The sequence below is a fragment of the Taudactylus pleione genome, unplaced genomic scaffold (genome assembly GCF_031769625.1).
Source record: "Taudactylus pleione unplaced genomic scaffold, aTauple2 ptg000329l, whole genome shotgun sequence".
Taxonomy (NCBI): domain Eukaryota; kingdom Metazoa; phylum Chordata; class Amphibia; order Anura; family Myobatrachidae; genus Taudactylus; species Taudactylus pleione.
In genome coordinates, this window is record NW_028284730.1 from 11,668,799 (window position 1) to 11,800,668 (window position 131,870).

Below are 131,870 nucleotides of genomic sequence, written 5' to 3' on the forward strand. Positions count from 1 at the left end.
ATGGTTCACTTAAGCCCGGGAAGTGCCGATTAAAACTCCTTATATCCAGCTTTGACGTTACAATATTATTTCCCATTACTTCACTGTGGGCACTGGGAAACATATCAATCAGCATTTCTGTGTGTTTTTGTAATCAAAATACATTAAGTACTGGTTAAATAAAGTAAAATATTACACATAGCTTATTACTGAGCACACAATGGGGGAGATTCAATTCAGTGCGATTTGAATAACGCCGGGAAGAAGTTCCTGTAGCTATTCAATGGAACGCGCTGTGCCCTGCATTTAGTCATGAGATGCAGGTTACCACGCCTTAAGCCATGTGTTTAGTCGCGGTAACCAGCATTCTCTGACCTATATTGCCGGCTGCGATACGGTTAGCGCACACGCTAAGCTGGAAACCAGGATCAGTTTAGTCAGGTTTCTGCTCACACCTCAGGAGAGTACGAGCAGGAATCCTCTAGTCAGGAGTTTGCAGCACAGACAATTGAATAGCTCTGGGAAATCCTTCCCGGAACTATTCAACATCGTACTGAATTGAATCGCCCCCAATGCTTTTATAAGTGGGTAAGTTATGGGTGGGCAGATACAAGTTTCTTAGGGCTTCATAAAAATGTATGTAGTTTGATTGGAAAGTTTGTCATTCTTGTTTTGTAATGTATTGTGCAATAAAATGACCCAATCGCCATAACGCATCGATTACCAAACTTAATTAAATCACCATGGCCTAGGAGTATCAGCATTTTATTCATGGCGCCCCTAGGCCAAAAGTTTCTTATTGAGAATTCAGCACAAAAGTAAATGAAGTCAATTGTGATTACCTGTCATCATTAGGGTCAGGGTGGACAGGGATGGGCTTCTGTTTGTCAGCAAGCAGCACTGGTTTTGGCGGGATGTAGTTATGAGACCGGCAGCCGCGATGTCGCTAATCTCAATCCCACTGAAAGTCCGACACGATTTAAAATAGGCGTGGGAATACCGGCGCCTATCTTAATCCCGACACCGTATGCCAGCCCAAACGAGGTAAGTCCGGGGCAATCTTAGTGTTAGCCGCTGGTTAAGGGTTAGGGGTGGGGGGTTGGGATTTTGTACGGATTGTCTTGCTGTAACATCACTGGCCCCGCCCCTGTGTACAGATCAACCAATCCATAGCCTGCATTTCTTTGTACCTTCCATTTTAAGCCTCCCGTTTTTGCGATAGGTTTTCAACATGATATAAAGACCATGGTTGGTATCTGTACTTGTTGATGGGTCTTGGCAATCAAATATGAGGAGCCCCCATCATTCTATGAGCAGCAGTGGGGCAGTGACCAGCATATTAATACTATACTAATTATTAAAGGAGACCCCCTAAGGGGATGTAGTCAGCATCCCTGCGTGCGGGATGCTGGCTGTCTAAATACCAGAGCCGAAATCACGATAGCGTTTACGCACAAGGGGGAGGGTTGGGGTAGGCGGGGAAAGGATAGGTTTAGGGTGCCGGTGTAGGAGGTAAAGGTTTAGGTACTAGGTGAGGGAGGGTTAAGGCTATTGTACTTACGTATGGGTGTTGTTATTCTGACTGTCGGGATGCCGCTGTTGGTATTCTGACCAGCAACATCCCGACCGACGGGAATCCATACCTAACCCCCTCTAAGATAAAGTTATTTTGCCATACTTACATCATTGCCATAGGACTCTGCAGGGAGAGACAACGCCTCAGCTACAGAGAGTGCTTCTGTTGCTCCCTGTAAAAGGAAGAGAAGATACAATATAGTTTGCTTATTACAGTTGTAGCTGCATAGACATAGCAGAGAAATGGAAATGGACTTCCAGCACTCACAAAAACCAATGGGCAATTCCCTTACATTATACCTCACTATAGAGCTGTTTCTATTAGCTAAACACTCGAATTTAAGCTCAAGAAATAGATCTATATCTCCTTAATTCTGGTAAATAGTGTTAAGGCTGTATCTGTCCTGTAAGGCAGAGGTTGCCAAACTCGGTCATCAAGGCACCCTAACTGTGCTCAACCACGGATATTCTTAAAACCTAGACAGATGGTTAAATCAAATTGAGACATGTCACCTGTGCCCAAGCATTGTTATCTTTAAAACCCGAACCGAGTTTGGACTAATGGTAATACTTAGCAGAGGTTCCCAATCGGAGAATCCGTGCCAGCACCCTCAGCGCCCTGCCCGCAGTCTAGTAGGAACACAAATACGGTTATAGTTTATCAGCCCTATATGAATAATCAACATTACACTAATGGAATATCAATCCTATATGAAGCATTATTAAAGTGGTACATTATATAAGCAGTATATGAATAATCACCATTATAAAGTGACGCTACATCAGCCCTATATGAATAATCACCATTATACAGTGGTACTGTATATCAGCCCTATATGAATCTGCCAGTAATGATCACCACTAGGTGTGATGAGGAGGCTGCAGGAGCTCTCACATTATTTTAAGATGGAAAGGAAGGTGCAGCTGCTATCTCTTATTGTACTGTATGATTTCCATGTATTTATATACAGCCTGAGAACTACAAGTCCCAGAATTCCATGGCATCCTGGAGAGCCCCATGTTCCTGGCTGCCCAGAGTCTGACGCTGCACCGAGCCACTGGACACGGTGGATAATGACACACCAGTGGGTTATATTGTATATATAAATATCACTCTCATTAGCACCAATAATATAACGTAGTCCTAGCAGACATATTATTATACAACCAATTATTATGTTATCGGATTCTCACCAGCGAGCCCAGGCCCCCTATGCCGCTTGTCGGCGCCGCCATCTTTCATCCAACCTTTCACCTCTTTACACTCCAGAAATCGCTTATTTCCGTTTGCTGTGAAGCCTGTCCCGCCATTTTTATTAGGGCACTGTTGTACGCCTATTTTACAGCTTTACGCATGCGCAGCAGGTGACAGCTGGAATAGATGGGACAGAGGACATATTGTATGTGGCAGAACCTCTCCTGTGGGACTGCATAGCCAGCTAGAACAGTGGCCATATTGTGTGTGGCAGAACCTCTCCTGTGTGAATGCATTGCCAGCTAGTATAGTGGCCATATTGTGTGTGGCAGAACCTATAGCAATATGACCCTTAGGCCAGTTATTCAATTATATGATGCGCCTGTCTGCATTTTTAATACAAATACATAACTACTGTAGTTGCCACTTTAGTCTGTGTGCGGTTGCGTCATGGCACTTTTTTTAATGCTGTTTGTTCCATATAAGGGGATTTGAAAACAGTCACTGCACTTGAAGATGTTAATGTATACGTGTCTATTTGAACGCATTGCATATGTACCCATTGGGCTATGGCACTGTAATATAGTGGTGAATAGGAGCACCAGGGAGTGTATATATACTGGTGTCCTGATTTGCACAGGGACCATGTTTTGAGACATGTAATATTTGTCTGGCCTTGTGAATACTTGTCATAGCGTGCATCCGTGGTATCTTCAGTGTGTCTTTTGCCGCAGTGTGACTGTGTCTTTATGCTAATACTGAGGCCAGTGGGCTTCGTACTGAGACGTGCACTGGCTGAGGCGCTAAACCGCCACTGTGCTTATTAAGACGCACTATCGATCAAACCATCTGACGCACCATCCGAGATTGAACCAGTCCTATGGACGTGCAATTTCTCCATCTGATCATGGCCACAGAGGTCAGCGCAACTGTGTCTTTGGACTTGGACACATATGCTTCCCATGTGCATGTACAGTATATAAAAACGCTGTGTATGTCCATCTTATGCAGAGCTGTATACACCTTCTGGTACACTCTGTTTGTTTGGTTTGTTACGAATCATCATCATGCATCAGCCTATATTTGTTGTAAAAGATGAGCGCGGAAATACAGCGTGTTTACGCTAACAACCAATTATGTGGCTGCAGTTCCGTAAACTTGCCCTCGCTGACCTTTATCTATATGGGACTGCCCATTACAGCCCAATCACGCCTCTTCAGCCATAGGTGGAGAATGGAGGTGCGCTTGAAATGCGTACAATGCTGCATCTCTTGTACTTGCGTATGCTTGGTTCACGCCAAAATTGCCGGCAATCTGGCTGCCAGGTCGGCACAGTGGTGGGAGTGAAGCGTGATTGGGGGTGGAGCGGGAGGCGTGATTGTGCGTTCACGCCATCGAGGCCACGCCCTAGCTACACAATACTAATACTACTGGCATTGTGCAGCATGGGGCGGGCACAAAGACGCGATTCAGCGCAAATCGCGTCATCGGCTCTCCCTGGACCCCCAACTTGTATTCTATAAGTGAGCGGCTGTGAGGTTGAAGTGGACAGCGGCAGGCGGTGCGGACAGGTGGTGGCCAGCCAGGATACTTGCTCACTCTTCCAGGCGACCAGGAGTGCCGGATTTTAGGGAGGTTCCCTGGCGTTCTAGGAGAGTAGGCAAGTATGGTTCACTTCCATTTTTCAGTTGCACTGCACTTGTAAAAAGCCAAGGCCACTTGCTTGTATTTGCTCCCAGGCTAAAAGCTGCCAGCCAGTACTTACAAGACACATATTTTTATTTCATTCTGTTTTATCTGCAATTGTTATCTGTGCCGGCAGGTTATTACCTGCCTATCCTCCCGGAATTCGCGGGAGGCTCACGATTTTTCGGGTAACCCCCCGCACCCCCGGAAGAGTAGGCACTACTCCCACATTCTGCCCACTTCCTAGTGAAGTGGGCAGAATGGAGAGAATTTCCGTGGCAATCGCGGGTCCCCGTGTAGGGGTCGGGGCTTAATGACGCAATTCTCAATGGATCACGTAATTTAACCATGCCCCTATTTAATAAGCGCCCATCGCGGTAATTTATCGTGACGGGGCTTAAAGACGCGACCTGTCAGGCCCCGCCACCATCGCAACCCACCTGCCTCTCCTCCCCGGGCATCTCCCGGGGAAGAGACAACACAGGTAGACAAGTATGCTTTTATCTATATCAGAACATCCCAAACTCGGTCCTCATCAAGGCACCTTAATAGTCCAGGTTTTAAGGATGTCTATGCTTGACCACAGGTCATTTAACGACTACCTCAGTCAATTTGATTAAACCACCTGTGTTCAACCATAAATGTCTCTAAAACCTGAACTGTTGGGGAGCGTGTTTGGGAACCTCTGATCTATACGGTACCACCAAAGGGCATATTCAATTAGGTACGAAAAGTCCCGTACTTTTCGCATGCCGGACTTTTCGCCGACATCACTGGTTTTCCATGCGAAAAAGTATCGTGCTCGTCCCCGCTTATCCCTGTATACAATTACAAATCGGCGAAAACAGGACCCGAGAACTGGCGAAAAGTGCTGTCAGACTAGGGGAAATCAGCCTGACACCCCCCAAAAGATGCACTGACATTGGGGATCAGTATAGATACCCCCGCATAGACCTGCTGAAGGTATTTGGGGTACTTACATGCTCTCAATAGCTGCTATTTAGCATCTTTGCAAAAGTGGTGAAGAATAGCATTTAGCAGGTTTTTATTGCAGAAATAAGTAGTCCCAGCAAATTTGGGGTACACAAAAATGGGTGCTAGCATAGTTTAAAGTTGCTAAAGTGAAGTTTAAAAAAAAATCTTTCAAAACCACCTGCCGCAACCACCTGCAAACTTAAAAACAACTGGGGCATACATGGGGACCCCACTGGAGTATATTTTGCTAGTTTTTAAATTTGTCCCCCAACTTTGGACTTTTTCGCCCCCAAAATGAAAGTACCTTTTTGGGGTGATCTAAAGTGTTTTTTTAACTTTTTTTTACGCAGTTTACCTTTGGGGGACTGTCCCAAGAGTGCAGGGAGGCTTTCCGAAGTTTGCACTCCAAAACCTCAATTCTGCACTTTTTTTCGACACCAATTAATTTTTCGCCGGTTCCATTGCATTGAGTTTCCACATCGGCGAAAAGGCTGCAGAATTGAATACGGACGAAACTTTTCGCATGTCAAAATGACGTCACGCGCGATACTTTATCGCCGAAAACGGCTTTTCGCACCTAATTGAATGCGGCCCCAAGTGTCTGACAGATATCTTAACGATTGAAACAACACAGATTGAAGGAACTTGAGAACTCACAGGGTTAACTATGAAAAAAACACACAATACTTAGTGTCTAATTCATTTCAGGTGTCTGTCCTCAGTTATATACCCCTCCATGTGGTCTGTCTTTTCTATCACTTGTCTTATTTGGGATTGCAGGCCTCCTGTGTGTGCTGTGAGAGTAATTTGGTCCCCTGAGTGGTAAAGAAATCTTTGTTAATTTTTTTTGTCTCTCTCCAATTTAAGTCTGGTTCTTTGGTAGTATGTGTATTAGTGCTACAGTACCATAACGTGGACTTTACGTCAGAGTCCTATATTTGAGCCACTCTGCAATGAGGTAGTCTGTTGTCTGCTATTGCCCCCTTATGCTGCCCTGTACTGGGTGTAAATGTCTATGGGTTTTTGTGTTCTACAGTGTGAAATCTAGAGATGGCCTCCACAGCTAGTAACACCAGCAAGGTTGAGAAACCTGTTTCTCTTATATGGGGTAAGTGAATTGGCTCTTCATTCCTTTTGGATGTATGGCAGTAAGGCTTCCTCTGCCTAAAACAACTGTAAGGGGGGGAATTCAGTCAGTGGTGATGGCTGAGGTTCTGATCCTCTCTATGCCACCAACATTGCGGTGTTTCCTATGCACCCATAGAGGTTTTGGGTATATTTCAGTAACTGGTGGTGTGTAGCTGCCCATACCTGGAGCAATGCAGTACATCTGTGCCACTGTATTGTAAGCTATTTAGTGCTTCTAGTTACATTATTGGGCACTAAAAATGGGTGTGAGTAGGAAAACTAACATGAAGGTTCTCAATGTCTGCCACCTCCTACTGGCCTGTGCTGTCTCCCCCTGCTGGTAGTATATAGATGGTACTATGTGAGAAAGTATTACATGAGACAAATCTCCTGCAGGGGATGTAAAGGAAAGCTAGACCTGGTCACTGCCCCCTAAGATTTAATTGTCAAAGCTTTGCCTCCTGTTACACCACAAGCTCTTAATATGGTCCTTAGTCCCAAAAGCACCAGAGGACTGCTGGTACTGGCTGCTCTGCACAGGCAGCACATCTGCACTGCTTTTAATGTTTACTTAATGAGGTGGGACTTTGTGCTTCCTAATTGGGTATGGTAGCCCGGTGCTATCCATTCTACTGCTGGACCATCCTATACCCCCTTCCTGTTCTACTGCAGTTGAATTAACTGAGGGGTGTTAAGTGGTAAACATACTCCCAGCTGATTTCAATAGGAAGAGCAGTATCCAGGAGCAGAGCATTCTGTGCTGTGTAAAGCTGGCCACACACTAGACCAACTTGCATTCAACTACTTGATTGGTTGGAATGAAAATCTGGTAACGTATGGGAGTAACTGATGATGAGCAATTTGCTCCTAAATGCCAGAAAACAGATGTAAATGGTCATCAGACAAGTTTAATGTTTGAACAATCCGTTTTGTCCATTTCCCAGCGTTTGGGAGCAAATTGCTGATTGTCATTTACTTTCATACCTTACCAGATTTTCATTCCAACCAATCAACTAGTTGGCTGGTTGGACAGCATCTTTAGATGTGTGGTCAGCTTAAGGCTATACGTACAGCCCTAATATAGTGGTTACATGGGCGTCTTAGAATATTTAAGCCTATTTCTAGTGCTGTATCTTCATAATCCTGCGGGATACTATAAAACATCTGTACAATGGGACACCAAGGAGAACGGCTGCTGTTGGCACTGCAAGTCAGCTTGTTGGGCTACTATCTGGCGTTTAACTATATCCCCTCCCATGCAGGCAGTGGCGTACCTAGGGTATTTGGAGCCCAGAGCAAATTGAAAAATTGAGTGCCCCTTATACCAGTGTTGGCTAACCTTGACACTCCAGCTGTTGTGGAACTATATCCCAGCATGCCCTGCCACAGTTTTAGCATGCCCTAATAGCAAAACTGTAGCAGTGCATGCTGGGTTATGTAGTTCCATAACAGCTGGAGTGTCAAGTTTAGCCAACACTGCCTTATACAGTCCCCCTTATGTAGGCTCCCAGTAATGTCCCTTATACAATACCCCAGTATGCAGTGCCCCCAGTAATGGTCCCCCTTATGCAGGCCCACGGTAGTGCCCCCAGTAGTGGTCCCGACCCTATGCTGTGCCCCAGAAGTGGTCCCCTTTATGAAGGACCCAAGTAGTGATTTCCCCCCCCCATGAGTTGGCCCTTATACAGTGCCTTCTGTAGTGCATAAAACAGACACGCACACAACACTGACTTGCCTGAATCCCTGTGCCCGCCGCTGTCTGCTCCTCCGTCCTCCCGCTGGGTCCTACTCGGTACTATGGGAGAGATGTCAAGACTCCTCTCCCATCACCCACTGCATCAGCTGGACGGCAGAGCTCTTGAGTGGGCGCAGCAGCCAATGAGTCTGACTCTCATTGGCTGCTGAAACACACTCCACCGCCAGGCAGTACGAGTGCACTACCCAGCACGGCAGCAATTGTGTAACTGTAGTGTGGACCGTACTCACTGCAGTCTTCACTACACTGGCTGATGGCAGGCCTGTATGAGCCCTGGCAGCCCTGCCCTAGTTACGCCACTGCATGCAGGCTATTATGGTTGGCATTAAACACTCCTCCAATCACTTTCTATTCTAGTGCACTGTTCAGAAGATGAAAACTACTATCTTAGTGGTTATGGGCAACACTGCTTCTTAACACCCCTCTCTTTTTGACTGTTGGCATGTAAATGTAATCTGCCACAGTGTATTAGGGTAGTGTAATAAAACACAAATCTCCTTTGGGTTATCGTATTATCCTTGTCTGCAATATTAAAAGTGTAAAAACATAATTGCCTTTTTCCAGCACACAAGTCTGTTTCTAGTTGAGGATACTGAGAATTGTATGTAGCCTAAGCAAGGTGCTGTGCTGCTGACTTCTTATGCAGCAAAAGGGAACATCATTTGTATGTAAATCTAGTTGCTGCCCCTGAAAACTTGACAGTTGGCAACACAATGACTGCACTCGGTGTTGTACATAAGCCTGGTCCTCATACAGTGTTCTCCATCCGTAGGGTGTGAGCTGAATGAGCAGAATAAGACATTTGTGTTTAAAGTGTCAGATGAAGATAAGACAGAGCACCAGCTGGCCCTAAGAACTGTGAGTATGGAGGTGTTGAAGCTGGTATCTGCTAATGATCTGGGACATGGCTTGTACAACGACTGCTTTGAGTGAAAGGGACAGCCTTGTGGCTATTGCTATAGTATTATGGCATAGCTCGGCACACAAAAGCTATTGTGAGGATGTTGGGATTGCACGAGTTCTAGAAATGCTTTAGAGACCAGAACACAGATGTTGGGAGTTATTGTTCCAGGTAGTATGTTCCTTGTTTCATGCAGCTGTTCTATTTTGGATGTCCCTTAGGTCTGCCTGGGCGATAAGGCGAAGGATGAGTTTCATATAGTAGAAATAGTTCCTCAAGAGCAAGAAGGAAGTGATACAAAACCCGTTCCAATTGCCACCCTAAAGCCATCTATTCTACCTATGGTGAGTTCCAACAAACCCTTCTGAAGACTTGACTATTAGGTGTTAGTCTCGTCTAATGTTGTCGTCCTTCCCATGCAGGCTACTATGGTTGGCATTGAACTGACTCCTCCAATCACTTTCCAGCTGAAATGTGGGTCTGGGCCAGTGTTTATTAGTGGTCAGCACATTGCATGTGAGTATCAGTTTGCATGCGACATGGCTCATGCAGTCTCTATAATCTTGTCTGCTACTAGGATTGTTTAGCTGTGAAGTACATATTAGTGTGTGGTTGTACAGATTGTAATGTCAATGAATGTGAACCAGAAGGATGAATGATGCTGTCTCTTAATAGCATAGTGGTCAATTTCTGAAACTGGTTTCAGTAATCTGTATAAAATATGTTGTTCAAGAAATGGCCATCACTGGGTGGACATATTAGATGGGTCTTGGACATTTTTGACCAGGCATCAACACGTAAGGCAGTCACGCAGAGCAAATGTTAGTAGCAGTGGCAAACGCAGGATTTCTAGGGGGGGGGGGGGGGGGGTTTCCAAATGCTTGATTTTAGAGTGTGGCCTGTCCACGAAGAGGGCATAATTGGCACTTATTCAGCTTTAATATGTTGCATACAAAGTGTATAGTGTGTCATAGTTCCAGCATTCACAGTAAGCCATTAGATGCGGCAGTAGGGTCATCCTGCCTGAGATGAATGGTTTCTGTCACATGTGGGCTCCATTCCAGAGCATTGGAGCAAGTTTGGGAGTCCAGGGGATCGGCATAAGAACTTAGCACTGCCCTGGACATATATGTACATATCAGTCGCCTTATGTACTTGGTAGTGTATTATTGATTAGCCCTATAGATGGTCTATAGCAGTGCACCCCTAACAGTGTATTTTTTCCACATCTTCTAGTTGGTGCACAGGTATATTTATTCTTGGCTGACCCTTTTTTAAAAGATCCACAGGTGGTGCTAATTTGTGATACTGAGAAGAACATGCAACACTAGTAACATTCCATTATATTACTATTTCTATTGTGGTCATGGTGTTGGCTGGGAAGAGGGTTACCAGGCAGATGGACCCCCCCCCCCCTGCATTTGCCTATGAGTAGTGCCAACATTGGAAATATTAGGTTCCATATTTGCAGTGGTTCTAGATTAATATCTAGAAGTAATTCCAACTCAGTATCTCTATAAATGCCCTAGTGATGAGCTTGTATTAAGAAGCCTATTGTTACTACTGCTACCTTAGTGGAAGATGATTATTCCTGGGCAGAAGAAGAAGTTGAAGAAGAGGTGGAGGAAGAAGAGGAGGATGAAGATCCAGAGTCTCCACCAAAAGCTGTAAAAAGGCCAGCAGCCTCCAAGAAAGCCGGCCAGGCGAAGGTACAGCCATGATTTCTTCCCACCACATGTTGTGCACTAGCCATGAGTTTGGCAATCAATATGTTGACACTCATAATGCAGACCTGTTCATAATTCAAGTTAAAGCACTTTAACAGTGTCTGCTTTACAATTTCTAAGCATTATAATTGAAGTTGTAAAGAAAACACTGATAATGCTTTAATAATGTTGTTAAAGGTCCTTGTCAGTGACCCTTTTGACTGTCAACTGTTCGCTGAGTAAATGGTTATTTAAGTTTGCTGTTAAATTGGTTACCTGAGGGGCTCTGGGTTGACGACTTGCTTTTTTTTTTTTAAACCTATATAAAACTGATGTCCCTATTAAGAGTTTAGTGACTTCAATTGGGCAGCTGTAGGAATGGTAACTTAGGAGTCCATTGGGATGGTCTAGTGATGGTGTTGTGACTTATGAAGTTGTAGTAACACTATTGTGTTTGCCCTAGAAGAAGAAGATGGACGAAGAGTAAGTATTAATCTGACATATAGCTTGGAATGAATCTGGATGGTGGCAGTGTGCACTGGTTGGTGGGTGCTCGGTTGAATCGCTAAATGAATTAATCTGGTAAGTGGCTCACTCTGTTCCCTTATGCACACTGGGGTGGCTAAAGAAGTTCTGGTTCTACTGTTGGCTTCCACTCAGCACATAGTAGCTGATGCTATAAGTCATGGGCATCCTGAATAACTGGGCAGGTAATGTGTACAATGTCTTCCCTGCAGGAGCTCTGAGGAGGACAGTCCTGTGAAAAAGGTATGTAACCTCTGCTGTGTACTCGAGCATAAAATGGTGCACCTGTGAGAAGTAATTGGGTCACCTCCTAAATACACAATCTCCAGTAGTGTCCCTTAATCTTTATACTTTTGGCTTGTGTCTAACTGTTAAAACACTAACCCCTCCTAGTAATTAACACTTCTAGCAGCTTAATAATACTATAACCAAAGTCCCTTCTGGACTAACTACTCTCATATTGAACGTGCAGGGTAAAGGAGCAGGACGGGGGAGGAAGCCAGCTGCTAAGAAATAGATGCATTAGGTGAGTCTCTAGATGTGACTTCAGCTCTACAGTGTACAAGGTGTAACAGATCCTGTCCTACAGGTGCTGCTTTCACTTTCCTTATGGACTACTATCTGGCAGTACAACCCACTCATCTCCTGTGCTGCTATTGGGCTGCCCTGTGACATGTTCTGTGACCCACCTGATGGATTTGCCCCACCTGGAATGTGTTCTGCCTGTGGAGAAACAGGAGGATGGAACTTTTTTGTATAGTTCAATGTGAATAACTTGACCCTGTCTGGAAATTATCTGAAATAAAATCCCTCTTCTATGGGAAGTGAAACATGGTTTGTCGTGTGATTATCACTGGTCAAATCTTTTGTCTTGTGCTTCAGGTAACATACTAATGTACTTGGCTTTCAAGAGGTATCTTCTGAATGGTGTTGCTTAAGTGTTTGGGCCAAGTACAAAAGTGGAGATGGGTTTTCTCACTCTTCAGGACTGGGTGGGTTTAGTCTCTGCTCCATGCCCTAGTGTAATACCACATTGGCAGTCAGTGTGCATGTCTTGTATGCTCTTCACCATGTCCCCTGGATTACTGGGATCTGCACTGCTAATACAGGGCTTCTCAGTGTGCCTCACTGGTGTATACCTGTGTAAACACTACTAAGCTATATGCTATGTATAGGATTCCTCATAACATGAGCTGCCAGCAGCCCTTTAAATACTAAATGGATTCAAATGTAGACTGAAGTAGCTGCATTGTCACTTCACTCAGCATGTATGTAGGCACAGCCACAACTGTACATGTGTATAGTCTCATTGTAAATTGTGTACAAAGTTGCTGTGCAATGATTCACTTATACAGTGGCAGCTGGGGAAAAGCTGAGTAGGGGGAGATCACAATGCAGTACCCACCCTTTCTCTGCTAAAAGAAAGGTGGATTGGGGGGGGGGGGGGTGTTAAAATGTGTCCTGTATGTAACAGTCTACACCTTTATAAAAGCCCTGCTAGTGTGTTGTCCCCTGGCCAAAAGTGGTTTGGGACTTCATTTGGTGCAAATGAGTCTTACCGATGTATGCAATGTTGGTAAAGGGGCTGTCAATGGTTTCAGAATTCCTCCTTGTAGCAAACTTTTTTACTCTGGCTTTTCAATGGAGATCAGTTAGTGCTGTGGGACAAATTTCCTTGAGCTTCTGTAAAATCAACTTTGTTTGCAACTCTTGACATAAGCAAGACGCGTCCTGTGTCTGATTACTACACTACAGGAGAGTGGTTTGAGGCACAAACTGCTTTCCTGAGGTTTGAATGTAGTGCTGCTATCCCTCAGCTTATTACTATGGGTACACTGGCCACTTTTCAGGGGCCCATTTATCGCTGTATATAGTTTAATCCTCCAGAATTTTATTTTATTTTTTTTCCCCGGTTGTATGAAGGAGTGGCTGAAGCAGGTATCTCCGATACTTGCTGTGATCCCTACTTGCAGCTGCATCCCCCATAGGTTTCTATGGGGGATGCGATTTATTCCAGATATTGGGCCCCATCAGCTCATGCCATCTGGAGATTGCATTAGCAGCTATATCCTATGGGCTACACTGGGCATAATTAGCCAGCGGAGGGTTCCCCCGGCAATGGCAGCTACGCATGTGCCTGACTACAATGCTGGGTAAACCGTTAAACTGTCTTATCCTCCTATGATTTCTCAATACTCCTTTTCTCTGACTTACCCTTTCATTTAGGCTACTCTCATTGCAACTGAACTGGTTTGTGGGCTCCTGCACTAATTTAATCACCACCCCCCCCATATAGCAGTGTAAAAGCAGATGCCCCATTGTCTTATCCATACTCACGACCAGTACAGGGGGAAACATGCCCAGTTTGTTCATTGCATTTTTTGCATGCAATCTGCAGCAGCTGTCTAACATGCACCTATATGGGGGGATATTTAACTTTATTTACACCTAATAACACAGGTCTGCAAAATTTAAGGTATTGAAAGCTTTTTTTTTTTTTTTTTTTTTAGTACTTTTATATTATACTCACTGTGTACATCAATAAATAGTATATTAATTACCACATCACATTAACCTATATGGGGGTTACATGCATTTTAAAGTGTCAAATTATTTATTGTGAAGTATGAAGACTTGTAGGTTTTACATGTTAAAATAACAATGAAATCAAACAATAGAAACAAAACCATAACTATTTTTTTTCAATATTTTTTTTTTTTTGCGTTTACTGTGACATCTCCTGTATCATCCAGCAGTAGTCGGCCATCATGCTGACGTCCCAACGACCCTGGTATCCTTTCTTCATCTTTAACGGCTTGGTGGAACCGTTCACCCTGTTCTTCATTGTAGTCTGAGATTATTTGGGAAATGCTCAATATGGAAATTAAAAAAAAACGTACTTTTTTTACTTAAACTCCTATTGCCACCAAAGTTTCTGTAACTATTAAGCATTTCCCTGACAGTTTCTTTGTAGTTTTGGATCCTTGACATTACCTGAAGTTTGAACAAAGTTCACACCAAGTTCCACAATATTCATTACACACCTGGAATGTTCATATTTTAACTTTCTAATGTCAGGGCCTGTAAAAAAACAATGCCTTCCTTCAGTTTAGCATCAGCTAGGTTAGGGAATTTTGTGCAAAGATATTTAAGTTTCCTTTGCAATGTTCTATATTACCAAATTAATTTAATGTTTTATAATGTAGGAAGGATACACTTATTACTCTATGAATCAGTAATTTTTTTTTCATATTCTTTAAACACATTTTGCAGAAAATTATGTGCAAAATTGGGAGTCACTTTCATGTGCAGAAGCAAATCTATAAGATCACAAATTTGTTAGTTTTTTTTTTTTTTTTCATCGGAGACTTGTGTAATGTGAGACACTATTTGTATTATATAGGCAACTTTTTTTTTGAGCTGGAGAGAATACAGAATAGATTTTCTCCTAATGCTGGGCATACATGGCAAGATAAAATGTCTGTCAGACCGACAGACATTTTATCTGGCCGGCTGCCAGCCGCAGATGTCCGCGGCATACAGAGATATCTCAGTGTATAGCCCGACATCTGCGCTCCGCCCCCGGGGGAGGAGACATTTCCCTGTTCCTTTCCACAGGAAATGTCTGTCGGCTGCGCTGGGCATACACTGCCTGATGCAGCCGACATTTACCGGGTAAATATCGCATCAGACGGGCATGCTGGACAATCCAGCATGCCCCACCGAGCAATATTTAACCCTCAGTTGACACCCCCCCCCCCCCGCTACAATTATCGCGGCAATCCGCCGATATCAGTCGGATTGTCCTGATAATTGCAGTGTATGGCCAGCATAAGCCAGTAAGCAAGGTTGTACGTTTGAGAAACATCTTAACTAGCTGTTGTCATATTGTTGCAGAGTTGATAACAATTCTGATACAGTAATCATTACATTGTATCCAGCCTGAGAGTGACAACAAAGTAATACAGGGATTACTGGAAGGAATTGGGATGCCTAGTGTTTGAGATACACTTCCTTCTCACCCCCACCCTTCATTTGGATGGACTTTACGTTTACAAGCAATACATTGGTATTCAATAATATACACATGGGTGAAATGGCAATATGTTCAGAATGTTAAATTAATTAGTCTAAGCAAAACTGACATGTTGCTTATCCTAACGTTTAGGTCAACATTCTGACCTGGTCCAGATTAAACTATGTGGTTACTTGCTGGGCACAGATTACCACAAAACTGCTCATTGTTAGCAGTTGTGTGGCAACACGCGAGCTTAGAAAACCATATACAATGCCATACAGCCATGGTTCTCAAAGTGGGCGCTGTAGGACACTTGCAGGGGTACCTCAGGTTTACCCAATAAATTCTATTTAGCCAGTGCTAATGGTTGCCAAACAAAAAACAATGTGCAGCCCTGTCACCCACATAACTGCAAAGGGTGACATATAAGCACAATTTACTTCATTTTATTCTTTCTCAATAAGAAAATCTTGGGCCAGGGGTCCTGTGGAAACAAAATTATAATCTTCCATGGTGCTTTGGCCATACAGGGATTTACAATGGGTTAAAAAAAAAAAAAAAATGACTAAAGCAAATGCATCAAGTATTTCAAACTGACCTGCTACAATGAGCGGGTGCTGGGCAAAGAGTTGGTGACTATTGGTGTGTGTGTGTGCCTCTGTCTGCTCTAATGAGAATTTGTAACTGGCAGTTGGATCCTATTTAGCCAAGGCTAAGCTATACTGTGGTATTTATACTCTGCCCCCTCCTCACACAATCATGACCCATAACTGCCCCTCCTACAATTTTAATTATGTCCCATAACTGCACCCCTATGCAGTGCCCCCAGTAGTAGTCCCCGTCCCCCCCCCCCCCCAAAATGCAGTGGCCCTGGTAGTAGTGATCCTCCCTATTCAGTGCCCTCAGTTGTAGTGGTCCCCCCTGCTGTAGTGCCCCAAGTAAGAGTGTCCCTCCCCCCACCGATGCAGTGCTCCCAGCTGTAGTCAGTACCCCCAGCAGAGCAGGCAAACACACACTTAAAACTTCCCCGAATTCCTGCTCCTGCCGCCGTCCGTTCCTCCATCCTCCTGCCCAGCCTACTTTGAATTATGGGAGAGACATGATGACGTCTCTCCCATTACCCACTGCGGATGCCAGAAGATGGAGCTCATGCGCGAGCTCTAGCCTGGCTCCTGCAGTGAGCGCAGCAGCAAATAAGTCTATCTGACTCATTGGCTGGCTGTCAAAACAAACACACTGCTGCCGGCGGCAGCGTGTTTGTTTCTGTAGGTAGTGCAGTCTGCACTACAGTAACCATTGGCGGGCCACGGGTCGAAGACCCCTGCTGCAAGGGAAAACCTCTTGTACCTCTTTTCCACCGAAAACCCAGGTCCGACCTGGGTTTTTGGACATGGTTCCAACCCTGGTCAGACCCATTTACACTGCACCTTTGATATGGGTTACTCCCAGGTCAGCCCTGTTCACACAGAACTCAGGTCTGCCCTGCTAAACCCGTGAGGTCAAAAAAAGTGGGAGGTGACTGCTCCACAACCACCAATCCGTTTATTTTAGGCATGATCCAGGTCAGATAACCCGGGTTGCACCGTTTACACTGCACCATTACCTGGGTCCATCCTGGGTCCAACCCTGGTAGCTACCTGGGTTGGATTGCAGGGTCACTTGACCCAGGTTATTTTTCAGGGACCCTTTTACACTGAGCTGCGACCCGGGTAGACCCAGCAAAAACCCAGGTTTTTGCTCTGGTGTAAAAGGGGTATTGGATTACAAACATGGTATGACAGCACCCTGAGGGCCGGATTGCAGTTGCTAATATGCATGCAATCGGCTGATTGTTGCGTACGCATCGTAGTGCGCGAACCGGCCACTGTGACCACACAAACCCATTGCAGAGTGATTGTCAGGAAGTGCCATTTGTGGGGCCTGTGGTTGGTGAAACGAGGACGTGCCACTGTGTTTCAATGCTGTCGCAGGGGCATGCATAAATTAGCCACTGTGATGCCCTACGCAGCCTGAGTACTCATAGCGTGCAATGAAGTTAGCAATTTCTGAGTAAGGTCAGAGCGTGTGTGTGTGTGTGTGTGTGTGTGTGTGTGTGGCTGTGATTGGACTCTATTGTACCAATGGTTTTGCAGTCTTGCTGAGGATTACGGATGTGTGTAAGGTAAAGTGGGCCCCTTATGTTGTGCTGTGGCGGCATAGCGATCGCAATGGATTAGCGTACTATCACAGTTGAACTGCGTACATAATCGCTATTGCAATCGGTAGTGAATCAGTCCCTGAGAATCTTGCTCACTTGAACTGTGTGATGTGCACACTATGAAGAAAAGAGGTGTAGATCATAAAAAGAATAGATATATTGGATCAAGATATACAGTATGGAGACAAGCCAGTGTTGCAGAATATTTTCAGAAGCATCATTATGTGGGGAAGATTAATTTTTACTGTGTCCATTGTGTATAAAACATCATCACAAACAAGAGTGTGAAATGGCGCCACCCACTGTTGCTCCAGTGTATCTTCTCATGCACTACCTGCAGCTGTTGGTATAATCTGATCATTTTTTTGTGCCACAAGTGTTCCGCAGCACCTTACAGAGTACATAAACTAATAAGTGAACAAGCAATGAGTAATTTACAGTACATTACAATGAAGGACAAAGACATGGTTTATGTACATTGCTGCAATAGCGATTAAAACACTCACAATAAGCAGCAGGGAGTTAGCAGTTAAGTGCCCTTGTAGGGAGTAGAAGAAAGTATAAGGAGAAGCACATGAGGGAATTGGTCACTGCTCGTGACAGCTTACATTCTAAAGGGGAGGGGCAGACAGGTGTGACACAGAAGGGGTGGATAGGGAGGAAAGAGTATGAAGTGGGTTAGGATGAGAACTGGAAGGATTTGATGAAGTAGTGGGTCTTGAAAGCCCGTTTGAAGATTTGTGGAGAGGTTGAGAGTCTGATAAGGTGAAGGAAAGAGAGTTCCAAAGGTAGGGTGCAGCCAGCGGCGCCGAGAGGGGGGGGAGTGGGTACAGATTACCCGGGCTTCCTGAGGGGCCCGTCGACACACCCCCCCTCTCCCTCACAGCAGCCCCGCACACAGCGTGTGCTGAGCTGCAGTGGAGACTGCTCGTGGCTGCTGAGCTGGGCTGAGGGGGTTCTTTTTTTTGCCTGGGAAGGGGGCGTGGCCATGCCTCCCACGATTAGGCCATGCCCCCTATTACCTGGGCCCGCCGCGGCTCTGGGTGCAGCACAGGCAAAATCTTGGAGGCGGGAGTGGGAGGAAGTAATCAGTTGGCATGAGAGGTGGTGTGCATTTGTTGAACGAAGTGGGTGGGCGGGAGTGTGAAGGGAGATGAGATCAGCGATGTAAGTGGGAGAGAATTGGGTGAGGGCTTTGTAGGCGAGTGTAAGAACCTTTAATTGGCATCTGAAGGGGAAGTGGAGCCAGTGTAGGGCTGAAAGGAGAGGGGAAGCAGATGTAGAACGTCTGGAGAGGAAGATGAGCCGAGCAGCAGCATTGAGGACCGATTGTAGTAGAGAGAGGTGTGAGACTGGGAGGCCAGCTAAGAGAAGGTTACAAGTAGTCCAATCTGGAGATGACCAGCGAGTGGATGAGGGTTTTAGTTGCATCCAGGGTGAGGAAGGGTCTAATCCTGGAAATATTTTTGAGATGGAAACGGCAGGACTGCGAGAGGAGCTGAATGTGTGGTTTAAAGCAGAAGATGGAGTCTAGGATAACTCCAAGACAGCGCACTTTGGGGCTAGAGGAGATAGTTGTGCCATCAATAGATAATGAAATTGTGGGAAGTGAGGTAATAGAAGAGGGTGTGATGATCAGCTCAGTCTTAGACATGTTAAGTTTAAGAAAGCACTGGAACATCCAGGAAGAGATAGCAGAGAGACAGTTGGAGATATGGGTGAGGAGCGAGAGAGAGATTTCAGGGGTGCAAAGGTAAATTTGAGTATCATCAGCATAGAGATGATATTGAAGGCCAAAAGAATTGATGAGTTAACCTAGAGATCGTATATAGGGAGAATAAGAGTGGTCCAAGAACAGAACCTTGGTGAACTCCTACTGTTAGCGGAAGTGTGGTGGAAGAGGAGTCATGAGAGGAGACAGAGAAGGAACGAACAGAGAGGTAGGAGGACAGCCAGGAAAGGGCAGTGCCACATAGACCAAGAGAGTGAAGGATTGCAGGAGGAGAAGGTGGTCTACAGTCTCAAAATACAGCAGAGAGGTCAAGTAGAATGAGCAGAGAGGGCAGCAGGGAGATCATTGCAGACTTTTGTGAGGGCAGTTTCAGTGGAGTGGAGAGAACGGAAGCCAGATTGAAATGAGTCAAGGAGGGAGTGGGAGGAAAGAAAGGTGGTAAGGCGGTTGTAAATAATATGCTCAAGGAGTTTGGAAGCAAAAGGGAGGAGAGAGATGGGTCGGTAGTTGGAGAGTATGTTAGGTTCAAGGGTAGGTTTTTTAAGAATGGGGGAGACCAGGGCATTTTTGAATGCAGAAGGGTGGGCAAGATGGGATCAGGCAAAAGGAGACAGGTAACAGAGGAGACGGAAAGAGATAGGGTCAAGCGGGGAGGTGGAAGGAGGGGAGGACTGGATGAGGGCCATGACTTCCTATCCAGAAACGGGAGAAGGATGTCAGAGTTGGTGAGGCAGATGGGGAAGGGTTGTCAGGGAAAGGAGGGGCAGGAGTGTTAAGGGTCTGATGGGATATGATGTCCTCAAGTATGGAGTCAATTTTAGATGTAAAGTAGGTGGTAAAGTCAAGGGCAGAGGGCAAGGAGGGGAAGGGCAGAGGAGGGAGTTGAAAGTAGCAAAGAGATGCCAGGGGTTTGAGGACTGGGAGAAGATGAGGTTCTTGAAATATGATTGTTTGGAGAGAGACAGGGCAGCACTGTAGGATAAGAGGATAAATTTGAAATAGAGGAAGTCTGCCCTAGAGCTTAATTTCCTCCGCTGGCGCTCGGCAATTCGTGAACACTTTCCCTGCACAACAGCTGAGGCAAAGTCCACAAACTCATTTTCTAAAATGCTTTATTTTATTTTTTTTTACAGGTTTGGTTGTCGTGCAAGGAATTTACATTACATTTGTTTCAGCAAGTCTTTTTTTCCCAAATAAGATATAGTTTCTACAGCAGAAATCTATTAGGCTGGATATTTCATACAGTTTCTGTAATGCATCCCACATGCCTTCTGCGGTAGATATCTGAATAAGCTGGCCATTGTCAACTAATAAGCTTAAAATTGCTTGACAATTTACAATGTAATGTAAAGTTGTTATGAAGGCACAGACTAGCCTAACTCTAAAATGCAATGTCAAAACAGAGTTGACTGATATGTGCATGCAGCTTGTAAAATCATGCAGTATTTTCACTGCAAGTAAAAAATAAAAAAAAGGTTACATTTGCACCAACCCTAAATAAGGGTCATCATTAGAATTCAGCCTATGCCCTGTACCACTATCAATACACCTTTTTAAATGTGTTATTGTGATCACTGATCCACACAAAATTGTCTCTGACTCCCAGAAGGGGGGGAGCACATCGGGCAGGGAGTGAGAATATACTGCTTAGCAGCCTCTCTCCCCAGCCAAGCATACCCTGCTGTGTGCTGGACTGCTGCGGGTCCAGGGTAGAGATGGACATCGGAAGCCCATCAAATGTTGTAATGCGATGATAACTAACCATCGCATCAGAACCATTAGAGTGTACATTAGATCATTAGATCGTGCGCGATAGCAGACAGATGCTTACAAGAATCTTTGTAAAAAAAAAAAAATCAATAAGACACAGATGCATGGACGGGTCAGGGAGATCTGTCCATGCATTTGTGTTAAAAAATGGAATACAAAGTGAAAAATAAAATAAATAATAAAAGTGTGTTTGACGCCCCCACTCCCAAAGCACAACCAGACCCGGGTTTTTCAAAGACCGTCCTGGTTGTGAAGATACATGGAACAAATGAAATAGGGGTCCCCTGTATTTATCACAACCAGCACCGGGCCTTTCAGAGCCAGATCTGGTTGTCAAAATACAGGGGACAAAAGACGTAGGGGTCCCCTGTATTTAGCACAACCAGCACTGGGCTCATCCGAGCCGTTCCTGGTTTTGGAAATACAGGGGATCTCACTGATCCGTCCATTCATCTGTGCCTTGATGCTTGCATCATGGATCTCCCTGATCCATGCATGTAAGTGCCAGCGGCATCGTATGCGGCTCCAAACAACATATCGTTAGGGCATAAACACTGAACGATATGCCGCCGGATCGTGTACGAGATCTGACGTTACGATGGACGACTCGTGGGTACATGCATCGGCATTTGCACATATTATGAACGATCTGATGTTCCGATGCGTTGAAAACAGACAGATCATGCATAATATCGTACCATGTGTTGGCACCTACAGGGGCTGATTGGTTGGTTGGTACTTTATCTCCAAGCTTTAATAAATCTCAAAAGCACTGTACCCACCCCACAGGCTCCCCATTCTTCTCTAAATACAGCAGAAACCTCAGGGGAAAGTGGAGTAGCCTGGCATTGCTGTCCACACCCCACACAGTTCCACCACTTGAGTTAGGAGAAGGTTTGCAAGAATTAAATGCTTCTACACAGCTCCAGTGTGCTGCTGTTACTATAGCAAGGGGAAAGTGTGTATACATCAGACACACCATCTCTATTTTATCAGAAATCACAATATTATGCCCAGTGTTAAACTTTCCCCAGGTTGACATGTGATTGATAAACAGAGTGGAGAGGTGGGATTTAAGGTTGCTGTGTGACCAGAAGACAGGCTGAATTCTGTAAATGTTGGCGGTAATGATTGACAGGCTGAGTAGACAATGACAGTTAGGATTAAGGGGGGGGGCGACAGGGGCGGTCGTCCCAGGGCTCCCACACAGAAAGGACCCCACATGTCCCCACCAGGGGTTAGGGCCGGAACGGGAGACTGAACCAGTTCCGCCTCTTTCGGCCCACTTCAGCCCCGCGCCGCAGGGAATCTCCATCTGCAGGGCGCCTGCTGTGATTTTCTTACCAGCGGGCATCCGGCTCCCTCCCCGCAGCGCCAGCCGGAGGCCAGAGCGTACTCCTGAGCTCCGGGTTCTGGCTCCAACAGTGTGCAGTGCACATGGGAGAGATATCATGATGTCTCTCGCATAGTTCCGAGGAGTCGGCGTACCGGAGGCAACGGATGCGGGAGCGAGGCTTTAGGTAAGTTTTTTTTTTGTTTTTTTTTCTTTTTTTGTGTCTGTGTAAGTGGCTTCACTATAGGGGGCACTACTACAGTTGTCATTACTACTGGGGTCACTACTACTGGGGACATTACATGGGGAACTACTACAAGGGTCACTACTACTAGGTGCATTACTATTGGGGGCACTACTACAAGGGGGATTACTACAGGGGGCGTTACTATTGGGGGCATTACTACAGGGAGCACTACTACTGGGGGCACTACTACAGGGAGCACTACTACTGGGGGCATTGCATAGGGGCACTGCATAAAGGGCACTAATACTGTGGGCTCTGCATAAGGGACACTACCACTGTGGGCACTGCCACTACTGTGGGCACTGCATAAGGGGCACCACTGTGCATACCCCCATGTGGGGTCCACTATTATATATTTAATAGGGGGCCCCCACAGACCTTAATCCTTGTGCAGGCTTTGAAGTGATTATAACCTCTCCACCGTTTTAATTTCCAAGCTGTCATGCAGTCCCACACCTCTATTTTACAGGACATTACTCAGCTAGAAGTGGATTGTGCGCATACACCTACGGTATGTAAGTGCCAAGTGGACAAATAGCTGCATTTGAAAATATAGAAATGCATTACGTGTAGCTTTAGTGCACAAGAGGAGCAATGAGGAACTGTAGGTGTACAAATGATCTATATTTACACAAACTAGAGGCCTAATGTTATGAATGTCACTTTCACTGCTTCTATAATACCCGCCTCAGGAAAGTTCTCTGTTGCATCAACCATGTGTTACTACACTCTTCCCAGAATGGTGGTTCCAGCATTTCTACAACCCCTGTGTGAACGGATCTTCTCATTCTATTTTCCTGGTTAATTTGTAATTCTCCTTGCTGGCGGTCACTCTCAAGTACTGTATGTAGATGGGCAGATTCCTTCATCTCCAGAAGTAAAGGCACATGAGGATTCCACAAACAAGCAGTTGGCTTATCGATGTACATAAGTAATCAGGCCTTTCTCATGTATGTTCCTCAGTATGTAGTACACAGTCTGCAGTGTATGTATCTCATTTATACAATAGGACGTTTCTCTGGTCTGTATCTCAGTATATAGGAAGCAGTATCCAGTGTATATATCTCATTTATACAATAGGACGTTTCTCTGGTCTGTATCTCAGTATATAGGATGCAGTCTCCAGTGTATATATCTCATTTATACAATAGGACGTTTTTCTGGTCTGTATCTCAGTATATAGGACGCAGTCTCCAGTGTATATATCTCATTTATACAATAGGATGTTTTTCTGGTATGTATCTCAGTATATAGGATGCAGTCTCCAGTGTATATATCTAATTTATACAATAACATGTTTCTCTGGTCTGTATCTCAGTATATAGGACGCAGTCTCCAGTGTATATATCTCATTTATACAATAGGACGTTTCTCTGGTCTGTATCTCAGTATATAGGATGTAGAGCTGTTCCTAGTCATATAAAAACGAAGCAATAGGGGCTTATCTAACCATGGCCAGGATGGCACTCGACAGGGGCGTTGGCCAAAGGTGGGGCGCCATCCGGCAGTGACACCAGGGGCTTGAACTAGCCCCGCTAAGCCCCCGGGCCCCAAGTGTAGGGCAGACCACAGTGAGAGTTGTCTGCCCTACACAGCTACAAACACACAGCCGTCAGAGGCGGCTGTCTGTTTGTTATATCAGCCAGCCAATGAGAGTCAGAAGAGGGGGGAGGAGATCTGAGTAAGTTGGGCTACTATGTGTGTGTAAAGGGACGGAAGCAATGTTAAGGGGAAGAGCTGTATGATGTGTGTTTGTTTTTGTGTGTTTTTGTGGGTTTTTGTGTGTGTGTGTGTTTTTGTGTGTGTTTTTGTGTTTGTTTTTGTGTGGGTGTTTTTGTGTGTGTGTTTTTGTGTGTGTTTTTGTTTTTGTGTGTGTTTTTGTGTGTGTTTTTCTGTGTTTGTGTGTGTGTGTGTGTGTAGGGGGGAACTGAATGAGGAGGGGGGAGAGCTTAGTGGGGAAAGTTATGTGTGTGAGGGGGTGGCTGAGTGAGTGGGGAAGGCTGTGTGTGTGTGAGGGGATGGCTGAGTGAGTGGGGAATGCTGAGTGAGTGGGGAAGGCTGTGTGTGTGAGGGAGGCTGAGTGATGGGAGGTGAGCTAAGTGAGGGGGAGAGCTGTGGCGGGGTGACTGAGTGAGGGGGGTGCATTGTGTGTGTGAGGAGGTGGCTGAGTGAGTGGGGAAGGCTGTGTGTGTGTGTGAGGGGGTGGCTGAGTGAGTGGGGAAGGCTGTGTGTGTGTGAGGGGGTGGCTGAGTGAGTGGGGAAGGCTGTGTGTGTAAGGGGAGGTGAGCTCAGTGAGGGGGAGAGCTGTGTGTGGGGGGGGTGTCTGAGTGAGGGGGGTGCATTGTGTGTGTTTGAGGGGAGGAGAGCTGAGTAATGGGGAAGAGTTGTGTGTATGGGGGGATATGTGTGCGGAGGGGAATAGCTTTGTGAGGGGGTACATGCTGAACATGCCCCCTACCTGGCACACTTAGGGGGGCATGGTAATGTACACATGCTCCGGGCACCATGGCCATACGGTACACTCCTGCATGCAGTGAGGTCTCTGTCCGGAAAAGGACTATAGTGGATCTCCTGCCCAGCGGCTGTTTCACCTTTTGCTGCACCTCTTCTTGCCACTCACAGGAACTATTAGCGAGTGCTGCAGCCTTTCCCCAGGGAGGTCTTTATTATACAGGGGTGAGTGTATTGGAAGGATTGTCCATTAAGACTATCTATACCCATTGGATATACTGTGTCCCATTCCCTTTGAACATTACGGGCAAAATTTACTAAACGGCGGGTTCTAAACCCTGGGGGTTTGGTGGCAGTTTGACGGCGGGTTCTATTCTGTTCTAAACCCCGGGGGTTTGGTGGCGGTTTTGCAGCAGTTTCTAAATGACAGTCCTGTTCTATTCTATTCTAAAATGTGTTTTGACGGCAGTTTTGCTGTAGTTTTGGCCTTAGTAAATCTGCAGATAGCAAACCCGCAGTCAAAACACATTTTAGAATAGAATAGGAAAGGGCTGTCATTTAGAAACTGCTGCAAAACCACCACCAAACTGCCGGGGTTTATAACCTGCTGCTTAGTAAATTTTGCCCTACATTTGCTCTATTGTAACAATATAGGGATTGCTTACATCACAAGCTATGATATACTGTTAGATATTATGTTTTGCGGAGCCATTTGGCAATGAGAATCATATATCTATTTTATTTGTTATTACATGTTCTTTATTGTGCACATTGTGTGTTTTAGGTTAATGCAGAAATTGTGTTTTTAATTGATGTTATCAATTGTGGCTATTGGGGAATTTGAAAGAACTCCCCACTGGTATAATAAAATACTAGTAGTAGCAATCTGACACCCAAATATGTATAAATACTCTGGGCTCTATTTACTACAATCCGCATTTAAAATGTGGTTGTAGTGTGATATTACCGACTGAATTTGCAATGTGAATTCAGGCATCACAGGGATTTATTAAAATCCCTTGCAGGGACAGAGCTTGCGATAAAGCTCTGTCTCTGTGAACTCCCTCCGCAGCCTTATCACATTATTTTTCAGGAAAAAAAATAAAAATTCGGAAAAAATACAGTGACGAGGTACGGCGCAAGCGTCGACCGGCCGCTGCTACACCCCTGCGACCAGGTGGCGTTATTATCACAGGGCTTCCCCCCGGTATTTTTTCACAATTTATTTTTAGTAAATCCCATGCAGATCACATTTCCAATTACAATTATGGGAAATGCGATCTGTTTAATAAAAATAAGTGATAATTAGGGGTTGGAGTAAAGTTTTACAAATTCTACTCCTATAGCCCTTTTAAATTTAGGTGAAACTAAAATAATGTGAAAAGGGTGTGAAAACACCCTTTTTAACTTTATTTTAGTAAAAATAATGTTAATAAATAGGGATGTGCAGGCTCGGATAGGTTCGAGTTTGCACGTTGAGTTCAGATTTTTCCCTCCAAAAAAACGGAACTCAGAAAGAGACTAAACGTCATCTTACATGGACGAACATCATCATTCCTGGACATCCAGGAATGATGATGTTCGTCCATGTAAGATGACGTTTAGCCTCTTTCTGAGTTCCGTTTTTTTGGAGGGAAAAATCCGAACTCAACGTGCAAACTCGAACCTATCCGAGCCTGCACATCCCTATTAATAAATAGAGTCGTATATCCCTTTGGCATATAGTTATGGCAGCCACATGTCTATTAGCAGCCGCTTGGAAAAAATAGCAGTTCCCTCCAAGGGGGAGATCATAGCTAAAATCTGCCATGTTCATTCTATGGAATATATGACTAGTATTCTTCCTAGAGTTTTACTAAGATGTGGGAGCCATGGACCTCTCATTTCCACCCCCGCCCCTGCATATACTTGATTACTGCAATAAGCTCATTGACGCTATACCCTCATTCTTTTGTCACATAGACAAGGAATTCCTTGAGACAGGTTCACTACTTTGTGGACTCGTACGACTGTCCAGCGGAGTCAGACTCCCCTCCCTTCTCCATCACTATCTTTCCCATTCATTCTTCATGAATCGCATCATTTAGCCCCACTCCCTTTGCAATTGTGCGCCAATCAGGGCTATTTACCACAAAGGGGCGGGGCTTAATGACGCAAACTGTCAGGCCCCGCCCCCATCACAACTCACTTGCTTCTCCTCCCTGGACATCTCCCGGGAGGAGAAAGTAAAGGTAGGCAACTATGGCTCTAATGTCATTCTACATGTCTACGTTTTTTAATTATTGTACTATTTATCTTATGCAAACCTCTGTGCAGGTCTATTGTTTCTCATCCAACCAATAACATGTTTCATTAACAAAAAATAAATACTATATACCACAGGCAAAACTTTTGGGAATTGCATCTCCCCGCATAAAGAGTCATGTAAGTGAGACTGTTCATTCATTTTTCCTTTTTGTTTAAAGAAAATTATTTACAAAAGATTGTGGGCCCGATTCAGCTTGGATCGCTATTGCGATCGCAGCTGCGATTATGCACGCAGTTCCACTGCGATAGTAGGCTAATTCATTGCGATCGCTATGCCACCGCAGCACTACATAAGGACGCCTACATTACCTTACACATATATATCCGTAATGTTTAGCAAGACTGTGAAAACATCGGTACAATAGAGTACCATCGCAGCCTCATGCACACTTGCACTAGTTCTGACCTTACTCAGGAATTGCTAACCACCACACATGCTATGAGACCTCTGACTACATAAGGCATCACAGGGGATATTTATGTACGCCCCTGCCGTGGCGTTCAAACACACTGGCACGCCTGCGTTTTGCCGACCACCAGCCCATCACCATCCACAACGACACTTCCTGTCAATCACTCTGAGATGGGTCTGCGTAGTCACTGCGATCTCAGTCCTCATCGCAGTGGCTGGTTCGCGCGCACTCACTGCGATGCATATGCAGTAGGCAATAATTGGCCGATTACATGCGTATTAACAACTGCGATCCAAGCTGAATCAGGCCCTATGTTTGTATCATTCTATTTTTGTATTCTCTGTTTTTATTGATGTAACAAAATACAATAGACATAGCTAAAATACACTGCAAGACCATGTAAAAAAAAACATGTACCTGTGATATAGATTAATTAGTAGATACATGTTGTTGAACAAGCAGGGTGACCTCATAAAAGCTTTCAAGTAGAAGGAAAGTTTTATACAAAACTAGCAAATTGTGTCTCATTCTAAAGGCGCATTTCCACTACATGATTCGCTCCATGAGTGATTTCGTGTAGTGCGTCCCCGGCAGGGGTGTGTTCAGTTTCATTAACGACATTGAGCATCCACACTGGACGATATCAATCACGATATCGTTCAGTGCCAGCAGGCTCCCTCATACTGGGGAGTGTAACCATTTCTGTAAACAGGCCAGCTGGTAGTTTTTGTGATCATTGACCCATTTCACACAAACTCGAGTGAGTGCTGACAAAGTTACGGACAGTCAGTGCCAGATTAACGTCCACATGGGCCTGGAGCTGAAATTCATGAGGGGCCTATTGTGTACCGCTGTTGGGGAAGTGACAAGTGCCGCAGCAGTGTGACTGGTGATGTGGGGTCATGACCAATGTGGTGTAGGTGTGGTTTACATAGGGGTGTGGCCTGTGCTGTGGGTGTGTTTAGTTCCATGGAAGGTATTGCTGGCACCTACCTTAAAACTAAGCTGCCACTGTTGGAAATCTGCCATTCTCTCTCCTTCCCTCCAAACACCACTCTCAATTTTTATATATTCATTATATATATATATATATATATATATATTTATATACACGCACACACACACACACACACACACACACTGGGCTCAGTTCTATTAAACGCGAACTGAATAGCGTGGGGAATCAGCTCCCGGAGCTATACAATTCATCGCGCTGCTAAGCCCGACTGGAGATCTCTTCTCGCATCCCTCCTGGGAAGCGAGCAGAAATCCGACAAAAGTCCACATGCGATGCTGTTTTCTGCCCTTAGCGCTGGGAAAACAGCATTGTGCCGGGAAGTTTAGTTGGAGAATGCCCGTTCTCGCAACTAAACACCCTGTTTAAGGTGTGAGAATGGCTATTCCCCGACCTAACAGCGTGCTGAATTGAATAGCGCCTGGAGCTCATTCCCGGTGCTATTCACTTCGCATTTAATTGAATCGAGCCCATTGAGCGCAGTGCCGCACTGATAAGACTTTGGGCACTAGACAGAGGCGTCACTAGGGTTGGTGTCACCCGTGTGGTAGCTCATGGTGTCACCCCCCTTCCTCACATGGGCCTTATATCGCAACACACGGAATCCTTAGTACTGTTTTTGGACTATCGCTATATGCAATGGTAATAGTAATAAAATAAACAGCTAACAAAACTAACATTATACCTTTACAATACAATATCACGGGTAAAACATAATGACATTTACATAAGTAATGTGCCCAATATACAATGCCCCCTGTACTAGAGCCCATTATGCAATGCCCCCTTTATTAGAGCCCCATATGCTGTACCCCCAGTAGCGCCCCTTATATTTTACCACCAGTAGCGCTCCTTATGCAGTGCCCCAGTAGTGCCCCTTATTCAGTTTGCCCAGTAATGCCCCTTATGCAGTGGCCCAGCAATGCCCCTTAAGCTGTGTCCCCGGTAGTGCCCTTATACAGTGCCCCCAGTATTGCCTCTCTTATGCAGTGCCCCCAGCATTGCCCCTTAAACTGTGTCCCGAGTAGCACATGCTGTGCCCCCATTAGTGCCCTTATACAGTGCCCCCAGCAATGCCCCTTAAGATGTGCTTCCAGTAGCGCTACTTATGCAGTGGCTCCGGCCCCCAGTAATCCCCCTTATGCTGTGCCCCCTCTCCTGTGTTGCGCGGTCAGTACTTACCTCGTCTCCTCTCATTTCATGGCCTGCAGGCCAGCACTGGGTGTGTCCGGGTGCGGTGCGCAGTCCTTCTTGGCAGCAGCGCGCTCAGGCCCGTAGTCCCTCCTCCTCCATCAGGCTGAGCGGCTCCCAGAACTCCAAGCGGAGCCGGCATGCGCGATGACGTCATCGCGGCCGCGTTCAGAACCACACACAGGCACAGAGATTCTCTGTGCCTGTGTGTGGCTCTGGACGCCGGCCGCGGTGAGAGAATGAGCGGCGCCGGGCAGAGCAGAGGAGAGGAGGACAAGCACACGGCACTGCAGGACGGACCAGCCAGCTATACAGTGAAGGTGTCAGACTCCGGCTCCAGCAGCAGCTCATGGTCGGCGGTGCGAGATGGTGCCGTTGGTGTGCGGCCCGCGGGTGTGACGTGCGGTGCGGTGTTGCTCTTCTTGCTCTTGGTAAGGTAAGGAGTCACCCCCTTGAAGGGTGACACCCGGTGCGGGCCGCACCCCCCTAGTGACGCCACTGGCACTAGAGTGTGTCCAGAGACTATAGTGCATGCACAAGTCACCAAGAAAATGCCCGTGGCGGCCATTTCCCCTGTACTGAGCATGCGCAAAACGGGAAAATGGCCATGGCTGCCTTTTTCCAGTGCTGACACCGGTGCCGACGTGGGACTTCTGAGTGGTAAGCATAATATGGATGCAGGGTGTGCGGTGCGGGCCCCCCTTGAGCCCGTGAGCACTGCATACCCTGTACCCATTATAAATATGCCTCAGTATATATATATATAATATATATATATAGTATTAAAATAAATATATATATATATACACATACACACACGCTACATATATATATATATATATATATATATATAAAATCCAATATGGTCCGGCACTCATGTATGGTGGTAAACTTCGCCCGGTGCCATCACATATATCAATGAATAGGCATTCCACAAGAAGCGGCACTCAGGGCATATTGTTATTCAACGTTTCAATCTTAATGAAAGATTTTCGCCGGTGGCCGATCCGTCCACCGGCCGAGGGGAAGGAATGGGAGGTGGGCAAGGGGTTGTGGAAAAGGATAAACTTAGCTGCAGGCGGCCCGGGGGAAGAGTTAGCTGGGCTGGTGGTGACAGAAAAAAAAAAAAAAGTATTTTTTTCCTGTCTCCACCGCAGCCAGTGTATGTGGGCCTATTTTCAATGGGAGGCCTGGAGCTGTAGCTCCACCTGCTCCATTGTTAATCTGGCCCTGCGGACAGTGGTTAGAGATTGGAGTAGAACAATCACAACTTGAGATAACACACTCCACCCCGCAAACCATGTTCCTCTGAATAAGTCACTAAACTCCCTTGGTCTGTATCAATACCTACCAACATTGGGGAGGACGGAGTCCGGACTTTCATGTGTGCACATGAATAATGGGCTTGGCCTTATGACGTGGGCGTGACTGCGCATCATGCCCTGTTTTCGTCATGCTGGGGGCCCACCCAGTGCACCAGGAGATGCACTGGGTGTGCCCCCAGCCTCTCCCGACACAGTGTGGAATGACACACACACATCCTTACATTCACCACTGACAAAGTGCACCCCCCCCTCTGCCCATGGGACCTTGCGGCCAGCAGGTGGGACAGCATGACCGTGATCAAAAAGTGGGACTGCCCCGCTGAAATCTGGAAGGTGTGCTGCATCTCAGTTTATATGACACAGCCTCATGGTATTTTGTAGATCTCATTTAAACATCCTCTATACAGACCAGAGTTGCCTACCTTTTCAGATCTCTTCCCGGGAGAAGCCCGGGTAAGAGAAGCAGGAGGGGGGTGATGGGGGCGGGGCCTGACATTTCGCGACATTGCCGCGATAGGCTAGAATTTGCATAGGGGCGGGGCCAAATGACATGATTCATGTAGAATCATGTTTTAAGCCCCCGCCCCCTACACGGAGACCCGCGATCGCCGCAGGTATTCTCCTCATTCTGCCCACTTCACTAGGAAGTGGGCAGAATGCGGGAGAAATGCCTACCCTTCCGTGGGTGCGGGGGGGTTACCCGAAAAATCGTGAGCCTCCAGTGAAAACCGGGAGGGTAGGCATGTATGATACAGACATAGTGCCTGATTCATAGTTGTACGCTAATGCCGGCGCTGCCACGTCTGTGTACGCAAGATGCTATGCAAATATGTGCAAATATCACAAACATCGGGAGATATATATGGAGTTGCCCACCAGCAGCTTTGCAAAGCCAAGCATCTCGCGCAGGAGTGTCTTAAGAGAGGAGAGGGCCCGTGTGCACTCCCCATGCGGGGCCCCCTCCTCTCTCCCCGGTGGCCGGCAGCCGTCTGACGCGGCTGGCCAGCCACCGGAGCATTAGTAGACTCTGGGCACTAGAGTGTGCCCAGAGTCTACTGCGCATGCGTAGAACACCTGAAGAAAAATGGCCACGGCAGCCATTTTCTGGTGTACTGAGCAGCACTGACACCCGACGCGGGACCAGACAGGTGAGTTTAAAATAATATGGGTGCAGGGTGTGCGGTCGGGCCCCCCCGGACCCTAGGGCCCGTGTGCCCCGCACTCACTGCACCCATTATAGATACGCCCCTGACCTCGCGAACAAAGACACAGCACTGGCCACAGATCATTTGATTATGGCGAAAACTGAGGTGCCGGAGCCATTTTTCTTGCGTACGGGATTGTAGATGCATGATGTGACGCCTCCAAAACGGTCACGACACGCCTGCTTCCTTTGCCTCCACTCCCCGTCAAATCCCCCAAACGCTCCCCATAAATCACACTGCGCGTAAAAAGTCGCTGTGAGCGACTACGGTAATGTACCTTGATGCATGCCCAGTACATATTAGATGCATGAGCAGTATACCGATAATTGCTCAACTCCGTAAATATCAGCATAGCGCACTACTCTGAATCAGGCCCACAGTCCCCACTGAGTAAGTCCGATTGGACGAAATGGGTCTGGGCGTGGCTTCACTTGGACGTGATTGCGGTGACGTCATGGTTTCAGAGAGGAACGCGGAATAACTTCAAAGATGCCGGTGTGCTGATGCAATTGGGTTTCACCCGCTTCCTCAGGCTTGATTTGTGATATTTGTGATATTGCAATGTACAGTATCACACATTGCCTATGTGAGTGTTTTTTTAATCCTTTTAGTAGTTTTATATACTTCACTATTGTGCGCCTCCTTTCATATATATATATATATATAAAGATATAATGTGTGTGTGTGTGTATGTATATATATATATATATATATATATATATATGTATATATGTATATATTATGTATGTGTATATATTTATATATATATATTTATATATATATATGTGTGTGTGTGTGTGTGTGTGTGTGTGTGTGTGTGTGTGTGTGTGTGTGTGTGTGTGTGTATATATATATATTTATTTATTTTTATTTTGTTTTAAACATGTTAAATTCTCTAAATAAAACAAAAAAATCACTAATCAACTCATGTCAGCATTATTCTTGCACTTAAAATTATCCGTAACAAAAATCCCATTGATATAATAGGACAGTTCTGGTTGGTTTCGCAGCTTCATGTTTCTCAGTGTACTCTCTCTCTCCCTCTCTCCCCTCCCTTTGCTTTCTCGCTCTCTCCCTGGTATTTGCTGACCTTGTGAATCCCAACCTTTCCTTTTAACAGATCCAAATAGTGTTTTTGCATCAAGTTTCTACCATTGTAAGCACTATTGTGGCAATGGTTTAAAATAGCCTCTAAAAGGGGCTACACGACATTCATGTAACAAGGTAATATTCTTTCTCACTACTTTATACAGTAAATATAGTAAAAGTCTATTCCTGACAAGTCACAATAATAATGTTTATTTCACTTATGCAGATTAAATTGCAACATGTTTTAAATATTTTCAATGTACATATTACTGGTGCGCAGATCCTAGGGACAACATCTGGATGGGCAGGTAAGGTCATTTGTTTGTAGCTCTGTCCTATAATCCCTCGGGAACTAGGGGCTTGATTTAGAGGTGGGCGCTAACTGTGAATTTGGACGCAATGGCTGTGCGAAAATATGCAAATATCTTAGCCCCCATTATGTACATTGGACAGAAAGCGAGGTGGGAACTCTATAGGAATTGTTGTAAACAGATATAGGAGACTAGTGAGCACATTCATTTTAATTCTGTTCATCCGACCTAACCATGAAAATTTCTAATGGAGCCATTGGGTGAATTCCTTGCGAAGCTTGCTAAGCATGGGGGATGGTTTAAAACATACAGCTGATTAAGGCCCTGATTCAGAGTCGGACGCTCTGACCAGAGCGCTCGCTCTGAATCAGGGCCCACCTCCAGTAAAATGGAGCATCCTCCTGGACGCTCGTATAGCTGTGGGTCACCACCCACAGCATATACGAGGGTCCAACAAGATGGAACAAGACCATCGCGACCATTGGAACTGCGAGTGAAAGCCTGCGGTTGGGTTTCCCAACCACAAGGCCAGGAGTGATTTTGGCTCTATCAGAGCCAAAATCACTCCCACTGACATCACTAGTGATGTCAGTGGGGCCGGCTTCAGACGGTAGGCGTTCCCTTGGGAACGCCTCCGTCTGGCAGGCACGCCCCCGGCACGCCCACCAAAGGGGGCGTGCTGTCAGTCACCATCGACAGCATGCCCCCTTTGATGAGACACTCCGAGCGAAGGAAAGTCCTTCGCTCGCCGGGTCTCGCGCATTGCGCACGACGGAGCTCCCTCCGTCGTGCGCATGCACAGTGGGGAACATCGACCCACTTGCGAGCGTACTGCCGCTCGCGAGTGGGTCTGAATGACCCCCTAAGTCTGTTTGGTATCTGTACCCCTAAATACTGTATATGGGATGGGCACCATTTGAAAGGAAAGGAGGAACTAAGAGCTGAAACAGTCTCCGTAGAGGCTGTGACGTTAAGAGCCATTGATTTTGAATAATTTATTTTAAAATGAGATATCTGACTAAATTGATAAAATTCTTGCAGAAGATTTGGAAGGAATATAACCGGAATCGTTAGTATAGCCAATAAATCATCAGCAAAAAGGGCAAGACGATATTCTTGCGTCACCGCATATAAACCAGAAATATTCGGATTAGCGCTAATCGCTCTCGCCAAGGCATCCATACAGGGCACAAAGACCAATGGTGAGAGGGGGCACCCCTGTCGTGTACCATTTCCAATATGGATCGTGTTAGACAGAATTCTGTTAACCCCGGATCCATATTTACTACATACGGCATCACAGTCGCAGGCATAGACACGCCCCACAAACGGGCACAACACGGCTGCGTTTTCATTGTGCCACCCCTTTTTTGCAGCTGAGCGGGACCCCCTCACAGCCATGCTGAGACCAAATAATGCCCTTTGTGTGATGAGTACGCATTTGTGTGCAAGTATATTACACACAGAGATATATTACACTTGATACATGTCACCCCAAATTTACTCCAGCTTTTAAAAACTGTCTTCCCCACAGTGCCCCTCTTCTTGCAGGCATAGCTATGATGCACATGTGTAAGCTATGTAGCATACCATCAGGGAACAGTAAAGGTTTCAAACCAACATGTCCACATTCAGCGAGTTGCACTGATTGGGTCGAAGTAACTAAGGGAAGAATATACACTGAGTGGCCAAATTTATTATGACCATTGGGTAAGTTCTTTGTTGAGCTACCTTTTGCCCTTTAAACATGGAGCCGCCAACCGAGGAGGGGGAGGTGGCCGCCGCCAGATAGAGTTTGCTCTCTGTCAGGGACGTGGCAGAGGCGGAACTAGTTTGCCTACCATTAGAGGTGACGGAACCCAGTTCCTCCCCATTCCAGCCCACTTTAATCCCTGCTACCATCCATGTTTTCCTGCTGGTGTCTCCATATCCTCACCCTACCATCTGCACGTTGTGATTGAAGACATGATTTGTCAGACTACATGACCCGTTCCAATCGTTTACTGTCTAATTCCTGCGTTCCTGGGCAAACTGTAGGCATTTCACCCTTCATACAGCAGATAGCAATATCGTACTGACAGACCTTCTGCTTCTGTCACCCATACGATGTGATGTCCATTGAGAGGCCATCTGAATTGCTCCCTGATTATTCGGAATTTGATGTACTTACAGTGGGACTGAACAAGCTGCCCACTCTGCGTTCTGCTTCAGCATCCAGTAGCCATTTACAACCACAGGCTTTGCACTCAGACCCAGTTTTGTGTCTGCTGGGCCACTCTGCGTACGCTTCAACAACTGCTGCCATCGAGCAATTCACCAGTGCAGCCATTTTGGTACTGTGAGCGCCAACAATCATTCCGCGTTCAGATTGCACCGTTTACCCATTATTTCATGAGCAATGCCCTTTATTACTCCCTGCATCCCTGCACCTTTCCGTTCTTATACAGATCAAGACATCCTACGTCAGCATTATCTGCTACTTTGCAGAAAATCGACCATATTAAAAACAAATATTTATATAATTTACTAGTGTAGACTAAGGAATAAAAAAGTTATTCCAGGTAAAACGGAGTTAATTGGCAAAGCATAAAAATCAGACTGGTCAGGAAGGGATGACAGCCCCCTGGGTGTGACGACGAGGTCAGTATGGCACGCTGTGATGTGTGACCGGGCGTCTATGTAAATACTAAGGTTGGAATGTGAGTGAATGTGTTTACATTGATATTATAGTAATAGTGACCCTCTCCTGTCCTGTTAATGTTGGGAGGCGTGATGCTGTCTGGCAGGAGATGGGGGATGGTATTGTACCACCGGAGTGATTTAATGAGATAAAAGGCCATTTTATTGTGCACTACAGTTAGGCCGGGACATGGGATGTAATGGTCAGCAGGCAAAGAGCTTTAAAACAAGTGCTTATTTTAATCTTGACATTTCATCTGCCCCGCTTTAATCTAGTAAGTATTGCTGAGGGTGAAATGATAATAACAGACAGACAGAGAGAGTGACAGTCAGCAGGTGAGGTGAAGCCACTGATAGGTCTGCTGATGCTCTGCTGACTGGGAGGAAGGGATGGGGATGTGCTGCAGGGAGGGGCTGCTGCTGCTGCTCTGCAGGCAGGGAGGGGACCGGCCATCTCCCTGGTGATGCTGAGGATTAGCTGTTGCCATAGTTACAGGAATCAGGACCAGCAGATGATGCTGACACTGCCTGGACTGCCCGGGATCCCACGGTAATGCAACGGAGGGATGTATGGGGGGAGAGCTGGGGGCTGTTTTTGGCACAGGAAGGAGCAGGCATGGTGAATGGGCTACTGCAAGAAGAGAGTTTAGAGAGTGTAACATGTACGGGAAGGAGTGGGGGTTGTGACTGTGCATCTTGTGACTGCGTAACAGGGAGCTGGGCCTGGATATGGTGTACATATACATATAGGTATCTTTATAGAAATGCATGCATATTGTACTGATATCTCACAGTGGATGTATACATAAAACATATGTGATAAGGTGTGCTTATATAAATATGTATTACAAGAGTATGTTCCACATGTGTGTGATATGCATGTTTATTTATTTATGTAACTATACATGATGCATGACTCTGAGCATGATTAAATATTTGTCTGAGATTGTATAAACACATAAACAAGGTTGTAAACCCCACAAAGCTCTCTATGAGTGATTGCCTTTAGTTTAGATACAATATATGTTATTTTGTGTTGTATACAGAGATGGATCATGTCTATTTCTAGGTGGTATTTATGGGAATCCTCCTCCCTGGTCAGTTCAGGATTTGCAGATTGTGATCAGTTGGAGTAATTGTCCTGGCCTGTAATACAGTGTAATCTCTATATAGTACTAAACAGAAATGTCTTTATTTGCCCAGCCTGGCAGAGACAAAGGATAGAGGGAACGAGAGCTGCACATCCGTGTAGAAGTGACACACGTGCAAAAGGCATGCTCAGAAGTTTTGCAGTGCATGACAGTCCTGACCGATGTTGCCAGGAAGACATAGGGATCGTTGTGTGTGGTGGACAGCTCAGAAGTTTTGCAGTGCATGACAGTCCTGACCGATGTTGCCAGGAAGACATAGGGATCGTTGTGTGTGGTGGACAGCTCAGAAGTTTTGCAGTGCATGACAGTCCTGACCGATGTTGCCAGGAAGACATAGGGATCGTTGTGTGTGGTGGACAGCTCAGTACATAGTGTATGACAGTCCTGACCGATGTTGCCAGGAAGACATAGGGATCGTTGTGTGTGGTGGACAGCTCAGTACATAGTGTATGACACTTTCTGTGGTGCACATACAGCATTTCTATTCTGATATTGTGCCAGCAGAATCAGTGTACTATTGTGTGGATGTTGGTGTAAGATATTAGTGTATATAGGGCCTGATTCAGACCCACTCGCGAGCGGCTGTCCGCTCGCAAGTGGGTCGATGTTATGGACTGAGCATGTGCACGACGGAGGGAGCTCCGTCGTGCGCATGCGCCAGACGCGACGAGCGAAGGAAAGTCCTTCGCTCGTTGTGTCCGATCAAAGGGGGCGTGCTGTTAATGTTGATTGACAGCACGCCCCCTTTGGTGGGCGTGCCAGGGGCGTGCCTCCCTGACGGGGGCGTTCCCACGGGAACGCCTCCCGTCAAAAGCCGGCCCACTGATATCACTAGTGATGTCAGTGGGAGTGATTTTGGCTCTGATAGAGCCAAAATCACTCCGGAGCTTGCGGTTGAAAACCTCAACCGCAGGCTCCGGCTCGCAAATTCGATGGTCGCGATGGTCTCGACCATCGCGACCATCACAATGCACGCTCGTATAGCCTGTGGGTGGTGACCCACAGCTATACGAGCGTCCAGGAGGACGCTCCATGAAAATGGAGCCCGGCCCTCATTCAGAGCGTGCGCTCTGCTCAGAGCGTACGGCTCTGAATGAGGGCCATAGTATCCTGTAAGTGTGATGTGAGCATCCAGTGATATTGCTACTACATCTCGTACATAATGCACATGGTACACTGTATACTGTATGCGATTTATCTATATTGATGTAAAGCAAATATAACAATTGTTTTCTCTCATCCTAAACTGCAATCAAACTAATTATAGCCAATCAGCCAGCTACTCCAGGGAGGGAACCAAACATTGTATTTACTGGCACACAGCAGGCAGGAACATGTCAACAGTGGCCAGACTGATAGAAACAGACTACAGACACACTGACTGTACACACTGTATGAATTCATATATAACACTATGATCATAATGTTCTTATAAGCAGTGCATGGATCTCCTTCATTGCAAACATTTTGTACAACTAGTTACAGAAACATAATGAGATAAATTGTTACTTATAATAACAAGAGATATGGTAAGAACTTACCTTTGTTATCTCTGTTTCTACGAAGTCCATAGGGTCCACAGGGTTGACCTTGGGGTATAGGTTGGGAACCAAATCCGGGCACCACGCAGTTAAAGCTTTTAGCTCCCAGGATGCACTTGGGTCCACTCTCCCTATAACCCCACCCCCCAGCCAGAGGCACCTCAGTTTGTAAGTAGCCAAAGGCCGGAGGAGGAGAGAAAAAGAGAGAGAAAACTAGAACACTCTAGAACCATACTCACAGAAAAGGAGACGGGAAACCGGTGACCAGTAACACAGCCCATATGAAGCCAGGTGCGTCAGGGTGGGCGCCCTGTGGACCCTATGGACTTTGTAGAAACAGAGATAACAAAGGTAAGTTCTTACCATATCTCTTGTTTTCTACTTCAGGGTCCATAGGGGGTCCACAGGGTTGACCTTGGGGATGTCCCAAAGCAGTTCAACCAAGGGTGGGGATGCTCCTGTGCTGAGAGGAGAATCCGTCGCCAAAAAGGAAGCATCCTGAGAGGCAAAGGAAACCAATGCCTAGAACCTTAAAAAGGTATGGACAGAAGACCACGTGGACACCTAGTAAGGCAAAACAGCTGAGGCGCCACAACGAGCCGCCCACGAGGGTTACATGGCCCGAGAAAAAACAAGCCTCAACGACAGAAATGCCTACCCATGGGTAGGCCCCTGAGGAAGACATACGAGGCCATCCAGCCAACATTTCATTATAGGCCGGCCATCGTTTCCTGTGAAAACCAGAAACCGCAGACCACCAATAAGGAGTCCGAATACCATAAGGAACTTGAACGGATCATATAAAGCCAAAGAGGCCGGACCACAGTCAATGAGGCCACACCAGCCGAGAAGACTGCTGACTGAATGGCCGTACCATAAGTTCCAGAATAATATGGAACCTAAAAACCACTCTAAGAAGAAATACAGGGCGAGAGCAACTCACACCCTGACATGATGCCCTCCAGAAGAGGGAGCCACATGAGAACGCTCCCAATTCAGACACTCTCCTGGTTGATTTAAACACACTGAGAGAGAGAGAGCTTAAACAATAGACCATGTAATGGCTATCACAACCAGCGGTTCCATTGACTGTCCCCGGAGGGAACAAAGAACCACTACTAACTCCCCAGGAGTCCCTAGGGAGGACAAGTGGAGGCATAATCCAGAAAACACTCCAAAGGATGAACTGGATACCAGAGCGGAGCAATTCCATATCTTAACCATACCGACAGTGTAGAGATCCGCACTGTCAGGAAGGCCAGGCCAAGGGTGAAACCCAAGCCAGCCGGAAGGAATGCCAGAATATCTGAAAATCCTGGACACCGGAGGATCGTATCGACAGGTACGATACCATAAGAATTATGTATGCCACAGTCCGTGGCAGATCCCAGCAAAGTCTGGCCTATCTGCTCTAAACATCTCAATGAAGACAGAGCCAGGGAAGCCCTAGGACCACAGTAGGGGCGCAGTCAAAGACAAACGATCCAGGTCCAGGGAAAAACAAGGACCCTGAGACAACAGGTCCAGATAGTGAAGCAGTAGGAACGGAGTATCGATGAGGAGACTCCGAAAATCTTAGTACCAGTGATGTCTGGGACGAACTGGAGCCCCCAGAAGGAAAGCCCCTCCGTCTCGAATTAAACTTCCGAAGACCTCGAGGAAGAAGGGAGACCGGAGGACACAGGTACACAAAGTGGAAGGACCACTTCACTGACAAAGAGTCACTGAAGGTAGCTTCAGTACTCCTGGAGCTGGACTGTAACACCGGTAATGTGTGATCAAGTCAGAAGGCCATGAGGATCAATCCCCTCAGGGAGGCCCCCTCTGCTCACCAGGAGTTGAAACCTCTCTTGGAGAAGAGACTAGTCCCCGGGATGCACGTCGCGACGGCTGAGGAAGCCCGCTTCCCAATGGAGAGCTCCGGGAATAAACACTGCAGAGTTGGCCAGGAGAAGACCCTTGGACTATGTCAGAATGGATGACATACCTGACATTGCCCCCCAACTACCAGTGTTGCCTAGATGGAAGTCACTGTTGTGACACTGTCGGACTGAACCTATTCAGGTTTACCGTGACATATGGGTTAGGCCAGAGTGAAGGTCTAAGACAGCTTAAAGTATCAACAAGTTAAGTGGCAGGGCAGAAACGACAGATGTCCAACTGCCCCGAAACGAATGCGGACCAGACACTGTCTGTAGCAAAGAACACCCTGGACGAGATGGCCATAGCCACCCGGACAGAGACCAACTCGCCTCCGGAGAAAGTATCATCGTTCGAACAGCGATCCGATGGGAAAAACTCGATCCATCTGGAGGGGAGTCAATTATGGCAAGGCCTGGAATGGAACTGAGCACATTCCACCCTACCAAAAGGTAGACACTCTGGTAGACCGCGCATCACAAAGAGTAATGACATATGTCGAATGCGTAGATATCCGCACACTCCAAGTTGAAGAGTGGAGATCTTGTCTTACACCAGAAAAATTCTCAGAGTCTGAGAATCCAGCAGTGCTCCCAGATGAAGAAAACCCTGTGAGGGATGTAGGGAGGACTTTTTCTCCGTTGACTAATTATCTGTGCCGAGAAGAAGCCACGGTTATCCTGACCTGGCGGTAAAGTACCTTGGTGATCCTGCTAAAAGCAGGAGACCGTCCAGAGAAAGGAGCATTCGGATACCCTGAACAGGTGAACTGTCAGAAAATCCATAAGGCTGGTAAACCCCGGTGGAGTTGAGGACAGTCCCAAAAGGCAGAGCCCGAAACTTACAAGTGTTGCTGTGGCACAGCAAACCTGAACCCATGCTGATGAGAGGGCTCTGTACGTACCCGTAGGTACGTATCCTGAATACTCAGATATACCCTAAAATCCCCAGGTTCCAAACGTCGGATGATGGAGCATGGACGATTCCACCTGAGTCCAGGCACCGTTGGAATCTGATTCAGGGATTTGAGACAGAGTATAGGCAAATGAGGACCAGTCGGTCACCGCCCCAGAAAGAAAGTAGAACAACCAGTCCCTCACTGAGATAGTGAGGTTGGCCGAAATAGCTCTGCTTACCACAAAGACTGTATAGCTTTCTGGGTTGTAAGGCCCTGATCAGGTCTGAAGAAGGGCCCGTGTAACAATGCCTGTGAGGAGGCTGCCTGAGCAATGAGAGGCCGTTGAGAATCAGTACCTCACTCTGGAAATTCCCCAGATGTAGACCTGTCCCGTCAGGCTGAGGGTATATCCTCAGGTGTAGAAACAGGGTCGTCCGGAAGTCCAGGACTGCTCGGTACTGGATATGGTGGCCCCCATGGAGGCCGACAGCCTAGGAAAAAACAGGCCTTTAGGCTGACCCTGAGGCCGAAAAGACTTAACAGAGTTAGTCCGAATGTAGTGGGAGTAGCTAAAGACGGTATCTCCCCATTAGTGATACTGCCAATGATGCAACGATCTTGTCAAGGTCAGGACCAAACAAGATCTTCCCCATGGAAGGAGTGTGCACCTCTGCTTTCCCATAACGCAGCCATAGGGTACTGCGGCGGATACAGACGCCGCCGAAACCCTGAAAGTTAGAAGACCGGCTTCCCATGAGGCAATCCCACATATGACCACTGCATATTTTATGTGAGCGGCAAAAGATATTTGAACCTCAGACGTGTTGGAGGGGAAAAACGTCACAAAAGCATCACCATGCGATGGCCATGGTAGGACGGGCAACAGGCCCTGAAAACGAGTACATTGATTTCAGGCAAAGTTACCACCTACGGATCCGTAAAATCCGTCCAGGCCGGGATGGGAGGCGTATTAATGCCTGTAATCCGATGATTAACATACAAATCCATCCCAGAAGGGGATTTCCATTACTTGTGAGGACCCTCAGGGAATGGGAAACAGGAGGCCTTTGTGACTCCTCGTATCTGGCGACAGCCAGACTCCCGCTATGAGATCCACCCGCTGGGCAGAAAACGGGAGATGTATGATACAGGTGCAGGATCGACATTCTCTATATCCAGAATGAACCTGGCTACCAGCCCCAAAGCAGGGATAATAATACTTGAAATCGGCTCCCCCCATGTGAGAGGGAAAGAGCCGAATATACCATCCAGTTCACGGCAGAGCCACTGGTCAGTAACCACAGGGCGTATATCACGCCAATTAGTATTTCGTATAAAACGACATCCACCAGGGTGGCCGTTGTGGTAATCCCTGCAAGGGGAATGACAGACCGATGTGGTATCGGAGGTAATTCATGTACTGTGAAAAACCCCGGCGGGGAGCGACAGTCTGTTGCACAGGGGTAAATTGCAAGAAATTGCGAGATACCCCGAGTTCAAAAGGGCAGTATGGTGAAGTAACTCCAAGCGAGTGACGACAATGGGGCCCGCCCGGCGATCCTCAAAGGAGAGGATCCTGAGAAATAAACCGCCCTTTAAGGGGGTCGTGCAAGGGGCCCCGCACCAGATGGTGCCGCATACATAAACCTTTCTAAGTTAAAATCCTCCACACTAATTCCTGCAGGCTATGACTTGCAGGATAACAATAATGGGTGCAATATCGTGTGCAATCTACTTGTCAGATATATCTGACTATCTTGACGGAAATATTAAGCAGCGCCATACCGGTCCTGACTGACGCTAAGATTAGCTGCAGGGACCCATTATCAGCGTATGCAACTCACAGTTCCATCTAAAATATAGCAACGTGCAGCACGCAACAGTATGTGACAAACCTCAAAGATATTAACAAGTATATATATGTGAGGTCTCAGAACCACCCCAGGTACACCTGTATTAGGGCAGATAAAGAAAAGGGATAGATATACACTGACAGGTGAGAGAAAAAGCAGACAGTCAGCACTAGCATAAGTCACATACAATGCAGAAAAATATATATACATACATAAGCATGACATATAATATATTGCACAATGTCGCTACATTCAACTGCCCAGATTCAGTGTCTGGGAAGGCTATAGCGCTGTGTACACTCACCCAAAATGGTCAGGTACGCAGGGGGACTGGGCTCACTGACATCCTAAGAGTTCTGCAGCACCACAGAGAGAAAATAGCCACTGGAGACCTCAGAAGAAGCGTGGCCCGTGGAGGAAGCAGCTCAGCGACGCCAGACTGTATTATTGAAAGGCGCGCTGAGCTGAGGGGAGGAGCCGCTAGACAGGGAAGGCTTCCTCCCCTGGCTAGCAATTAACCCCCCGGGATGCCGGCTCCCGCTGCCGCTATAATCCCTGGTGGGCTGTGGACACGCGGGGTATGCCTCCATGGAGGGGGAGCCCGCCGCCACCGCTAGCGCCTCCGGTCTGTCCCCAGAGACCGGAGGCATAAGGCTGCATATTCACACGTGGATCACCGCAAGCGGTGACCACGCGACTTACGTGTCCCCGTCGATCCGGCAGCAGCCCAGGGATTCCTCCAGAGCCCAGCTAGTACAGACTCTGGGGTCCCGCTACGATCCCCAGATCTGTACTGGCGTCGCAGCGCCGGCGGGGTGTAGGAGCGGCAGCTCAGACGTCCATTGGACAGTCTGATGCTGCCGCTCTGAAGAGTAGTAAAAAATAATAAAATAAAACTCTTTTAAGCTTAGGGGCTGCTAAGCAGCCCCCCTGCAGTAACGGTGACCCAACTCCGGCCGGGCACCAACTTAAACTGAGGTGCCTCTGGCTGGGGGGTGGGGTTATAGGGAGAGTGGACCCAAGTGCATCCTGGGAGCTAAAAGCTTTAACTGCGTGGTGCCCGGATTTGGTTCCCAACCTATACCCCAAGGTCAACGCTATGGACCCTGAAGTAGAAATTCTGTTATCATGTCCATAGCACATTTAGGGGCTGATTCAGAGATGGACGCAGCAGCAATGCTAACAAATAGTAATGCAGCAGGAGGAGCCTGTAGGAAAAAGATGCCTTCTGCCAGCATCTGCAATCTAAATGCTGCGTCCCAAGACGCAGTATCGGATCATTGTCATGACCAGTCGCTTTAATCTCCTATCTGAGTAATATTAAGCTTACTCAGAATGGTCAACGGAACTGCTCAGCCGGCGTCAGGAAGTCTGCGACAGCCTGTTTCCGGGAACGCTGTCTGGCTCCACCCACTCTCCACCCCCAAATGGCCGCAGCCTGTCAATCAGGCTGCAGCTTTGGGGCACTGAGAGAGATCTAGCAGTAGAAGACCTGCACATGAGTCGTTCTAACATCAGAGATGTACGCAAACCATGGGGCTTGTGTGTGACTATGAATGAGACCCTTAGTGCAGCATTAATAAGCAACAAAAATAATGTAATAAAAAGCTCAATAACATGAGGGGGACATGCACTTTTATACCATACTGTTTGTGCAGCCTATGGGGGTGTGACCACGAGGACCAGAAGGGAACTATTTGTCAAATCTGTCACCAGAGCCACTATAACAGGGGTTTCACTGATGGGATTGAACCCCTTTTTTGTGTTTGGGAGACAGTTATCCAAAAAAAATTGGAAATACTTTTCAGACAATCTAAACAATTACTTATTTCTTTTAAACGAACCAGGGGGAGATTCAGAGATGGACACAAGCGACCAGGGCCATGACCATGGCACAGGGCACTGCAGGGCAGGGGGCGCTGTTTGGGCCTGTAAATTTTCCTGTGTATTATCATTCTCACTTGTAGCTTCCTCTTCTTTTATCCCCAGCATCTCCTGGCCTCTCCTATCTCTTCCCCGGCCCTTCTCCATGAGGACATGGCCCTTTTTCAGGTGCACTATCTTATGTCCCTATTTAAAAAATGGGGTGAGGGGGCGCCAATGCTCTCTCTCTTGCACAGGGCACCAAAAAGTGTACTTACGGCTCTGCAAGCGACCGATGTTTTATATACTGTGCATCGATGGCTCCGGTCATACTGTAACTCTCTCACAGTGTGATTGACAGGCTGGAGCTGACTGAAGGGAGGGGAGAGGGAGCGTTTTAGAAACTTTGGGTGTGTTGGCCCCTTTTTTGAGGTGTGCCAAAGCCAGCGACTGGTTCTTCTGACACAGATTTACTGGCCTCGGCAGCTAGATGCGGTGGACATATAGAGTAACCGTAGGGTTACTCAGATGTCCAATGGTCCGCATGATGTTCCCTGTGGATCTTAGAAGTGGGAGGTGGGCATCATTTACACAGCTTCTCCACTCCTCTACTACCGGATACGCGGCACCGATCACGCCTACGTCCACCTCTGTATTAGGCCCCCAGTAAAGATGACGTGTTCTCTTTTATCCTATTGGAGGTAGTTTGCAAGAGTATATTATACTAAATGCTCTCTATGGAATGATAATAATATATAACAACTTCTCTTTACTTGATCTTTCTTGTTACAATCAACTTTTACATTGTTTAATATTGTTAAAAATAAATCTGTAAGCTGAGAATGTACCTAATGCTGGATTCGGTATGATTTACCGCCGGCCGGCATCGGCAGTCCGACACAGGTGGAAATCCAGAACGTCGGAAGGTAAGTACTCACTAACCTATTCTACCCCCTAACCCTCCCTTATGGGTGCCTAACCCTAATCCCCCCTCTAAGTGCCTAACCCTAATCCCCCCTCTAAGTGCCTAACCCTAATCCCCCCTCTAAGTGCCTAACCCTAATCCCCCCTCTAAATGCCTAACCCTAATCCCCGTCTAAGTGCCTATCCCTAATCCCCCTTCTAAGTGCCAAACCCTAAGCCCCCCTCTAAGTGCCTAAACCTAACCCCCCTTCCCCGCCGCCTACACCTAAGTCCCCCAGGGGGGTGCCTAACCCTAACCTCCCCCCTGGGGGTGCCTAACCCTAACCCTCCTTCCCCTAGCCTAACCCTAACCTCCCCCCCGGGGGTGCCTAACCCTAACCCTCCCTTCCCATAGCCTAACCCTAACCTCCCGGGGGTGTGGCTAACCCTAAGTCCCCCCCGGGAGCCCTAACCCCCCCCCCCCCCCCGCGGCTGTCTGCGTACGGCATCCCTTCGATCGGGATGCCAGGTGCCGGTCTCCCGGCGTAGGTAAAATGACAGGTGTCGAGATTTCGACGCCTGTCATTTAACTCTTGCCGGAATTTAGCAGTCGGGAAGCCGGCGGTCGGCATTGCGTCTGCCGGCTTCCCGACTGTTTCCCCTAATGCTATGCCTGATTCAGAGATGGATGCCGATGTTTACGCAGTTGAGTGATTATATTTATTCTGCGCATGCGCCAAGTTACATTACCATGGGCAGTCGCAGAAAGGATTGGGCCGCAGTATGACTGACAGCCAGGGACCGTTTGCAGGCGGTAACAGGGGAGTGGCGACGTAAACGCAGACATGTCACCAGCGCTTTGGAGTCAGGTCGCAGGCTGCAACCTGGAACACAGATAATATGGATCCGGCGTCTCCATTCCCACGTCCATTCTGGATCCATAGGGTTACTCAGAACTCTGTGTATGTTGTTTGTCAACAAGGGGAGTAGCAATGCTGCAATCCCTGGCATAGGACCACCCCTGCCTCTGCTACATATTAGAAATGGGGAAGTTAGGGCAAAACATTTGTAGGTTAATTTATACCTTAATCTATGACACAGTGGATACTAAATGGGGTTTGGTGAAATGACAGCACAATGGGCCTTTGCAATACACTGGTAAAGCTATTATTAACATATTATTGGGCTGATGCAGCGTTGAACATACACCCATTTGCAGAGCATATCTTGTGTGTTTTTGCTCTGCGCATGCTCCAGAACCAAGTGGACAGTACAGAGCCATACACAATTCTATTGCATCTCTTCTTGTGACTGAAGGGGCATAACTATGCTGTAATGGGCTCATGTCTGTAATATTAGCAGAGTGACCAGGGATAGGACACTGGATCTGTAACCTATTAGCAGAGTATTAGCAGAGTACTCAGCCCTGGGAGTACTGATGGTGTGTGCTGGATTGGTGAGTGCTGGTTAGTCCACATGTGAAACAGCTTAACCAGGTCTTAGGTTTATTAAACAGGCAGAAGCACAGGTGGCTGTAGACACAGGGATAAAGCTGGTACAATATAACTGGGTATCAGGTGCAGCCTGGAGCGAGTATGCTGGGCATTGTAGTGCACCAGGTGGAATTGGAGCATACACCCTAACAGGGTGTGGCTCTGTGCTCCCTTAGAAAAGCTGTGGCGGTACAGAGTCTCAGGGCATGTCCGTCTAACATGGACGCCAAGGATAAAGCCACTTGGAGAAGCCGTGCATGCACAGTAGAACGTGTCAGAGGTCAGGCCTCCTCACAGAACCGCGGCGGGTCCTAGTGACCGTTGGCTCTGACTAATGGATGGAGGCAGCACAGAGAATGTTCACTGAGGATGGAACAGCCGGCTCTGCGTAGTTATGCTGAGGTGGAAATACACCTTTTCAGACTGATGTCTTGCACCAAATATAGGGCTGGTGATGACGGTTAACAGGCCAAGTGTACAGATTGGGCTGGTCCGGCCACAGAGATACGTACAGCTCAATGAAGTGCGGTGAGGTCAATGGCTGGGGAGGCACACATGGAGATGGGTTTGAGTGCTGGGGGCCTGCCTCTCCCCCTACTCACTGTAACTTCACCTCACTACACCAAGCTTCAGTGTCCATTGATTCTCCTACCTGTATCACTGTGTCTTCTCTTGCTGCTATTGATGGGGCTCTGGAGCTCATTCTGACCTGCTCGCTAAGATGCCTACTCTCACTGCTGCCGATGGTATGCAGTGTGTATGCATTGTGTGCATGCGCATACCTTAGCAAAAGTTCACAATGCACTCACTCGCTGCGCATAGACAGCCCAGCAGAGCGAGTGACAGGAGAAGCCATTTCTAGGTGGTAACAAGGGCCTGCCAATAAGAACGTGGGAGTGGAGGTGCAAACGCAGGCGTGCCTGAACATCTCAACGGCGTTTTGGAGGTGTGCATAATTAAAAGACAGCATCATAGTACATGTCACCTGGCTTGTTTTTACACTGAACTGCTCGCAGTGCTTGCGGCAGGGTATGGTCAACCTCAAGCGCTGCAATAGCATCTGATGTACCGATGGTTGCATACACTTCCTGGACATGGCATGCACAAGTGGGCGTCTTAAAACAGGCTGGTGGGTGTCTGCATACACTATGTGATCGCTCCTTAAGAAATACTGGGCGTGCTAATGCGAGCGGCTCAAAATCAGGCCCTTTGATCTCTAAACACTGCAGTGCACTTCCTGGTCACATGACACATCCAACTGTGTCCATCACTGCTCAAGGCACACACCCCATACTCAGAGGCATGCCTCTATTAGCTCTCTTTTTGTGCAGCTTACTGCCCGTGGTGTGGTCCCGCCCCCAGCTCTGCAAGCAGTGTCTGACTATACAGAAGCAAAGCTGAGCTGTTGCTGCCTCGTTTCCCTGCAGTCCCAGGAGCTCCACACAGCTGGTGAGTGTTAACTATACTATATAAATGATTACAATAAACAAAGAAGATGTTTATAAGTTATAAATATCATCTTTGTATTATTCTAATCATTTTTATATTAAATCTCAGGAGTATGACTGGGGAGGCTCTGCCTCCCCTGCCTGCACGTCCCTGGTACAGCTCTGCATATGGGTGAAAATACACGTTTAGTTTTGTGTTTACATTACAGAGGCACACATTGTGTTATCTAATAAAATAATTGCGGCAATGCAACACACACATTAGCATAATTTTCAAAGAGAGTCAAATTGGTGCCAAAAATGCATCACTGTTGACTTTAGGTCATATTTAGGGTGATGGTCTGGTGTAGGATACTGGGCAAGATTAGTGCTGGTGCTCATTATTAATTGTTATGTGACAGAAAGCCGTCTATGATTTATCAAATTTAGAACCTCATTCTGAATGAGGGCGGGCGCTTTTTTTTTTTTTAGCCGGCCTCCTGGCCGCTCGCTAAGCTGTGGGTGACCACCCACAGCTTTTGCCAGCGGCTAGGTGATGGTCGCGACCATCGGGCTTGCGACGAGACCCTTGTGGTAGGATCTCATCTGCCGCAAGCCCCAGTGAGCTTCCCGCTTGCGAGCGGGTCTGAATGAGGGCCTTAATGTTCCGGCAGTTGTTAGTTATGTGTTTGCACACGACATATGAGTCTGAGTTTTTATGGTTTGGATCAGTTTGATGGAGCTGTCTTTGTTACCGTCTGGTGAAGCTAGGTTCTAGTATACATTTACTCTAATGACAGCTATAAATGCCTTATGGACTATAAGATTCACTATGGACACTGTTAGAGCTTCATTAATAAATAATCATACAAACTGAATGATGATTTTCCCGGCACTGTTTATTTTATAATGTCCTAGACTAACAAACCATGTTGCAATGCAAGTGCTGCAAATACAATTTTTTTTTTGCATGCAGAGTGAATACTGGCTGCTGTCTGTTGCATGTAGCCCACAAATACTGGTTGCTTTATATTTACACTGCAATTTAGATTTGAGCAAGGACACATCCCTCCAAAATCTAAATCTCTCTGCACATTTTACATCTGACTCTCCTCCATTACTACATGGTTTTGCCAATGTGCTAGGCATGGACATCGGAAGCCCAGCATTGAATTGTTGCCAGGCTCCCAACATCAAATCCAATGATGCAATGGCAACTAGCCATCGCATCGCAACCATTTAATATTATAACCATTGTGATATTTATACTTGCGATCATAAAGTAGGCGGAGTCTCGGTGCAATGTAATGGAGTCGTGTGGCATCCCCCATCACTGAGGGGGCGTGCCCAGCACTTTCCGAGATGCTGGGCTGCCCTCGTGCTCCCCCTACACTGAGAATAGATGCTGTGCACATGCGCATGGCATCTATTCTCCTACTACTCCAGGAGTCGATGGAAAGTACTTCCATCGAATCAGAAACATCGATGGTTGCTAACCATCGGCTTCCAAAGTCCATCCCTACAATGTGCACAGTTAAGACCCGCAAACATCTGTAATGCATTGGGTTGGGGCATCGGTGAAATCCAACACATTAGATTTCACTGCTTTGCTGATCCCGACCAAAATATGATCGGGATCAGCAAATCAGGGACTTTTACCATGAAGAGTTTAACAGATTCCCAGGCGGATCGACGATCATCAATGGCTGCCGATCAGCATTTCAGATCAGCGGTTCCAGTCCGATCTGGAAAATAGCCGTCAGATGTATGGGGCCCTTTACTACCTTCTCATAAATAGGCCCTGTGTGCTGCTGCTGCAATTTCTCCTGGAATGCAAGGGGTTCAAATACTTTTTTTTTACATGCTGGGAAATACGGGCTGCTTTTGTCTGTAGCGCATAAATACCGGGCAGTTTTGTTTTTACACTGAAATGAAGAATAAAGCTAGGACATGCCCTTCCCAGCTATAACTCTCTCTGCACATTCTGTATATGCCCCACCTGCAGTGCAGCATGGTTGTGCCAAGATGCAAATTACTCTGATTCAGGCCTCGTGTATTAAATGTGTGATTATCCCAATTGTAAAACAGTATATGCTGGTACTATATAAGTAATAATATAAAGCTCCAGCAATATCCAGAACATTTATGTACACCTATACCCGCAACACAATTTGAGTTATTTGGAAGGTCTTAACCTACTGAGCTGACCCTCGGTTTGTCGGCTAGAGCAGAAAGATCCTCGCCCTGTGCTGGAATTCACCACTTTTCATTCCAGGCTCTATTGAATAGGGCATAGGAAAAAAAAAACATCACATATTGTAACTGCATTGTACACAGCCAGATATCATCCTCTGTGTGTTACTATTATATGTTATATTAATAATGTATTCATTCTATCTATCTATCTATCTATCTATCTATCTATCTATCTATCCATCCACATTACTGTTACCCCAGCTGCCTCTCTCACGCATCTCCCACCTGTCAGCCTGTATAGTTGTCATTTGCTTCATCCAGTATATCTTCCTCACCTACAGCTATCATTATTCCCGCCCCTCACTCCCTATATATCTTCCTTACCTACAGCTATCATTATTCCCGCCCCTCACTCCCTATATATCTTCCTCACCTACAGCTATCATTATTCCCGCCCCTCACTCCCAATATATCTTCCTCACCTACAGCTATCATTATTCCCGCCCCTCACTCCCTATATATCTTCCTCACCTACAGCTATCATTATTCCCGCCCCTCACTCCCTATATATCTTCCTTACCTACAGCTATCATTATTCCCGCCCCTCACTCCCTATATATCTTCCTCACCTACAGCTATCATTATTCCCGCCCCTCACTCCCTATATATCTTCCTCACCTACAGCTATCATTATTTCCGCCCCTCACTCCCTATATATCTTCCTCACCTACCGCTATCATTATTCCCGCCCCTCACTCCTTATATATCTTCCTCACCTACCGCTATCATTATTCCCGCCCGTCACTCCCTATATATCTTCCTCACCTACAGCTATCATTATTCCCGCCCCTCACTCCCTATATATCTTCCTCACCTACCGCTATCATTATTCCCGCCCCTCACTCCCTATATATCTTCCTCACCTACAGCTATCATTATTCCCGCCCCTCACTCCCTATATATCTCCCTCACCTACAGCTATCATTATTCCCGCCCCTCACTCCCTATATATCTCCCTCACCTACAGCTATCATTATTCCCGCCCCTCACTCCCTATATATCTCCCTCACCTACAGCTATCATTATTCCCGCCCCTCACTCCCTATATATCTCCCTCACCTACAGCTATCATTATTCCCGCCCCTCACTCCCTATATATCTTCCTCACCTACAGCTATCATTATTCCCGCCCCTCACTCCCTATATATCTTCCTCACCTACAGCTATCATTATTCCCGCCCCTCACTCCCTATATATCTTCCTCACCTACAGCTATCATTATTCCCGCCCCTCACTCCCTATATATCTTCCTCACCTACAGCTATCATTATTCCCGCCCCTCACTCCCTATATATCTTCCTCACCTACAGCTATCATTATTCCCGCCCCTCACTCCTTATATATCTTCCTCACCTACAGCTATCATTATTCCCGCCCCTCACTCCCTATATATCTTCCTCACCTACAGCTATCATTATTCCCGCCCCCCACTCCCTATATATCTTCCTCACCTACAGCTATCATTATTCCCGCCCCTCACTCCCTATATATCTTCCTCACCTACAGCTATCATTATTCCCGCCCCTCACTCCCTATATATCTTCCTCACCTACAGCTATCATTATTCCCGCCCCTCACTCCCTATATATCTTCCTCACCTACAGCTATCATTATTCCCGCCCCTCACTCCCTATATACTGAGCGGCCAGTGTAATAGGTATGCCAGTCCTTCCTGTGTAAATGACTGATTGACCAGTGATATCAGCCATGCTACTCACCACTAATAATAACACATGGGGCCATATCATATTACCTGCGATTAACCTATTTTTCCCCGATAAGTTTTCATTTGTGAAACATTTGGGAGCAGGTTGGTTAAAATGTCGGGACTTGGTGCAGAACTACTGAGACACCCTCCGTAGATGACATGTAATTTTTAGGGTGAGAAAGTAAAAAGTGTTGGAAAATGGGTTTATAGTATTGGGACAGGCATATGGGGGGCTGCATGGATGAGACAGGTGTTTTAAAAATTGCAGGTGCAAGTGACAGGTGTACTTTTAACATTTTTGAAAAATGTCCTATAATGACACAAAAATATACTTACACCAATTTTAATGTACCCCTAATTTAACTACAGCATTTATTTTGCCCCCCAAAATATTGCTTTCTATACATTTTCCACTGTTAGATAAAAATGCATATAACAGCCATTTAACACAATTTAAGAACCCAAAACCCTTTGATTATGGCCACTAATAAACTTCTATAATGTCACCCAATATTAGTTTACCTTTTTTTAGGGTACAGGATGATTTCTAAATTTTAACCTGTACTTTACGCCTGTCATGCATGCAAGAATTATCGGAGGAATGTAATAGGATTGCCTGATAAACTATATATTCGTTTGATCAGTGCGATAAGTTTACACTGGTGCAAACGTATCTTTATCACGGCTAATAGGATATGGCCCATGGTCTGTGTATCATACGCATCATAATTCATACACTGTTCCCTGCACACAGCTGGTAGCTAAGTTCTTCATACCCCTTTTGGGCACAGGAGCCTATTCAGGCTCTGGATGCTAAGCTGCGCTCTCACGCAGCCAAAAGGGGCCGGGTATGCAAATGCCGCGATCACATTGTCTGGTGGAAGGACGCCCTGCCTTAGAGAGCGACTGCAGAGCGAATGCACGCCAGTATAAAGACGCCCACCTTTCTCTCTTAGCACACGTCATCTCCAGGAAGTGTGTGATTAATCGGTGACATCGAGAGCCATCGGAGCTGCACACAGTGCTTGAGGTAAACCCTACCCCACCGCAAGCACTGCGATCAGTGCTATCTAAAATACAACCAAGTGACGTATTCAATGACGCTTCTTTGCTAATTATGCACGCCGTTTAGACGCCCTGACACGCCAGCGTTCGCACATCCACTCCCCCATTCACAAGCACCTTTCCCTGTTACCACCCTCAAACAGCACTATCTGTCACTCAAATTAGCGTCCAGTCTGTGTACTACGAGCGCACAATTCCCGAGCACAGTGAGTGACTCGCGCATGCGTAAAATGTGCGATAATCGCCCATAGCGTGCGGTCGCAGCTTAGCGAACAGATCTGAATCAGGCCCACTGTCCACAAGGAGCTAGTGTGTGCATTCCTTGCTATATTGTTTATTAAGCACTGGCATACAGTCATTCTAAACAGACATGTGTCACTAGACTAAAGCAGGCAGACTCACATGAGCACAGCAAAAGTGACTTTGAATGTTGCAATGGACACAGGAGGCTCTGCCATGGAAATATCAGCATTATGCACAATGTTGGTGTAATTTCACTCTACAGCTTTCATATTCTTACATATTCCCCTCTGTACAAGTTCCATATTCTCACATATCCCCCTCTGTACAAGTTCCATATTCTCACATATCCCCCTCTATACTAGTTTAAAATATTCCCATATATCCTTTTGTACAACTTTCATATTCTTATCTCCCTCTGTACAAGTTCCATTTTCTCACATATCCCCTCTATACTAGTTTAATATTCCCATTTATTCCCCTCCGTACAACTTTCATATTCTTCCATATCTCCCTCTATACTAGTTTAATATGCTCATATATCCCCTTTTGTACAACTTTCATAGTCTTACATATCCCCCTCTGTACAAGTTCCATTTTCTCACATATCCCCCTCTGTACAACTTTCATATTCTCACATATCCCCCTCTGTACAGGTTTCAAATTCTTACATATTCCCCTCTTTACAGGGATCAAATTCTCACATATCCCCCTCTGTACAAGTTGCATATTTTCACATATTCCCCTCTGTACAAGGTTCATATTCTCACTTGTCCCCCTTTATACTAGTTTAATATTCCCATTTATTCCCCTCCATACAACTTTCATATTCTTCCATATCTCCCTCTATACTAGTTTAATATGCTCATATATCCCCTTTTGTACAACTTTCATAGTCTTACATATCCCCCTCTGTACAAGTTCCATTTTCTCACATATCCCCCTCTATACTAATTTAATATTCCCATTTATTCCCCCCGTACAACTTTCATATTCTTCCATATCTCCCTCTATACTAGTTTAATATACTCACATATCCCCTTTTGTACAACTTTCATAGTCTTACATATCCCCCTCTGTACAACTTTCATTTTCTCACATATCCCGCTCTGTACAACTTTCATATTCTCACATATCCCTCTCTGTACAACTTTCATATTCTCACATATCCCCCTCTATACAACTATCATATTCTCACATATCCCCCTCTGTATAGGTTTCAAATTCTTACATATCCCCCCTCTTTATAGGGACAAGGTTCATATTCTCACTTGTCCCCCTCTATACAACTTTCATATTCTCATGTTTCCCTATGTATATTGTACTATTTGACCAGCTCCATATCTCTGTAACTCCTATATTCTCCCATCTCCCCTGTGTACTGCTGTCATGTTCTTCTCCTCTATAAAGCGCTCTTCCACTTTTGTTCTTCCGTATATCTATCATCTTTACTATTGGGCAGGCCTTTTCTTCCTATACTGTATAATAAAAACAATTTAAGTTTGTGTGTGAAGGTGAAAAGACATGAATAGATACCATTCCTCGTACTATATGTGTTCGCTGCCTGGAAGACGCCATAACGGTCCCTCTCCAATTGGGCAACATTATGCTGTGCACATTGTCAGCAAAATTAATTCTACCCTAATAAAGATTCCCATTATTCTTTTTTTTTGTCTCCCCGGCCTTCGTTCAAAATTCCTCCATCACTTGGCTTCCTGACTCTTAATCTTCAAATGGGCTCTCAAGACCCATTTCTTCCTCAATGCTTTCCAGCGCTCATCCTAACCCACTACTCTATGCTCCTTCCTCACTATCTAGCCCATCTGTGTCACCCCTGTTTGTCTGACCCTCCCCTCAGAATGTAAGCTCTCGCGAGCAGGGCCCTCTTCCCTCACGTGCTTCTCCTTGCCTTACTTTTACTTTCATTTACAATGGCACCTAAAACCTGGTCACTGACACCCTGCTGCTTATTTAGGTGTAATGCAGCATTGTTTCTAAATCATGTACTTGTCCTGCATTGTCTGTACTGTTAATAACTGTTGTCTTGTGTGCTCATTTGTTTCTGTACTTTGTAAGGCACTGCGGAACCCCTGTGGCGCCATATAAATAAAGGATAATAATAATAATAACAATGGTAGCCAGGCCTGGCCATACAAGGGATATAAACCTGAGTAATAACCTCAAGGCTCCCCTTGATAAGAGGGTTCAGAGTAGTAGTACCTTTGTGGATACCAAAAAAAGCCTTTGATTTTATTGAAAAGAAAAGCATATGCTATAATGAAAGATTGAGTTTAGGGGTGTATTGCTAACAAGGGATAAGTTTCTGTATAAGGCCCCTTGTGCATGCATGTTGTGGGGTCTTTGGTTAGCCAGTAATACCCTGAGAATGAGGGGAGAGAGTTTTGCGTGCAGGTGAGAGGGGCTCTTTAATGGAGCTTCACCCAGACCGTAATACTTCATTTTGAATGGAGAGTTAAATAAAATCAGACAACTAACGCCTGTATTTCTAAAGTCTAACAATTCCTGTAATGGCCCAGAAAGGAGTCCCTCCTGCTATGTGCATGGCTCGTTCAAACCTACCAGCACTGTCAAGGTCCCTCCCCCAAAATGTCTATTCTGGATGAATGAGGAGCAAACAGAGGGGCCCCGACAATGCTGCATGCAGTTTGATAAAAATCACACACATTCTATAAGGCTCCAGTACACATTTATATCAACTAGAAGTCAACAGTGGATTTTATTATATCTTACTCCTCAAAGCAAGAATTCATTCATTACTTGGACATCTACTTAGTCTGACCCAATGGTGTATCAGTGATTGCTTTTCAACTGTATTGTATTTGTTATGCTTATTGGTTACTGTACTGTAATACTGTAAGGAGGGCGACTTTAACTCTTAATTATAATGATCACTATACGCGCGCATGTGGCCATGTGTGTAACCAGATTTTGTTGGGCACACGGATAAACCTAAAAGCCAGTGATACCATCAAAAATCAACATCAATTACATTTTTCAGGCAAAAACACAGCGCACCATGTAACATGTAACTACTTATTATTGTTCTGGGTTTTGTTCCACAATAAATAACTATTCACTTTATATAGTTTATCTCCAATTTATAGGAGCTAATTAATAACGTCTGCTTGCCAGGAGAGCACTTCCAGTATGACAAAGCACTTTACCATTAAAAAGTCTTTAAGCAAAGACTACAATTCCTATCGGGGAGGGATTCAGAGGTCCCTCTCCAGCATTACTGTAGATCCTGGGCTACAATGGCTAACGCCATCATCAAGCTTTTCTGAGCTTGATAAATTGGACCAGACTACAGTCCCCATTGCAAAAATGGGGATTCATCCTCAGAATGCAGATGGTTAGATTTTGGAGGCGCTGGGTTAGGGTTGGGTTGCGGGGAAGGGTAGGAGAGGTTGGGGTTAGGCAATAGGGGGAGGGTTAGTGATAGGGATAGAATACATTCCCAAACCACCACTTTGTCAGACATCTGCGTCGGAAGTGACGGTCACATGACCGCCAGAACCCGGAAACCGCTGCTGCCCGTTGGGACCAGGAAAGTGACTGCTGGGCCACCAGGGACGTTAGGTCGACAGACTATCATGTCGCCATGTCATCCGTGTAGACATGAATGTCGACATGGTCCCTAGCGAAAAACTGCATGCTAACATTTCGTACATGTCGATATTCTCATGTTGATATGAAATGTGTTGACTTAACATACCACACCCGCCTGTGTCTGCCTGTGTGCAGGGCATACTTGCCTACCCTCCCGATTTGGTCGGGAGCCGCTCACGACCTCCCGGGAAGGCAGGCAATCCTCCCGGCCCCCGGCGATGTGCCCGCACCCCCCCGCGCCTTTAGGTACAAACCCCGGCAGGGGGCCGGTGACGCGATTCATGCTGAATCGCGTCATCGTGGCTCCGCCCCCGCTGCAAAGTGCCATTAATCACGGCATTGTGAAGAGAGGGGGCGGAGCCACGATGACGCGATTGCACTGTCACGCCCCCATGCTGCATCATGTGCCGGGCCCCGCCCCCTTTGGCCGCGTCACGCCCCCAGCCCTGTAAGCCCGACAGCTCCCTCCCGGAAGGAGGGAGCCAAATGTCGGCAAGCATGGTGCAGGGCCAGATTAACAATGGAACGGAGGGGGCTACACCTTCAGACCTCAACATAAACATAGGCCCATCATCGTCAGAATGATGACCAGCAGCCCAGCTGGTCACACAGTAGGACATAATTCACAAGTATTATAAATAGGATTAAAATTTTCCTTACAAAATGATGCAAATTTTCTTTTACACATTTAGGAAGACATTGGGGCTGTTAGTGGAGGGGTGCACACGCCCTCATGGCACTGCCCACATGGCACTGCCCACACCCACACAGCACTGGTCACAGCTCCTCTCCTCACAATAGGCCTTGAACATTTTTAGCCCCAGGCCCATGTGGCCCTTAATCCGGCCCTACCAGTGTGTGACCTGCTACTTGATGCTACATGGATCAGGTGGGGCCTATTTATCTATATTTTCTGCCCCATTAACCGTGCAAACAACAGTCCGCGCATGATTTATGTGTCATTCCTATTTATGATATGTCTAACGCAGGAGATATCACAGATAATGTAAAAAATTATGCACATCTCCTATATGGGGACGCTGCAATTATGCAGTTACCAAGATTTAAAAATCACAAGTATTATGTCTCTTATAGCTAACGCCATCTTCAGCTCCCGCTGCTTCCTCATTTAATAACGTGTTGTATGATTGGTATCACTCGTTAGTAATCTTAAATATCACTCCAACCAATCAGCTCCTAACTGTCACTTTACAGGCTGTGTTTGAAAAAATGACAGGAGCTGATTGGCTGGAGCACCATTTTAGATTAGTAACGAGTGATCACAATTATATCACTGGTTAATAAATGGGGCCCTTAAGGTGGCGCATGCTCAGGGACATTGCAAGGACAGAACCTAGGAGTGTAAACATTTACAGCCGTGGTCAATGGCGGAAATACAGGGTTTTGCTTATTGGAGCAGCTGTCCCGCCAGCACTACACTAATAAATGGGATGTAGTTATAAGGATGTCGCCCAGTCTAAATCCTGACACGAGACTCAAGTTAGGTGTCGAAATACAGACGCCTATCTTAAGGCCCCCATACATCAGCAATTGATTACAGCAATAGTGCAATTTGCAATCGATTGTGTATAAAAATCTTTCCCTTTTTCAATCGATTGCAAATTGTACGATTGCTGCAATCAATTGCTGATGTATGGGGGCCTTTTATCCCGAGTCCCCCGACGCCGGAATGCAAAAGGACGCCATCCCAAACAAGGTAAGTCCAGGGCGTCTTAGGAGTTAGCCATATCCCCTGTGTACTGCTGTCATGTTCTTCTCCTCTATAAAGCGCTCTTCCACTTTTGTTCTTCCGTATATCTATCATCTTTACTATTGGGCAGGCCTTTTCTTCCTATACTGTATAATAAAAACAATTTAAGTTTGTGTGTGAAGGTGAAAAGACATGAATAGATACCATTCCTCGTACTATATGTGTTCGCTGCCTGGAAGACGCCATAACGGTCCCTCTCCAATTGGGCAACATTATGCTGTGCACATTGTCAGCAAAATTAATTCTACCCTAATAAAGATTCCCATTATTCTTTTTTTTTGTCTCCCCGGCCTTCGTTCAAAATTCCTCCATCACTTGGCTTCCTGACTCTTAATCTTCAAATGGGCTCTCAAGACCCATTTCTTCCTCAATGCTTTCCAGCGCTCATCCTAACCCACTACTCTATGCTCCTTCCTCACTATCTAGCCCATCTGTGTCACCCCTGTTTGTCTGACCCTCCCCTCAGAATGTAAGCTCTCGCGAGCAGGGCCCTCTTCCCTCACGTGCTTCTCCTTGCCTTACTTTTACTTTCATTTACAATGGCACCTAAAACCTGGTCACTGACACCCTGCTGCTTATTTAGGTGTAATGCAGCATTGTTTCTAAATCATGTACTTGTCCTGCATTGTCTGTACTGTTAATAACTGTTGTCTTGTGTGCTCATTTGTTTCTGTACTTTGTAAGGCACTGCGGAACCCCTGTGGCGCCATATAAATAAAGGATAATAATAATAATAACAATGGTAGCCAGGCCTGGCCATACAAGGGATATAAACCTGAGTAATAACCTCAAGGCTCCCCTTGATAAGAGGGTTCAGAGTAGTAGTACCTTTGTGGATACCAAAAAAAGCCTTTGATTTTATTGAAAAGAAAAGCATATGCTATAATGAAAGATTGAGTTTAGGGGTGTATTGCTAACAAGGGATAAGTTTCTGTATAAGGCCCCTTGTGCATGCATGTTGTGGGGTCTTTGGTTAGCCAGTAATACCCTGAGAATGAGGGGAGAGAGTTTTGCGTGCAGGTGAGAGGGGCTCTTTAATGGAGCTTCACCCAGACCGTAATACTTCATTTTGAATGGAGAGTTAAATAAAATCAGACAACTAACGCCTGTATTTCTAAAGTCTAACAATTCCTGTAATGGCCCAGAAAGGAGTCCCTCCTGCTATGTGCATGGCTCGTTCAAACCTACCAGCACTGTCAAGGTCCCTCCCCCAAAATGTCTATTCTGGATGAATGAGGAGCAAACAGAGGGGCCCCGACAATGCTGCATGCAGTTTGATAAAAATCACACACATTCTATAAGGCTCCAGTACACATTTATATCAACTAGAAGTCAACAGTGGATTTTATTATATCTTACTCCTCAAAGCAAGAATTCATTCATTACTTGGACATCTACTTAGTCTGACCCAATGGTGTATCAGTGATTGCTTTTCAACTGTATTGTATTTGTTATGCTTATTGGTTACTGTACTGTAATACTGTAAGGAGGGCGACTTTAACTCTTAATTATAATGATCACTATACGCGCGCATGTGGCCATGTGTGTAACCAGATTTTGTTGGGCACACGGATAAACCTAAAAGCCAGTGATACCATCAAAAATCAACATCAATTACATTTTTCAGGCAAAAACACAGCGCACCATGTAACATGTAACTACTTATTATTGTTCTGGGTTTTGTTCCACAATAAATAACTATTCACTTTATATAGTTTATCTCCAATTTATAGGAGCTAATTAATAACGTCTGCTTGCCAGGAGAGCACTTCCAGTATGACAAAGCACTTTACCATTAAAAAGTCTTTCAGCAAAGACTACAATTCCTAGCGGGGAGGGATTCAGAGGTCCCTCTCCAGCATTACTGTAGATCCTGGGCTACAATGGCTAACGCCATCATCAAGCTTTTCTGAGCTTGATAAATTGGGCCAGACTACAGTCCCCATTGCAAAAATGGGGATTCATCCTCAGAATGCAGATGGTTAGATTTTGGAGGCGCTGGGTTAGGGTTGGGTTGCGGGGAAGGGTAGGAGAGGTTGGGGTTAGGCAATAGGGGGAGGGTTAGTGATAGGGATAGAATACATTCCCAAACCACCACTTTGTCAGACATCTGCGTCGGAAGTGACGGTCACATGACCGCCAGAACCCGGAAACCGCTGCTGCCCGTTGGGACCAGGAAAGTGACTGCTGGGCCACCAGGGACGTTAGGTCGACAGACTATCATGTCGCCATGTCATCCGTGTAGACATGAATGTCGACATGGTCCCTAGCGAAAAACTGCATGCTAACATTTCGTACATGTCGATATTCTCATGTTGATATGAAATGTGTTGACCTAACATACCACACCCGCCTGTGTCTGCCTGTGTGCAGGGCATACTTGCCTACCCTCCCGATTTGGTCGGGAGCCGCTCACGACCTCCCGGGAAGGCAGGCAATCCTCCCGGCCCCCGGCGATGTGCCCGCACCCCCCCGCGCCTTTAGGTACAAACCCCGGCAGGGGGCCGGTGACGCGATTCATCGTGGCTCCGCCCCTGCTGCAAAGTGCCATTAATCACGGCATTGTGAAGAGAGGGGGCGGAGCCACGATGACGCGATCGCACTGTCACGCCCCCATGCTGCATCATGTGCCGGGCCCCGCCCCCTTTGGCCGCGTCACGCCCCCAGCCCTGTAAGCCCGACAGCTCCCTCCCGGAAGGAGGGAGCCAAATGTCGGCAAGCATGGTGCAGGGCCAGATTAACAATGGAACGGAGGGGGCTACACCTTCAGACCTCAACATAAACATAGGCCCATCATCGTCAGAATGATGACCAGCAGCCCAGCTGGTCACACAGTCGGACATAATTCACAAGTATTATAAATAGGATTAAAATTTTCCTTACAAAATGATGCAAATTTTCTTTTACACATTTAGGAAGACATTGGGGCTGTTAGTGGAGGGGTGCACACGCCCTCATGGCACTGCCCACATGGCACTGCCCACACCCACACAGCACTGGTCACAGCTCCTCTCCTTCTCACAATAGGCCTTGAACATTTTTAGCCCCAGGCCCATGTGGCCCTTAATCCGGCCCTACCAGTGTGTGACCTGCTACTTGATGCTACATGGATCAGGTGGGGCCTATTTATCTATATTTTCTGCCCCATTAACCGTGCAAACAACAGTCCGCGCATGATTTATGTGTCATTCCTATTTATGATATGTCTAACGCAGGAGATATCACAGATAATGTAAAAAATTATGCACATCTCCTATATGGGGACGCTGCAATTATGCAGTTACCAAGATTTAAAAATCACAAGTATTATGTCTCTTATAGCTAACGCCATCTTCAGCTCCCGCTGCTTCCTCATTTAATAACGAGTTGTATGATTGGTATCACTCGTTAGTAATCTTAAATATCACTCCAACCAATCAGCTCCTAACTGTCACTTTACAGGCTGTGTTTGAAAAAATGACAGGAGCTGATTGGCTGGAGCACCATTTTAGATTAGTAACGAGTGATCACAATTATATCACTGGTTAATAAATGGGGCCCTTAAGGTGGCGCATGCTCAGGGACACTGCAAGGACAGAACCTAGGAGTGTAAACATTTACAGCCGTGGTCAATGGCGGAAATACAGGGTTTTGCTTATTGGAGCAGCTGTCCCGCCAGCACTACACTAATAAATGGGATGTAGTTATAAGGATGTCGCCCAGTCTAAATCCTGACACGAGACTCAAGTTAGGTGTCGAAATACAGACGCCTATCTTAAGGCCCCCATACATCAGCAATTGATTACAGCAATAGTGCAATTTGAAATCGATTGTGTATAAAAATCTTTCCCTTTTTCAATCGACTGCAAATTGTACGATTGCTGCAATCAATTGCTGATGTATGGGGGCCTTTAATCCAGAGTCCCCCGACGCCGGAATGCAAAAGGACGCCATCCCAAACAAGGTAAGTCCAGGGCGTCTTAGGAGTTAGCCACGGGGGGGGGGGGGGGGGGGAGAGGGTTAGATTTAGGCACCCCTGGGGGGATTTTAGGGTCAGGCACCCCCCAGTAAGGGTTAGGGCTAGGCTAGGGGAATGGGGTGGTTAGGTGCTACTAGGGGGAGGTTAGGGTTAGGCACCCCCCCAGAATGGTTAGGTTTAGGGTGCGGGAAGGGGGGGTTAGGTTTAGGCACCCCGGGGGGGACTTAGGGTTAGGCACCACCTGAGAGTTTTAGGGTTAGACACCACCAAGGGAGGGTTAGGATACTTACCAACCCCAGTCAAGATCTCTTCCTGACAGGCTTCCGCAGTCGGGATTTGAACCGGACAGTATTTCAATCCCATTCCCTAATAAATAGCCCCAAAAACAAACATTCCTAATCCCCACGATAAGGAATGTAAATTTTTGGGGCCACATTGCCATCAATAATAAATAGGCCCCTTAGTATTGATGCTTATTAGGGATTTTATATCAGACCCTCTACCATAGTGAGAGACCCTAATGCCATAGTGAGAGACCCTAATGCCATAGTAATCTTTGCAGCTTAGTAACAATTGAGGTGTGAAACCTGCAATACATTATTATAATATGAATGTCTGCCCCCTAGGGAACCGCAGTTTGTCCCATTAGAATATATCTTTCGTCATTCTCCTCCTGAACTGCAGCCAAGGTTGTTTCCTCGGCTTCTGTCTACCCCTCCCTCCTGCTATCCCCCCCCCCCCCCCCCGTCTCTCCATCTAATTCTCTCCCATGCTGACCTCTACTGCTTTCTCTTTCTCCCTCACTTCTCCATCTGTTGCACTTTCTCCCCACCGCACCTCTGTCCATGTCCTTTCTCTCCATCTAATCAGAAGAGACACCCTGCTATGCTCCTTATGCATCCCCTCCCTGGCCAGGACAGTTCATGCAGAGTGTTGCCTGAGTGTAGGGAGGGGCACTGTGAGTGTGAGACCGCCTGGAAATCTGCAAACAGAGACGAGACCCTACATATAAGACTGCACCTGCAGGAGACACCACACAACCTGACTAAGGTGCACGGTCATAGCTGAGGGGGGGTCGGGTCTGGTATAGGAATAGCGAGGAGAAGCCACCTGCAGAGCAGTGCCAGCACTGTGGGTGTGTATGGAGTGGGGTAGCACAGTAGCATGACTGGGGCGGTGGAGGGCTTACGGGACTGATAGGACTGAAATGTGAAGTATATGGTAATGGCATGATGGAGAGTAGTGTATGTGTGTCTGAGGGGAGTTATACCTAAATGCATCTGGGAAAATGATAATAATACTGAGCAGTGTGTGCAGGGGTCTCCTTACTGAGCTGAAGAAGACCCTGGAAGGGCAGTCAGTGTATGATGTGTAAAGTCAGTGCAGAATAATAATGTGGGTGTGAGAGGATAAATATATCTATAGGCAATGTACTATATACATACATCTATAGGCAATGTACTATAGACATACATCTATAGGCAATGTATTATAGACATACATCTATAGGCAATGTACTATAGACATACATCTATAGGCAATGTACTATATAAATACACCTATAGGCAATGTACTATATACATACATCTATAGGCAATGTACTATATACATACATCTATAGGCAATGTGCTATATAAATACATCTATAGGCAATGTACTATATAAATACATCTAGGCAATGTACTATAGACATACATCTATAGTCAATGTACTATATAAATACACCTATAGGCAATGTACTATATACATACATCTATAGGCAATGTACTATATAAATACACCTATAGGCAATGTACTATATAAATACATCTATAGGCAATGTACTATATAAATACATCTATAGGCAATGTACTATATAAATACATCTAGGCAATGTACTATATACATACATCTATAGCCAATGTACTATATACATACATCTATAGGCAATGTACTATATACATACATTTATAGGCAATGTACTATATACATACATCTATAGGCAATGTACTATTTACGTACATCTATAGGCAGTGTACTATATGTATTGTGGCAGGGGGCAGACTCGGCAATATCCCTAGCCATGATTACAATGCTATACAATGATCTGTTTGCAATAATTATATACAGCTGCTGATATAGGTATCTACAGTCTACTGTACACTACTGTCTAAATGTATTGTTGCTGTATTTATTCTGATTCATGGAACCTGTGACTTCATTCCATATGAATTATTAATAACAAATTTCCTGCACATAATATTAACCTTCCTATTACAACACTTTCCATACCATTTTATTATATATTATTATATATTTCCCAGCAAAATTGCACAACTGTACATATCTACCACTTTGTGCCAGGGGTGGGCACGGCAGTGCGAAAGTAACATACTGGTGACTTACAGAGCGTTACACCATTAACCCTTCTGCAGTCCATGTCCTGCAGAACATCTCTATATCAACAAACCACCTCAGTATACCACGGATGGCCAAGCTGATAGGCTTCACTACCATGTAATCTGCTGGGTGAGGCACAGCATGCTGTGCAAGATAAGGGACCCATAAACCTGTGTGCACACATGTTCAGCATGCTGCCTATAGGCCTTGCCATGTACAAACACCACACATGAAGAGGCCTTATTATTTATCATATAGGAATTTTCCTGGTGTGTATCTATTCAGCAGGACTTTCTCTGGTCTGTATCTCAGTATATAGAACACAGGGCCTGATTCAGACCCGCTCGCAAGCGCACAGCACTCGCAAGCGGGTCGATGGTCCCCGACTGCACATGCGCCAGACCAGTAGAATGATGGCAGCTCCTTTGCAACTGATCTCGCTACAGGACGGGGTGGCTGTCGATGTTGATTGACAGCTCGTCCCGTTTTGTAGGCGGGGAGGGGGGTAGCTGCACAAACGCAGGTGTTCCCTTAGGAACCAGGCGTTTGTGGGCGGCTCTACTGACATCAATCGTGATGTCAGTAGTGGACTTCTATTACAGCAGGAAGTCCACTCGGGCTTGCGAGAGCTGAGACCCTACCACAATCGCGACCATCAACAAGCCGCCCGCAAAAGCTGTGGGTGGTCACCCACGGCTTAGCGAACGGCCTAGAGGCCGAAAAAAAAAATAGCAACCCGCCCTGATTTGGAGCGAGCGCTCGCAAACAGCGAGCGCCTCTGAATCAGGCCCACAGTCTCCAGTGTATATATCTCATTTAAACAATAGGACGTTTCTCTGGTCTGTATCTCAGTATATAGGACACAGTCCCCAGTGTATATATCTCATTTATACAATAGGACGTTTCTCTGGTCTGTATTTCAGTATATAGGACGCAGTCTCCAGTGTATATATCTCATTTATACAATAGGACGTTTCTCTGGTCTGTATCTCAGTATATAGAATGCAGTCTCCAGTGTATATATCTCATTTATACAATAGGATGTTTCTCTGGTCTGTATCTCAGTATATAGGACGCAGTCTCCAGTGTATATATCTCATTTATACAATAGGATGTGTCTCTGGTCTGTATCTCAGTATATAGGACGCAGTCTCCAGTGTATATATCTCATTTATACAACAGGACGTTTCTCTGGTCTGTATCTCAGTATATAGGACTCAGTCTCCAGTGTATATATCTCATTTATACAATAGGATGTTTCTCTGGTCTGTATCTCAGTATATAGGATGCAGTCTCCAGTGTATATATCTCACTTATACAATAGGACGTTTCTCTGGTCTGTATATCAGTATATAGGACGCAGTCTCCAGCGTATATATCTCATTTATACAATAGGATGTGTCTCTGGTCTGTATCTCAGTATATAGGACGCAGTCTCCAGTATATATATCTCATTTATACAATAGGACGTTTCTCTGGTCTGTATATCAGTATATAGGACGCAGTCTCCAGTGTATATATCTCATTTATACAATAGGACGTTTCTCTGGTCTGTATATCAGTATATAGGATGCATATATATATAGGATGATTATCGCGACCATCGGGCTTGCAACGAGACTCTGTGGCAGGGTGTCGGCTCCCGCAAGCCCGAGTGGACTTCCTGCTCTAATAGAGCAGGAAGTCCACTACTGACATCACTAGTGATGTCAGAAGGTCCGACCTCAAATGGCAGGCGTTCCTTTAGGAACGCCTGCGTTTGCCCAACCACCCCCCCTCCCTGCCTACAAAACAGGGCGAGCTGTCACTCACCATCGACAGCCGCCCCGTCTTGTAGCGAGCCCTGCAGCGACTGAAGCTCAGCCGCTCATCAGGGCTCGCGCATGCACACGCCAGACGCGGTGCATGCGCAGACCATAAACATCGAGCCACTTGCGAGCGGCTCTGAATGAGGTCCAGAGTCTCTAGTGAATATGGGCGGGATGTACTAAGCTTCGTATCCGACATGCTGTACATACCGCCAATTATCAGGTATGTACCAGCGATAATGTCACCGCTATGTACCTAGAAAATCACAAAGGACAGATCTCCCAATAAGAGATGTCCTTTGCAATAGAGGCACTTCCGGCTTTATGACCTAGAAGTCCCTCTGGCGTCATTCAGTCCATGCGCAGAATTACGTAAGCACCGCGGGGTGAGCATGGGGCATCAGGAAAAGAAGCCCATAGACTAAAGATGGCATTACCCACCGGGTCCAAACTGTATCGCATTCCGGTGTTTGGTACATATGAGAAATGCGGTAAAACCCACAAAAAACGTTAGTTTCGGATGTTTAACCGGATTTTTTGCCTTAGTCCACCCCACTCTATATCTCATATATAGAATAGGATGTTTTTCTAATCTGTATCTCAATGTATATGACACAGGGCCTAATACAGGGCTACACACCTTGTCAATGTCGCACACAGGTGGCCAATGTCTGAGCATGTGTCCGAGTCGCTCTGTGCTGCAGCCAGTAGATCATCAGTCACGGCATTATCATAAAGAAGCAGACACAGCCACGACAGCGTGCACCTCTAATTTAGTCTCCCATGTGTGCACCGTATGTGGATATCTACAGTGCATCCGGAAAGTATTCATAGTACTTCACTTTTTCCACATTTTGTTATGTTACAGCCTTATTCCAAAATGGAATAAATTAATTTTTGTTCTCAAAATTCCACACACAATACCCCATAATGACAACGTGTAAAAAGTTTTTTTGAGATTTTTTGCAAATTTAATAAAAAAAAAAAAAACAACTAAGAAATCACATGTACATAAGTATTCACAGCCTTCGCCATGAAGCTCAAAATTAAGCTCAGGTGCATCCTGTTTCCACTGATCATCCTCGAGATGTTCCTACAGCTTCATTGCAGTCTACCTGTGGTAAATTCAGTTGTTTGGACATGATTTTGAAAGGCATACACCTGTCTATATAAGGTCCCACACTTGACAGTGCATGTCAGAGCACAAACCAAGCATGAAGTCCAAGGAATTGTCTGTAGACTTCCAAGACAGGATTGTCTCGAGGCATATATCTGGGGAAGGGTACAGAAAAATATCTGCTGCTTTGAAGGTCCCAATGAGCACAGTAGCCTCCATCATCTTTAAATGGAAGATGTGCGGAACCACCAGGACTCTTGCTAGAGTTGGCCGGCCGTCTAAACTGAGCGATCGTGGGAGAAGGTCCCTAGTCAGGGAGGTGACCAAGAACCCGATGGTCACTCTGTCAGAGCTACAGCATTCCTCTGTGGAGAGAGGAGAACCTTCCAGAAGGACAACCATCTCTGCAGCAATCCACCAATCAGGTCTGTATGGTAGAGTGGCCAGACAGAAGCCACTCCTTAGTAAAAAGCACATGGCAGCCCGTCTGTTGTTTGCCAAAATGCACCTGAAGGACTCTCAGACCATGAGAGACAAAATTCTCTTGTCTGATGAGACAAAGATTGAACTCTTTGGCGTGAATACCAGTCATTATGTTTAGAGCTACAGCATTCCTCTGTGGAGAGAGAAACTTCCAGAAGGACAACCATCTCTGCAGCAATCCACCAATCAGGCTTGTATGGTAGAGTGGCCAGATGGAAGCCACTCCTTAGTAAAAAGCACATGGCAGCCCTCCTGGAGTTTGCCAAAATGCACCTGAAGGACTCTCAGACCAAATTTAATTCTCTGGTCTGATGAGACAAAGATTGAACTCTTTGGCGTGAATGCCAGGTATTTTGTTTAGAGGAAACCAGGCACCACTCATCACCAGGCCAATACCATCCCTACTATGAAGCATGGTGGTGGCAGCATCATGCTGTGGGGATGTTCTTCAGTGGCAGGAATTGGGAGACTAGTCAGGATAGAGGGAAAGATGAATGCAGCAATGTACAGAGACATCCTGGTTGAAAACCTGCTCCAGAGCACACTTGACCTCAGACTTGGGCGACGGTTTATCTTTCAGCAGGACAACGACCCTAAGCACACAGCCAAGATATCAGAGGAGTGGCTTCAGGACAACTCTGTGAATGTCCTTGAGTGGCCCAGCCAGAGCCCAGACTTGAATCTGATTGAACAAACATCTCTGAAGAGATCTGAAAATGGCTGTGCACCGATTCTTCCCTGATGGAGCTTGAGAGGTGCTGCAAAGAGGAATGGGCAAAACTGTCCAAAGATAGGTGTGCCAAGCTTGTGGCATCATATTCAAAAAGACTTGAGCCTGTATGTCAAAGGTGCATCAACAAAGTATCGAGCAAAGACTGTGAATACTTAGGTACATGTGATTTCTTAGTGTTTTTTTTTTTTTTATTACATTTGCAAAAATCTCAAAAAAACTTTTTACACATTGTCATAATGGGGTATTGTGTGTAGAATTTTGAGGACAAAAATAAATTTATTCCATTTTGGAATAAGGCTGTAACATAACAAAATGTGGAAAAAGTGAAGCGCTGTGAATACTTTCCGGATGCACTGTATATCATACACACAATAGGTAATTTCTCAGTTTATCCCAATTTATCTCCTATTACTCCTCAGTGTGTTTATATATTGGCCCTCCACCTCTCCCCCTTTGCAGTGATATCTCCGCACTGACTACATTGTCCTATATACAGTGAGAGAGGAAGTAGAGATTGTCCTGTGAGGTTTGGCCCTGGGAAGGGAAGTGAGTGTGTGGCAGAGGGAAGTGGAGAGAGACTGATACATGGAAAAAGAGCAAGAGGTCATACAGTAACACAGGTGCTGCATTCTCAGTCCAGCGTCATGTCTCACTGCGCTCCTGCTGTCTGTCATTCCTTTCCCTCGCTGTCTGTCATTCTGTCTCCTCGCTGTCTGTCATTCTGTCCCTTGATGTCTGTGATTCTGTCCCCTCGCTGTCTGTCATTCTGTCCCTCACTGTCAGTCATTCCTCACCCTTGCTGTCTGTCATTCCTTTCCCTCGCTGTCTGTCATTCTGTCTCCTCGCTGTCTGTCATTCTGTCCCTTGCTGTCTGTCATTCTGTCCCCTTGCTGTCTGTCATTCTGTCCCTCACTGTCAGTCATTCCTTACCCTTGCTGTCTGTCATTCCTTTCCCTCCCTGTCACTCATTCCTGACCCTCGCTGTCTGTCATTCTGTCTCCTCACTGTGTGTCATTCTGTCCCTTGCTGTCTGTCATTCTGTCCCCTCGCTGTCTGTCATTCTGTCCCTCACTGTCTGTCATTCCTTTCCCTCATGTCTGTCATTCTGTCTCCTCGCTGTCTGTCATTCTGTCCCTTGCTGTCTGTCATTCTGTCCCCTCGCTGTCTGTCATTCTGTCCCTCACTGTCTGTCATTCCTTCCCCTCGCTGTCTGTCATTCCTTCCCCTCGCTGTCTGTCATTCCTTTCCCTCCCTGTCACTCATTCCTGCCCCTAGCTATCTGTCATTCCTTCCCCCCGCTGTCTGTCATTCCTTCCCCTCGCTGTCTGTCATTCTTTCCCCTCGCTGTCTGTCATTCCTTTCCCTCCCTGTCACTCATTCCTGCCCCTCGCTGTCAGTCATTCCTTACCCTCATGTCTCTCATTCTGTCTCCTCACTGTCTGTCATTCTGTCCCTTGCTGTCTGTCATTCTGTCCCCTCGCTGTCTGTCATTCTGTCCCTCACTGTCTGTCATTCCTTCCCCTCGCTGTCTGTCATTCCTTTCCCTCCCTGTCACTCATTCCTGCCCCTCGCTGTCAGTCATTCCTTACCCTTGCTGTCTGTCATTCCTTTCCCTCGCTGTCTGTCATTCTGTCTCCTCGCTGTCTGTCATTCTGTCCCCTTGCTGTCTGTCATTCTGTCCCCTCGCTGTCTGTCATTCTGTCCCCTCGCTGTCTGTCATTCTGTCCCTCACTGTCAGTCATTCCTTACCCTTGCTGTCTGTAATTCCTTTTCCTCCCTGTCACTCATTCCTGCCCCTCGCTATCTGTCATTCCGTCCCCTCGCTGTCTGTCATTCCGTCCCCTCGCTGTCTGTCATTCCGTCCCCTCGCTGTCTGTCATTCCGTCCCCTCACTGTCTGTCATTCCTTCCCCTCGCTGTCTGTCATTCCTTCCCCTCGCTGTCTGTCATTCCTTTCCCTCCCTGTCACTCATTCCTGCCCCTCGCTGTCTGTCATTCCTTCCCCTCGCTGTCTGTCATTCCTTCCCCTCGCTGTCTGTCATTCTTTCCCCTCGCTGTCTGTCATTCCTTTCCCTCATGTCTGTCATTCTGTCTCCTTGCTGTCTGTCATTCTGTCCCTCACTGTCTGTCACTCCTTTCCCTCCCCTTCACTCATTCCTGCCCCTCGCTATCTGTCATTCCTTCCCCTCGCTGTCTGTCATTCTTTCCCCTCGCTGTCTGTCATTCTTTCCCCTCGCTGTCTGTCATTCTTTCCCCTCGCTGTCTGTCATTCTTTCCCCTCGCTGTCTGTCATTCTTTCCCCTCGCTGTCTGTCATTCCTGCCCCTCGCTGTCTGTCATTCCTGCCCCTCGCTGTCTGTCATTCCTTTCCCTCCCTGTCACTCATTCCTACCCCTCGCTGCCTGTCATTCCTTCCTCTCGCTGTCTGTCATTCCGTCCCCTCGCTGTCTGTTATTCCTTCCCCTCGCTGCCTGTCATTCCTGCCCCTCGCTGTCACTCATTCCTGCCCCTCGCTGTCTGTCATTCCTGCCCCTCGCTGTCTGTCAATCCTGCCCCTCGATGTCTGTCATTCCTGCCCCTCGCTGTCTGTCATTCCTTTCCCTCCCTGTCACTCATTCCTGCCCCTCGATGTCTGTCATTCCTTCCCCTCGCTGTCACTCATTCCTTCCCCACGCTGTCTGTAATTGCTTCCCCTCGCTGCCTGTCATTCCTTCCCCTCGCTGCCTGTCATTCCTTCCCCTCGCTGCCTGTCATTCCTTCCCCTCGCTGCCTGTCATTCCTGCCCCTCGCTGCCTGTCATTCCTTCCCCTCGCTGCCTGTCATTCCATCCCCTCGCTGCCTGTCATTCCTTCCCCTCGCTGCCTGTCATTCCTTCCCCTCGCTGTCTGTCATTCCTTCCCCCCCGCTGTCTGTCATTCCTCTCGCTGTCACAATTGGCTTTTTTCTACTTCAGGGTCCATAGGGGGTCCACAGGGTTGACCTTGGGGTATAGGTTGGGAACCAAATCCGGGCACCACGCAGTTAAAGCTTTTAGCTCCCAGGATGCACTTGGGTCCACTCTCCCTATAACCCCGCCCCCCAGCCAGAGGCACCTCAGTTTAAGTTGGTGCCCGGCCGGAGTTGGGTCACCGTTACTGCAGGGGGGCTGCTTAGCAGCCTCTAAGCTTAAAAGAGTTTTGTTTTATTATTTTTTACTACTCTTCAGAGCGGCAGCATCAGACTGTCCAATGGACGTCTGAGCTGCCGCTCCTACACCCCGCCGGCGCTGCGACGCCAGTACAGATCTGGGGATCGCAGCGGGACCCCAGAGTCTGTACTAGCCGGGCTCTGGAGGAATCCCTGGGCTGCTGCCGGATCGACGGGGACAGGTAAGTCGCGTGGTCACCGCTTGCGGTGATCCACGTGTGAATATGCAGCCTTATGCCTCCGGTCTCTGGGGACAGACCGGAGGCGCTAGCGGTGGCGGCGGGCTCCCCCTCCATGGAGGCATACCCCGCGTGTCCACAGCCCACCAGGGATTATAGCGGCAGCGGGAGCCGGCATCCCGGGGGGTCAATTGCTAGCCAGGGGAGGAAGCCTTCCCTGTCTAGCGGCTCCTCCCCTCAGCTCAGCGCGCCTTTCAATAATACAGTCTGGCGTCGCTGAGCTGCTTCCTCCGCGGGCCACGCTTCTTCTGAGGTCTCCAGTGGCCATTTTCTCTCTGTGGTGCTGCAGAACTCTTAGGATGTCAGTGAGCCCAGTCCCCCTTCGTACCTGGCCATTTTGGGTGAGTGTACACAGCGCTATAGCCTTCCCAGACACTGAATCTGGGCAGTTGAATGTAGCGACATTGTGCAGTATATTATATGTCATGCTTATGTATGTATATATATTTTTCTGCATTGTATGTGACTTATGCTAGTGCTGACTGTCTGCTTTTTCTCTCACCTGTCAGTGTATATCTATCCCTTTTCTTTATCTGCCCTAATACAGGTGTACCTGGGGTGGTTCTGAGACCTCACATATATATATTTGTTAATATCTGTGAGGTTTGTCACATACTGTTGCGTGCTGCACGTTGCCATATTTTAGATGGAACTGTGAGTTGCATACGCTGATAATGGGTCCCTGCAGCTAATCTTAGCGTCAGTCAGGACCGGTATGGCGCTGCTTAATATTTCCGTCAAGATAGTCAGATATATCTGACCAGGAGATTGCACACGATACTGCACCCATTATTGCTATTCTGCAAGTCATAGCCTGCAGGAATTAGTGCGGAGGATTTTAACTCAGAAAGGTTTATGTATGCGGCACCATCTGGTGCCGGGCCCCTTGCACGACCCCCTTAAAGGGCGTTGTTTCTCAGGATCCTCTCCTTTGAGGATCGCCGGGCGGGCCCCATTGTCGTCACTCGCTTGGAGTTACTTCACCATACTGCCCTTTTGAACTCGGGGTATCTCGCAATTTCTTGCAATTTACCCCTGTGCAACAGACTGTCGCTCCCCGCCGGGGTTTTTCACAGTACATGAATTACCTCCGATACCACATCGGTCTGTCATTCCCCTTGCAGGGATTACCACAACGGCCACCCTGGTGGATGTCGTTTTATGCGAAATACTAATTGGCGTGATATACGCCCTGTGGTTACTGACCAGTGGCTCTGCCGTGAACTGGATGGTATATTCGGCTCTTTCCCTCTCACATGGGGGGAGCCGATCTCAAGTATTATTATCCCTGCTTTGGGGCTGGTAGCCAGGCTCATTCTGGATATAGAGAATGTCGATCCTGCACCAGTATCATACATCTCCCGTTTTCTGCCCAGCGGGTGGATCTCATAGCGGGAGTCTGGCTGTCCCCAGATACGAGGAGTCACAAAGGCCTCCTGTTTCCCATTCCCTGAGGGTCCTCACAAGTAATGGAAATCCCCTTCTGGGATGGATTTGTATGTTAATCATCGGGTTACAGGCATTAATACGCCTCCCATCCCGGCCTGGACGAATTTTACGGATCCGTAGGTGGTAACTTTGCCTGAAATCAATGTACTCGTTTTCAGGGCCTGTTGCCCGTCCTACCATGGCCATCGCATGGTGATGCTTTTGTGACGTTTTTCCCCTCCAACACGTCTGAGGTTCAAATATCTTTTTGCCGCTCACAAAATATGCAGTGGTCATATGTGGGATTACCTCATGGGATGCCGGTCTTCTAACTTTCAGGGTTTCGGCGGCGTCTGTATCCGCCGCAGTACCCTATGGCTGCGTTATGGGAAAGCAGAGGTGCACACTCCTTCCATGGGGAAGTTCTTGTTTGGTCCTGACCTTGACAAGATCGTTGCATCATTGGCAGTATCACTAATGGGGAGATACCGTCTTTAGCTACTCCCACTACATTCGGACTAACTCTGTTAAGTCTTTTTGTCCTCAGGGTCAGCCTAAAGGCCTGTTTTTTCCTAGGCTGTCGGCCTCCATGGGGGCCACCATATCCAGTACCGAGCAGTCCTGGACTTCCGGACGACCCTGTTTCTACACCTGAGGATATACCCTCAGCCTGACGGGACAGGTCTACATCTGGGGAATTTCCAGAGTGAGGTACTGATTCTCAACGGCCTCTCATTGCTCATGCAGCCTCCTCACAGGCATTGTTACACGGGCCCTTCTTCAGAACTGATCAGGGCCTTACAATCCCAGAAAGCTATACAGTCTTTGTGGTAAGCAGAGCTATTTCGGCCAACCTCACTATCTCAGTGAGGGACTGGTTGTTCTACTTTCTTTTTGGGGCGGTGACCGACTGGTCCTCCTTTGCCTATACTCTGTCTCAAATCCCTGAATCAGATTCCAACGGTGCCTTGACTCAGGTGGAATCGTCCATGCTCCATCATCCGATGTTTGGAACCTGGGGATTTTATGGTATATCCGAGTATTCAGGATACGTACCTACGGGTACATACAGAGCCCTCTCATCAGCATGGGTTCAGGTTTGCTGTGCCACAGCAACACTTGTAAGTTTCGGGCTCTGCCTTTTGGGGCTGTCCTCAACTCCACCGGGGTTTACCAGCTTTATGGATTTTCTGACAGTTCACCTGTTCAGTGTATCCGAATGCTCCTTTCTCTGGACGGTCTCCTGCTTTTAGCAGGATCACCAAGGTACTTTACCGCCAGGTCAGGATAACCGGGGCTTCTTCTCGGCACAGATAATTAGTCAACGGAGAAAAAGTCCTCCCTGCATCCCTCACAGGGTTTTCTTCATCTGGGAGCACTGCTGGATTCTCAGAATCTGAGAATTTTTCTGGCGTAAGACAAGATCTCCACTCTTCAACTTCGAGTGTGCGGATATCTACGCAGTCGACATATGTCATTACTCTTTGTGATGCGCGGTCTACCAGAGTGTCTACCTTTTGGTAGGGTGGAATGTGCTCAGTTCCATTCCAGGCCTTGCCATAATTGACTCCCCTCCAGATGGATCGAGTTTTTTCCATCGGATCGCTGTTCGAACGATGATACTTTCTCCGGAGGCGAGTTGGTCTCTGTCCGGGTGGCTATGGCCATCTCGTCCAGGGTGTTCTTTGCTAAAGACAGTGTCTGGTCCGCATTCGTTTCGGGGCAGTTGGACGTCTGTCGCTTCTGCCCTGCCACTTAACTTGTTGATACTTTAAGCTGTCTTGGACTTTCACTCTGGCCTAACCCATTTGTCACGGTAAACCTGAATAGGTTCAGTCCGACAGTGTCACAACAGTGGCTTCCATCTAGGCAACACTGGTAGTTGGGTGGCAATGTTAGGAATGTCACCCATTCTGACATAGTCCAAGGGTCTTCTCCTGGCCAACTCTGCGGTGTTTATTCCCGGAGCTCTCCATTGGGAAGCGGGCTTCCTCAGCCGTCACGGCGTGCATCCCGGGGACTAGTCTCTTCTCCAAGAGAGGTTTCAACTCCTGGTGAGCAGAGGGGGCCTCCCTGAGGGGATTGATCCCCATGGCCTTCTGACTCGATCACACATTACCGGTGTTACAGTCCAGCTCTAGGAGTACTGAAGCTACCTTCAGTGACTCTTTGTCAGTGAAGTGGTCCTTCCACTTTGTGTACCTGTGTCCTCCGGTCTCCCTTCTTCCTCGAGGTCTTCGGAAGTTTAATTCGAGACGGAGGGGCTTTCCTTCTGGGGGCTCCAGGTCGTCCCAGACATCACTGGTACTAAGATTTTCGGAGTCTCCTCATCGATGCTCCGTTCCTACTGCTTCACTATCTGGACCTGTTGTCTCAGGGTCCTTGTTTTTCCCTGGATCTGGATCGCTTGTCTTTAACTGCGCCCCTACTGTGGTCCTCGGGCTTCCCTGGCTCTGTCTTCATTGAGATGTTTAGAGCAGATAGGCCAGACTTTGCTGGGATCTGCCACGGACTGTGGCATACATAATTCTTATGGTATCGTACCTGTCGATACGATCCTCCGGTGTCCAGGATTTCCAGATATTCTGGCATTCCTTCCAGCTGGCTTGGGTTTCACCCTTGGCCTGGCCTTCCTGACAGTGCGGATCTCTACACTGTCGGTATGGTTAAGATATGGAATTGCTCCGCTCTGGTATCCAGTTCATCCTTTGGAGTGTTTTCTGGATTATGTCTCCACTTGTCCTCCCTAGGGACTCCTGGGGAGTTAGTAGTGGTTCTTTGTTCCCTCCGGGGACAGTCAATGGAACCGCTGGTTGTGATAGCCATTACATGGTCTATTGTTTAAGCTCTCTCTCTCTCTCAGGGTGTTTAAATCAACCAGGAGAGTGTCTGAATTGGGAGCGTTCTCATGTGGCTCCCTCTTCTGGAGGGCATCATGTCAGGGTGTGAGTTGCTCTTGCCCTGTGTTTCTTCTTAAAGTGGTTTTTAGGTTCCATATTATTCTGGAACTTATGGTATGGCCATTCAGTTCCCAGTCCTCTCGCCTGGTGTGGCCTCATGGACTGTGGTCCGGCCTCTTTGGCTTTATGTGATCCGTTCAAGTTCCTTATGGTAATAGGACTCCTTATTGGTGGTCTGCGGTTTCTGGTTTTAACAGGAAACGATGGCCGGCCTATAATGAAATGTTGACTGGATGGCCTCGTATGTCTTCCTCAGGGGCCTACCCATGGGTGGGAATTTCTGTCGTTGAGGCTTGTTTTTTTCTCGGGCCGTGTAACCCTCGTGGGCGGCTCGCCGTGGCGCCTCGGCTGTTTTGCCTTACTAGGTGTCCACGTGGTCTTCTGTCCATACCTTTTTAAGGTTCTAGGCATTGGTTTCCTTTGCCTCTCAGGATGCTTCCTTTTTGGCGACGGATTCTCCTCTCAGCACAGGAGCGTCCCCACCCTTGGTTGAACTGCTTTGGGACATCCCCAAGGTCAACCCTGTGGACCCCCTATGGACCCTGAAGTAGAAAACAAGAGATATGGTAAGAACTTACCTTTGTTATCTCTGTTTCTACGAAGTCCATAGGGTCCACAGGGCGCCCGCCCTGACGCACCTGGCTTCATATGGGCTGTGTTACTGGTCACCGGTTTCCCGTCTCCTTTTCTGTGAGTATGGTTCTAGAGTGTTCCAGTTTTCTCTCTCTTTTTCTCTCCTCCTCCGGCCTTTGGCTACTTACAATCTGAGGTGCCTCTGGCTGGGGGGCGGGGTTATAGGGAGAGTGGACCCAAGTGCATCCTGGGAGCTAAAAGCTTTAACTGCGTGGTGCCCGGATTTGGTTCCCAACCTATACCCCAAGGTCAACCCTGTGGACCCTATGGACTTCGTAGAAACAGAGATAACAAAGGTAAGTTCTTACCATATCTCTTGTTTTTCCCATTATGTAATACTACACTGACTGTAGAAAGGCAAGAATATCGGATATTAATGTGTCAAATGTATTATCTGGCAAATTTGCAGTCCTATTTCTAAATTAAATAGTTGGTGACTTTGTGTTGTACAGATTCACAATATAAAACCCTACTTATTCTGCTAACTTCAAGAAAGATTGTTTTAGTCCTGATAACCAAACATTAACATCCAAACATAAGATCTTGCTTTGTTTTCTCTTCCTGCAGAGACGGAGCAGAACCTAAGAGGTCACGTGATGCAGAGCAACACACAGACTGGTGAGATCTGCTATTCATCTGGCATTTAAACAAAAGCATTGAACTTATAATAAGATATTCTACAACATTTAGCAGGCTCAGTGGATCGTTGTCTAATATGACCTAACACAAGAACAACCGGATTGCATAGCACCTAATTTGTATGGAAAACCAACACACATGATAGTTTGTTCAGCCAGGAAACACAATCATGCACACTGCATATATATATCATATTTATTTTATTACTGTTTATAAAATGACATAACGATATTAAAATACATACTAACATCATTAATAAAAACTAAATCATAACAATAGCATTTGTCACATAACAAACACATGAACATATCTCAAGACATTTAGGGGGAAATTTTTTGCACAATTTGCGTGTTTTGGTGCAATATTTTTGCGTCTTTTATCAATGCGTGCTCCTGTTTGGTAGTCCTATCCTATTACAGAAACCGCAAAAACGCATTCACGCGAAAACTGTCCATGGTGTAACCTGCAAAAAGTACAGCACTTTTTTGGGAAATCAGTCTGTACCCCATAAAAAGCCTAACTGACATAGGAAAGAAATAAAGAAGTGTATTCGTGGAACTAATAAAAGTATTTTGGGTTCTTAAATTGTGTCAAATGGCTGTTATATGCATATTTGTAAAAGTCTGGAAAAATTCTAAAATACAATATTTTTTTGGGAGAAAATAATTGCTGCAGTTAAATTGAGGATGCATTAAAATGGGTGCAAGTATATTTTTGTGTTTATAATGTGTACTTTTAAAAAATACACCTGCTGCAGCCATCCCTACAGCCCCCCCAAAATACCTCACCCACTACTTTAAAGTTTAAACCCATTTTCCTACTACTTAAATTTTTTCACCCTAAAATTGACGTGTCATTATTGTCGAAATTAAGCTAATTAAGTTTTGGTTTTTTTTGTCTAATTTGCCATTATGGGTAGGGTGGGGGGTGGCCAAGGGGTTCTGAACCGTCCCCACATTTTTAGCTAAAAATAAGGATTTTGCACAAGTTTTCACCTGCTCTGAGATGGTGAAAACAGTTAGCCGGTTTTTGTCTATGAAAACTTTGCACATGCAAAAACTCCAGGAATGGGATTGCACGATACGCATTCTGGTGCAAAAAGTTTGCACTTGTGAAAACTTTACGCCAAACCGTGGTTTTTTTGCGGCTAATTGAATCCGGTCGCGATAAGCTGTCGTTTTGCAAAAAATGTTTAAGTCTGCATGTGCAGACTTATCGATAAAAATGCGTATCGTACTATCGTATTAGCCGCTGCTTTTGCCACATGCAAATTCTCCATAGTCAAAAGCGACAAAAAGTTTCCACCGTCTCAGAGGAGGTGATAAATTGTGCAAAACCTCTATTTTTTGCTAAAAATTTCAGGACTTGGCTCAGAACCCCTTGGACACCCTCCAATAATGATAATGACTAATTAGGCAAAATATTTTTTTTAAATTAAATTTAAATTAAATTTAAATTAATTTTGCCAATAATGACGTTATTTTTTTTGGGAGAAAATTTAAAAAGTGTTGGAAAATGGTTTTAAAGTAGTGGAGTAGATAAGTTGGGGGGCTGTATGGACAGGTGTTTTGGGGATTGCAGGTGCAAGTGACAGGTGTATTTTTTAAAATTAAAAGAAAAAAAAAAATTACACCCATTTTAATGTACCCCTAATTTAACTATATCATTTATTTTTTACAAAAAATATTTCTTTGTATAATTTTTTTCACTGTTAAAGAAAAATGCATACAACAGCCATTTGACACAAGAACCCAAATTCCTTTGATTATGGTCACTAATACACTACACCATTACCCTATTAGTTTGACTTTTTAGGGGGTACAGCTGATTTCCCCATTTTCACATGAATTTTTTTTGCATATAACACATTGAATTTTTTGGGGAGTAAATGCCGCTCCGCGTCTTTCGCAATAGGATTGCGCAAACAAAACGGCAAACGTGATAGACGTGAAAAGTGACTCATTCTGGTATACAGGTTTTTTGCATGTGAAAACGTAACTGTGACCGGAAGGCTTCCAGCCCGGACTCCCGATCACAGGTTGGGTTTTCGATCCCCACTGGAACTTGGGGTATCAGATATTCCCGCTTACCGTCAGTGACCGCTTGTCACTGACTCTGCCCACTGCGCCGTGGGGGTATAACCATGCTGCCACCACCAAGCTCCTCCTATCGGCACTCGGAACTGCTTACGAACACCCAGGCTCCTACCTCGGCACATGGAACCGCTTCTACTGTCGTATGAGTTGACTAGCTGCGGCCACACCCCCTGATTGGTGTCGGCTGATTCCTCCTGATCCCTCGCAATGGACCAGGTCTGCACGGTAGCTTGGCAGTTGACTTGAGCTTGGAGACGCGGAGCTCTTACCCAGAACAGCCGGAGAACGGAATAGCGTTTTGCGCAATTCTGTTGGTCACAGGATTGAGATGTAATTGAAGTCAGGCAAGATGTTTATTGCTCATAGTCTTAAAAAAAGACTCAACCTTTCCGAATGAAGGTTACATTAGCATACAGGAATCTTATCAATCAGCAGTTCTTCTCCTCAAATAATTTACTGGGTTGTACAATTTTTACTTGGCACAAAGCCTTTTTTTATGCTATTCCACTACACATTACCACAGGGGGTAAGTCCGCCCTGGGTTCCTCTTAGCCAATCGTGCTAGCTCACAAAACATAAATAAACACATTTTACATTTCACAGAAATTAAGTACAGTTCCTCGTTACCAACCAAGAACAGTTGGCTTTCCTAAAACACACAAACTAGACTGTCTCTCAAACGGGAAATATAACATTTCACAGGAACTGATAAATTGCATTCATTCTTTGATACATTTATCGCACAGTGGCAAAATATCTATGTAGAATAACCAGCAATAGTATTCGCTTTAGTCTTCCTGCAATGTGCAGGGAATCGTGAAAAACAAAAATTTTTCCACAGAAGTGCAGACACACAAGACACAATCTCAGGGACATATCAAAGGACGATTTGGTAATTTGACACTCTTCACGCCTTCACAGAAAGCTTCCATCCTGGTCTCTCCTGGAATGCACTTCAAAGAAAGCTTTGTTACACAAAGGGTTTGACCACTACCATAGGTCAGGATAATTAACATATCACTTCCTATGTCAGGAGGGAAATCCCCATTACAATAAGCAATATAGTGCATAGCCTATTAAATATACTTTGCTTCATGCACTAATGCATTGCAGATTAGCTGCAGTGCATTACAGCAATACATATATCTTTTAATACAGTTTATTATAAACCATGTGCAGTGTGCTTTTAAACTGTGTCCTCACTGGGACTTTAACTGTGTCAGCGCTGGTTGCAGTGGGAGCTGGCTCTCCCTGTCCCCCAACGTGCAGCCACACTCTACCCACACTCCCCCATTGCAGTGGGTCCCGGCCGTGGCATATAAAACATTAAAAATACACTTATTAACACTCACCGTGTAGCGCAGAGTACACATTTACCACGGACGCCTGGTGCCTTTTGTCCTTTTAATAATGGCGCTGCAGCATGGGGGTTAACCCCTTTATGAACGTGGGTCCGGCCTCTGGCCACAGTAACGTTTTCGCGTCTAATTTTATATGGCCCCATTATATGAACCCGTTGTTGTACTCTCATTATACTCATAACAACTATACAACTTACTTAGGGCCTGATTCAGACCCGCTCGCAAGCGGGTCAATGGTGGGCTCTGCGCACGCGCAGCGGCCGCACTGCGTGTGCGCCAGCCCCGGAGCGAGAGAGAAATTCTCTCGCTCCGTGGCTCACTACAAAAGGGGTGGCTGTCGATGTTGATCGACAGCTCGCCCTGTTTTGTAGGCATGGCGGGGGGTGGCTTCACAAACGGAGGCATTCCCAAGCGAATGCTCGCCGTTTGTGGGTGGCCCCACTGACATCACCAGTGATGTCAGTGGGACATTTTCCGGCTCTGTTAGAGCCGAAAGCTCTCTGGGGCTTGCGGAAGACGAGACCCTACCGCAAGGGTCTCGTCACAAGCCCCGATGGTCGTTACCCACAGCTATGCGAGCGGCCAGGAGGCCGCTCAAAAAAAAAAAAAAAAATCCCTGATTCAGAGCGAGCGCTCTTTCAGAGCGTCCGGCTCTGAATCAGGCCCTTAGTACAATGCATATTCAGATAATACATATTTGTCAATACTTGGTTGATAAATTATCCAGTATTCTAAGGTAATGACTAACATTACCCTGACCATATTATAATGGGATTTATTACAGGCTATAATATAATATCCAGGTACAATTACAGGGGATACATTGAGCATACAGTAGAGTCTGTGAGTAGTAAATCTTTCTCATCTCCTATGGCATACGGTGATATAATCTGCCTGCTGCAAATGCTTTCATATTTAATTAGCCCACATAATTTCTACTTATAAAAATAAACATTTTCAAGGCTAACTGCATCATCCACTGCCCCGACCCACTCCTGGTACCCGTGGCCACAGCTATCTCCTTGCAATACACGTTTGCTAGTGTTATTTTACACACAAATTCTTGTAGTATTAACCCAAAACATGCATATCCCAGCAAATAGCAAGCGAACAGAGATGCCAGTACTATTAATGCCATTCATACCATCAAACCTGAATGTCTGCACTGTAGGAGATCCCTACAGAAGGTGCTAGGATGACCCCAACACTCCACACTCCACAACACTTTGAATGGGATACGTACAATATCCCGGCACAGGGGATGCCAGCACTTAGAATACTGGCGCCGGATTCCCGACACCTGTCAGAATCCCGGCACTGGCATCCTGACCGCCGGCATCCCGAAGGTAAGTAGCGGGGTTGGGGGAGGGTTAGGGGTTAGGGTTAGGCACTGGGGGGAGGGTTAGGTTTAGGCATTAGGGGGAGGTTAGATTCAGGTACTGGGGAGGGAGGGTTATGGTAGGGAACGACAGGTGTCGGTATCCTAACCCTGTCGGGATACCGGCATCAGGATTTTGACCACCGGGATCTGAGCGCCGGCATCCCGTATCTGTCCCCTTTCAACAGTTTGGCGTTTGTCTCCCACCACAAACTTCATTAAGCTTAAATTAAATGTGCCACTTATCTAGATCACTGTTAAAATACTAAGATGTCTGCAGGAACTGCCATCTTATATAGACTATTATATTAGTGAGGTTGATTATTTAGTTTTACAGAGAATATATTAGGCAGGTTGTTCCTTCCACACCAAGTAAGCAAACAGTTCTCTATGCTACAGGTGATCTGTCTCCTACCCTGTAAGGTGTAAGCCATCCACAATAGCTTTAGGACATGCATTGCTCCACAAGAATCATTCATGCAGGAGATCTCCACCAATTCCCCATAGGGAAATGGTATGTGCTACCCTGGTTCCTCTATTAGATCCTACATTTGCACTGTCCTCGTGAATGGGTGGTTGGGAAATTTGGAAGACGTTTGACCAAGGTAGGGGCAGATTCTGGGTTAGGAGCAAAAAAAAAGCGTAACTTTGCACTTTGGTAAAACAAGGTATCACTGCAGGTGCTTCAGAGAGATTTAGGGGTCTATTTACTAAGCAGTGTTAGGAGACAGAGTGAAAAGTGATAAGAAAGTGATAAGAAGCCAGCCAATAATCTCCCAACTGTCATCTCACAGGCTGTGTTTGAAAAATGACAGTTGGGAGCTGATTGGCTGGCACCTTATCACTTTCTTATCACTTTTCACTCTGTCTCCTAACACTGCTTAGTAAATAGACCCCTTAGAGTTGCAGTGTAAAAATACAGCCTACCAGCATTTGTGGGCTACATGCAAAGTCAGCCAGTATTTACCCTGCATGCAACCAATTCAATAAATAAATGTTTTTGCCGATTATCGATTGATCTGCGTCTGTGGCTGCATCTTTGTTGGCAGTCGCTTGTAGCCGCTGGTGAGTGTCTCAGTACAGCTGTGACGGACATTTTCACACAGCCAAATGCTCACCTGCCTCCCACTGAGAGGACTCCATTGTGTCCAGGAGTGGACTCTGGAGAACAGGAGGGCAGGATGAGAACCCCAGGCACAAGCAACATGTAATAAAACATTGCAATGCATTGGGGATAGCCTGGGCGAAGAATCATTTGGAGAATATAAGTCTTTAAGCAAAACTGTGGAAAATATGTCGCTATTGTTCCCTGTTTCAAAAGGGGTGTCAGGCCGGCTTGATCTTTATTAACGCTGCCCAGGCACCCCAGTTTCTCACAGCAAGAGGCTCCAATGCAGCCGCCATTCAGCACTATAGCACATAAGATGTTTTAAGGAGCCAGAGAGAATCATGAGAAAAGCTCAGTCTAGCTGCATACAGTATGGATGCATTCTGACAGCAGTCATATGTAGTAGTTACTGAGAATACAACAAACATCCATATAGTTCCGGCAACACGTGTGATAATGTAAAACAGTTGCAGTGTTGGGGGTTGTTGGATCAGATCCTGGTGAGTGCAGTGACTTGACGCAGAGCTGGGATGGGTCGGGTCTCCTTTTGTTGCCAGGAATATCTAGTTATGCCCCAATTCCACGTGACCCAATTGCCAGACAGGCACCACTGGAGATCATTACTTAGCTGAGGTTTTCTACAAATTATTGTTCTAAGAGCTAAGGTTTAATTCAGATTATCAGTACTAAATCCAGAGTACTATCTACATAATTACTCATGTACTGCCGGTAGCGTCTACTTGTTTATATCTTCTGAGAAAATTTAAATCCCCCTCCAACACATACACACGAACACACACACACACACATACACACGCTAACCCATAATGCACTGCTTCGACACCCTACATCCAGTCATACATTGAAACCATATACAGAGAACACACAAAGTTTATAAATTAATTTTATTGTTTATCGCTTCTAGATCTCTGGTATACACACAACTCACTGACGCACGACAGCTGAATGGAAAAGCTGCCAAAGGTAATACATGGTTACACTTCAATGTATGCACAGTGGGCCTGATTCAGCAAGGAACGCACGTATGCAGAAGTACGCAATCGGCCGATGTTCTCAGTCTGCGCATGCATCTAAGTCGCAGTGCGCGAACCACTCACTGTGTCCGCAAAAGCGTGCACAGTGAATACATAGACCCAGGGAAAAGAGATTGACTGGAAGTGCCGTTTGTGGGTGGTGACGGGGGGTGGTCGGACGAACGCAGGCGTGCCTGTGCGTTGGGACGCTGTTTTAGGGGTGTGCATAAATTAGCCACTGCTGTGTCACACGCAGTGATGAGACTCCGTACACACAGGAAGTTGCCAAGATCCTGCGCGAGGTCTGGTCAACCACGATTATGCAAATGTGGTCGATGGTTTTCGATGTTACCGATGTTTACGCCATCTTGTGTACTCTTTAGGCTTTGAGTAAAATGTGCGGCTTAATATAGGGCTGGGCGTCTGCATCTTATGCTGCTGTCTCCGCGTGTATGTATTGATTAGCATATCCTCGCAGCGGCCGGGTGCGTGCGCCTGCTAGCGTGCGTTCCTTGCTGTATCAGGCCCAGTGTCCCTTCTCAGTCTATGCTAGAACCTTGCTGCGTGGTGTACTTAGCATAGGGCCTGATTCAGAGCCGCTCGTAAGCGGCCGCTCATTCGCTCTGAGCAATGTTTTCCCAACTGCGCATGCGTACGGATCGTAATACGCATGCGCGAACCAGTCAGTGCGGCCGAAAATCGTTTGTTCGCTAAATAGCGAATGCCTGCTATTTTGAGTGACAGAATGAGGCGTATGTGGGTGGTAACAGGGGAAGGTGCTTGAAAACGGGGAGTGGAGATCCGAACGCAGGCGTGCTTAAAGGTCAAAACGGGCGTTTTAAGGGTGTGCATAATTAATACAGCAGCGTCATTGACCACGTCACTGGGTTATTTTATAGCTAGAACTGCTCGCAAGATTGTGGTAGCAAAAACCAACCACAAGAATAGCGAGCAGTTCATACCCTGGTCGATGTACTCGATTAATCTAATAAATAGCGGACATGACGTAGGATGCGAGCGGCCAGGGGGCGTATTTTTTCAAAAAACGACCGCAAGTTTTGTTCGCTCGTTCAGACATAGAGGCGTGAACAGACCGCAAAGAGCGAACGGTTCATTTGAATAGCCACCCCTATTTTCTGAACCAGCGAGCGCAAATAGCGTCCGGCTCTGAATCAGGCCCATAGGCACCGTAATAGCACTTTATAGCACTTTGCACTGATATTACTGATTTTTAAGCAGAAATTTTTATTAAAAAAAAATGTTGCTGTGGACTTACTGGCTTGTGTAAGAAGAATTTTTGCCTAACTGGTGAAAAGCCTGGGACACTTACCAGTATTTTATATTTTCATCTTGTTTGTCCACGTTTTATCAGGGGTGGAGGGTTGGACCTTTATAGGCTGTCTTCTTACCAAGTTGTAGGAGGGTTCCCAAGATGTCGGAGAATCCAGATGAGAACATGGCCTGCCTAACTCTTAACGCTTTAGGAGCGCCATGTCTCCAATGGGCAGGGTGTAGAGTGAAGCATGCATATTGGGTTTTCAATAAAGAAATTAATAAAAAAGAAAGGTTTGTCTGTACATAGGGTACTTGTACCAAATCCAAATCCTACCATACAGTGAGGATAGATACAGTGTGATAGAATACGGGATACACAATCACCTGCACAAATGGCATGACTGGTCTCTCAGCAATTGTTGTTTGCCCTTATAGAGCGAGATGGAAGCTGGCATATTACCAGCCTTCTATTTACTTACATTTTACACCCTATTTTATGTTAAAGCCCTTATAGGGCCTCTAAGCCAGGATAGGAGTTGTGGCCTTAGGGAGATTGTAATTCTAATCCTGGTCCCTACGCTGCTGCCAACTGATTTCCGTCACAGCTCCAAACCCTCCAGCACCCCTGCGTGACACATGACCAGGCCAATAGCAATATAGGGGCTGCATAGATGTGCAGTAGGTAAGCTGCAATTGGGACCATAATAGCAGCCTATGTGTCTCATGTACACCAAGCAAACGTCACATACACTTATGTCCCATTTGCGACCATATTTGTACCTATTTGATTTAACTTTCATAAAAATAAAAAAAACGCTTTGCTTTCAGGCTATATTAACATTGTACAAAACAGGCTAACGTCTCACATACAGGAAAGCACATAAACAAAACAGTGACTGTTTCCAAAGGCGCCTCAATACATATTGTATGTGGCCACTTGTATCTGATTATGAAGCTTTTTCAGCTTGGATCGCACGGCTGCGTTAGAACGCAGCCGGTCGATGTTTGCGCTCTGCGCATACATATGGATCACAGTTCGCGAACCAGCAGCTGCAATCGGCAAGCGAGCGCAGCGAGTGCGCAGTCCAACAGCACAGTGATTGACATGAAGTGACCATTTAGGGGTGGTCAGCAGAACGCAGGCGTGCCTGTGTGTTTGAACACCGTTACAGGGGCGTGTATAATTAAGCCTCTGCGATTATATACGCAGGCAGAGGTCTAGATGGCGACAGGAAGTTTAGCAGTTTGTGAGGTAGGGTCAGGTCAACCACAACTGTGCCAATGGTTCCGATGTTACCAATGTTTTCGCTGACTTGCGAAAGTGGGAAGTGTCATGGGAAGTGGGCGGCTTTATACAGTGATGGGCGTCTTGGTATAGAGCTGCAGTTGCCGTACGATTGCATTCATTAGCATATTTTCGCAGTTAGCAGGTGCGTGCGAACCAAGCTGAATAAGACACCATATGTGCAAAGGATGTATATTGGTATTGTTCTATATCTCTGCAGACACCCCTCACATCTCCTGGTAGTGTCACCTCCTCCAGAGGACCTAGTGTGCCGGGCTCCCCCTCTGCTCTCACTGTAAGTAATCCATTGCCTGTCCCTTTTCTCTACTACCTGTATGTGTGTGTGTGTGTGTGTGTGTGTGTGTGTGTGTGTGTGTGTGTGTGTGTGTGTGTGTGTGTGTATACACATCGGAGTATCTATAATGGGTGTACCCATTCAATATACTAACCCTATATACTAACATGTAAGTTTTGTGTGAACTGTGTAGAGGGCAGGTTATTGGTTGGAATTGCTTATGGAGATTATGTGGGTGGTTCTGTCTGCAGAGATTTCAGGAAACGCTTGAAAGTTTGGAGGCTTATTGTGAGAGGGAGGGTATTCCACAGAGTGGTTGCAGACCGGTAAAAGTCCTGTAACCGCGAATGAGAGCAGGTGACGAATATGGATGAGAGACACAGATCTTGCGCAGAGCAGAGGGGTCAAGTAAGGAGATATCTTGAGATGAGCAAAGAGATGTATGTTGGTGTTGTGTTGATATCCTTATACGCCTGCAAAAGTATTTTAGATGGAATTTTTAGAAATAGGTACTAATCTCATAACACATAGAGTCTTTTCTGGGCAATCGGTGGAAGAAAGCAATTGTGTTTGCTACAGGCTTTGAATTAAACAAGGGAGACCAGTGAGAGAGGTGACAGGGGCTGTATAGTGTGCCTCCTCCAGCAATTGTAATACGTATCTGCACGGAGCCTCTAATTTATGGCAATGGGACAGACTAAGAGGGGGGAGTTCATCCTACGTAAAAGTGCATTTTTCTAACCATGCATCCTGCAGTCACCTGTTATGGAACAGAGGTTTCATTGATTGTTTCTTTTGTTCTTCTGTCTATACTGATTATTTGTGTGCATATATCTCTACCCAGGCTCGCATGGACAGTCGCATCCTGGGCTATAAGGATCTGGCCGCCCTTCCACGTGACAAGGCTATATTGGATATTGAGCGTCCAGACCTAATGATTTATGAGCCACACTTCACATACACTCTTCTGGAGAACACAGAGACTCTTCGCAGTCGAGAGGTGAATTCCCTACGTCCCAGATCCAATCTCCCACTATGTAGTGACCATAGATGGTCTCTGATTCCAACCCCACAATCTCGCAGCTCACTGTGACTTCTCAATAAAGATTATATTAATTTTCCAAAAGCATTTGGATAGCTACCATCTGCTCCCATTCCTAAATGAGACCCTCTTTATGCCACAGTAACTGTATACAGAACATCTAGTAACACCTTTAACGTCTCTTCTGAACGACTCTTCTACTTGTTTGTCTTGCAGAGATCTCTGTCTCCCAAGTCAATATCACCTCCTCCGTCACCTGAGGTGAGATTGTTTTGAGGAATTCAAGTTGAGGTGTAGGATAAATGTGGGGTCTTTAAAACAATAACACTTGCAATTACTTATTGAATAGGTCTCTGCACTCTGGGCTGATAATAAGTCTGTTGGAAGTAGCTCCAATGTACAAGGTTCCCGCGGGGGAAGTAATTCACCTAGAGGAGGAGTCCAGCACTTCCATTGTCCAGGTACAAGATGGCTGGTTTGATCTGATCTCACATTATTGGAAAACTACTGTCTTGTATGTATTGCTGGCTCTGAAATCCTCTTATAGAAGTCATCCGGTTTACGGGATTTTGAAAGCTGCACAATGTTTCAGAGACACTATAACATTACTAGAACCCCTGACATTCACCTTCTCCGTAGCTGAAATGAATATGTAAAGTCTATAATGTATCATGATAATACAGATAATAACTGGTGAAGTCCAGTATCGGATTGATAAATAATAATAAACTTAGTACTATTAAGTATGTGGTGGTGGTCAAGAAGAGATAAAACATCAGCCAATGGAATGGTCCAAGAGATAGCCATAGGTAAGGAGCCAGATGGTTAGCCATCCAAAGCCAATAGGTCAAAGAGCCAGAGCCATAGTCATTCAGAGCCAAAGGTCAAAGCAGTACACCAATTAGAATGGAACAGGAGCCCTGGCCTACAGAAGCTGGTTAAATAAACTGGCCATTTTCTAGTGATCAGCCTGATCTTCATACACAGGATGTTTAGTCACCAGTCTATGCTGTGTATCAATTAGACACATGAAAAAAAAACTTGCATACGTAGATATCATGCAGGCGTGTAATGTATCTGTCACTTACATACGACATGGACGGATGCAACACGTGGGGAAAGTTGTGACACCAAAGGATTTATGCCATCTTAGAAATAAGTTGGGATTTTGACCAATTCTTGCATACAAAGAGGCTTTTTGGACATACATGACTCCTGAATAAGCTGGTAAAGGCTTTTGGGGAAGCTTTAGTCAGGAGCTGTGTTAGTAAGGGCCGTGATAGATTACTTATTTGGTATTAACGATTAAAGTAAAAAAAGAAAAAAAATTGAAAGGCCTATTGATTTATTATGTAAGAGGCACGTGCATATGTTTTTCTGTAATACACTGCCATGCCTTATAAGTTTCTCCCTCACTTTGGTCCAGTCTCAGTCCATTCTCTCCTTTTCTCTACATATACAGAGATTTCTCAGAAGGAGCCAAACCTCTACAAGAAGCCTCCAATCTACAGGCAGAGAGGTGAGAGGATCCTGCCAATCACTCAGTCTCCTGATTTCTGCCTTTTGTCCTGTGTCAGCTCCCATGCTCTGGTGCTTCTGAGTCTTTCTGTTTCCATGTTATCTCTCAAACTAATCTCACTCTACTGCAACCGCTCAGACAGTAAACTGACAGTGCCTCGTCCTTATAAGATCACGTTCAGCTCCTTTACTGATCTCATAGACATCGTCTTGTTTCCCACCAGAATCGGCGCTCTCCCATAGGCTGTCCGATGACCCTATAGTTGAGTCCTCTAAGTTTCCAGCTGCAAAACCTCCAGATCCAAACCAACCAGCAAAGATCGAGACTGATTACTGGCCATGTCCTCCTTCCCTGGCTGTTGTAGGTAGGATATGCTTATCAGGAGTAGCATACGTCTAATAGCCACAGAGCGCCTGACTGGAGGCCAGGACAGTGGGTTTCAAACTGAGACTTCTTTCTAACCATAGAGTCTGAGAGACGTCATCGCAGGGAATCCAAACATGGAGAGGAAGAAATGGAAGACAGAGAGGATGTGAGAGAGCTGAGACAACGTCAGATACTGGAGCTTAACAAGGTGAATGACTCTAGTATGTGTGCTTGTGTGTGTGTGCACGTGCCACCAATAAGACTAATGCTACAGTCTGTTCAAGTGTTCCCCTTACACCCATCACTATGGCTTCCACTTCACATACAGATCCAGTCTAATCTGGGAAAACTCATACTAAAAGAAGAACTGCAGAAAGGTGGTCCAACAAGGAGAAAAACCCGCTCTCTGCCTGACCGGACCCCAATCTACACACGTAAGTGTCATTATCTTATCACCTCCAGCTCACTTGTGGTTCTGCTAGGTCCACCAAATCCAAGATAAGAGGCATGTCCCTGTTGTTGGAAACTGACACAATACCCACAGGCCCTAGCACATTTACAGTGTCCACCTGAGAGATAATTCCACCAGCCTGCAGTTAGGGAAGAAGAAGAGACATCACCCCCAGGCAGAGTCAGTGTTTACTTATTCGGCCAGACCACGATGCCATGTACCTCATGGAGGCTCAGGAAATGCTGCAAAAAAAGTGTTTATGAGAATACTTGTTTGGTTTTTTTGTCCACAGTGACATAATGCCAGAGTGGATATCCTCTAGATGAGATTTTTATCTGAGATTTCCGAAGCAAATTGTCCACTTTGGTGTAGTTCCACCCTATGCAAAGGGAATTAGGAGTCATCACCCAGTCAGGTACATGTGGTCAGGAGTGGTCTGGTATTGGCAGGATCCACAAGTCCTCCTATGCATCTGTGCTGCTGCTGGTCCCTCTAAAGCTGTGCTCACTAGCAAGTAATTCTTATCATAAGGTCTCTTTCATGTGCCAAGCATCTGCCTGATCAATGCTACTGTTTTGTTCTGGATTTAGGAGGAAAGAAATCTAAGTATAACAAAGTTGCCTAAATTTTATACCAAAAAGCCATGCCCTAGTGCATTAAACAAACAATGGCCCTGGAAATAGACTGTACAAGAAGCTATAAGAGCCATTAAACAGCCTGTACCAGCATCTATAGATCTTGTGCGACACCTGCAACTACAGAGGATGATATGTCATAAAGAAAATTGGAGCCAAGAGGTTTTTACTAAACGTTGGCTCTTGAAGACTGCCAGTTATCAGTGGCTTTGGCCATAGAATTTAAAATTGCTTACTACTAAGTGCAAAACCAGGTGTTTTTTGCACATAATAGTTTTGCTGTTTTAAAATCTGTAGGTAAAATACAGATAATCGGCGGCTTTGAAAAGCCACCATATAGTAAATAAACCCCCAAGTCAGAGTGAGGCTGGTCCATCTTCTTCACAGGTGAGGCCAGGCCAAGATAGGAACCACAATAAAATGTTATTATTCAATATTTCCTCAAAAGAAAGTGACCACACTTAGGCCCTGATTCAGAGCCGCTCGTAAGCGGCCGCTCGTTCGTTCTGACCGATGTTCGCACATCTGCGCATGCGTACGGTTTTTAATACGCATGCGCGAACCAGTCAGTGCAGCCGACAATCGTTTGTTCGCTATATAGCGAGGGCCTGCTATTTTGAGTGACAGAAGGAGGCGTATGTGGGTGGTAACAGGGGAAGGTGCTTGAAAACAGGGGTGTGGAATTAGATCGCAGGCGTGCTTAAAGGTCAAAACGGGCGTTTTAAGGGAGTGCATAATTAATACAGCAGCGTCATTGACCACGTCACTTGTTTTTATTTTTACTCAGAACTGCTCGCAAAATAGCGGTTGAAAAAACCAGCCACAAGAATAGCGAGCAGTTCATACGCTGTTCGATGTACTCGATTAATCTAATAAATAGCGGACATGACGTATGGTGCGAGCGGCAAGGGGGCGTATTTTTCAAAATTACATCCGCAAGTTTTGCTCGCTCGTTCAGACTTAGAGGCGTGAACAGACCGCAATTAGCGAACGGTTCATTTGAATAGCCACCCCTTGTTTTAGAACGAACGACCGCAAATAGCGAGCGGCTCTGAATGAGGGCCCTAGATAGTATAGAAGAAAGTGACCACTTAAATAAAGTTAAGAATACTAAATACAAGGAGGAAAAAGACTCAAACCTCAAGGTAGTTTATTTTCTTGTGCCCGTGTATCTGGACCATCGATCGGTACCATGGGAAGCTATGAAGTCTCCACAGAGGGATACAGCCCTTTCAGTTCCAGGTATTGCTGTGTGGGCGATATTCCCCACCAGCTTCTTTGGTGTCAGGATTTTTTTTTATGCAGTGGTTCATTCTGCACCACTGTCTGCCTATTTGTGCATACACACGGTCAGATCAGACAACGATAAAGATATTGGCCCTCATTCAGAGCCATACGCTCTGAGCAGAGCGCACGCTCTGAATGAGGGCCGCCCTCCATAAAAATGGAGCATCCTCCTGGACGCTCGTATAGCTGTGGGTCACCACCCACAGCCTATACGAGCGTGCAGTTTGATGGCCGCGATGGTCGTGACCATCGCGACCATCGAAACTGCGAGCCGGAGCCTGCGGTTGAGGTTTTCAACCGCAAGCCCCGTAGTGATTTTGGCTCTATCAGAGCCAAAATCACTCCCACTGACATCACTAGTGATGTCAGTGGGCCGGCTTCTGACGGGAGGCGTTCCCGTGGAACGCCCCCGTCAGGGAGGCATGCCCCCGGCACGCCCACCAAAGGGGGCGTGCTGTCAAGCAACATCGACAGCACGCCCCCTTTGATCAGACACAACGAGCGAAGGACTTTCCTTCGCTCGTCGCGTCTGGCGCATGCGCACGACGGAGCTCCCTCCGTCGTGCGCATGCTCAGTGCAGAACATCGACCCACTTGCGAGCGGACATCCGCTCGCGAGTGGGTCTGAATCAGGGCCATTGTTATCTGATCGTCCTGCATGTGCTGGATGATTTTTATCGAACATCCAGCACAGCACCAACCCCCAAACGACTAAACGACCTGGTCCCTATAGTAACCTGGTTGATATCGACCTGGTTGGACTGCATGCATGGGCGATGGTCGTTATCGACCATCGTGCCCGCGCATCGTCCGTCGTTTGGGGGTTAGAAGGGGCTAAAAAATGGACGATATAAACGATCTAACGATATTCGTTTATATCGTCCTAAATCTGACCGTGTGTATGCACCATATTAAAGACCCTGCAAATGATGCTGAGTTGGTTGCAACTGGCCGTAAATGACTTAAAAGAAAACTGGATAGAAAATTAGCGTATTTCAACACATAAGCAGAAGGTGCACATGTTGAGATGCTCCCACTTCTACATATGTAACATATGCGCCTAGTTATTACAAATCGTCACCATGAGTGTACAATTGTACCTGGCCTGCAGCAGGTGTAAAAGATACGCCTCCTAACAGACGTATATGCACATAACTGCTGGCCTGCATGAGAACCCCATCTCACTTCCATTCCACCTTCCCAGGCGTAAGTTTGATACGTGAACAAATTGCGCATTTGGGTTTGTGAGCGTGAGCAGTACAGATTACAGACTACTGACTCCATCATTCCCCATGTTTACAGATGAGTTGGAGTTTTATGTAGATCTCAACTTAAATTATCTTTAGAATCAGGGAATGCTTGTTAATATGGAAACATATATACACATATAGTATTCCTGTGGGGGATGTAGTTAAAATACCGACGGTCGAGACGCCCGACAGACGGCATCTCGAACGAAGGTAAGCTGGGGTGCACTTAACTGTTAGCCGCAGGGGGGCGGGTTAGCTTTAGGCACCACAGGGGGGTTAGAGTTAGGCTTTGGGGAGGAGGTTAGGGTTAGGCACCACTGGAGGGGGAAGGGTTAGGGTTAAGTACCACTGAGGGTGTCAGGTTAGGCACTAAGGGGGAAGGATTAGGTTTAGGCACTAATGATGAGGGTTAGGATGCGGGGTGGGGAGGGTTAGGATTAGGGTGCAAGAATGGAGGGTTAGGGGGAGAAGGGGTGAGGGTTAACATACCCGACCCCTGTCAGGAATTCCAGCATCGGGATGCCGCTGTTGGCATTTTCACACCATGCATCCCGACTGCTGGGATTTCATACCCAACCCTTCCTGGGGATGTTATGTTTACTATCTTCCCAAAGAAAAACAGACTTAGGGGGTCATTCAGACCCGCTCGCAAGCGGGTCGATGTTCCCCCACTGCGCATGCGCACGACGGAGGGAGCTCCGTCGTGCGCATGCGCGAGACCCGGCGAGCGACGGGCTCTCCATCGCTCCGGGTCTCGCACCAAAGGGGGCGTGCTGTCGTTGTTGATTGACAGCACGCCCCCTTTGGTGGGCGTGCCAGGGGCGTGCCTGCCAGACGGAGGCGTTCCCATGGGAACGCCTGCCGTCTGAAGCCGGCCCCACTGACATCACTAGTGATGTCAGTGGGAGTGATTTTGGCTCTGATAGAGCCAAAATCACTCCAGGGCTTGCGGCAGCGAGACCCTACCACAGGGTCTCCGTCGCAAGCCCGATGGTCGCGATGGTCAAGACCATCGCGACCATCATCATGGACTCTCGCATATGCTGTGGGTGGTCACCCACAGCTATGCGAGCGGCCAGGAGGCCGCTCCATTTTCATGGAGGAGGGCCCTGATTCAGAGCGAGCGCTCTGGTCAGAGCGTTTGGCTCTGAATCAGGCCCTTAGTTCAGAAGCCAAAGCCCCCATAGTCATAACTGTGATTACCCTGGGAAGGTGATAATGATCACTGATGATATGACAGCAGCAATAGAGGCAGTTCTGTGTGCCAAACCCCATATGCAACCAATACAGATCATTATCCTGGGGCTAATGCACTGTTGCACACAAGTCAGTTTTGCATGTACTTCAGACCCAAACAAATGCAACTGCAGGTGATGCTGTGTTGTATGCAGCTTGCTGCAACCTCCACTTGTGACCGAAGGGACGTTATTGGGAGGTAACGCGGCGTTAGCACGTAGGCATGTCAGTGGAGGTGTGCAGTATGCAGAGTTATGCTTATACAATTACGCCTGTTTTCAAATGGATCTTCACCAAGTATAGGGCTGGCGCACTGACTGATGACCAGTATCAAATTAAGGGCCTGATTCAAAGGACGTCAAAAGCAGCCGCTCGCTCGGCAAGGCATAAGCACGCCCACTATGTCTTGGCGAGCGATCACTTTGTGTTTACAGACGCCCACCAACCTGTCTTTAGCCGCCCACTAGCGTACGTCATCTCCAGGAAGTATATAAAACCATCGGTACATCGGGTTCCTTCAGATCTGACCGCAGCGCTTGCGGTTGACTGTACCCTACCGCAAGCACTGCGATCACCTCAGTGTATAATTCAGCCAGGTGACGTGTACTATGATGCTGCCTGCTAATTATGCACGCCCCAGAATCGCCATGAAAACACTCTGGCACGTCTGCGTCTGCAACCCCACTCCCCCGTTACTACTGTCCTGCCCCTGTTACCACCCACAAATGGCCTCTCCTGTCACTCATTCCACTGGGCTGTCTTTGCAGGCCGAGCGAGCACATTCCGATCACTCGTACTAGTTTGCGCACGCACACTGTGAACTACACGCATGCGCACATTAGCGAACATCGTCTGCAACGAGCGGCCGCTTGCTAGCGAGCAGGTCTGAATCAGGTCCTGAGTGCATAGATAGGGGAGGTCCAGTGCGGAGATGTGTACTGTACAACTCTGCATACCGGTGACTACTCACATTTAGCTCTGTGCACGCAATGCAGAAACAATTACAGCCAACGTGAGATGAACTCTGCATCTGCATGGGACGAGTATTGGCATCAGGTACGTCACATGTAGTCCTGGGAGTGAGACTGTCTGCTTTTATAGACTGCCGTTCAAAATATTCCAGCAGAGAAACAAAGAAAAATAGAGGAAGAAACAATTATTGGCAGATGGCGAAGAGGGTCCCCAGAGTTAACTACTAATGGCTCCTGCACCGGGGTTTGCATACATCTCTGAATCAGGCCTTGTTTAGTACCTCGATCAATTCCATTTAACCATCTGGACTCAAGCATGGAAATACTTAAAACCTGGACTGTAATGGTAGAGTTTGGGAACCTCTGGTCTAATACCTATACACATTTCATGTGGATGATTTTGGGAACATATACAGTGCTCTTCTCCATGACTCAGAGAAGCGAGGGTGCAGCCTCAAGGCCTGATTCAGACCCGCTCGCGAGCGCTGAGTGCTCGCATGCGGGTTGATGTTGGCCCAGTGCACATGTGCACGACGGAGCCGGCGCCGTCGTGCGCATGCGCGAGACCCGGATAGCGACGGGCAAGCCGTCGCTCCGGGTCTCGTACCAAAGGGGGCGTGCTGTCGATGGTGAGTGACAGCACGCCCCCTTTGGTGGGCGTGCCGAGGGCGTGGCTGCCCAGGCAGAGGCGTTCCCATGGGTGAGGTCAGTGGGAGTGCCTTCGCCTCTGATAGAGCCGAAAGCACTCCAGGGCTTGCGGCAACGAGACCCTACCACAAGGGTCTCATCGCAAGCCTGATGGTCGTGATGGTCTTGACCATCGCGACCATCTTCCTGGCCGCTCACTATAGCTATGGGTGGTCACCCACAGCTATACGAGCGGCCAGGAGGCCGCTCTAAAAATTATGATGACGGCCCTGATTCAGAGCGAGCGCTCTGTCAGAGCGTACGGCTCTGAATCAGGGCCTCTGTCTCCTGCCACTCACCTATCTATTGTCTCTCTCCACAGCAACACATTCTGGATTTGGGAGGAGCAGCTTATGCAGGGTATGTAATTACTGCTCAGTATGTGTGCACAAGACATGCATATTACTTACTAGCTTTTACTGTCATGTTCATGCAATGATTAGTGTTTTCCTACTAAAAAACTAATTTCTATTTACTGTTTAAGTTAGTATCAAAATATTGGTCACTATTCCACTGTAAATACCAAACTGAGGGTTTGAATCAGAGATGGACGTTAATGCGATCGCAGCTGCAATTTCACACGGACCGCAGATGCGAAAATATGCTAATGGTTCCAAAGCATACCCGAGCACAGGGACTCCCACTGCTGCCTTCTCATCTGCGTCCTGCTTCGCGCAGCAGCGCAAAAATCGGTAATTGACCCACCATGCAGCCCGTGCGTCAGGTCTGACCTGTCTCAAATACATTGGCTCTCCTGACATGCAGAGATCTTTCATGCTGTGTAGGAGATGGCAATGGCTAATTTATGCACTCCCATGTAACGGCGTTTAAACACACCTGCGTTTTTCTAAAACATAAATGTTACTTCCCCCAAACGCCGAACGGTGACTCCCTGTCACTCACTTTGGGGATGGATCCTGTGTGCAGGTGTAATAGCAAATCGCTGCACGTGCGCAGTGCGGCTGACACACATGCGCAGTGACAAACAATCGTTCGATCTGCGTAAAAATCGGCATTGTGTACATCTCTGAATCTGGAATATACTGACATTCAGGATCTCCCTCCAAAAGTGTATATTATTGCTTACAAAAACAGGACGGATAACATCTCACAGCATTGCAGGTGAACGACACATCAATCAGTCCTACTTACTGCAGCGCAAACTGTAGAAGGAAATATGGTAAACTGAATGCAGGTTATATTAGGTTCTATTTTTACTGATCATTTCTTAAATACAGTGGTCATTTCTAAGACTGTAAAATAAACACTTCATACTGTATTATATGTTATCACTATTCTAAGACTTTAAAATATACAGCTTTATATTATGGTATCCGGACTATAGATAGACAGTAAAAAGGTTGACAGTGTCTAGATAGACACCACATGTAGGCAGTCAATAGGTCAAAATGGATAAAAGAGTGACAGAGACAAAAAGTCGACACACTAAAGGTTGACATGGAAGAAGGTCGACAGTTGCAAATGGTCGACAGGATCAAAAGGTCGACATGAAAATGGTGGACACACATATGGTCAACACATTTTTCTTTTTTCTTTCTTTGAGTTAGGGTTAGGCACTTACCCCGATGGTTAGGGTTAGGCACCGGGAGGGAGGTTTAGGGTTAGGCACCAAGGGGAGGGTTATGGTTAGTCACTAGAAGGGACGGTTAGGGTTTGGCACTTACCCCGACATTTAGGGTTAGGCACCAGGAGGGAGGGTTAGGGTTAGGCACCAAGAGGAGGGTTAGGGTAAAGATTAGAGCTAGAAAAAAAAGAAGTGTCAACCATTTGTATGTCGACCATTTAGTATCGACCATTTGTACCTGTCGGCCTTCTTCCCTGGCGACATTTAGTGTGTCAACCTTTTGTCCCTGTCGACCTATTGACTGTCTAACAACTGGTGTCTATCTAGACATGGTCAACTTCTTTACTGTCTATCTATTATACCTTAACCTTATATTATATGTACAGCTGTCCACACACATTGACTTTATAAATAATATAATTCATAAAGAATGTTATATAAAGTGTTGGACACATATAGGGGGCGATTCAAATGTTTTTTTTGGCTCCCAAACGCAATGTGCGCCCGACGGAGCAATTTAATTGTTGCTCAGTTCGGTCGCCAGTGACACATGTGCAAACCCAAAGGCACAAGGTTTAGCGGCATATAGCAACTAACCCCATGTAAAGTCCTGCTTTGGGCGCCCAAACAGCCGACTTACTGTATCTCACAATTCTGCTCGCCACACCGCAATCAGGCCCTCGGTGTCTCTAATTATACAATAGTAACATCACTGAGAGAGCTAATACTCTGCAGCAGAAAGAAGTCTGGCAAACCTGCAGAGCACAGCACATCCATAGGTTACTGTGAGGACTCTCCGTGCACGTAATATTGGTAGATAAGGTCACAGAAGATATTATATTTACTTGCAATTCTACATTTTCTATATCTACTACATTCTGAATGTCAGAACAAAAATATTTTATGGATTTTAAATGTATGTATCACTCATTTATGCCAGAGTGGTGGTCAGTAATGTAACACATTACATTTATGAAAGGTGCTGTAACCCACAGCAACCAATCAGATTGCTCTCAGTCTTTAGAATGCACGGTATAATGACAGAATCTAATTGCCACCTATGGACACATATGTTTTTCTACCTACATATAGCATAATGATATATCATCAATATTCACCATATTTATTTAATATTTTCACTTTCCATTAATATATACCTCACCTTATAGCTCACACTCCCGTGCCATCTCTCTGGGTGCTAGGGAGCGGTGACTTGCCAGTCTCTAGAGTGTGCCCCCGATAACTGGGAGAGCTACAGGCAGGAATAGCACCTATGTTCTGTACAAGTATGTAGGAGGCTGGATCACTGATTGTGTGTGTGCCCCCTATCACCGGGAGAGCTACAGGCAGGAATAGCACCTATGTTCTGTACAAGTATGTAGGAGGCTGGACCACTGATTGTGTTTGTGTGTGCCCCCTATCACCGGGAGAGCTACAGGCAGGAATAGCACCTATGTTCTGTACAAGTATGTAGGAGGCTGGATCACTGATTGTGTGTGTGCCCCCTATCACCAGCGGAGCTACAGGCAGGAATAGCACCTATGTTCTGTACAAGTATGTAGGAGGCCGGATCACTGATTGTGTGTGTGCCCCCTATCACCGGGGGAGCTACTGGCAGGAATATCACCTATGTTCTGTACAAGTATGTAGGAGGCTGGATCACTGATTGTGTGTGTGTGCCCCCTATCACCGGGGGAGCTACAGGCAGGAATAGCACCTATGTTCTGTACAAGTATGTAGGATGCTGGATCACTGGTTGTGTGTGTGTGTGTGCCCCCAATCACCGGGAGAGCTACAGGCAGGAATAGCACCTATGTTCTTCTGTACAAGTATGTAGAATGCTGGATCACTGGTTGTGTGTGTGTGCCCCCTATCACCGGGAGAGCTACAGGCAGGAATCAGTGGCAGGAATAGCACCTATGTTCTGTACAAGTATGTAGGATGCTGGATCACTGGTTGTGTGTGTGTGTGTGCCCCCTATCACCGGGAGAGCTACAGGCAGGAATCAGTGGCAGGAATAGCACCTGTGTTCTGTACAAGTATGTAATAAGCTGGATCACTGATTGTTCTCTCTGTCTTTAGCTTCAGTCTGCAGAATTCCACTCTCCGGAACGGCAGAGGGAGAGAGCAGGTGAGGAGGGGGATATTTTTTGGTTGTAGTATGGGTCACATAGTGTCTGTACTCTGACTAACTAGCATGGTGGGATTATAGGTGAGGCAAAAACAAATGTCTGAATGGGTGACAGAAAATAAAACATAAGATTACATTTAGCTAATCTATCCTGGAGACATGAGGTTATAAAGGCATTCCCTGCATGCTAAGCTATTTATGTTGTATATTAGGGGTAAATAGAAAATGACAAAGGAGCTGGTTTCTGCCCTTTTTCCTATAAGTTTTTGGTTCTCTTTGATTTTAATTTCTATCTTTCTTTGTTGTACCAATTGTATTATTTATATACTAATATAGAACTCATCTCCTGCTTTGGTTTAGTCGCTTTATACTTAGTGAGATTCCCTTTTTATTTTTGTGCCTTCTCTTCTGTACCTTAAGGGCTCAAAAAATCTTGGGGTGAACTTAAAATGGTTCTATATAAGGGATTCATTAAAAAAAATATAATATTAAGAAAAGGCATATACAGTTTGCATAATTGGTGATACAACATTATATAGAATATTGTGTCATACTAATTTAGTTCTGGTAACAACCATATAATAAACAGGATAACTAGCGATAATAATAAATACAGGTGACATCAGAACCGAATGATCCAATCAGTGTGATTGCACTGTGATTGCAAATATATATATATATATTTATACTGTATATATATTTAAACAAACCTTAAACATAAAACAAAAAATAAGATAAAAAAACTTTGCTAACTGCTATACTTTTCTGTTTCTGTAGGGTTTCAGGTAAGCATCATTAGGGAAGGGGTTGGGAGAACTGATTGTCAGCTCCAGGACACAGATCCGCTAGACTTGTCTTTGTGTCCCACAGAATGGTGAAAGGCAGAGGTCCAGAATAGACCGAGGAAACTCCCTACCCAGCATGTTGGAGCAGAAGGTGCGTAGCTGGTGGTCACTAACAATGATTTCATCTTAACAGTGCATCCACTGGACGGTATACCAAGCAGTCACAGGAGATACTCGGGGAAGCCTGAAACACCAGCACTCTGGAACCACCAGGAAATGAGTTTTAAAATACATGTTGCAGCAAATTGTACAATGTAGTAGTAATAATAAATACTAATGCATTTCTGACCATACAGTATAACAAATACAAAGCATAATAAATTGGACTTAAATACACAAGAGCAAACACCCCCATTACTCATGTATGCCATAAATGTAACACATGAAGGTTACAAATGAACCACAACATACCGTGAAATATAAATTAGAGACAAAGAGCCATATTCAATTAGAGGCGAAGTTTTCGCCTGTCCGACTGTTCGCTTCATTCGCCTGTTTCAGAGGCGAATTTATTCCGTGCTCGTCCCTGCTTTTCGCCTAATTCAATTGCAAAACAGGCGAACACGGAAACAGGCGAATACGGAACAGGTGAAAAGTATTGAAAGAACTGGGGAAATCAGTCTGTACCCCAGAAAAAGATGCACTAACATAGGGAATCAGTATAGATGTGTACTAATAACCCTAATAAAGCTATTTTGTGTACTTAAGTTGTGTAAATTGCTTGCTATTAGCGTTTTTGTAAAAGTGGTGAAGAATGGCATAAAGCTGTAGTTTTTGGTGAAAATAAGAATTCCTGTCAAATTTGGGGTGCTTGAAAATGGGTGCAAGCATGTTTTTATGTCTCTAAAGTGAACTTTTAAAAAACGTGAAAAATCCACCTGCTGCATGCACCTGCAATCCCAAAAACACCTGACCCATACTTGTGGATCTCCAAGAAGTCTTTTTCGCTACTTTTAATGTTTATCCCCCCACTTTTTAAATTTACACCCCAAAAATTATATGTCTTTTTTGGGGTGTTCTTAGTTTTTAGTTTCTGTTTTTTTTGCGTATTTGTCCTTTGGGGGGCTGTCCCAAGGGGTCTGAGTTGTTTCCCCACGTTTACACCCCAAAATAAAGATTTTGCATTTCTTTTCACCAGCTATTGATTGGAGAATCATTTTTGGAGAATTGTTTCCACTTAGGCGAAATTGTCCTGGAATTGAATTTGGCGAATTTTTTTTTAGGCGAATTTTTCACAAAAAAACAGGCGAATATGGCTTTTCGCCTCTAATTGAATTCCCCTCAAAAAGAGGGTGTTATGACCTTGCTGTAAGACAGCCAAATGACATAGCAGTTCCAGACACAGAGCACAATTTGTGTCATTAGAAGTGCAGTAATGAAATAAACTTTATTGCAAAACCTTTGCTGGAATTCTGACACCATTTGAGGTTCCTTCCTAAACACAAAGCACGGAGCTTCAATATTGGAAGAATATGTGTTTGGCTCCACATCACAACCAAAATGCCACTGATTCCCTCCCTGCCATTACTGACCAAAGCCATGGTGGAAGGTGCCGTCACTGACATTGGACAACAGTCAGCTAAGTTCCAGTAGAGGCCTCGGGGTTTACATGACACACACTATCCAGAGGACAGAGCAGTTCCACCATCAAGTTAATTCCCTGATGTCTGGATGGCGACACCTAAACCTCCCAGGTTTCTGTTTGAGTTGGACTTTCCTTGGCCACCATTATGCTGGGATGCGCCATTATTTTCTCACACTTGAGTGCCTAAATAAGAGATGAGTTTCCCTTCTGGAGCGGGTAATGGTGTCCTTATATGGGAGTTATCCAATTAGCTGCGATAACCCGTTTTTCGCTGAAAAGTTTTCACTTGTGAAAAGTTTTCTCCAAAAATGGAGTCTTCCATAGCAATAATCGCAAATTAGTTTTCACCATCTCTGAGTAGGTGAAAAGTTGTGCAAAATCCCCATTTTTGGCCTCAAATGTTGAGACTTGGTGCAGAACCCCTGGGACACCCCACCTTAATGACTAATTAGGCAAAAATATTTGTTTTAATTAGCTTTTTTGAGCCAATAATGACATGTCATTTTTGAGGTGAAAAAATAAATAGTGTCCTAAAATGGGTTCAAAGTAGTGGGTAAGGTTTTTGGGGGCTGTATGGATTGGGTAGATGTTTTACACATTGCATTGCAGCAGGTGTGTTTTTAAAAAAAATTTAAAAGTGCCCTAAAATGACTCAAAAATATACTTACTCCCATCTTATGTACCCCTAATTTAACCAGAGCATTACCTTTGGCCAAAAAAAATATCTTTCTTTTTCAGGGTCCATAGGGCTCCACAGGGGAGACAATGAGGTGTAGGTGGGACCTGTAGGACTGGACACCAACAGCAAAGCTTTACAATCCCAGGATGCTCCGGTCCTTCCCCCTATACCCCGAGCACAGCCTGAAGGCAACTCAGTTTCATTTGTGTCCGGCAGGAGCTGCATCACCATTTATAACAGTGGGGCTGCTTTACGCAGTCCAAGATTATTTTTATGATTTTTTTTTTTATTTCTAGTAGTTTTTACTACTGAGCAGCAGCGTGAGACAGTCCATTGTACACCTGCACTGCTGCTCCATTACCCCTCCGTGGCGGCCGTGACACCAGTCCTCAGTTAGGTACTCCCAGTGGGGCTCTGAGGGGGACTAGCTAGCAGGCTACCCAGACTGCAGCCCTGAATCCAGGAGGCGCTGATGTGGTCACTGGACATTCAAGACCCTTACCTATATGTACCTACAGCGCCTTCTCATAAACAATATCTCCGGTTTGCTATACTACAGCAGCATTACCAATTTCAGGCTCTACCGTTTGGCCTCTCAACGACCCCTCGGGTCTTTACCAAGATCATGGCAGTTATGGCGGCCTATCTTCAATGTCAATGGATCAGACTACTCCCATTCTTAGAAATCTTGCTGTTGGCCAGCTCCCCAGAAATTCTTCACCGCATCTGCAGGTAACCATTGCCTTTTTACAACTGCACGGTTGGCTGATCAACCTGAAAAAGTCTTCCCTGACACCTTCTCAAAGAATGGTACATTTGGGAGCCATCCTGGACTCAGGGTCACAGAATCTTCCTAACAGCAGACAAGATCTCAATACTACAGCACCGAGTGCGCAGACTGCTCTGCAGTCGCCGAGTGTCAATTCACTCTGCAATGCAGACCTTGGGATCCATGGTGTCCACCTTCCACATGGTGGAGTTCGCTCAGTTTTACTCCAGGCCCCTACAACACCTGATCCTCTCCGGGTGGAACGGGCTCACCATCTGCTCAGATCCCAGGCGATGGTCCTCCCCCCGGAGATTCACCTGTCCATAGCCTGGTTGCTATAGACATCCCATTTAGACAAGGGTCACCCCTTTTGGATCCCGGATTGGGCTCTCCTCACCACAGACGCAAGCCTCCAAGGGTGGGGTGCAGTGACCGTCCAGCACTGCTTCCAAGGCCGCAGGACCCCAGCCGAGGCAGTTTTACCAATCAACGTACTGGAACTTCGAGCCATCTACAGAGCCATCTTCGAGCCATCTACAGAGGTCCCACTCTGGCTCAGAATATTCTTCAGGGCAGGCCAAGTACAGTCCAACAAAGCCACGGCAGTGGCCTACCTCAATCACCAAGGAGGCACTCGAAGTTGGACAGCAATGGCAGAAGTGTCCCACATTCTCACATGGACCGAACACCATCTCCCAGCCATCTTCGCAGTATCCATCCCAGGAATTTTCAACTGGGAAACGGATTTCCTCAGCCGTCATGACATGCATGCAGGAGAGTGGTTTGTACATCCAGAAGTCCTGGTGGACAAATGGGGTCTACCGGATGTGGATCTCATGGCCTCCAGATACAACCACAAACTTCCAATGTATGGAGCCAAGACAAAGAACCCCAACGTGGCCTTCATGGACGCATTATCTGTGAAGTGGACCTTCCATTTGGCATATCTCTCCCCTCCAATATCCCTGCATCCTCGAGTTCTTTGAAAGTTCAAGCAGGAAAGGGACACAGTCCTGTTGATAGCTCTGGCTTGGCCCAGACGCCTTTGGTACTTCGATCAAAGTCTCTCCATAAACGTTCCTCTTCAACTTCCTCTACGAGTAGACCTGTTGTCTCAGGGTCCATGTCTACATCCGGACCTAGCCCTTCTGTCTTTAACGGCTTGGCTTTTGAGACATCCCTCCTAACGGGTAAGGGATTTTCCAGCTCTGTAGTCCAGACCATGCTCAGAGCACGTAAACCGGCCTCAGACAGAATTTATCACCGACTATGGCATACATATTTCCAATGGTGTGCTCCTAGAAACTATTACCCTCAAGTTTTTAAGGTTTCTAGAATACTTGCCTTTCTGCAGGCTGTACTGGATCTAGGCCTCCGCCTAGCATCTCTGAAAGTACATGTCTCTGCTTTGTCCATATGGTTCCAGTGCAGAATTGCTCCTCCCTTTGTTCCTCCTGTGGCTCCAAGGGATTTGTCAGTGGTGCTCCACGCACTTCAGGAACCTCCATTGGAACCCCTGGAATCAGTGGATGTCAATTGGCTCACTGCGAAGACTCTGTTTCTTCTGGCTATAGCATCTGCCCATAGGGTATTAGATTTAGGGGCTCTTTCATGTCGCTCCCCCTTTTTAATCTTTCATCAGGACAGGGCTGTTCTTTGAACGTTCCCGGGCTTCCTTCTCAAGGTGGCTTCTCGTTTCTATCTTAATGAGGAAATTGTGGTTCTGACCTTTCAATCACCAGACTTCTCGGCAGGTGAGGCCTCTTTGGATGTGGTCTGTGCTCTGCAGTTCTACGTGGACCGTACGACTTCCATCAGGAAATCGGACTCCCTCTTTGTCCTATATGGATTCCACAAGAAGGGATGACCAGCTAACAAACGGACTCTGACCAGATGGATTTGCATGACTATCTCACAGACTTACACGGAGACTGGCCTTCCTGTGCCGGCCACAGTATCTGCGCATTCTACTCGCCCTGTGGGTCCCTCGTGGGCAGCCCGGCATTGCGTCTCTGCTGAACAGCTATAAAAGGCGGCCACCTGGTCTTCTGTCCACACCTTTGATACATTTGCCTCTCAGGATGCTTCCTTCGGGCGTAGGGTTCTCTCAGCTCAGGAGCGTTCCCGCCATTGAACAACTGCTTTGGGACATCCCCATTATCTCCCATGTGGAGCCCTGTTGACCCTGAAGAAGAAAAGGAGCGTAATGGTAAAACTTACCCTTGTTAACTCTATTTCTTCGAAGTCCATAGGGTCCACGGGGCACCCACCCTGACGCACCTGGCTTCTATGGGTTTCTTCTCTTGGTCACTTGTTTCCTTCTCTGTGTGATTCTTCAGTGTACCAGTCTTCCTTCTCTTCTATCCTGATCCTACCTTGGGCTTGTTAACAAAACTGAGTTGCCCTCAGGCTGTGGGCGGGGTATAGGGACAAGGACCGGAGCATTATGGGATTGAACGGCATTGCTGTTGGTGTCTGGTCGCCCAGGTCCCACCTACACCCCATTGTCTCCCCTGTGGACCCTATGGACTTTGAAGAAAGAGAGTTAACCAGGGTAAGTTTTACCATAACTCTCCTTTTCTATCTTTTTTTACTGTTATAGAAAAATGCATATAACAGCCATTTGACAACACCATTTACGAACTCCAAACTCATTGATTATGGCCAATAAGATAATTCTATAATATTACCCAATATTAGTTTACTTTACTTTAATGGGGTACAGGTTAATTTCCCCATTTTCACCTGTACTTTTACATATTGCAGTTATAGCAGCTGTGATAGCATATCCGTCCGCAGCTGAATCACCCCCTCTGTTATGCAGTGATTTTGGAAGCTATACTGATTTCTGTTCTGTACGTCAGTCTGCTCCTGATATACCCCATTCCAAACGCTATGAGAATATGCTGCCTGCACTGTCATTTACTCCTAATTTGCATAGTATCCAGGTTATAGGCGAGGACAATGTAGAAAAATGAAGGTCTACTTCAGGGTCCAGTCTTCGGGGTCCAGTCTTCAACTCGGGCAGCGCTGTTTATCCCAGCTAGTACTTTAATAAACATGTTTTGGAACTCATGTCCTGGTGGTTGCGTAGTGCTGGTGTTTCTGTGTGTAATTGTGGCAGCTTATAACTGGTGGCAGTCCCGATCTGCAGGAGTATATGCATGCAACGCCATGGGAGTAATTAATAATGGGGCCCATACATCACCAATCAGCTCGGGCACTTATGCGTTTTGCAGATAAATGTGTTGTCCAACATGTTGCCTTTCGCCGACCAATCGGGGCTGTAGATTGCTAGTGTGTGGTACCGATCAGCCGCTCTACCGACCGTTTCGCCTATAGAACAATTTTATTTACATGTGACTAGAAGAATGATGACCCTTTGAGATGATGTATGGGCACTTTCATGATCTGGAGGTGCGATCTTTGGATGAAAATGATCTGCAAATCACTGTACAATATCGGTAATTTTGTATGAACGTATATTGGTGGATTGGAGAATAAGGGAGGAAAAATTCAAAATCGATCGGTGAATCGTTTTTATTGTGATTGCTGATGTATGGGCACCATAAAGTGATTTATATAACCTTTGCTTAAAGTGTTTCTCTAAGCTTAAAGCTATTCTGTGGTCTACTGAATAACACACACCTTCATTTGTAATCTTTAGAAACAATGGTCGGTATAAATCATGATCTAGCAGCCCTCCTGCAATGTGGCACACAAGTTAGCACCATAATGGGAAATGACACGTAGAACATCACATTGGTATCATAGAGGCAGGTGTACCCACCCATCAAACTGTGCAGTCAGCTGACATGTTATGTAAATACCTTTATGAATTTATTATAGCATCATTAATGACCTGAACTAGATGGGTCTGTGTCCAGTTTCAGTCTTAACATGTAATATGTACTCACAGGCGCTTTCTTCTCACACAGTTGTTTCCATTTCTCCTTTTTACAGATTTTTCCCTATGAAATGCTGATAGTGACAAACAGGGGGCGCCAAAAACTGCCTCCTGGGGTGGACAAGACACAGCTGGAGGTGAGAAAGAGGAACATTCTGGTGCTATATGTATTACATTACATATACTAAGGTGTAGGTAGTGAATGGCACAATATAGGACGGGCACGGGCGGAGTTTCCCAATGTGTTGCAGAAATAATTCTACTTTGTCTTTCCCTAGCGATACCTCGCCCCGGAGGAATTCCTGCGCCTTTTCTCTATGCCCATGGACGAGTTTGCAAAGCTGCCATTGTGGAGAAAGAATGAGCTGAAACGAAAGCTGCTTCTGTTCTAACCTCTCTGGGGACAGAACTGTCCTTTCTACGCTGGCAAGAGCGGGACCAGAGGGGTTAATTGAGGGGAATGGACTGTTCGTTCCTCTGCATCTAGAGGGGGGAAATTAAAGAGTGTGACTAGCGTGTCTGACATGGCTTCATGGGGAAAGGAAGCCAACCCAAACATCAATCAAGGCCCCCAATCATCCGAGACACCCCAGACTCTTATTTAGGACCAAATTAATATACATTATATAGCCCTTAATTATGCAAGGTCAGTATTTTATTATACCAAACACAGTTCTGTATGACGGATCACTTACACACACCGGGCACCATATACAATTCTATATAACAGATCACTTACACACACCGGGCACCATATACAATTCTATATAACAGATCACTTACACACACCGGGCACCATATACAATTCTATATAACAGATCACTTACACACACCGGGCACCATATACAATTCTATATAACAGATCACTTACACACACCGGGCACCATATACAATTCTATATAACAGATCACTTACACACCGGGCACCATATACAATTCTATATAACAGATCACTTACACACACCGGGCACCATATACAATTCTATATAACAGATCACTTACACACACCGGGCACCATATACAATTCTATATAACAGATCACTTACACACACCGGGCACCATATACAATTCTATATAACAGATCACTTACACACCGGGCACCATATACAATTCTATATAACAGATCACTTACACACACCGGGCACCATATACAATTCTATATAACAGATCACTTACACACACCGGGCACCATATACAATTCTATATAACAGATCACTTACACACACCGGGCACCATATACAATTCTATATAACAGATCACTTACACACACCGGGCACCATATACAATTCTATATAACAGATCACTTACACACACCGGGCACCATATACAATTCTATATAACAGATCACTTACACACCGGGCACCATATACAATTCTATATAACAGATCACTTACACACACCGGGCACCATATACAATTCTATATAACAGATCACTTACACACACCGGGCACCATATACAATTCTATATAACAGATCACTTACACACACCGGATACCATATACAATTCTATATAACAGATCACTTACACACACCGGGCACCATATACATTTCTATATAACAGATCACTTACACACACCGGGCACCATATACAATTCTATATAACAGATCACTTACACACACCGGGCACCATATACAATTCTATATAACAGATCACTTACACACACCGGGCACCATATACAATTCTATATAACAGATCACTTACACACACCGGGCACCATATACAATTCTATATAACAGATCACTTACACACACCGGGCACCATATACAATTCTGTATGACGGATCACTTACACACACCGGGCACCATATACAATTCTATATAACAGATCACTTACACACACCGGATACCATATACATTTCTGTTTGACAGATAACTTGAATACACCAGATACCATATACAATTCTATGACAGATCACTTATATAAACCTTATACACACTGGATACCATATAAAATTCTATATGACATCACTTTTACACACTGGATACCATATACAATTCTCTATGACAGATCACTTGAATACACCGGATACCATATACAATTCTATATGACGGATCACATGAATACACCGGATACCATATACAATTCTATATGACGGATCACTCATACACACCGGATACCATATACAATTCTGTATGACAGATAACTTGAATATACCAGATACCATATACAATTCTATATGACATCACTTTTACACACCGGATACCATATACAATTCTATATGACAGATCACTTGAATACACCAGATACCATATACAATTCTATATGACATCACTTTTACACACTGGATACCATATACAATTCTATATGACGGATCACTTGAATACACCAGATACCATATACAATTCTATATGACGGATCACTTGAATATACCAGATACCATATACAATTCTATATGACGAATCACTTTTACACACCGGATACCATATACATTTCTGTATGACAGATAACTTGAATACACCGGATACCATATACAATTCTATATGACATCACTTTTACACACCGGATACCATATACAATTCTATATGACGAATCACTTGAATACACCAGATACCATATACAATTCTATATGACGGATCACTTTTACACACCGGATACCATATACAATTCTATATGACGAATCACTTTTACACACCGGATACCATATACATTTCTGTATGACAGATAACTTGAATACACCGGATACCATATACAATTCTATATGACATCACTTTTACACACCGGATACCATATACAATTCTATATGACAGATCACTTGAATACACTAGATACCATATACAATTCTATATGACGGATCACTTGAATACACCAGATACCATATACAATTCTATATGATGGATCACTTTTACACACACCAGATATCATATACAACTCTTTATGGTGGACACTTACACACCGGATACCATATACATTTCTGTATGACGGATCACTAACATACGTTGGATACCATATACATTTCTGTATGACGGATCACTAACATACGTTGGATACCATATACATTTCTGTATGACGGATCACTAACATACGTTGGATACCATATACATTTCTGTATGACAGATCACTAACATACGTTGGATACCATATACATTTCTGTATGACAGATCACTAACATACGTTGGATACCATATACATTTCTGTATGACAGATCACTAACATACGTTGGATACCATATACATTTCATATACACACTTTCTTATACTATCCTATGTAATAAAGGTCTCACACTAGATAACATACCCTCCGTACAGATTAGGCACACAGTTATTGTGGACATATCAGATTACCTGTACCTATAGGGTCTCCTTCATGTCACATCCTCACTGCAGTCACCCCCAGACCCTGGATGCAGATCTGTACTCAGCAGTTAGTGCGTAGGAGGTGCTGCTAGGCCTTGTTATACGCTGCAGCGCTGTGTGTGTGTTACATGGGTGAGTGCTAGCAATTTACCGCGTTCCCCTCCTCTTTCATTGCCCAAACAACGACTTGGCAGTTATCTAACAAACAAATGGCACTTTCTATCACTCTCTTCTGCTATGCGTGGTTTGTGATATGCTGAATTTTTGGTACATGTTCTTTCCTCGCCACACGTGTTCCAAGTTATTTCCCACATACGTGTTTAATACCATTCATGACCTTCTTTTCTTGCACCACGTATTTACTTATTTCTCCCAATCCTCGTCCCATACATACACATATCTCACCGACTCGTGGCTGTGACCTGCCTAAAAGCCTTCTGTGACCCTGATCTTTATTTTCACTCCCGCCTACCGTCTGTGTCACCTTCCACATTGATTTTTATTTTTTCTTTTCATTATTTTTGGCTTCTGATGTATAATTATTAATATTATTATAATTATTAAAAGTAATTAAATATTCCGACTTGTCTATGCATGATGTTGATGTTCTCTCCAGAATTTAAATGCGTAACAAACACTGAAGGTCATGAGCCAAAACTAGAGTCCGTGAAGGTCGTCATTTAACTGGCTTATCCAATATGCAGGGTATAAGCATACTAGTAACAGGGTGAGCATAGTGGATAACTTCACCTCCATAATTCAGTTTTTGTAGGAATTCCATAAATGAAACAAATGCAGGATATTACCTTCCAGTGGTTGCGGTGATCCACCGGATCTGGTCATTCCGCTGACTTGTGTCGCAGTGGAGGATGTCTCACTCCCGCTGGGAGCATGTTACCACTGGACAAGGAACTGCCCGCGTATAAAATGGTGGCCACGGCGTGAGAATTCTCACGTTGCTCTGGCGATAACTACTGTAGATTTTATCATGCAGCCTGTGTGTGGTACATTGGTAATTCACTGGCAACAAGAGTCAGGACAGCCTCCCGTGACTACAGCAGATGCTGGGGAACCCATTAGATGGCCGGAATGCAGGTTATCTGGATAAAAGATCAACAATAAAAGAGTCAGCAGTCAATAGCTCGACTGACAACATGTCGACCGGTTCAAATGATCGAAGCAAAATGGTTGACACATGCTTTAATGTTTTTTTTTCAACATATTTAGGATTAGGCACAGGGGGGAGGGTTAGGGATAGGCTGCTGGAGGGGACGGATAGGGTTAGGCACTAGAGGGAGGGTTAGGTTTAGAGACTAGGGTTAGGCTCTAGGGGGGAAGGATTAAGGTTAACAAAAAAGTTAACCATTTGTGTGTGGACCATTTGAACCTGTCGACCTTTTAAACCTGTCTAACTTTTGCACCGTCAACCTTTTGTAAGTCGACCTTTTGTCCTTGTTGACCTATAGCATGTTCACCAGTTGGTGTCAACGTATTGACTGTTGACCATTTTGTTGTTGATTTTTTTTATACCCCACTAGGAATGCAGGTACTGTACCAAATATTTTTTATACATGTTTAAATGATTTTCTTCTTCAGGGTCCATAGGGCTCCACAGGGAGACAATGGGTTGTAGGTGGGACCTGGAGGACCGGACACCAACAGCAAAGCTTTTCAATCCCAGGATGCTCCGGTCTTTCCCCCTATACAATGAAACTCAGCTTTGTTGGTATCCGACAGGAGCTGGATCACCATTTTTAACAATGGGGCTGCTTCAAGCAGTCCAAACTAATTTTTATGATGTATTTTTATTTCTAGTGTTTTGACTACAGAGCAGCAGCAAATGACTGTCCCTTGGACGTCTGCACTGCTGCTCCATCACCCCTCCGCGGCACCGTGACACCAAGCCCGGGCTAGGTACTCCCGCCGGGGCTCTGAGGGGGACTAGCTTGCAGGCTCCCCGAACCCCAGGCTGCAGCCCGGAATCCAGGGGACAGGTAAGGCAGACCCCCTCGCTTGCGAGGGCCCGCGTCTTTACGCAGTCTAGCCTACAGTCTCATTAGACGGACCGGAGGCACTGATGTGGACACTGGTGCGCCCACAACTCCACTAGACCACCGGGGCATTATAATACTGGCACATGGCATATTTAGAGGCCAGGGGACCTGGTGGTTAACGTCAGCACGGGGAGAAGGCACTCTCCCTGCAGCCCCTCCCCAGCTCCATTCCACTGCGGTCTAGCCGTTCCCTGAGCTGCTCCTCCCTCACCCTCCGCCCCCTCAGAGATGCGCGGCAGCCATTTTCTGTTTCACAGGGCTCCGGGAACACTGTCCAGTCTCCCTGTATACCTCTCCCACGGGCCAGGTTATACAGCGATATATCCTACCAGCCACTGTGGTCTGTGTAGTTGATTGTAGTGCCAATTGCAGATATATAGTGTTTTTCTACTTCAGGGTCCACAGGGTTGACCTTGGGGTATAGGTTGGGAACCAAATCCGGGCACCACGCAGTTAAAGCTTTTAGCTCCCAGGATGCACTTGGGTCCACTCTCCCTATAACCCCACCCCCAGCCAGAGGCACCTCAGTTTAAGTTGGTGCCCGGCCGGAATCGGGTCACCGTTTAGTACAGTGGGGAGCTGATTAGCAGCCCCTAAGCTTTATTTTTTCTGAAGGACAGAGTTATTTATTTTTCCTTTGGATTCTTCAGAGCGGCAGCGTCAGACTGTCCATAGGACGTCTAAGCTGCCGCTCCGTCACCCCGCTGGCGCTGAGACGCCAGTACAGATCTGGGGATCTCAGCGGGACCCCAGAGTCTGTACTAGCCGGACTCTGCGGGCGCCCAGGACTGCTGCCGGATCCACGGGGAGCAGGTAAGGCGCGGGTCACCGCTTGCGGTGATCCGCGCATTTGAAATGCAGTCCTGTGCCTCCAGTCTCTGGGGACAGACCGGAGGCGCCGGCAGTGGCGGCGGGCCCCCCATACCCCGTGTGTCCACTAGACCACCAGGGACTTAGTGTTCGGTGCAGGGAGCCGGCGTCCTGGGGGTTAATAGCCGGCCAGGGGAGACAGCCTTCCCTGTTACAGCGGCTCCTCCCCTCAGCTCAGCGCGCCTTTCAGTATCCATAGTCTGGCGTCGCTGAGCTGCTTCCTCCGCGGGCCACGCTTCTTCTGAGGTCTCCAGCGGCCATTTCTCTGTGGTGCAGCAGAAATCTCTGGAGATGGCAGTGAGTCCAGTCCCCCTGCGTACCTCACCATCAGGTCAGTGTACACAGAGCTGTAGCCTTCCCAGACACTGAATCTGGGTAAGTTGCATGCAGTGTAATAGTGCAGAATATTATATGACATGTTTATGTATATATGTGTATATCTGCATGGTATGTGACTTATGCTAGTGCTGACTGTACTTTATTCTCTCACCTGTCAGTGTATATCTATCCCTTTCCTTATCTGCCCTAATACAACTGTACTTGGGGTGGTTCTGAGACCTCACATTTATATACTTGTTAATATTTGTGAGGTTTGTCACATACTGTTGCGTGCGGCACGTTGCCATATTTTGAGTGGAACTGTGTGTTGCATACGCTGAAAATGGGTCCCTGCAGCTAATTTTTAGTTTCAGTCAGGACCAGTATAGCGCTGCTTGATCACAAGGCTTGGTCAGATATGTCTGACCAGGAGATAGAGCGTTATACTGCACCCATTTTTACTATCCTGCAAGCCATGTGCTGCAGGTGTTAGTGCGGAGGATTTAACTCTTAAAGGGTTCTGTATGTGGCGTCATCGGGTGCCGGTCCCTTTCACGACCCCCTTGGGCGGTTTGTTTTCTCGGGATCCTCTTAATTGCGGATCGCCGGGCGGGCCCCATTGTTGTACCTCACTTGGGGTTACTTCACCATACTGCCCTTTTCATCTCAGGGTATCTCGCAGTTTCTTGCACTCTTCCCCTGTGACACAGACTACCGCTCCCTACAGGGGTTTTTTCGAGTATATGAATTCCCCCTGGTGCCACAATAGTCTGTCATGCCCCTTGCAGGGATTACCACAACAGCCACCCTGGGTGGAAGTCGTTTTTCTATGAAACGCAAATTGGCGTGGTGGACGCCCTGTGCTTACTTCCCACTTGGCTCTACCGTGAACTGGATACTGTTTTGGGCTCTTTCCCTCTTACACGGGGGGGAAGCCTATCTCAAGTATTTTTATCCCTGTTTTAGGGCTGGTAGCAGGTCCATTCTGGTTAGAGTGAATGTTGACCTGCACCTGTATCATACACCCTCAGTATTACGTGCCTTCTGGGTCCCTGTTGCTGACTAGCGGGTGGATCGCAGGGCGGGACTCTGGCTGTTGCCAGATATGAGGTATTACAACAGTGTTTGGTCTCCTGTCCCAAATTCCCTGAGGGTCATCATGAGCCCCTCCTGGGGTGGATGGGCGTGTTACTCGTCGGATTACAGACGTTACTACGCATCCCATTCCTGCGTGGTCGGATACTTCTGATCCGTAGGTGGTAACTCTGCCTGAAATCAGTATACTCGCTTTCAGGGGTTGTTACCCATCCTACCATGGCGATAGCATGGTTGGTTAATACTATTGCATACTGAGCTGATGTATTTGTAATGTTTTTCCCCTCCAACACGTCTGGGGTTCAAGTGTATTTGGTCGCTCACGTAATATATGCAGTTGTCATAGGTGGACATGCCTATATTGGATACCAGCTCCAAACTTTCAGAGTTCCGGCTGCGACGGTATCCTCCGTAATACCCTATGGCTGCGCTCTGGGAATGCAGAGGTGCAGATACCATCTATAGGGTATATCTGACCTTGACAGTGGCAGTACAAATTTCCCGCCGTCAGCTATGCTCACTACGGGGCCTCAGACTATTAAGTCTTTTTGTCCTCTGGGTCAGCCTAAAGGTCTGTTTCTTCATAGACTGTCGGCCTTTACAAGGGCCGACATATCCAGTTCCGAGCAGGCCTGGACTGCCAGCCGATCCTGCTTCTGAACCAACGGATATATCGTCAGCCTGACGAGACAGGCCTACCACTGGGAGATGGCGATTTCTCAGTTTGCCCGGTACTAGTGTCTAGTTGCCGCGGCTACGTGGGTAGGAGGGTACGCCCTCTCTTTGCTCAGGCGGCCTATTTCCATGTGATGGTACGCAGGCCCTTATTCGGAACAGGGCCCTACAAATCCAGAAAGCTATACAGTTGTTGCGGTAAGCGGAGCTAATTGGGCCATCCCCACTTTCTCAGCGAGGGACTGGTTGTTCTGCTTTCTTTCTGGTGCGGTGGCTGAATGGTCCTCTTTGGCCTATTCTCTGTCTCAATTCCCCGAACCAGTTCCTAAAGCTACCTGGGTTCAGGAAGCAATCCCTATGCTCCATCATACTATGTTTGGAACCCGGGGACTTTATGGTATCACTGGATATACAGGACGCGTGCCTACGGGTACTTACAGAGACCTTACCTCAGCATGGACTGAGGTTTGCTGTATCACAGCACTTACGATTTTTCGGGCTCTGCCTGTTGGGACTGATCTCAGCCCCACAGGGGTTTACCAGCGTTTTGGATTTTCTGACAGTTCTTCTGTTCAGTATATCCCAATGCTCCTGTACCTGGATGGCCTCCTGCTCTTAGCAGGATCACCGGGGTACTTTACAGCCGGGTCTGGTTGACTGTGGGTTCTTCAGGGTGCAGACGTTTAATCAAGGGGAAAAAAGTCCTCCCTGCATCCCTCTCTGGGTATTCTTCACCTAGGAGCCCTGCTGGATTCTCAAAATCTGAGAATTCTTCTGGCTTAAGACGGCATCTCCACTCTTCCATTAGGAGTACATGGATGTCTGCGCAGTCGCCATATGTCTTTACACTCTGGGATGCATGGTCCACTATTCAGTGTCTGCCTTTGGAAGGGTGGAATGGGCTCAGTTCCATTCCAGGCCTTTCCATAATTGGCTTATCTCCAGATGGAACGAGTTTTTTCTGTCGGATCACTGTTCAAACGATGATGCTCTCCCCGGAGGCAAGTCGGTCCCTTTTCGGGTGACTATGGCCATCTCGTCCAGGGTATTCTTTGCTAAGGACAGTGTCTGGTTCGCATCCATTTCAGTGCAATTGGATGTCTGTCGATTCCACCCTGTCAATTAACTTGTTGGAACTTTAGCCTGTCTTGGGCTTCACTCTGGCATAGCCCTTGTTTCCAGGTGAACCTGAAAAAGTTCAGTCCGACAGGGTCAGAACAGTGGCTTCCTTTTTAGCAATACTGTTCGTTGGGTGACAATGTCAGGTATGTCATACATTCGGGCATTGTCTGAGGGTCTCCTCCCGACCATCTCGACAGTGTTCATTTCGGGTGCTCTCCATTGGGAAGCGGGAGTCCTCAGCCGTTACGACGTGCATCCCGGGGACTAGTCTCTTCCCCAAGAGAGGTTTCATCTCCTGGTGAGCAGGGGGGGGGGGGGCCCTCCTGAGGTGACACTCATGGCCTTCTGACTCTATCACACTATGGTGTTACAGTCCAACTCTGGGGATTCTGAAGCAACCTTCAGTGACTCTTTGTCGGTGAAGGGGTTCTTCCAATTTGCGTACCTGTGTTCTCCAGTCTCCATTCTTCCTCGAGGGAAGTGTTTCAATAGAGACAGAGATGCTTTCCTGCTGGTGGCTCCTGATTGCCCCAGATGTCAGGGGTACTTGGTTTTTCGGAGTCTCTCCATCGATATTCCATTCCTGATGCTTCGCTACCCAGACCTGTTGTCTCAGGGTCCTGGGGTTTGCCTTGGACCTGGGTCGTTTGTCTTTGACTACGTCCCTATAGTGGTCTTACGGCTTCCATGGCTTTGTCATCGTTGGAATGATTGGAGCACATGGATCAGCTTTTGCTGGGACCTACCACAATCTGTGGCAGCCATAATTCTTATGGTATTATACCTATCAATACGATTCTCTGGTGTCCAGGATTTCCAGATTTTCTGGCATTCCTTCCGGCTGGCTTGGGTTTCTCCCTCGGCCTGGCCTTCCTGACAGTGCAGATCTCTACACTGTCAGTATGATTAGGTTAGGGAATTGCTCCGCTCTGATATCCAGTTCATCCTTTGGAGTGTTTTCTGGATTATGCCTCCATTTGTCCTCCCTAGGGTCTCCTTGGGAGTTAGGAGTGGTTCTTCGTTAACTCCGGGGAAAGTTAATGGAACCGCTGGTTGTAATAGCCATTACATGGTCTATTGCTTTGGCTTTCTCTCTTTCTATCAGGGAGTTTATATCAATCAGGTGAGTGTCGGAATTGGGAGCGTTCTCATGTGGCTCCCTCTTCTGGAGGGCATCTTGTTAGGGTGTGAGTTGCTCTCACCCTGTGTTTCTTCTTAGTGATTTTCAGGTTCCATATTATTCTGGAACTTATGGTGCGGCCATTCAGTCCCCAGTCCTCTCGGCTGGTGTGGCCTCATTGACTGTGGTCCGGCCTCTGTGGATTTATGTGATCCATTCAAGTTCCTGACGGAAATCGGACTCCTTATTGGTGGTCTGAGATTTCTGGTTTTAACAGGAAAGGATGGCCGGCCTATGGCCATATGTTGGCTGGACGGCCTCGTATGTCTTCTTCAGGGGCCTACCCATGGGTAGGCCTTTCTGTTGTTGCTGCTTGTTTTTTTCTCGGGCCATGTAACCCTCGTGGGTGGCTCGCGGTGGCGCCTTGGCTGGTTTGCCTTGCTAGGTGGCCACCTGGTCTTCTGTCTACACCTTTTTAAGGTTCTAGGCATTGTTTTCCTTTGCCTCTCAGGATGCTTCCTTTTTGGCGGCGGATTCTCCTCTCAGCACAGGAGCGTCCCCTCCCTTGGTTGAACTGCTTTGGGACATCCCCAAGGTCAACCCTGTGGACCCCCTATGGACCCTGAAGTAGAAAACAAGAGATATGGTAAGAACTTACCTTTGTTATCTCTGTTTCTACGAAGTCCATAGGGTCCACAGGGCGCCCGCCCTGACGCACCTGGCTTCAAATGGGCTGTGTGACTGGTCACCGGTTTTCCGTCTCCCATTTCTGTGAGTATGGTTATCGAGTGTTCCAGTTTTCTCTCTTTTTTTTTTTTTTCTCCTCCTCCGGCCTTTGGCTACTTACAAACTGAGGTGCCTCTGGCTGGGGGTGGGGTTATAGGGAGAGTGGACCCAAGTGCATCCTGGGAGCTAAAAGCTTTAACTGCGTGGTGCCCGGATTTGGTTCCCAACCTATACCCCAAGGTCAACCCTGTGGACCCTATGGACTTCGTAGAAACAGAGATAACAAAGGTAAGTTCTTACCATATCTCTTGTTTTTTCTGCGTTTGTATGTGACTTATGCTAGCGCTGATCTCTACTTTCTATACTGTCCAGCTTATACCTTTCCCTTTATTCTAATATGCCCTGACATACTAAAGTATAAGGCGTTCATTGTACCTCACATCTCCTATATATTTGTGAGGGCTTTTTTCAGGTGCTGGCAAAGATTGCGGACCACATAGCAGTCCCCGTGGTAGCCCTCCCTGTGGGATGGCCACAGCAGGTACTCCCTGAAAATCCTTTGCCTCCCCCATGGGTAGACGTACCTCAGTACAGTTTGGCTAATACCTCTAAAGCTTTTCAGCAAATGCTGCAAAAGGAAAAGCCTTTACCTACTAAACATGCTCTGTAATCTTCCCAGTCATCTGATTATGATATATCATCTGGGGAGGCAGAAGACGCAGACCTCTCTCACTCTGACCGTTTCAGGAGACGAGGAGCCACCTTCTAAAATAAATATACCTGCTCTTGTGAGAGCTGGAAAATCTATTTTACAAATAGAAAAGGAAGAACCCGCTCCTAAGAAAAGACAACCACTTTTTAAACCACAAACGGTAGTTTTACCAGAGTTCCCTCACTCTGACCAGCATTCTCATCACATGAGTGAGGAATGGACTATGGGCCTCATTCAGACCCACTCGCAAGCGGCTGTCCGCTCGCAAGTGGGTCGATGGTGTGCACTGCGCATGCGCACGACGGAGGGAGCTCCGTCGTGCGCATGCGCCAGACGCGACGAGCGAAGGACTTTCCTTCGCTCGTTGTGTCTGATCAAAGGGCGTGCTGTCGATGTTGATTGACAGCACGCCCCCTTTGGTGGGCGTGCTGGGGGCGTGCCTGCCAGACGGAGGCGTTCCCAAGGGAACTGACTAGTGATGTCAGTGGGAGTGATTTTGGCTCTGATAGAGCCAAAATCACTCCAGGGCTTGTGGTCGAAAAACCCGACCACAGGCTTCTGGTCGCACTGACCATCGCGACCATCACCTTGCACGCTCGTATTTGCTGTGGGTGGTGACCCACAGCTATACGAGCGTCCAGGAGGACGCTCCATTTTTATGGAGGACGGCCCTCATTCAGAGCGAGCGCTCTGCTCAGAGCGTCCGGCTCTGAATGAGGGCCTATGCCCGGTAAAAGGTTTCAAAATGTTTAAGTTCCTTTTACCCTCTTCTGATTTCACTAAATGGGAAGTGGATTCTCATGTAACATGTCTGGTTAAGAATGCCACCTTACCCATTCATACTGCAACCTCCTTGAAGGATACTACAGATAGGCGTATAGAAGCTTGTCACAAATCCATATACTCTCTTACAGGAGCTATTACTTGTCCTGCTAGGGCTATGACATGGGTGGCAAAAGCCATTGAGAGTTGGGCAGAGGCCCTAGAAGAGACATTTCCCCCTGATGCTTCAAGGGAAGAACTATCCTACATATTTCACATTAGAGATGCAGCCTCCTACTTGGGAGAAGCAGATATGGATACAGCTCTCCTGGCCTCCAGGATATCTGCCACTTCTGTAGTGGCCCACCGTTTTGTTTAGCTCCATTTCTGGAAAGCAGACTCAGGCTCAAAAAGGGCTCTGGAGTCTCTTCCTTATTCTGGAGATATCCTATTTGGTCCAGAATGACTACTTTGGCAGCTTCCAAGACGGCGTTTCCGCTGCATATAATACAACGCCTTGGACGTCATCCTTTCACCCTCAAGGAAAAGCTAAGAGTCAGTCCTTTCCACTGCAGCAGGCATCAGCCAAGACCTCCAAGCCTAGGGCAAAACAAGCCTGGGCTACTAGATGTCCACCTGCCAAGTCTGAGGACAATCCTACTACCTGACGGGCGGGCCTCTCCCTGGGGGTTCCCAGGGTGGGAGGCCGACTTCTTCAATTCGCCCAGTTTTGGCGTCAGACCACATCAGATGTCTGGGTAAGAGAAGTGGTCTCCCCCGTATATGCCCTATCCTTCCTGAGGTGACTTCCCCAGCAGTTCTTTTGCACAGGACCTCCATCGGACCCAAGCAAGGCCCTGCTGCTCCAAAAAGCCATTCAGTCCTTACTGATTTCAGGAGTAATAATTCCGGTCCCCTCCTCACGAGACAAGGGTTATTATTCTACCCTTTTCCTGGTTCAGAAGCCCAATGGATCTCATCGGTCAATCCTCAAATCTCTGATCAAGTTTATCGGGGTGCCCAGGTTTCGTATGGAAACCCTCCGCTCTATTATCCTAGCTATGGAGCCTGGGGATTTTATGGTGTCTGGACAATCAGGATGCTGACCTACAAGTACCTATAGCGCCTTCTCATCAACAATATCTCCGGTTTGCTATCCTGCAGCTGCATTACCAATTTCAGACTCTACCGTTTGGCCTCTCAACGGCTACCTTTGTCGTCAAGGGATCAGACTACTCCCATACTTAGACGACCTCTTGCTGTTGGCCAGCTCCCCAGAGATTCTTCACTGCCATCTGCAGGTAACAATTGCCTTCCTACAAATGCACAGTTGACTGATCAACTGGAAAAAGTTTTCCCTGCACCTTCTCAAAGAATAGTACATTTAAGAGCCCTCTTGGACTCTGAGGTTCAGAGAATCTTCCTAACAACAGACAAGATCTCATTAATACAACACTGAGTGGGCAGACTGCTCCGCTGTCGCCCAGTGTCAGTTCACACTGCAATGCAGACATTAGGATCAATGGTGTCCACCTTCGACATGGTGGAGTTCACTCAGTTTCACTCCAGGCCCCTACAACAACTGATCCTCTCCAGGTGGAATGGGCTACCCCATCTACTTCGATCCCAGAATATGGGCATCTCCCCGGAGGTTCGCCTGTCCCTAGCCAGACATTACATTTAGACAAGGGTCACCCCTTTTGGATCCTGGACTGGGCTCTCCTCACCACAGACGTAAGCCTCCGAGGGTGGGGCGCAATGACCGGCCAGAACTCCTTCCTGGACCACTGGACCCCAATCGAGGCAGGGTTATCAATCAATGTCTTGGAACTTTGAGCCATCTACAGAGCTCTCACTCTGGCTCAGGATATTCTTCAGGGCAGGCCATTACAAGTACAGTCCGACAATGCCACGGCAGTGGCCTACCTCAATCACCTAGGAGGCACTCGAAGTTGAACAGCAATGGCAGAAGTGTCCCACATTATCGCATGGACCAAACACCATCTCCCAGCCATCTCCGTGGTATTAATCCCGGGAGTTCTCAATTGGGAAGCAGATTTCCTCAGCCTCACGACATGCATGCAGTAGAATGGTCTCTACATTTAAAAGTCTTTCAGTTCCTGGTGGACAAATGGGGTCTGCCGGATGTGGATGTCATTACCTCAAGACACAACAATAAACTTCCAGTATATGGATCCAGGACAAGGGACCCCGACGCAGCTTTCATGGATGCATCGTCAGTGAAATGGACCTTCCATTTGGCATATGTCTTTCCCCCAATATTCCTGCTTCCTTGAGTTCTTTGAAGGTTCAAGCAGGAAGGGGGCACAGTCCTGCTTATAGGTCCGGCCTGGCCCAGACGCCATTTGTACTCCGATCTTCAAAGTCTCTTCAAAGACGTTTCTCTTCAGCTTCCTCTACAAGTACACCTGTTGTCTCAGGGTCCATGTCTACATCCAGACCTAGCCCATCTGTCTTTAACGGCTTGGCTCTTGAGACATCCCACCTAACGGCTAAGGGATTTTCCAGCTCTGTAGTCCAGACCATGCTTGGGGCCCGTAAACTGGCCTTAGCCAGGATTTATCAAAAAATATGGCATACATATTTCCAATGATGTGCTCCGAGAAACTATGACCCTCAAGTTTTTAAGGTGTCTAGAATTCTTGCCTTTCTGCAGGCTTGTTTGAATCTAGACCTCCACCTAGCATCTCTGAAAGTGCAGGTCTCTGCTTTGTCCATCTGGTTCCAGCTCAGACTTGCTCCTATACCGGATGTTCACACCTTCCTGCAAGGTGTTCTACGTATACAGCCTCCCTTTGTCCCTCCCGTGGCTCCATGGGATTTGGCAGTGGAGTTCCAAGCACTTCAGGAACCTCCATTCAAACCCCTGGAATCAGTGGATGTCAATTGGCTCACTGCGAGGACTCTGGGCCTAATTCAGACCCGTTCGCAAGCGGGTCTATGTTGGCCCAGTGCGCATGCGCATGACGGAGGCGGCTCCGTCGTGCGCATACGCGAGACCCGGATAGCGACGGGCAAGCCGTCGCTATGGGTCTCGCTACAAAGGGGGCGTGCTGTCGATGTTGAGTGACAGCACGCCCCCTTTGGTGGGCGTGCCGGGGGCGTGGCTGGCCAGACGGAGGCGTTCCCATGGGAACGCCTACCGTCTGGGGCCGGCCCCACTGACATCACAAGTGATGTCAGTGGGAGTGCTTTTGGCTCTGATAGAGCCGAAAGCACTCTTCAGCTTGCGGCAACGAGACCCTACTACAAGGGTCTCGTCGCAAGCCCGAAGACCATCTTCCGGGCCGCTTGCTATAGCTGTGGGTGGTCACCCACAGCTATACGAGCGGCCAAGAGGCCGCTCTAAAATTAAGAAGGACGGCCCTGATTCAGAGCGAGCGCTCTGTCAGAGCGTCCGGCTCTGAATCAGGGCCTCTGTTTCTTCTGGCTGTCGCATCTGCCCGTAGAGTATCGGATTTAGGGGCGCATTCATGTCGCTCCCCCTTTTTAATCTTTCATCGGAACACGCCCGGGCTTCTTTACCAAGGTGGTTTCAAGTTTCCACCTAAATGAGGAAATTGTGGTTCCGGCCTTTCAATCACCAGACCTCTCGGCAGGTGAGGCCTCTTTGGATGTGGTCCATGCTCTGAAGAGTACGTGGACTGTACTACTTCCATCAGGAAATCGGACTCCCTTTGTCCTATATGGATTCCACAAAACGGGATGGCCAGCTAACAAACAGCTCTGGCCAGATGGATTCGCATGACTTATACGCAGTCTGGCCTTCCTGTGCCGGTTACAGTATCTGCTCATTCTACTCGCTCTGTGTGTCTCTCATGGGCAGCCCGGCGTGGCGCCTCAGCTGAATAGCTATGCAGGGCAGCCACCTGGTCTTCTATCCATGCCTTTCATAGGTTAGGTTTTATGCTTTTGATACATTTGCCTCTCAGGATGCTTCCTTCGGGCGTAGGGTACTCCTATCAGCTCAGGAGCGTTCCCGCCCTTGAACAACTCCTTTGGGCATCCCCATTGTCTCCCTGTTGAGCCCTATGGACCCTGAAGAAAAGAAGAGTTACGGTAAAACTTACCTTTGTTAACTCTCTTTCTTCAAAGTCCATAGGGTCCACATGGCACTCGCCCTGACGCACCCGGCTTTTATGGGTTTCTTCTCTTGGTCACTTGTTTCCTTCTCTGTGAGAGGGTGATTCTTCAGTGTACCAGTCTTCCTTCTCTCCTCTTCTGCCCCTGTCTTGGGCTTGTTAATAAAACTGAAGTGCCCTCAGGCTGTGGGCGGGGTATAGGGGGAAGGACTGGAGCATCCTGGGATTGAAAAGCTTTGCGGTTCGTGTCAGGTCCTCCAGCTCTCACCGACACCCCCATTCTCTCCCTGTGGACGCTATGGACTTCTAAGAAAGAGAGTTAACAAAGGTAAGTTTTACCATAACTCTCCTTTTTCAGTTTTAGTTGGATTTAGTCTTCAAGCACAGTACTGCTAATGGACATTAAACCTAAAATATAAGTCAATTAACATAAAAGACCTACTAATATAGTATCTATACGTTATCAGGTTAAGATAGCTGATATATGGGTTTTGTTATGTGGTGTAGGTATTTTTCCTACAGAAACCAAACTTCCTGTCACTAAGGTCTCTAAAGGACATAGTAGTCAACCTACTGTAGGTTAGCCTAACATTACAGAAACGATAATAGATTAAGATGAAGGTCAATATGTCAAATACCTTAATTCTGCCAAGGGGTCTGGTATGATATGTCAACATTCATAATGTTGGAATGGTCATAATGTCAATGTTATAATGTCAACATATTGTCCCTGATGGCCTAGCGGTGACTTACCTGCTCGCAATGTGACTGTCAGTTCCGGTGGAGTCATCTGACGTTCTGGTGAGTATATACAATACAAAAAGGAAAAAGGGGTAGTATGTCGGTGCACTGGTCGATAGGTTACATAATTAAAACATAACTTTTATTAGGTATATGCTATAATGTGTATCCCCTCTAGGGAAACAAAGCGGCAAAGTATTAAAAATATAGATTAAAGAAAGAAATCAAGATTAAAATTAAACTGAAGGTCTTCTCTGCTCATAGTTCAGTGATATAATGTCCTCACCAGATGTCCCATATGCATACAAGAATAAATTCACAATATTGATGAATCACAATGACAATATTTTAGCTGACTCCAAATATTCTTAAACTACTTCACTATTAAATGTTCAGATTCAACATAGTTCAGCTAAAATGGTGGTGACATATTCGTGTTTAGTTTGAATCCAAATGTTTGCAAATTCAGCTGCTTCTATAATATCAGCGGCTTTATATCATTTGCAAATTATATTGCTGAAATCAAAACATCGATGTTATGTCGATTGTATCCCTATTTCAATCGTCACTGCGCTGGTATTCAAATTGTCTTTATATATCGGCAGGTGTCCGTTAAGCACATGTGACAATTTTGATCTGATATTCTATATAAGGTTATCCCTAAGATTTAGATATCTATATAATAGCATCTATACATCGATTAATCACTGCAGATTGTATTACTGCAGTCAAAAAAAACACTGATGTCACACACTATATATTGATGGCAATCCAATAAGATATCATATTAATCTGCCTTCATATATAGGCAATAGTCCATAATGCCATATGAGGCTTTAAGACAGCAATACTGGGTTGTTTTCTTGTCTCAATGTATGCTCGTCACTATGATTAGATTGGATCATGCCCTAACCCTGCCATCTAGTGCCTAACCCTAATCTATCTTCCCCCTAAGCGTAACCCTCCCACCTGCAGCCTAACCCTAATGTCGACATTTTGACAATGTTAGCATGTTGCTTGTCGACATTTTAACAATGTTGACACAACTGACGATAATCGACATTGTGGTGTCGACATTGGTATTGTCAAGCTAATGACTACATCCCCTGTCATGGTATCATTTTACATTTCACTTGTCTATTTATACAGTATTGATTTGCATTTTGAGATCAGTGGCCCCTTAAATCAGGAGAGCAATATTCAGGATATTCAGGGAACCCTGTGGGCTTTCTCTGCCTTTACAGCTTGCAATGTCCTCCGCTGAAGCATGATAGATAATACAGTATTTCACGATAGCAGAACTAAGCTACATGGGACCGTCCATCTATTGTGGTACTACATGACCCAACATATCCATATACAGATGTGTTCTTACACGCTGTGGCTTCAGTCGTGCAAAACAGCCCCTCTCTGCGTGCCAGGTCCCGAGAAACTGAGCCGAGCCAAGCATCTTTTTCGCTCAAATTATGCATCTTATACGCAGAAATAAAACTACTGGAAGCGACAAAACTACTTTGCTAGATTGCAATGATTCACTTGATGTGCGACATTTGTACATCTGTGCCAATAAGCCAGAACCTGTATATGGAGTGCTACAATGGAGCGGCTGCTGCTTTTTTCACCGTAAGTTCTGTTATGCTTCATCTGCGACTTTGTACGTGTATAAAACAAATTCCTGTGCGGTTAAAGTCACAGCCCAGTGGCTGTAGTACACACTGCACCTCATTCAGAGCCGCTCGCTAGATGCGATCGCTCGCATCCAGCATATGCAAATTTGTCAAAGTGACGCCATGGGAAGCGATCGCTCGCCAAGGCATAAGCACACCCACTTTGGCTGTGCGAGCGTTCGCTCTGTGTATGCAGACACCCATTAGCGTATGTAGAGAAACCCACTAGAACACGTCATCTCCAGGAAGTGTATTAAAACATTGGTACATCGAGGACCATCGGTAGTGGTCGCAGCACTTGTGGTTGCCTTATCCTGCCGCAAGCACTGCGAGGACTTCAGTGTAAAAAACAGGCATGTGACGTGTACTCTCTGGGCAGCTCAGTTGCACCAGGCGCCTCACGCCACATGGCATATATATACGCTAGGTGTATGAGGACACATCTGTAGTTATGTAGCAGCCTGACAGCCACAGGTGGTGAGATAGTGTGTCTCCTTTAGGGATAAGAATACTGAGATAATCCCATCCTCCTGCCAGACAATTGGGTCTGGCCTATTGCTGAGACTTATGGGGCCTATCCATTAGCAGATAAATTGAACGATAGAACGATATATCGTTCAATCATTCAATTTATCTGCTATGGATAGGCCCTGAACGATGACAGATGCGCACTCCCGCAGACGATAAATTGAATCTTTCATCTCTCCAACATGTTGGTCAATTATCGCATATCGCTGCCAGATATTAGAAAGTAGTAAACGACGAACGACGAAAGATATTAGCAGCAGCTACAGAGAAAATAATCCACTCCCTGAATGATGTCATGCGATATCGTTCGTCTTTTGCCAAAATCTGTCATGTACATGACAGATATCTTTCAGCACAGCCACCGGAATTTTCAATATCTTTTGTCTTTCATCTGTCAGAAAAACATCTGCTAATGGATAGGCCCCTTAAAGTTGGTTACACACTAGACGATATATTGGATAATTTGACGTTTTGAGGTGAATTGGAACAACAAATCATCCACATCGTCCAGTGTGTACGCACTATTGCGCTCTCACTCGCGTTCATCGCATCTTCAGATCTGCAGTGCAGGCCAATCTGAAAATTCGGCGACCACCACCGTGGTTCTGGATGCGGCGGGGGAACAATATATATTGGGCGGTCATACACCAAATCGTGCAGTGTGTACGGACCGCCCGATATATCGTCCAGTCGCTTCTGCCATCGCTGGGTACACCCATCGTTTAGTGTGTACCCGGCTTTAGCTGGAAGAAAGACGTTAGTCTGAGAGGAGAACACAGGTAGGCTGTGACTGGGAGATTTGGGAAGAAGGAGGAGGATCAGAGTTACAGAAACTCATTTTGAAGAGGAAGGTGAGTTTGAGAAGAGATCAATGACAGTGACAAGAGCAGATGCTTTTGATAGAGAGGGACAATAGTACCAAGCGACAGAGTACTCTTCCCCTGCACTGAATGTGGGCAGCAGTGGCAAACGCAGGATTTCTAGAGGGGGGTTTCCAAATGCTTGATTTTAGAGTGTGTGGTCTGTCCATGAAGAGGGCATAATTGTCACTTATACAGCTTTAATATGTTACATACAAAGTATATTGTGTTGCATAATTGGAACATATACAGGACCAACGATCCTAGTATACCATTAGATGCGGAAGTAGGTCCATACTGTCTGAGCTGAATGTTTCTACAGTATGTCTCATGTGGGCACCATTCCTGAGCATTGGAGCAAGTCTGGGAGTCTGGAGGAGCGGCAGAAGAACCTAGCACTGCCCTGGAGATATATATGTACATATCAGTCTCCTTATGTACTGGATAGTGTATTATTA

The 131,870-nt window shown here is 46.4% G+C and overlaps 3 protein-coding genes across 4 annotated transcripts in view; 2 read left to right on the plus strand and 1 right to left on the minus strand.

The window, feature by feature from the left end:
• PBDC1 (polysaccharide biosynthesis domain containing 1) overlaps positions 1-2,849 on the minus strand; it is a 6,570-nt gene extending 3,721 nt beyond the window's left edge. The window contains exons 1-2 of the mRNA XM_088443397.1: positions 2,749-2,849; positions 1,662-1,727 (exon numbers count right to left, since the gene is read on the minus strand). Of these exons, the coding sequence (XP_088299523.1) occupies positions 1,662-1,727; positions 2,749-2,790 (108 nt within the window). The 5' untranslated portion in view covers positions 2,791-2,849. The remainder of the gene's footprint in view (positions 1-1,661; positions 1,728-2,748) is intronic.
• A 3,298-nt stretch (positions 2,850-6,147) lies between these two features.
• Positions 6,148-12,260, plus strand: NPM2 (nucleophosmin/nucleoplasmin 2). Of its 2 annotated transcripts, none has more exons than XM_088443253.1 (10): positions 6,148-6,232; positions 6,447-6,518; positions 9,067-9,152; positions 9,417-9,539; positions 9,618-9,711; positions 10,771-10,904; positions 11,365-11,384; positions 11,639-11,669; positions 11,899-11,952; positions 12,016-12,260. In XM_088443253.1, exons 2-9 carry the CDS (start codon positions 6,461-6,463, stop codon positions 11,941-11,943), a joined length of 591 nt encoding a protein of 196 aa, XP_088299379.1. In that variant the 5' UTR covers positions 6,148-6,232; positions 6,447-6,460; the 3' UTR covers positions 11,944-11,952; positions 12,016-12,260. The 2 variants fall into 2 exon arrangements, with proteins under 2 accessions (XP_088299379.1, XP_088299381.1); XM_088443255.1 differs by having other exon boundaries at positions 11,368-11,384.
• A 24,925-nt stretch (positions 12,261-37,185) lies between these two features.
• Positions 37,186-114,639, plus strand: DMTN (dematin actin binding protein). The gene is given in 16 exon segments (XM_088443398.1): positions 37,186-37,259; positions 79,918-79,968; positions 86,858-86,916; positions 89,747-89,821; positions 90,666-90,821; positions 91,080-91,124; positions 91,213-91,324; positions 92,326-92,382; positions 92,606-92,746; positions 92,850-92,956; positions 93,077-93,182; positions 99,588-99,625; positions 102,933-102,981; positions 103,781-103,917; positions 110,823-110,903; positions 111,045-114,639. Coding segments are annotated over 14 exon segments (1,236 nt in total). The 5' UTR covers positions 37,186-37,259; positions 79,918-79,968; positions 86,858-86,898; the 3' UTR covers positions 111,159-114,639.
• The last annotated feature ends 17,231 nt before the right edge of the window (positions 114,640-131,870 follow it).

What these genes read in the sequence shown, in the direction of transcription:
- NPM2 (XM_088443253.1), top strand. Translation starts at nt 6,461, where the DNA reads ATGGCCTCCACAGCTAGTAACACCAGCAAGGTTGAGAAACCTGTTTCT. An exon ending in AAGAAGAAGATGGACGAAGA is followed by an intron (nt 11,385 to 11,638) that starts GTAAGTATTAAT and finishes TCTTCCCTGCAG; the next exon opens with GAGCTCTGAGGAGGACAGTC. An exon ending in AGGACAGTCCTGTGAAAAAG is followed by an intron (nt 11,670 to 11,898) that starts GTATGTAACCTC and finishes TTGAACGTGCAG; the next exon opens with GGTAAAGGAGCAGGACGGGG.